The sequence below is a fragment of the Phocoena sinus genome, chromosome 20, assembly GCF_008692025.1.
Source record: "Phocoena sinus isolate mPhoSin1 chromosome 20, mPhoSin1.pri, whole genome shotgun sequence".
In the NCBI taxonomy this organism is placed as follows: domain Eukaryota; kingdom Metazoa; phylum Chordata; class Mammalia; order Artiodactyla; family Phocoenidae; genus Phocoena; species Phocoena sinus.
Genome location: NC_045782.1, coordinates 20,321,482 through 20,465,244, shown reverse-complemented (window position 1 = coordinate 20,465,244; position 143,763 = coordinate 20,321,482). Strand labels below are relative to the sequence as shown.

General features: G+C 44.4%; 4 protein-coding genes and 2 non-coding genes across 32 annotated transcripts; 3 read left to right on the top strand and 3 right to left on the bottom strand.

The window, feature by feature from the left end:
- Nucleotides 1–7,105: 7,105 nt before the first annotated feature.
- On the bottom strand, nt 7,106–30,983 carry CCT6B (chaperonin containing TCP1 subunit 6B). Its single transcript, XM_032617294.1, has 8 exons — nt 30,871–30,983; nt 29,203–29,266; nt 28,506–28,638; nt 24,870–25,045; nt 22,703–22,806; nt 11,488–11,618; nt 7,991–8,063; nt 7,106–7,467 (listed from the first exon to the last, which is right to left on the bottom strand). The coding sequence occupies exons 1-6, from the start codon at nt 30,876–30,878 to the stop codon at nt 11,588–11,590; spliced, it is 516 nt and encodes a 171-aa protein (XP_032473185.1). The 5' UTR covers nt 30,879–30,983; the 3' UTR covers nt 7,106–7,467; nt 7,991–8,063; nt 11,488–11,587.
- ZNF830 (zinc finger protein 830) lies at nt 27,984–32,771 on the top strand. The gene has a single exon (XM_032617292.1). The coding sequence runs from the start codon at nt 31,186–31,188 to the stop codon at nt 32,326–32,328; it is 1,143 nt and encodes a 380-aa protein (XP_032473183.1). The 5' UTR covers nt 27,984–31,185; the 3' UTR covers nt 32,329–32,771.
- Nucleotides 32,772–48,301: 15,530 nt separating this feature from the next.
- LOC116746557 lies at nt 48,302–48,405 on the bottom strand. Its single transcript, XR_004347806.1, has one exon. It is a non-coding gene; the product is annotated as a U6 spliceosomal RNA (small nuclear RNA).
- Nucleotides 48,406–49,564: 1,159 nt separating this feature from the next.
- LIG3 (DNA ligase 3) lies at nt 49,565–71,456 on the top strand. Of its 13 annotated transcripts, none has more exons than XM_032616666.1 (21): nt 49,565–49,724; nt 50,629–50,685; nt 52,052–52,602; nt 54,580–54,723; nt 57,246–57,443; nt 58,111–58,262; nt 58,950–59,116; nt 59,213–59,290; nt 59,761–59,929; nt 61,487–61,642; nt 63,388–63,519; nt 63,901–63,980; nt 64,942–65,029; nt 65,706–65,783; nt 66,072–66,195; nt 66,806–66,948; nt 67,287–67,361; nt 67,809–67,955; nt 68,484–68,691; nt 69,096–69,184; nt 70,290–71,456. In XM_032616666.1, the coding sequence occupies exons 3-21, from the start codon at nt 52,056–52,058 to the stop codon at nt 70,521–70,523; spliced, it is 3,009 nt and encodes a 1,002-aa protein (XP_032472557.1). In that variant the 5' UTR covers nt 49,565–49,724; nt 50,629–50,685; nt 52,052–52,055; the 3' UTR covers nt 70,524–71,456. The 13 variants fall into 13 exon arrangements, with proteins under 13 accessions (XP_032472557.1, XP_032472554.1, XP_032472558.1 ...); XM_032616663.1 differs by having other exon boundaries at nt 49,603–49,724; nt 69,096–69,178; nt 70,290–71,431; XM_032616667.1 differs by lacking the exon at nt 50,629–50,685 and adding an exon at nt 50,711–50,844 and having other exon boundaries at nt 49,616–49,724; nt 69,096–69,178.
- A 1,146-nt stretch (nt 71,457–72,602) lies between these two features.
- On the bottom strand, nt 72,603–142,936 carry RFFL (ring finger and FYVE like domain containing E3 ubiquitin protein ligase). Of its 15 annotated transcripts, XM_032616683.1 has the most exons (8): nt 142,749–142,934; nt 142,534–142,577; nt 92,243–92,430; nt 84,940–85,329; nt 81,155–81,238; nt 79,965–80,175; nt 78,718–78,741; nt 72,603–76,110 (listed from the first exon to the last, which is right to left on the bottom strand). In XM_032616683.1, the coding sequence occupies exons 3-8, from the start codon at nt 92,420–92,422 to the stop codon at nt 75,929–75,931; spliced, it is 1,071 nt and encodes a 356-aa protein (XP_032472574.1). In that variant the 5' UTR covers nt 92,423–92,430; nt 142,534–142,577; nt 142,749–142,934; the 3' UTR covers nt 72,603–75,928. The 15 variants fall into 15 exon arrangements, with proteins under 15 accessions (XP_032472574.1, XP_032472570.1, XP_032472573.1 ...); XM_032616679.1 differs by lacking the exon at nt 142,534–142,577 and having other exon boundaries at nt 84,940–85,332; nt 142,749–142,936; XM_032616682.1 differs by lacking the exon at nt 142,534–142,577 and having other exon boundaries at nt 142,749–142,935.
- On the top strand, nt 81,876–82,015 carry LOC116746537. Its single transcript, XR_004347788.1, has one exon. It is a non-coding gene; the product is annotated as a U4 spliceosomal RNA (small nuclear RNA).
- Nucleotides 142,937–143,763: the final 827 nt, after the last annotated feature.

Genomic DNA, 143,763 nt, shown 5'->3' with positions numbered 1-143,763 from the left:
TGCAACTAAGAGTTCACGTGGCACGACTAAGGAGCTGGCGAGTGGCAACTAAGACCCAGTGCAACCAAAGACCCGGTGCAACCAAATAAATAAATAAATAAAAATTACATTTTTTTAAAAAAATGAATGGAGGGACTTCCCTGGTGGTCCATTGGTTAAGACTCTGCACTCCCAATGCAGGGGCCCCAGGTGCGATCCCTGGTCAGGGAACTAGATCCGGCACGCCACAACTAAGAACCTGCATGCCACAACGAAGATCCTGCATGCTGCAACTAAGACCTGGCACAGCCAAATATATAACTAAATAAATAGTTTTTAAAACAAAGGATGAAAAACATAAACAGGAACTGTTTTACTGTTGTATAAAACAATAATAATAATTATTATTATGACTAATTTAGGGGATTTAAAAAAGACAAAATGGAATTAAAATATTGAATAAGAACACATATAAAACAAGAGGCAGACTTCCCTGGTGGCACAGTGGTTAAGAATCCGCCTGCCAATGCAGGAGACATGGGTTTGAGCCCCGGTCCGGGAAGATCCCACATGCCATGGAACAACTAAGCCCATGCGCCACAACTACTGAGCCTGCACTCTAGAGCCCGCGAGCCACAACTACTGAGCCCCTGTGCCACAACTACTGAAACCTGCATGCCTAGAGCCCGTGCTCCCAACAAGAGAAGCCACCACAATGAGAAGCCTGCACACCACAATGAAGAGTAGCCCCCGCTCGCTGCAACCAGAGAAAACCCCGTGTGCAGCAACGAAGACCCAACGCAGCCAAAAATTAAAAATAAGTAAAATAAAATAAATTAAAGAAAAAAACAAGAGGGGATGACTATATTTAAAATGTTTTAAGGACTCTGTATTGTTGTGGGGGAGCAGAGTTATTAACTATATTAAGTAAGCAAGTTAAAATTTTTAAAGTAATAAATAAGATGTATCATTTCCAAACTAGCAGAGGGAAAAGAGGGGTGATAAACTAAATTTAAAAATTGCGTCAATCCAATAGAAGGTAGTAAAGGAAAAAAAGCATAAAAAAGGATAAACAGGAAGTATCAAAATTATATGGTAGAAGTAAATCTAATGTATCAGTAATCATAAAATATTAACTTGCCAGTTAAAAGAAATGTCAGGCTGAATTTTTAAAAATAATAAAAATCTAGCTATAGGCTATTTTTAGAGACATACTTCTAAAAACAAAGAAAGTACTTCAATTAAAATAAATAATTTTTTTTAAAGTCAACTATACGTCAATTAATAAATATATTCTTAATAAATATATTTTTAAATAAATAAAAGCAAAGAAAATAAATGGATACTAGAAAAATATCCTCTCTCAACCCCCACCCACCCAGCCCCACCATACCGAAAAGAGACAGCATCTCTAGAATAATACACAACAAAATAAAGCTCTAAGGGTAAAAGCACCATTTTATACAAGGTTTCCATAAAAATATAAATTATGAAAACAATCTCAAAAGGAAATAGAAAACTCAAGACCTAAATCAATGAAGAAAACTTTATCAGTAATCGAAAATCCATCCCTCCCTTTTAAAAAACTACTAGGCCAAGACCAAGCTGTCAAGAAAGAGATAAGCCTCGGGCTTCCCTGGTGGCGCAGTGGTTGAGAGTCCGCCTGCCGATGCAGGGGATACGGGTTCGTGCCCTGGTCCGGGAAGATCCCACATGCTGCAGAGCGGCTGCGCCCGTAAGCCAAGGCCGCTGAGGCTGCGCGTCCAGAGCCTGTGCTCCGCAATGGGAGAGGCCACAACAGTGAGGCCCGTGTACGCAAAAAAAAAAAAAAAGAAAGAAAGAGATAACCCTCCATCTTACTGACTCAAATTGTTCCAAAGAAAAGAAAAAGAAGAATAATTCCCCAACTCATTTTATGAGCCTACTATGTCATTGATACCAAAATTGGATAGTGAACAAGTAAAATTATGGACCAATCCTGCTTATGAATACTTACAAAAACCTAAATAAATATTAGCCTCAAGTCCAGCAAAGAGTTAATACAATATTTCATCAAATCAAAAATGTCACTGATTGTAAGACACACCATTACTTTTATACTAAGAAACAAAAATCCTGTCATTTCAGCCATAGCATAATGCTTTCTTATCACTCACACATTTTATTTTATACCCACTGAAGGAGTTTTCAGACTTAGTTACACTTATTTTTATCATTTATCATTCTTAGACGTTCAAAATGAGAAAAATATAAGCAAAATAAATAACGTTAAGATCTTCATATTGGAGTCCAACTCTTCTAAATCACCTTACAATTCAGAGTCTTTGATATTTATTCTTGCCATCAAGAGGTGGTAGTATGTAACATTTCAAAAAATAGTTTCTACTATTCTCTCTGGCATTTTCTTCTAAGCCACTGACACATAATCAGAAAGTTTTGCTGCTGAAATGTTCTTACTTTACCAGAAGTTAACAACAGAAAGTTTTCAGCAACAATCAAGACTCCTATTTCTTCCTCAAAGGGTCCTTAAATGGCTGTTAACTAAAACGCTAAGGAATCACAGGTAACCAAGATCAAGCAAGAGCAATTAGAAGATGCCATTGACTGTAAAACATATTCTACTTACAGAAATGTGAAAATGTAAAAAATCTGCACCTCAGAATCAACAAACATGGTATTTCACAATCAAAGAAGATTTATTTCAGGAATACGAGAATAGTTTAACATTAGAAAACGTATTAAAGTAGGTAACCACATTAACACATTAAAGAAAAAAACTCAAAGCATGCAGAAAAGCATTTGATAAAATTCAACAATCATCAATTTTTTTAAAAACCTCTTAGCAAAACAGAAATACAAAGGAACAGACTTAACCGTATACAGCTGACTACCTGCCAAGATTCCACAGTAAAAACAAACAAAAAAATGGTAAAATGCTAAAAACATCCTCTTTAAAGGCAAGAACAGGAATAAACGTGACTGCTGTCATTGCTTCTATCCAATATTCTACAAAAGGTCTTAGGCAGGGGCTTCCCTGGTGGCGCAGTGGTCTGGGAAGATCCCACATGCCGCAGAGCAACTGGGCCCATGCAACACAACTACTGAGCCTGCGCTCTAGAGCCTGTGAGCCACAGTTACTGAAGCCCGCGTGCCTAGAGCCCATGCTCCACCAGCAAGAGAAGCCACCGCAATGAGAGGCTCGAGCACTGCAACGAAGAGTAGCCCCCGCTCGCCACAACTACAGAAAGCCCACGCGCAGCAACAGAGATCCAACACAGCCATAAATAAATTAATTAATTAATTAACTTAAAAGGTCTTAGGCAGCTCAATAAAACAGGAAAATACTAGAGATAGTACAAGGAGTGGAAAAGAAGAAAGAACTAACCTGTTATTATCAACCCAGATAATCCAAAATAAACTACAAACTATTGAACTAATAAGAGAGTTCAGCAAGGTTATGAAATATAAAAGCCAATATATTAAAGCCCATAGAGGGTCTATAGTACAGCAATGAACAATTAAAAATATAATTTTTATAAAAGATGGTATTTATAATAGCTTCTAAAAAAAATAGGAATAAATTTAATCAAACATGTAATGCATTTTTATAGAAAACACTTAAAACTTCATTGAAAACATTTAGTAAAAAAAAAACTGAAGCACTAAGATATCAATAAAGTGATATATAAAATATTTATGAGTGGAAGGAATATATATATCTATTTCTACCAGAAATAATCTATAAAGTCATTGAAATTCTAATCAAAACATATAACTCAACAAGCTGATCCTAAAAGAGGGAAGAGAGATCTCGGAATAGCCAAAACAATTTTGAAGAAAATAAAGAAGGGGTTGGGGAACTCAACCTACCATGCATCAAGACTTTATATAAAGTTCTAAGAATTAAAACAATGTGTATTGATATAGTAACAATTATCAGTGCAACAGAACAAAATATTTAAACCAGAAACAAATCCAAGTAAAGAAAAATTCAGGGACTTCCCTGGTGGCACAGTGATTAAGAATCCACCTGCCAGTGCAGGGGACACGGGTTCAATCCCTGGTCCGGGAAGATCCCAGGTGCCGCGGAGCCAACTGAGGCTGTGCACCACAACTACCGAGCCTGTGCTCTAGAGCCCGCGAGCCACAACTACTGAGCCCACATGCCACAACTACTGAAGCCCGCACACCTAGAGCCCATGCTCTCCAATAAGAGAAGCTGTTGCAATGGGAAGCCCACGCACCGCAATGAAGAGTAGCCCCCGCTCTCTGCAACTAGAGAAAGCCCACGCGCAGCAACAAAGACCCAACGCAGCCAAAAATAAATACATAAATACGTAAATAAATAAATTTATTTAAAAAAAAAATCAAAGAATATCTCTAGGTAGTCCTTTTTCTAAGGAGAAAGGGTGGGAAAAGCATCTGATAAGGAGGAGGTAAGGGACAGTGGCAATTTAACAACATCCATACTTTCTTATTTCTTTACAGAAAATCTGAAGCAAACATGACAAAACTTTACTATTTTTTAAAGCTAGGTGGAGGGTACAAAGGTGTTTATTATATTTTTTCTGTCCTTTCAGTATATTTTAAGTATTTCACAATTTAAACATTTTACATAGAAAAGGTCTGGGAATATGCATGATATACCCATTTTTAAAGCCCTATCCTATAAAATAAGGATAGAGTCTAAAAAAGATGTTTGTTTATAATGGGGAAAAACTGAAAACAGAATTAGCTAAACAAATTGCAGAACAGCCACACAATGAAATGTCACATAACCACGAAAAAATTATAGTTCAGAAGTGTAGTTATTAACTTGGAAAGATGGTGACAACACACTAAATGTGAAAAAAAAAAAAAAAAACTATAAAACTATAGGCTTTTGGGCTTCCCTGGTGGCGCAGTGGTTGAGAGTCCGCCTGCCAATGCGGGGGATGCGGGTTCGTGCCCAGTCCGGGAGGATCCCACATGCCCCGGAGCGGCTGGGCCCGTGGGCCATGGCTGCTGAGCCTGCGCGTCCGGAGCCTGTGCTCTGCAGCGGGAGAGGCCACAACAGTGAGAGGCCCGCATACCGTAAAAAAAACAAAAAAACTATAGGCTTTCAACTAAGGCATTAAATGGTTAAATGAACTTTGCCCCACATGCACCAGCAGGCCAAGGTTCTATTAATGCACTTGCCATGTTTTAATCTCATCAACTTGCTTCCATGGACAGAAGTTAACTACAAGGAGCTTAATAATAATAAAAAGTACAATAGATTAACTCTAGTGTTTTGAATAAGAAAGATATTGCTATAATACTGATATAGAATAGCAGCATTCAAAGCCAAAAAAAATTATTTCTCAGTGTTGGTGCCAACAATCCCAGCCTTTCCAGATGAGACCTGTTCTATCTAATCATCCAGTCAGAGAACTACCAGAGTTAGCACAGTAGTGTAAATTGCTAATCATGTATAAGAAAGAGCCAGGTAAAATAAAATAAACTATATTCAAAATAAACTGTCAGGTATCAGTGAAACAAAGCTATACTAACAAAGTGATACCATATTTATTAGAGAAAAGAGTGGCAGCAAGAAGTTACTAAAGGCATTTTGAGAGAATAAAACATTTTGCCCTGTTACATTTATACCCACTGATAAATTGGAAATTGACTTGGGTACTCTAAAACCTGTGCTCCGTATTTTGTTCATTAAAAGTTGCCCAAGGGACTTCCCGGGCGGCACAGTGGTTAAGACTCTGAGCCCAATGCAGGGGGCCTGGGTTCAATCCCTAGTCAGGGAACTAGATCCCACATGCAAGTTGCAACTAAGAGTTCGCATGCCACAACTAAGGAGACCGCAAGCCACAGCTAAGACCTGGGGCAACCAAATAAATAAGTAAATTTTTTTTTTAAAGTTGCCCCAAAACATCTAAGAATCACAACAGATTCTATTTTATGAAAACTGCAATAGCATACTAAAGGAAAATTGTTTCCTCTACTCACAATCTTTTGATATCAAATGTGTGGGGATTTTCCCACACCAACCAATTCTCCAACTCTCCAGACACAACTGGGTGTCCTACAATTCAATTCTGACACTAACTACTGGGAGTTAGCATAGACCCCACAGAACTGAGCCCCACAGGCTCAGTTCCACAAGACCGTCCTCCACTTCAGACACCAATGAGCAAGTGGTGGGTCCCCATGTTACCCACACTTCTGTCCAACTTCTGTTCCCATGACCCCCCTCCTCATGTTTGATAATTTGCTATACCAGCTCACAGAACTCAGGGAAACACTTACTTACATTTACCAGTTTATTATAAAGGATATAAAGAATATAAATAAACAGCCAGATGCAGAGGTATATAGGGCGATAAGAGTCCTGAGTATAGGAGTTTCGGTCTCCATGGAGTTGGAGTCCACCACCCTCCTGGCACATGGATATATGTTCACCAACCTGGAGGCTCTCCAAACCCCATAGTTTAGGGATTTTTTTATGGAGGCTTCATCATGTAGGTATAACTGATTAGTAACTCAGTCTCCATACCCTTTTCCTTCCCTCCCAGGGCGGGGAGGCTTAAAGTTCTAACCCTCTAATCACATGGTTGGTTCCTCTGGACACTAGCCCCCAACCTGAAGCTATCTAGTGGCCCATCAAGAGTTACCTCATTAGCTTACAAAAAGATACTCATTAATTCCAGAGATTTCAAGGGTCTTAAAAGATCTTATGTCAGGAACCAGGACCAAGACTAAATATTATAATAAAAAATGTTCCTGTCACCCCTATTGCTCAGGAAATTACAAAGGTCTTAGCAGATCTTGTGCCAGGAACTGGGGATAAAGACCAAATATAGGACTTCCCTAGTAGCACAGAGGTTAAGAGTCCACCTGCCAGTGCAGGGGACACAGATTCGATCCCTGGTCCAGGAATATCCCCCATGCCATGGAGCAACTGAGCCCATGTGCCACAACTACTGAGCCCACGCACCATAACTACTGAAGCCCGTGCGTCCTAGAGCCCATGCTCCGCAACAAGAGAAGCCACCGCAATGAGAAGCCTGTGCACCGCAATGAAGAGTAGTCCCCACTTGCCGCAACTAGAGAAAGTGCGCGAGCAGTAACAAAGACCCGACGCAGCCAAAAATAATAAAATAAAATAAAATAGGCCAAATATATATTTCTTATTATATCATAATATCACACATACAGTAAAGGGTAGGGAGTTAGAACTTCGAGGGAAAAATACGTTCATTAGTATTATTTGCTGTGAAAGTATTTGTGTTCTATACCTTGATGAAATACTTTTGAGACTTATAAGACCACCAAATACAAACTGCATTTATTGTGTAAAAATTAAGAATGGCTCAGGCTCTGTAATGGTAGTTGGATGTAAGATGTGCTAAGTCTCAGCTTCTAGAAGAGTTGATTTTGAACTCAATCACCCTTTGAGAGAAGACATACCAGCTCGCATAATTTCATCAACCAAGAGAATGTTGGTGGCAATCACTGTGCTGAGGGAAAAGATGACAGGGTGAGTAAAGCTTACCAATCCACTCTTATCTTTCCCCCCCAGAAATCTTCAGCTACTAATGACACTTTGTTCTGCAATGATGTTGGTGTGAGATAAGACATAGCTATTATAAATACAAACATCACCCCTTGCATTATAATTTCAACTCATTTGCTGATAAAGTAGAAGCCTAATTTTATATTCCAGCAAAACTGAGCTCATTTTTAGCACATCATTTGATCTTTTTCCCACTATGCATGTGGTACTATTTCAGTAAATGTCCTTCTTTCCCTTCTCCCTCAAATAAACAGTAAGATTAACATTTCCCATAACTTACACTGATAGAACTAAAATCTAAAAGGGACTGTAAAATGACAGAAGCTAGTCTTAATAACTGGATACCATGCCTTTTCATACACTTAGCCATTTTCCACTGTAGCAGGCAAAAATAATAGAAAAATCTTAATGTTATCAATTATGTCCTTAAAAGTCTTTCTCTTTTTATTAATACAAACTTACCAAGAGTGAAGAAGTTGGTTTTTCACAAAATAATTATCCCAAACTCCTGCATCTGCTGCTACCATTGGCTCACCTGCAAAGGAAAAACAAACTATTTCAATACTACAATCTTGATATATTCTGTTAATATTGGCTGTATATTCTAACAATATTTAATATACCACCAAAATTACTATTATCAAGGTCACCAATGACCTCCATGGTATCAAATCCAAAGGTCAATTCTCAGACCTCATCTATCAGCAGCACTTAACTAACACAGCTGATCACACCCTCCCAACCGCTCTTTCTTCACTTGTCTTCGAGGACATCACACTTGCCTGGTTTTTTTCTTTTGCACTAGTGGTTCCTTTTCTGTCTACTTTGCTGGTTCTTCCTCTTCCTCCTGAGCTCTTAATGTTAGAGTACCCAAAGGCTCAGTCCTGCATTCTTCTCTCTCTACGCTCACTCCCTAGATGATCTCATCCAATCTTCTAGATTTAAAGCATATACACTCTGACGACTCTCAAGTTTTTATCTCCAAGCCGGACCACTTTCCTGAGCTTCAGACTTGTACATCCAACTGTCTATTTTAAAGTCTCCAGATACTTCAAACTTAACTTTGCCAAAACTCAATGCTGACCTCCGGCCACCACAACATGCTCTACCCACAGTCTTCTCCAATGCAGTTAATGGCAATTCCAATGGCAATTCCTTCCAGTTGTTCAGTTGACTACTCTCCACAGAGTAGCAAGAGTGATCCTTTTAAACATATTTAGACCATGTCACACCTCTGTTCAAAATTGCTCCCTATTCCACCACAGAAAAAGTCAAACTCTATACACTGGCCCACATGCCCTCGTGTGATCTGACCTATTACCTCTCTCATCTCCCTCCTCCTCGAAAACACCAGACAGTGGCTTTTCCACTAGCTGTTCCCTCTGCCTAGGACATTCTTTCCCTAGTTCCCACGTGGAACTTCCTAACTTTCGTTGATTTTGTTCAACAGATATTCTCAATGAGGCCTATCCTGACCACCCTCTTCCCATTGAAACCCCCTCCCCACACTCCTGTGCTAGCATTCACAATCATCCTTACACTGTCCCTTTATTTTTTTCACAGAATTTATTACCTTTAAAAATGTTAAAGGAACTTATTTATTAAGGTTATTATTTACTGCCTATCTTTCCCTGCTACAACATAAGCTCACAAGGGAAGGGTCTTTGTTTTGTTCTGTGTGAATCCCGAGTCAAATAACAAGCACTCAATAACTATTTCTTAAGTGAATGAATACTTGCTTCTAAGAAGTTCAAAAGTAAAACAAAGGCACCCAAAATTTAAATATAAAAGTCATCCAGGGCTTCCCTGGTGGCGCAGTGGTTGAGAGTCCGCCTGCCGATGCAGGGGACGCGGGTTCGTGCCCCGGTCCGGGAAGATCCCGCGTGCCGTGGAGTGGCTGGGCCCGTGAGCCATGGCCGCTGAGCCTGCGCGTCTGGAGCCTGTGCTCCGCAACGGGAGAGGCCACAACAGTGAGAGGTCCGCGTACCGAAAAAAAAAAAAAAAAAAAAAAAAAAGCCATCCAAACTTCCACCCCCTTACTTAAGTTCTGGGTCACTGTAGTATAAACTCTTTTTTTATTAAGCAGCTGATTTTTCTTTACTTTCTTACCTGTATTCAAATCTATGCCAACAGGTTGTTTTGATTCTGAATGCTCAACCTGAACTTTCACTAGTGTTTCCTGCAGGTCATATCCAGAATTCTGAGCAAGAACCTTTAGGAATAAAAAAAAATAATAAATATATGTATGGAACTCCTTCATATATATTTAAATATCAGATATAAAAAATAAGGCACTGCTCTCCAGTCTTATGAAAACACATCCATAACATAGTAATCATCTCCTTTTGAAGAATTCCGTTCTTAATCTAAATCAAATTATTTCATGTACCTAGTAACTTTTATATTTAAACATTTTCCCTATGTACATCACACTAAATTCTGACGAAGACTAATTAGAGTTTCCCCACCCACCCTGCTACATTAATTTCCCTCTGTTAGGGAACCGTGGACTGAAACCACCGTTTGCATAAGTTGTCTCACAACAGGAGGTCCTGATAAGGAACACTGAACTGACAAGGTGCCTCCAAAACCAACCAGAAGAATTTGGGAGGGGCCAAAAAGAGGGAGGAGACACCAGCCCATAATATGTCCTGACAACCTCCCAGAAATCCTCATGCTGGAATCCATCTTGACTGAGAGATGTGCACGCCCACCAGGAAGGCTCTTGAGTCGGGCCAAATATGGCACAAGCAAGATGATTGGCCAGAGACAACCTGGAAACCAACTCCAGCACCATAAAACCTGAGACTGCAAGCCACGAGGCAGAGCAGCTCTCCTGGGTTCCCTTACCCTGCTGTTCTCTGCTCGAGCACCCAAGTCTTTTGCTTTATCAGTATGTGTGTCTCCTCGGACAATTCATTTCCGAGTGTTAGACAAGGGTCCCCAAAGGGGTCCCTCTCTGGTAACACCTCCTTGCAAAAGATTTTTTTTTAAACGGAAGGAAGTAGAATGGTATTCTTGTTTGCTTAGTCCCTCTAGCCACATGTTTTCTGGTTTTTCCTGGGCACTTGTTAAATCTGCCTATCTGCATTATATCTGTGCCCCTCATTCACATGAGGAGAGTTATGACCTGTGGCAACAGGGACGGAGATACCTGCACTCCAAGCGAGGTTTATTTCCAAGTGGTCCTAAACCAACAGCTGATGAGTGAAAAGGTACCACCAAATGTCTACCAGATTTACCAATATTTGTCAACTATAGGATCGTTAATGACTTTGCCTCTTCAGGGGAAGAAAAAAATGGATATCTAATGCACAAAGATTCAACAAATTATTAATAATTTTAAAGCAATTATCAGAGACTTTGCTAGCATTGTTAGTAATGTTTTAATTCATGGTAATAGTATATTTGAAAGAGTTCTCTGTGTTTCCAAGTAGTTCACAATCAGATTAAGGCAAAGGAAACAAATGGTAGTTCTCTGTCCTTCTGTTGATACATGGAGAAAAAACTGGTTTCTCTCCTTTTCTAGGAATTAATGACAATGACAAATGCAAGACTGAAGTTCTCACTTCCCATAATTTAAAGTGCTAATACTTTGGATACCACCAACATAATAAAGGTCTACTCAAAATCTAATTAAATTTTACGTTCTACACTTCTTCATTACGATTAATCATGAACCATTTTTGAAGGAAATTTTTGGAGTTACTTCAACTTTTGGAGCTCAGAGACGGAAGCAAAGTGATAATTTAGCCATTTCATGAAACTCCTACAAGAATTCAGAGCTGTTATCCTAAAAACTTCCCTGCTTTAGCTATATAATATCTTAAACAAAACTGTGTAGGGAAATACAAATACCTATCTTTCTACTCTACTGTTATACATAAAATGGGCAATTTAAAATTAATTAGACACCTTTTGTCTAAACAGTTGTTCTTTGGCCATTAGGATAGTTCTACCTTAGGGATAATGAGTAAAGCATCAGCAAAAGCTTGGACTCCAAGACGAGCTCCTTTTATACTGTGCTTGTATGTAACTAGAGCTTCAGCTATTGCCACTTCAACTGCACCCGCTCCTGGAACCACACAACCTATTGGAGGGAAAAAAATGATTGGCAAGACATACCACACAGAAGAAACAGAGAAAAAAGCAACTAGCTATTCATGTTCTATTATCTTGCCTGCCTCTAAAATGTATTTAAATATATACAGAAATAAAATAAGTTGCGTAACTCAGTGATCACTCAGATGTCTTATGAAGCATCCTGAAGTTATACACCATTAAACAATTAACATAGTACAGACAAGAGCTGGCTACAGTTTATTTCATTGTTTACAGAGTAGACATTTCTTCCACCATCATCCTTCTCCTTTATGACTATATTTAAAAGGTAGTTATTTATAATTTATGGTGGCAGGTTAACTAATTATAATATCTGATTTGAAAAAAATGTTAAGCCAACATAATTTGGCCATAGTTTTTGGTATGGAATTCTCAGGACTCAAGGAAGTATTTGCTTTCTGTACTGAAGCAGAAACCAAACTTTCTGAGAAAAAAAAAATTTTTGGTGTTCTTATTATTCTAAGGCAAAAGCTCTGGTTAAACACGTCAATTTTCACATCAGGATATGACTCTTATACCTGCTGGTATGGCTCTATAAAGTTTTTGAATTTGCAAACTTAGAATCAGTAAACTTGGTTTGGAATCACCCATCTTTAAAACAAAACAACACAAAAAGAGTCTCTCCTTTTATTCCACATCATTTTTAAATTACTACCCCCTTTCTCGGCTTCACTGTACAATATAACTGCTCAAGAGAGTTATGTCTACCCACAAGGTAATTACATCCTCACCTCCCATTCACACTTTTTAAAAATTCCTTGTTAAATACTGAATACATACAAAAGAATATTTACATGTATAAGATATAAAGAATGTACAAATAAATGTACCCATGTACCTACCACCCAGCTTAAGAAACAGAAAATTACCAGTAGCTTTGAAAACTTCCCTGATCCCATTCTCCTGTGAAAACAGAACATACCAAAATGTGTGGGATACTACTAAAGTAGTACCTGAAGAGAAATTTATATCACTAAACACCCATACTAGAAAAGCAAAAAGGTCTCAAACCAATGACCTCAGCCTCCACCTTAAGAAACTAGGAAATTTAACGTAAGCAGAATAAAGAAGACAGTTAAGATCGGAGTGGAAATCAATGAAATAAAAATGACCAATGTCAAACGAAAACGGTGTAGAATCTGTCACTACAGATTCTACAGCTATTAAAGGATAATAGGGGAATATTATGAACAATTTTATGCTAATAAATTTGAAAACTAAGATCAGGGATTGGCAAACTTTCTGCAAAAGGCCAGAAAATAAATATTTTAGGCTCTGTGGACCATACCATCTCTTTTGCAATTATGCTAGCATAGCACAAAGTCACAGACAATACATAACAAAGGGGAGTAACTGTGTTCCAATATAACTTTATTTACCAAAAATAGGCAGCAAACCAGATTTAGCTCGTGGGCAGTATGATCTTAACTTAGATGAAGCAGAAAAATTTCTTGAAAGACACAAAGTACTAAAGCTCACTCAAGAAAAATAAACAACCTGAATGATCCTGTATCTATGAAAGAGATTAAATTTGTAGTTTAAAATCTTCCCATGAAGAAAACTCCAGGTATAGAAAGCTTTACTGCTGAATTCCACCAAACATTTAAGGAAAAACTAACACCATTTCTATATAAGAATTCAACACTTTCAGAAAATTAAAGAGGAAAGAATACTTTCCGAGGCCAGCATTACTCTAAAAGCAAAAAAGATAAAGGCATTACAAAAATATATATATACACACCAACACCCCATATGAATGTAGATGCAACAATTCTTAACAGAATTATAGCAAATTAAATCCAACAATATAGTAAAAAAAAAAAAAAGACACAGCAAGCCACATTATTCAAATAGTCAAAAGGTGAAGAAACCCAAGTTTCCATCAACAGATGAACGGATAAATAAAATGTGGTACATACATACAATGGAATATTATTCAGCCTTAAAAAGGAAGAAAATTCTGTAACATGCTACAACATGGATGAACCCTGAAGACATTATGCTAAGTGAAATAAGCCAGTCATAAAAGGACAAATATTGTATGATTCATTCCTATAAAGTACATAGAATAGTCAGATTCGTAAAGACAGAATGTAGAATGGTGGTTTCCAGGGGCTGGGGGGAGAAGAGAATGGAGAGCTATTGTTTAATGGGTATAGAGTTTCAGTTTTTCAAGATGAAAAATGTTTGTGATGGATGGTGGTGAAGGTTGCACAGTGTGAATGTACTTATGGCCACTGAACTGTACACGTAATGGTTTAAATGACAAAAAAAAAATCCAAAATTAAAAAAAAACATTTAATTATTTCTAAAACTTTAATCCATTTTTAAAAAGATAATACATCATAACTAAGGTTTATCCAAGAATGATTTGAAAATCAATGTAATTTAGTACATTAAGAAACTAAAAGAAAAACCATATGATCACCTCAATAGATGCAGAAAAAGCATTTGACAAAATCCAGCACCTATTCTTTTTTTTTCTTAAACATCTTTATTGGAGTATAATTCCTTTACAATGGTGTGTTAGTTTCTGCTGTATAACAAAGTGAATCAGCTATACATAAACATATATCCCCATATCTCCTCCCTCTTGCATCTCCCTCCCATCTTCCCTAACCCACCCCTCTAGGTGGACACAAAGCACCGAGCTGATCTCCCTGTGCTATGCGGCTGCTTCCAACTAGCTATCTATTTTACATTTGGTAGTGTATATATGTCCATGCCACTCTCTTACTTCATTGCAGCTTACCCTTCCCCTTCCCCGTGTCCTGAAGGCCATTCTCTACTTCTGCATGTTTATTCCTGTCCTGCCCCTAGGTTCTTCAGAACCTTTTTTTTTTTTTTTAGATTCCATATATGTATGTTAGAATATGGTATTTGGTTTTCTCTTTCTGACTTACTTCACTCTGTATGATAGTCTCTAGGTCCATCCACCTCACTACAAATAACTTAATTTCCTTTCTTTTTATGGCTGAGTAATATTCCATTGTATATATGTGCCACATCTTCTTTATCCATTCATCTGTCGATGGACACTTAGGTTGCTTCCATGTCCTGGCTATTGTAAATAGAGCTGCCATGAACATTGGGGTACATGACTCTTTTTGAATTATGGTTTTCTCAGGGTATATGCCCAGTAGTGGGATTGCTGGGTCACATGGTAGTTCTAGTTTTAGTTTTTTAACGAACCTCCATACTGTTCTCCATAGTGGCTGTATCAATTTACATTCCCACCAACAGTGCAAGCGGGTGCCTTTTCTCCACACCCTCTCCAGCATTTATGTTTCTAGATTTTTTGATGATGGCCATTCTGACCAGTGTGAGGTGATACCTCATTGTAGTTTTTTGGGGTTTTTTTTTTGCGGTATGCGGGCCTCTCACTGTTGTGGCCTCTCCCGCCATGGAGCACAGGCTCCAGACGCGCAGGCCCAGCGGCCATGGCCCACGGGCCCAGCCGCTCCACAGTATGTGGGATTCTCCTGGACCGGGGCGCGAACCTGCGTCCCCTGCATCAGCAGGCGGACTGCCAACTACTGCGCCACCAGGGAAGCCCCCTCATTGTAGTTTTGATTCGCATTTCTCTAATGATTAGTGATGTTCAGCATCCTTTCATGTGTTTGTTGGCAATCTGTGTATCTTCTTTGAAAAAATGTCTATTTAGGTCTTCTGCCCATTTTTGGATTGGCCAACACCTATTCTTGATAAAGATTCTCAGCAATAAAAGAGAACTTCCTCAATTTGATAGCAGATGTCTATGAAAAACCTACAACTAGTTTCACACATAGTGGAAAAAGACTGAATGTTTTCTCCCTAAGATCAGGAAAAAGGAAAGGATGCCTACTCTCACCATTTCTATTCAACATTGTATTGAAGGTTTTAGCCCATGAAATAAGGGGTAAAAAGAAATAAAAGATATCCATATTGGAAAGAAAGAAGTAAAACTGTCTCCATTAACAAGACAACATTATCATTTATATAGAAAATTCAATGAAATCTATAAGAAAACTACTAAAATAAGTGAGTTTAGCAAGGTTGCAGAGTTCAAGATCAATATACAAAAATCAACCGTATTTTTATATATTAACAGCTAACAATCAGAAATTGAAATCTTAAAAATACTATGTACAGTAGGATCAAAATACATGAAACACATAAGGATAAATCTGAAAAAAAAGTTGTGAAATACTTAGTATACTCACATACTAAAAAGTATAAAATATTGCTGAGATAATTTAAGAAGGCCCAAATAAACAGAAAGATGTACCATGACTCAATATTGTTAAAATATCAATTATTCCCAAACTTATCCATAGATTCAGTGAAATTCCAGCCAAAATCCCAGCAGTTTTTTGGTAGGAATTGACAAGCTGATTCTAAAATTGATATGAAATGCAAAACATTTAAAATAATCAAAACAACTTGGAAAAGAACAAAATGGGAAGATTAACACTACAGATTTCAAGACTTATTATAAAGTTACTATAAACAAGGTAGAATGACATTAACACTGAGATAAACAGATCGATGAAATACAGAACCCAGAAACAGAACCACACAAATATGGACAACTAACTGATTTTCAACAAAAATGCAAAGGCAACTAAGTGAAAGGATAGTCTTTTCATCAAATAGAGCTGAAACAATTTGATACCTATACACAAAAAAACAAACTTAGATCCATACTTTGCAGCATATACAAAAATTAACTTAAAATGAATCACAGACCTAAATATAAAACCTAAGACTATAGCACTTCTAAAAGAAAACATAAAAGAAAAATTTTGTGACCCTGGGTTAGGTAAAGATTTTTTAGATACCACCCAAAAGCATAATCCATGAAAGAAAAAACTGATAAATTATACTTCATTGAAATTAAGAATTCCTCTTTGAAAGGCACTGTTATGAGAATAACAGAGCTACAGAGTAGCAGAAAATGTCTGCAAATCATACATCTCAAAAGGTATTTGTATCCAGAATATACAAAGAACTCTCAAACTCAACAATAAGAAAACAACCCAATTTTTAAAAGTGCATGGGCTTCCCTGGGGGCGCAGTGGTTGAGAGTCCGCCTGCCGATGCAGGGGACGCGGGTTCGTGCCCTGGTCTGGGAAGGTCCCACATGTCGCGGAGCGGCTGAGCCCATGAGCCATGGCCGCTGAGCCTGCGCGTCCGGAGCCTGTGCTCCGCAACAGGAGAGGCCACAACAGTGAGAGGCCCGAGTACAGCAAAAAAAAAAAAAAAGTGCAAAAGATTTGAACAGAAACTTCACCAAAGATATGTGGATAGCAAATAAGCACGTGAAAAGATGCTCAATATCAATGATCATTAAGAAAATCCAAATTAAAGTCACAGTTTGGTTTTTTAAATTTTAGAATGGCTAAAATTAACATGAATGACCATATCCAGTGTTAGCGAGGATGCAGAACAACTGGAATGTTCATAAATGGCTGGTAGGAATGTAAAATGGTACATGGCAAAACAGTTCAGCAGCTTCTAAAAAGTTAAACATGTACCTTCCATAGTACTGCATTCCTAAGCATCTACCCAAGAGAAATGAAAGCATAGATCCATACAAAGAACTGTACACGAATGTTCATAGCAACTTTATTTGCAATAGCCAAGAACTGTAAACAACCAAATGTGCATCAACAGGTGAATCTAATGAAATAAATTGCAGTATATTCATATAATGGAATACTATCTAGCAATAAAATGAATGAACTACTGATTAATAACATCAATTAACTTTAAAATAATTATGGTGAGTAAAAGAAGCCAAACAAAAAAAAGACTACATATTGTATTATTCCATTCATATAAGATTCTAGAAAATGCAAACTAATCTATAGCAACAGAAAGCTGACTGAAGGCTGCCTGAAGGTAGGGTGACACAGTGAGAGGAGGCAGGAAGGATTACCATGGGGGAATGAGGTAACTTTTTGGGGTGATAAATATGTTCATTATCTTTAATGAGGGGATAGTTTCATGGCTTTAAATGTGTGTAGTAGTTCATTATATGTCAATTTTACCTTGATAAATTATTTCTTAAAAAACTAAGAGGTTAAAGTGATTTAAAAAATAGTCCCTTTTTCTTTGTATCCTAAATTCTAGGAATCAGGTTGAACTACCAACGGCTTCATGCTTGAATCATATACGTTTACCTTCTTGAAAAAAATGTTACTAGCTTTTATCAAAAGTGACTACAAGAAGGAGGGTCTTATATCAAGCCCCATATTTTTTCAATTTAGAAACTGCTCTGTTTTCTCCTTTTCAATAATGAAACCTATATAGCTAACTGTATCTCTTTATGTTCTGGCAGTTTAAATATTATACTATTACATTTGCTACATTCATATTCTTTTTTCCTAGGTTCTAATTTTCCATTTCAGCTTCTATTTTACCATTATTTCACATCTACATTTTTGCTTATCAGACAAATCTGATGTATTGTTTATAGAGTTTATTACTCTATTTTTTGAGATACAATTCACATACCATAAAATTCAGCCTTTTAAAGTATACTTTTCAGGGCTTCCCTGATGGCGCAGTGGTTGAGAGTCCGCCTGCCGATGCAGGGGACACGGGTTCGTGCCCCGGTCCAGGAAGATCCCACGTGCCGCAGAGCGACTGGGCCCGTGAGCCATGGCTGCTGAGCCTGCGCGTCTGGAGCCTGTGCTCTGCAACGGGAGAGGCCACAACAGTGAGAGGCCTGCGTACACCAAAAAAAAAAAAAAAACAAGGATAAATTATGTGGCTCAAACATGTGACACAGCTGATCAAGTAATGAAAGGTAGGCACACAATGAGTTTCTTAGGAACATTTGTTCAAAATAATTACATGGAACAACTAAAAATTGTTAACCTAAATGTCCAACAATAGGGCACTGTTCAGCAGATAATGACTCAACTATCTGTTAGTCATGAAAACCATGTAATAACATGGAAAAATATTTACAGGGGTAGCTAAGAAGCAGAGAATGACAAATTACATATGAAGCATGATTATAACTATTCTGTTAAAAAATAAGCACCTTGGGGGACTTCCCTGGTGGCGCAGTGGTTAAGAATATGCCTGCCAATGCAGGGAACATGGGTTTGATCCCTGGCCCAGGAAGATCCCACATGCCGTGGAGCAACTAAGCCTGTGTGCCACAACTACTGAGCCTGTGCTCTAGAGCCCACGAGCCACAACTACTGAGCCTGCATGCCACAACTACTGAAGCCTGCACACCTAGAGCCTGTGCTCCGCAACAAGAGAAGCCACCTCAATGAGAAGCCCGCCCACTGCAACAAAGAGTACTCGCCACAACTAGAGAAATCCTGCGCACAGCAATGAAGACCCAATGCAGCCAAAAATTAATTAATTAATTAATTATTTTTAAAAAGCACCTTGGCATTGAAAAGGAAAAATGGAAGGAAACTAAGAGTAGGGTTATGCTTGGGTGGTAGGAATAGAGATAATTGGGGGAGGGGGCTTTTTTCCTATTTTCCAAGTGATCTTTCAAGAGAAAATATTTTTATAACTTTAAAAAATTCATTTACACCCAATTAGGAAATGCATTTCTACTTATGAATCTTTTATAACCAATATTTGTTACACATTCATGTAAAGAAACAATTTTTAAAATAGTTAAGCATAATTATAGGGAATTTTTCAAAATTTTCATCTAACTAGATTACTCCAACTCCTAACTGAATGTGAAGATACTTTATTTAGGAAGAAAAAAACAAACTATATGTTCAATATTCTTCACTCTTCCAGTCTTCTTCACTCTTCCCCTTCTTCTCACTCTCAGCAAATGATCTTGCTTCTTTGAGAAAATAAAAACACTACCAATCTACCTGCACTTGAACCTGAATCTCCTATGACTAGGAATGAATTGCCCATGCTCCTCGCTAAGGTTAACCCCTCTGCTTGTGTTCTGTATCCCATTTCCCCTCTGCTCTTGCAACTGTCCCCTCTTCCCTCACATCAACTGTTCCTGCCTACAGGAGCATCCTCATCAGGGAACAAACTTGTCATAGTAATGCCCATCTTTAAAACAAAAAATTCTCTTTCAACCCCATTCCCATATTCCCTTCTAGCTACTGCCCCACTTATCTGCTCCCCTCTAGAGCTAAACTCCTCTGAGTTGTCTACATTTGCATCCTCACTTCTTCCCTAACCATTCTCTCTTGAGCCCACCTTCAATCTGACTTTCACACTCACCCCTTTATTGAATCAACTTTCATTAAAGCCACCAAAAAACTAAACGTTCTCCAAATCTAATGGTCAATTCTCAGTTCACAACTTGCTCATCAAACTGTCAACTGCATATGACATAGCAGATTATTCTCTCTTTCTTGAAACACTTTCTTCTCTTACCTTCTGGGACACTATTCTCCTTTGGCTCTCCTCCTATCTCACTGACCACCCCTTTTCAGTCTTCTCTGCTCAGTCCTCCCTATCTTCCCAATTTCTAAACACTGGAGTTTTCAGGGCTCAGTCTTTAAACTTCCTCTTCTATCTATATCGCTTCCCAGATGATCTTATTAACTCTCATAGGGACTTCCCTGGAAATCCAGCGGTTAAGACTCTGTGCTCCCAGTGCAGGGGGCATGGGTTCAATCCCTGGTCAGGGAACTAAGATCCCACATGCAGCACGGCGCACCTAAAAAATTAAAAAATAAATTAAAAATTCTATAGCTTTAAGTCATCCACACACTGATGACTCCCAAATAAATATTTCCAGTCCAGACCTCGATCCTGAACTCCTGACACCTCTCCAAATTCTTACGCAACATGTCCACGTGGACATCTAATCGGCATCGAAAACATAACATTGCCCAAGCTAAACTCTTGATTTATTTCCTCAAACCTGCTCTTCCCAGTCTTCTCCATCCCAAGAAATGGCATCTCTGCTTTTCCAGCTGCTCATACAAAAACCCAAGAGACATCCTTGAATCATCTGTTTCTGTCACATTCTATGTGGAACATCAACAAATCCTACTGCTCCTTCTTTCTAAGTATACCCTGATCCAAATCTTTTTTCTTTTCTCACCTATATTACAACAGATTCCTAACCAGTCTCCTGCTTCTGCCCTTGCACCTCCCACCCTGCTCTGCAGTGTACTCCCCACACAACAACCACAGAGATCCTTCTGAAATATAAACCAAGTACTTGTTGCCCTCAGCAATGGTAAGGTAATTTGGACCAACCCTACTACCAAGAGCAACTAAAAATGCTGGATTAAAAACAAAACAGGGCTTCCCTGGTGGCGCAGTAGTTGAGAGTCCGCCTGCCAATGCAGGGGACACGGGTTCGTGCCCCGGTCCGGGAAGATCCCACGTGCCACGGAGCGGCTGGGCCCGTAAGCCATGGCCTCTGAGCCTGCGAATCCGGAGCCTGTGCTCCGCAACGGGAGAGGCCACAACAGTGAGAGGCCCACGTATCGCAAAAAAAGAAAAAAAAAAAAAACCCTTAAAAACTCTGCAGAGCCATAAAACAGTAAAGAGCTACAGAAGTTTTCTTTCCAAAACTGAAAACAAAACAGGAACTCCAAGAGGTAAGTAGATAACTGTAACCACTCACCCTAAAGTCATCTGACAATTCAGACAAATCTGAACTTTGACCTCATAATGAGAGGGGGACAGAATTTAAAAAGCTCAAGCCTCATCCAAAGTAGAGAGTATAACAGTAAGACCCTCTTCACATTAAACTAGAACCCCAAAGGCACACACACAGAAAGCCCGCACACAGCAACAAAGATCCAACACAGCCAAAAATAAATTAATTAATTTTTAAAATAAATAAAATAAACACCAGAAGTAGACAAGACAAAACTTTAAACATTGTAATTACCTAACTGAACTATATGTTTAAAGAAATGAAAGGTAAGTTTGAAAAGATCTGCAGGGAACAGGAAGCCATAAAAAGTGACAAGGCAGGGGCTTCCCTGGTGGCGCAGTGGTTGGGAGTCCGCCTGCCGATGCAGAGGACGTGGGTTCGTGCCCCGGTCTGGGAAGATCCCACATGCCACGGAGCGGCTGGGCCCGTGAGCCATGGCCGCTGGGCCTGCGCGTCGGGAGCCTGTGCTCCGCAATGGGAGAGGCCACGGCAGTGAGAGGCCCGCGTAACACAAAAAAAAAAAAAAAAAAAAAAAACAAACAAAAAAAAAAAGTGACAAGGCAGATTTAAGAATGAACCAAATAGAACTTCTAAAAATAAGTAAAGACACCTATACATACACACACACATATATTAAAAATAAAGTATTTACAGATGAAATATAACATCTGAATTGGCTTCAAAATAATCCAGATTTGGGCAGGGGGAAGGAAAGAGGAGTATATACGGGGGATATAAGACTGGCCATATACTGAAAATTGATAAAGATGAGTGGCAGATACGTGGGAGTTCATTCACTATTCTATTCTACTCTTATATATGGTTAGAGTTTTCCATAATAGAATGTTTAAAATGAGTTAAGTCCAAAGTCAACAAGGTGCTATTCACTCTGAGTACATACATACTCAGACAATGTTATAATTGTCTTACCTCTCTGACCTCACCTTCTACTACTTTTTCCTCTTCCTCTGCTCCAGGAACACTGAAACACCCCCAGCACACTTCTGCCTTGCGGCTTCTTCCACCCTTATTCCCTCTGCTTAGAACACTCTTCTTCCAGATATGCACATGGCTAGCACTAGAGACCCATTTAGCCCTCTAGTTTACTTTCTCATCACAATGATCTTCCCTTACTACCCGAAAATCATGCACATGCTCACATATACAGCTGCTCTAGCCTCTTCACAGCACTTATTAGCATTATTTGTCCACCATCTCTTTCAACTAGAAATGTAAGATTCTTAAAAAAAGAAATTCTGTTTTGTTTACTCTTCATTCCTAACACCTAGAACAGTGAATGGCTCCTGGTAAGTATCCAATTAATATATGCTGAATAAATAGACTGATGATGAATAGAAGTAACTAATGAAATCAGTGAAAGAATATCTGAAGATAACCAAGTATTCTAGAATCTATGTACTGTTAAAGTTTATATCATTTACTTTGTATCTGTTTCTGATTTATGCTTCATCTCCATGATTTCTACCATGAGAAGATCAATAGGATAACCCGGTCTTCTAATAGCCAAAACAGAATCCACCACAGCCTGGAAGAGAAATGAATGAGAACAGTAAATTATTTGGTCTACTAAAAGAAACCACTGGCCCTAGTAATCTATCACCAGACTAAGCAGATAAAGTGTTTCAGGCTCCAAAACACAAGGCAAGGTCAGAAAGTGTCACTCTGTCATGGATACGAATGATAACCAGTGCCAATGGATACTTCAGAGCCTACAGGGACTTCAGAGATTATCAGGTCCAATCCCCTTATTTTACAGAGAAGGAAACTAAGGTGAGACTTTAAGAAGTTATGGTCTTAAAACAAGATCTAACAGGTAGTAGCAGAGTCAGGACTAGAAATCAAGTCTCTTTAACTGCCAAGCCTACTATACAAACACTACTCAAACTTTTCCACCAAAGGACACCTTAATGGAAAAGAAGGAAATGAAATCTAAGGAAAGAGTTCAAATTTGCTGGTTCTAACAACATGAAATTTTTAAGTCTTATGTTTTACCATGAAACTTTTCTACGTCATGCCATAATATATGCATGTTTGTTTTTTGTTGTTTTTTAATTTTCATTGGGGTACAGTTGATTTACAGTGTTCTGTTAGTTATACATGTTTGTTTCAATGTGAAAATAATGCTTTTCCTCCATAGTAAAGTAAAATTGACACTCCAGAAAGACATGTCTCATTTATTCTGCCAAATATCCCCAGGGATATGCAATTTGAGAAGCACAGCACCACACAGCCTATTGCTTAGCTCAGAAAGTAATATGAAAATAACTGACTACAGAAATTAAGTGCTATAGTATAATCATCCTCAAATAAAATAAAAGCAAAAAAATCTATACCTTAGAAAAGTTTACTGAGGTAACATGATTTTTGGTTTTGATGACTAATGGGGAATAATGACAAACCATTGGAAAATGAGAGTATTAGTGTTTCTATAACTCCAAAAGGGAATGGAGGCCCTAATCAGATAGCTTGAAGATTCTGGGCCACGTGATATATGTACTTTAACAGCAGAAAACACAGCAGAGTCTTTATTTAGACTGCTCAGCAAGAAAATGTCTTAATTTCTTAATCTTAATCTGATTTTCCAAGTAGGTTTTCCTATTGCTAAGAATTGACCAGAAACAACTCAGGTGTTTCAGTATTTATATTTCTCAAGGTAAATTAGTAAGATAGAATTTTGATTTCTATGTCAATGTCTTGTGAATTTGGTTGTTATGAACTCATCATTCCTGATAAACTAATATACTCAAGTTTCAAAAAATGCAAAGCTGAGGAACAATGATGATATCATCAAACTACAGCTACCTGATAAAAGCCTTCCCAAAATACCCAACTTTGTCCTGATATTATATATATATATATTCTACCTTTAGAAGTAAACAAGTATACACTTCCCAGATGTGAATATCATCTATCAGATCAATCATGCTCATTAAAGTGGTAACCTCGGGCTTCCCTGGTGGCGCAGTGGTTGAGAGTCCGCCTGCCGACGCAGGGTATATGGGTTCGTGCCCCGGTCTGGGAGGATCCCACATGCCACGGAGCGGCTGGGCCCGTGAGCCATGGCCGCTGAGCCTGCGCGTCCAGAGCCTGTGCTCCGCAATGCGAGAGGCCACAACAGTGAGAGGCCTGCGTACCGCAAAAAAAAAAAAAAAAGGTAACCTTAACTACAAGACACACTGCCAAAACAACGTTCCCAATCTCACATAATAATAAATAAATATATTTATTATTATTATTTATATTTTATATTAAATATAAATAATAAAAAATAAATATGGACCTCTAGGTTTAGGAGACCAGTGTGCATCACCCCAACAGCTTCCACAGGGGGTGATCCATAGGCAGCCAAGTCCCTCCCAACTTTCAAGTTAACTTAAAAGAAGGCTTAATGACACTTTTGAAAAATTACACATACTGTTCTGACCAATCAAATCTACTCTGTAAATAAGCCTATATATGTTTGTCTTCTATATTTTGTTGTATGTTCAAAAGAACCACATGCCATAGCTAGCTGATTATCTTATAGGAAAAAGAAAAATACCACCATGTGTTAGGCTATACTCATTCTGCAAAAGTTTAACCACATACCTCTGTTAACACATAAGCCAGCTGAGGATGAACTTTAGTTTGTAGAAATGTTCTAGCCACATCTAAGAGGATTTCTCTTTTCATCTCTTTTTTAATTTTAACTTGTTCCAAAACTTCAAGTGCCTTTATTTTTGCAACTTCAAATCCTTCAGCTATTATTCTAGGGTGCAGGCCCTAATACATCAACATAAAACTATAAATTATAAAGTAAGTTATCCAAAGTAAAAGTAACTATCCTTTCCTACTAATAGGTATGTCCAAAAAAATTAATTACCTATATCAATGCCACTAAATATAAGTGTATGTATGTAATTTGTAATCTTTCAGCGCTTCATATTTCAAACAATCTCAAACTTACAGAAAAACTGTTTACAATTTACAACAGTAGAAAAAAACTACAAAAGTTCTTTTTATGTCTGAAAACTATAACACACTGTTGTGTAGTGCTCTTCTGAATGGGCACAGAAGAGAAGACTCCCTGTAATGTAGAGGAAAAGAACCAGCATTGTTTGGAGAAAAACGACAGATAGGCAGCACCTTCACCAAATGTTCAAAAGTTAACATCATAGAATGGGACAAACACATACCATGTGCCTCCAGATATGCTGCATTAAGACCAATACAGCATTTCCATGGCACTCCTGCCGAAGGTTCATAACCTGAGTCTGATAATGAGGAAACAGACAAATCCAAACTGAGGGACTTTCTTAAAAAAAAAAAACAGCCTATTCGCTAAAAGTAGCAATGTCAGCAATGTCATGAAACACAAAAGATGGCTCGGGAACTATTCCAGCTTAAAGAAGACTAAAGGGGTATGACAACTGAATGGGACAAGTGATGAAATTTGAATAAAACCTGCAAATTAGATAAAAGTACTTATCAATGTGTTAATATTAATTTCCTGTTTCGATCACTATACTGTGGTTATATATGAGAATTCCCTGGTTTAAGAAACATACACTGAAATATTTAGATCATCACGTCTGCAACTTATTCTTATAGAATTAGAAAAAAATATGTATATTACTATATATATACACATTCCATATATATATATATATTCATGAAAGAGAGAGAAATGTTATTCTTTGGAATATTCTTGCAACTTTTCTGTAGGTCTGACATTATAACAAAATTATTTTTTGAAAAAACGCTATTGTTTATTCTGAAAAATAATACATAAACTTATTGAAAGCTGGAACTAGTTCTAATTTATTCCCTTCCTCCATTCCTTTATGTCAGTCCTATAATAACTTTCAAAAGTTGACATTTATTGAGCATTTGTGCCAGGCACTATTCTAAGGGATTTACATGTATTATTTTCGTCCTCTCAACACTATGAAGTGGGTGTTTTTATCATTCCTGTTTCACAGATGAGGAAATTTAGGCTTAAGGGCTTAGATCACCAGGCTAATAAGAGCCAGAGCCAGGATTTAAACCCAAAAGGCCTGACGCCAGAGCCTGTGTTATTTTTTTTTTTTTTTTTGCAGTACGCGGGCCTCTCACCGTTGTGGCCTCTCCCGTTGCGGAGCACAGGCTCCGGACGTGCAGGCTCAGCGGCCATGGCTCACGGGCCCAGCCGCTCCACGGCATGTGGGATCTTCCCGGATCGGGGCACGAACCCGTGTCCCCTGCATCGGCAGGCAGACTCTCAACCACTGCGCCACCAGGGAAGCCCAAGCCTGTGTTATTAACCATCTTCAAAACATTTCCTCAGCCTAGGACCTCACAACTTCTCACCTAGACTACTAGGAAAACCTTCAGTCTTGACTCCCTTAAAACTGTCCCCCAAATATTTAAAATGCCAATCTGACCATACCACTCATTCATGTCAGTATGAACATTCTTCTTGGTTAGTATATTACATGCCTATTCACTACTGTCCGCATCACTTTAAACTCCACCAACACCAGACTGCTTGTAGCTCTGCACACACACCAGTTTGCTTCTTTTCTCTGTGCCTTTGCTCATGTTTTTCCTTCTGCCTGGAATGCCATTCTCCGCACCCCTCACTCTTTCATCAGGTTCACTCCTCACCCCTCACTCTTTCATCAGGCTCACTCCTTCTAATCCTAAAGATTCAGCCCAGGCCTATTTCCTCCAGAAAGTGCTTCCTGACTACCTCAGGCTAGTTTAGGATACCCCACCAACCTCAGTGTTTCTATCCCATCCTGTGCCTAGCTCTGTCACTGCACTGTCACACAGTTTCATAACTATGTCAATGTCTGTTGGCATCTCCCCTCCCCTAGTTTCTTCCTTCCTAGCCCAACCCTAATTTTGTTTAGGTATCTCTCTTCCTCAGTGCTTCAGAGGAAGCTGACCCTATCCCTAGCTCAAGGGGCGGATCCTAATTAGATTAAGTCAATTTCCCAAAAAACTGTCACTGGTTTGGGATGGAATAAGACCAATGTTGGCCCAATCATATAAAGGAAGGACTTTTATTCTATGGCTGGGTGAATGGTTTTCTCTTGCCCTCTCCTGCTGAGTGTTAGTAAGGAGAAGAGGCAGCCCTGATTTCTTCTGAGTCTTTCATCCAGGATGGGAATAAGCCTATGATGAAACAGCATTACAAGTGGAAGAGCTAAGAGACAGAAAGGATCTGGGTACTTGATGACTGAATGAATTTTTTAATCAACTAACCCTAGAAGCCTGTTTTATTGCTATATTTCCTGTTACGGGAGATAATTTTTTTATTGTTTAAGTGACTTTTAGTCAAGTTTCCACTGCTTACAGCTAAAAGCATCTTGAGATAAGTTGCAGGTACTGAATTAATAGACAGATCCCAATACTAAATGAAACACAAAGTGATCCTTTTAGCACTTTGAAAGGACAGGTTATGCTTTGCTAAAATGGTCCTTGAAAGAGCAAAAATTCAACTGCTTAATTAGAAAAGACAGATAAGTAACGCAAAGAAAACAATACAAATTGAACAAAGGCATGGAGGTAGAAATGTATGTAATGATTTCAGAGGCCAGTGAATGAAGGAGTCTGGCTAGAGGAGACTGTTTATAAAGGGAAATAAAACTAGAAAAGTAGGTAAATTCACAATGTGGAAAACCTTCATTAATTTTTCTCTAGTTATTTTTTTTTTTTTTTTTTTTTTTTTTGCTGTGCGCGGGCCTCTCACTGTTGTGGCCTCTCCCGTTGTGGAGCACAGGGTCCGGACGCACAAGCTCAGCGGCCATGGCTCACGGGCCCAGCCGCTCCGCGGCATGTGGGATCCTCCCAGACCGGGGCACGAACCCGTGTCCCCTGCATCGGCAGGCGGACTCTCAACCACTGCGCCACCAGGGAAGCCCTTCTCTAGTTATTTTTTAAAAGGTGCATAATTTGGTTTCAACTTTCTCAGTGATATTTTCTTTCTTAGGCCATTAGTCATGGGTACATGGCTAATTTTTTAACTGTTATATATATCTCAAATATTTCATTTTTTAAAAAGGTATATCATTTCAATAAAAGGCATTATTTTGACTAAAAATTTCATTATTATTTCCATTTATAATTGTCCAAAAACATCTTGATGAAAATTAACTTTTTCCCTCTAAAATTAAACCATTTTACTAGCAAAAAAATAAATAACTTTTTATTCAAAATAAAGTACCACATGAATGTGCATTCTATGAAATTCTAATATCTCAGAAATGTAAAGATCAGCTTGTTTTAGTAACTCTCCGATAATTAGGACCTTTGAAGTAGTACCATCTCCTGTAATGTCATCCTGGGCTGTTGCTACTTTTGCTATCAAGGAAGCTGTTGGGTGTTGAATTTGTTGAAAAAAGCAAGCAAAAGATTAAAAAAGAGAGAGAATGAGATAAAGAAATAGTCCACCAAAAACAAGATAACCTAAGGGTCAACAGTAAAATTAAGAAATGAAATAAGCTTCATTCTATAAGTTCACAAGTTTTATATTATCATACATAATAAATGTCAAAACGAAAAGTTAAAACCTGAGAACTAATGAGGTTTGAACATTTTATAAAAGAGTCTCTGCTTCGAATGCAATGACATTTCCAAAATAAGATTAAATCCTTCAATCTTGAAGATGAATGTATGTACTAAACTTGCAAAGGATTTTTTTCCCATGATTACAAAGAACATAATGCATTGACTTTAAAAAATGTAACTAATTTGGAAGTATCCCTAAGTTATTATTTGCACTACACAAAGATTTGAAAACAGCCAACAGACTTTTTTTTTCCCTGAGGTTTAAACCAACAAGCATATCTCATGACTGCAGTATTTAGCTGATGGCCTTGGTTTAAGGATATACAAATTGCACTATGTTCTCAGCTAAGGCTAATTAAGGTTTATTAAGTCAGCAACATCAGCTCACCATCTCATGGAGCAGTACGTTGCCATCTTTGGTGAGTTTCATGTCTCCTGCACCAGAAATAAGCCTGTTCAGACAACAGTGGTTATAAACTTCATATAGCAAGAGCCAAACAAGACACTCCCAGCGTTAGCCACTCCACTATCCTTAATATAAGTAACTGGGTGTGGAAAACTTCCATTATACCATGGCGGATACCACAGTAACTACCACAGAATCACTTCTCCCCAGATGGACTGCTATGGTGATTTCATTCCAAACAGCACATTTACAAGTTTAAGGACAAGAGCAGTCCATGAGTTATGAACAGTGGTTTGGTACCTGGAAGAGTACTTGGAAGTCTACAAAACACAAATTTGTGAACTTTCTGCAGGTTTCTTTTTTTGTGAAATGTTACCATTCATTCACTCAACTAATGTTTTCCCTCACTCCTCACGTTTATTAGATCAAGTTCTGTCAATTCTACAACCTAAATGTCTCTTGAATCTACCTACTCCTCTCCATCTCCACTGTCATCATCATCTCTAGTCTGGACTACTTAGCATCTTGATATGTCTGAATTTGAATTTACCCTCCACACTGCATTTATCTTTCTAAAAGGCAATGTGATTCAGTCAGTTCCCTCACCAAAAATCCTTCCATGATTTTCATGTTCTCCATCACCTTCAAGATAATATCCAAACTATATAGCAATGACATAAGTTACCTTTCCCAATCTGGGTAATGTCTATTTCTTCTACCTCTTCTATCAAATGAGATCTTGTGGGCAAACCTTGGGGTTCCCTTACTACATCATGTTTGCTTTCGTTTCTGTTGGATTTACACCATTGAGCTTCTCTTGTTCCTGAAGTTACCCTATCTAGAAGTCCTTTACTCCCTTCTCCAACTGGAGAACTCTGATTCGTTTTTCAAGACTGATGAAAAATCCTCTGTTATTGAGAAGCGTTCCCTTCTCCCTTCTGCCATCAGTTATTAGTCCCTTTCCTCAGTATAATGGTATATGTATAATTAGCACATTCATCTCTACCAGAACTCCTTAAGAATAGAAACTGTATCTTGGTCATCTCTGTGTTCCCAGCATCCCAGTCAGTACATACTCAGTGCCCTCTTCTACTGTTAATATTTATTACTTTGCTCATTCCTCTGAGACTGTACCTCTCTCCTCTTACACCTCTTTGCCCTCACTAGTCTCTCTCCCTCTCTTCTAAAGAAAATAATAGTTCTAAGTAAATAAATGCTGAAAGAGCGTTCAACTTGCCTAGGGACGCATAGCTAAAGCGGTCCTTGAATTTGAACCCAAGGCTGCCAGATTCCAAAGCCCGTGCCATCTCCACAACACACTGCCAAGCAAAACCCAAACTCTTAAACAGCAGGGGAGCTAGATGGCTTATGTTTCATATGTGACACTAAATGAACTTTCTACTTGCATGTGAACCTTAACGAGAAGTTGGGGGGCAGGAGGAGTCACAGTGAGCCCTTTTTTCGGGTAGCATTTCTCCTCCTCTCCCACCAGACTAGAAATGAGCTCAGGGCAGGAATGAGAACGAGCGAAAGCAGGCCCACAAGTGCGTCCACATCGCTCCCAACTCTTTGTGGAACGTCTGCCTCACAGCGCGCCCCGACACCCAACAAACCCCGACGCCCTAACCGCCGCTCCAACCGCCGTCTCACATTTTCATGGTTCCCTTAGGGCCCAAGTTGCTCCGCAGCACATGCTGCGGCCCTCTGGCGGCGCATATATTGACAGCCAAGACCGCCTGGGCCTGCGCCACCTCAGCCTTGGAGTTTAGGGTTTTTACCTCAGCCCTGGGCAGACGGTAGGAAGACTCCCCGCCCCGTAAGGCGGCCTCAGCTGCTATTCTGAGGGAAATCCTGGCGCTACGGCTCACGCTCCTGAGCCTCAGCCAATCCGCGCCCGGACAGGAAGTAACGTCATCAGGCGTCGGCGGGACGGAAGCCAGAATCGCCTCGGGTCGGGTCGCAAAGATGGCGTCTTCTGCCTCCGCTCGGCCTGAGGCGGGGAAACGAGTGGTTAATCAGGACGAACTGCGGCGGTTGATGAAGGAGAAGCAGCGTCTGAGCACCAACCGCAAACGGATAGAATCTCCATTCGCGAAGTACAACCGCTTGGGGCAGCTGAGTTGTGCCCTGTGTAACACCCCGGTTAAGAGCGAGCTCCTGTGGCAGACTCACGTCCTGGGAAAGCAGCACCGAGAGAAAGTGGCCGAGCTGAAAGGCGCGAAGGAAGCCGCCCAGGGACCGTCCGCCAGCACAGTGCCTCAGTCCGCCAGCACAGTGCCTCAGTCCGCCAAGAGGAAGGCGCCGGACGCAGAGAGCCAAGACGCCAAAAGAGCGAAGGCCTCCCTGGTGTCTCAAGTACAGCCCTCCACTTCCGGTTTGCCCACCAACTTTGACAAAACCGGAAAGGAGTCCACTAGGGCGACCCTCAGTAAGGCTTCGGGTCTCGGTTTACTCCCTGATTATGAAGATGAGGAAGAGGAGGAGGAGAAAGAGGAGGGAGGAGGAGGAGAAGGGAAAAGAGGGGATGTCTGTAAGCATCCGGCCAACGCACAGGGCAAGGAACACTCACTTTCCATCGCGCGGGAGGCAACCGGTAGTAGGCTGCCAAGCGATTTCTCGGACACAAATCCTCCCAAGGCCCCTTTAATTCCTCATTCAGGGTCAATTGAGAAAGCAGAAATACATGAAAAAGTGGTGGAAAGGAGAGAAAACACCGCGGAAGCATTACCGGAAGGGTTTTTTGATGACCCTGAGATAGATGCGAGGGTACGAAAGGTTGATGCCCCAAAGGATCAGATGGACAAAGAATGGGACGAATTTCAAAAAGCCATGAGACAGGTCAACACTATTTCCGAAGCCATAGTTGCCGAAGAGGATGAGGAGGGACGCTTGGACCGGCAGATTGGGGAGATCGATGAGCAGATAGAGTGTTACCGTCGGGTGGAAAAGCTGCGGAATCGCCAGGATGAGATAAAAAATAAGCTTAAAGAGGTTCTGACCATAAAAGAACTGCAGAAAAAGGAAGAGGAGAATGTTGACAGCGATGATGAGGTAGAACTACAGGATTTGTTGTCTCAGGATTGGAGGGTGAAAGGGACTTTGTTATAGGGTTTCAAAGACCCAAGAGTTCTACATCCTCTACGACTGTATAAAAAGTTCCACCTCTCAATACGATATCGTTTACTCCATGCCTAGAGATTTGGTAACTTGACTGGGTTGTCGAGATACAATGAGCCTGTGAAGATACCGCTTTGGAAAATTGGTGTAAAATATTTTTGAGGTAAAGTTGTTTTTGAAGTTTTCGAAGTATTACACTCAAATGCCCACTTTTTCACACACTTATAGATCCAAAGTTTGGGTTGTAAAAGCTGTAAGCTGTAAATACTGTACATATTAAATATATATTTACTTAAAAATTATGTTTTGAAAGTTATAAGTTAATAGAAGTCAGACCAACAGACAAGCTTTTAGATGAAACCAAGTGTGGCACTTAGAATGTATATGGCTTTTTCTTTTCTGACTCCTAAATCAAACTCAAGAGGGTTGTCGCCGGGAGGGGGGTTGTTTTGTTGTTGTTTTTTTGTTTTTTTTTTTTTTTTTTTGTGGTACGTGGGCCTCTCACTGTTGTGGCCTCTCCCGTTGCGGAGCACAGGCTCTGGACGCGCAGGCTCAGCGGCCATGGCCCACAGGCCCAGCCGCTCCGCGGCATGTGGGATCCTCCCGGACCGGGGCACGAACCCGTGTCCCCTGCATCGGCAGGCGGACTCTCAACCACTGCGCCACCAGGGAAGCCCTGTTGTTGTTTTTAAGAACACTACTCATATAAGTCATTCAGGGCTAATCAGATCTCTGTTTCAAAACCGTGTTCCAGGAGAGTATGGTGAAAAATATATGCCAAGTATGACCAACCTCCTTAATCCAAAGTTTCTCTTGATCAAACCAGTGATTCTCGGAGGTAGGTGCACAGGAAGATCTCATACAAAGATTTTTCAAAAGTGTATGTGGATCATCTAGGAAGCTTTTAAAAAAATTCATGTGCTTGTGCCCTACCATTGGAGAGATTCAGTAAATCTGGAGTGAGGCTCAGACACCTGTATTAGTTTTGATGGCTTCCCAGGTTATTCTTTGGGAATGCCCTGGTGGTCCAGTGGTTGGGACTCCGCGCTTCCACTGCAGGTGGCGCGGGTTCTACACCTGGTCGAACTAAGATTCCCGCAAGCCGCGAGGCACGGCCAAAAAAAGAAAGCTTCCCAGGTTATTCTAGCAAGGCCAAAGTTGGAGCACCACTGCCCTAAATCCAGAACCTATTTATAATTTTCCAGGCTTTGTTTTTTCTTTAAATGACACATTCCGTAAGTTTACTGTCTACTGCATAAAAGAAATGCTACCTTTTATTTATATCCCATCTAATCTTAAATTTTATTGTTACATATTATAAATTAGGGGTCAGAGTTAACAGGGTCTATCAGTTGTAGGAAGGAGGTATAAGTTGTTTCTCTAGCGGTAACAGTTAGCCTGTGCTGATCATCAATAGTTTAAATCAGTCCTTCTCCCTCTGGAGATAGAGGTATTCAAATAGGAAAAAGGAATTAGCAGTGTTCCGGGGATAGAAATGCATACAGCACATTCAAATAAAAGTGAGTAGTAATAATAATACCTAAGACTTTCTTATAAGCCAGGCAGAGTTCTAAGTGTTTTACATAAGCTCAACCTAGTTTCCCTAAAGCCCAGGTTTTAAGCCCGGGGATAAGGTATAAAAAAGCCTTGAGTGTTAAACAAAAGAATTCTTCCTGTAGGCAATGTGGGCAAAATGGAAGTTTTTGAGCAGAGAGTCATATCTGCAAGAAATATTATGGAAGATTATTTCAGTTGCAGTATATAGAACGGAATGAACATGGGTAGGGGGTAGGAAGCTGGGAGAATACTTGGAAACTAGATTTTAAAAGCAAGGCAACTAAGACTGTAATTAGGTATGTATTGAGAGAAAAGTAATAGTATTGAAAGAATTTCACAGGAAGGGCTAACATTGACTAGAAGTGAAGAAAAACAGGAGATATATAGATGGAATTCAGGGGTGTTGGGTTTTTCTAGTGTGGGTGCCTAAAAGAAGTTACCTAACACTTATGGAGCATATTAATTGTCCTGTGGCCTTTGGCAGAAAGGCTTTGCTTTTCTGAGCTGTCCAGTGGATCTGTGATAGCAAATTCAGTTTGATAATAATAAGTTTATCATCTTATTATTTCAGGATGTGAGAAAGTACAAGGGGGGTCTTGAATGGTGTGCCAACTTCTACATGGGCCTAAGAGGCTAGGCTAATGATCTAGAGGAGCACTGAATATTAAAAATATAATTCAAGCCACATGCGTATATTAAATTTTCTAGTAGCCACATGAAAAAGTAAAAAGAATGAAATTAGTTTTATTTTATTTAATCCAATATATCCAAAATATTCCATTAAATTTCAATATGTAATCAATATTTAAGTATTATTAATGAAATATTTTACATTTTGGGGGTTCCTGTAGAAATGTATTTTGAAATCTGGTTGTATCTAATACATCTCAATTTGGACTAGCCGTATTTCAAGTACTCACTAGCCATACGTGACTAACGGCTACCAAAAAGGACATCTCAGGTTTAAAGAGAGAGGTATTGGAACTTCCCTCGTGGTCCAGTGGTTAAGACTCAACGCTCCCAATGCAGGGGGCATGGGTTCGATCCCTGGTCGAGGAACTAAAATCCCACATGCTGCACGACACAGTCAAAAAAATAAAGAGAAAGGTATCCAAGTGGAAAAATACATGATCAGGAGGTAGTGAGCAGCCCAGTTTAACTGGAGCAGAGTGTTTACTCCTGACAACAGTGGGAGTTATCACTGAAAAGGTAGGTTACGAACCGTTGTGGAGGGCCTTGAATGCCATGCTCTAAGGAGTCAGAACTTTCACTAAGAGTTGAGTATCCTTGAGGTTGTTGAGTCCTTTACTGTAACACAGTTAAAGGATGAGCTTAAGGAATGCCAGGCATATAAACCCCCAGTGGGTTTTTAGGAGGACCCAAAAGCTCTCAAAATCTCCCAATGCTCTGTATCCCAGAGCATGAGTGATGGGTCCCTGATCAAAATCAAGTGAATCCTTGTTGTATCTGAGATTGAAGTAGATAACTACACAGGCTGTTGAATCCTTCTTGTTCCTCCATGCCTTAGAGAGCTCCTTTGTACCTCTTAGAGCTGTGGGAAATAGGTTTCAGCATTAGACTGCGAGTACCACCAGTGTTTCCAAATTGTAAGAATTGGTCCCAGGGATTTCTTCCTGTCACTTGTTCTGTTTTTAGAGAACCCCCCCCCCCACAATTCAGCCAACATTTACAGGCATACCTCAAAGATATTGCAGGTTCCATTCCAGACCACCACAATAAAGTGAATATTGCAATAAAGCAAGCCACACAAATTCTTTGGTTTCCCAGTGCATAGAAAACTTACGTTTACACTATATTTTAGTCTATTAAGTGTGTAATAGCATTATGTCTTGAAAAAAGTACATAATTTAAAAATTCTTGTATAGAAAATGCTTACCATCATCTGAGCCTTCAGTGATCATAGTAGTAACATCAAAGATCACTGATCATAGATGACCATAACAAATATGATAATAGGGGGAAAAGTTTGAAATATTGTGAGAATTATCAAAATGTGACAGAGACACGAAGTGAGCAAATGCTGTTGGAAAAATGGCACCAATAGAGTAGCTCAACGCAGAGTTGCCACAAACCTTCAGTTTGTAAAAACAAATGTAGCACTATGAAGTGCAATAAAATGAGGTATGCCTATGTGTTAGAATTATTGTAAATACTACAAAGGCATGAGGTATGCCTATGTGTTAGAATTATTGTAAATACTACAAAAAGTAATTATGTAAATACTACCTCTCACCCAAATACAGTTCCCCTAACTTGGAGGAAAAAAAAAAAAATGCTGATCTCATAACTAGCCTTCAGATGTTCATTTGTCCAGTGCCTTACAGTTTACAAAATGCTTTCACATAGATCTCATTTAATGATGGAAGTAATGACTACTTTTTACACACCAGGGAACAAAATAAGATGCTATGGAATTAAAATTGCAGGGAAAAGAGTATAACTTAGACCTAACACTTTTAATGTAACACTCACTAGATTAGTATGGAGTAATGGAAAGAACAAGGGAATTGGCACGAGAAAAGACAGGTTCAAGTTCCCACTCTACTTTTTTTTTTTAACGAAGTATAGTTGATTTACAATATTGTGTTAATTTCTGCTGTACAGCAAAGTGATTCAGTTATATACTTTTTCATATTATTTTCCATTATGGTTTATCACAGGATATTTAATATAGTTCCCCCTACTCTACTTTTTAATGTCTAGTGATCTTGGGCAAGCCGCCTCTCTGAAACTTAAGTTTACTCTACTATAAAATGATGATGATACCCCACAGGGTGTAGTGAGAGTCTAATAATACATGCATGTGAAAGGGGTTTATAAACTGAAGTTTATAAATAAAGCAATAAAAGTTTCTGCTAGTGGAATCTGGTCTAACTCTGCTCCATGCTACTACTAACTTGCTAGCGTGATCTTAGGCTAATAATTTAATGCCCCTTAATTCCATCTTTAGAATGAGGGAATTAGAGCAGATGATTTTTCTTTTTTTTTTTGAGATTTCTTTTAACTCCAAATAATTTTGCCATGAGACAAGTAGCGTCTCACTTTTTAAAGATTTTAAAAGTCATTCAGTTGACTATCTGGAGACAGAGATGGCCAAAGTATTGTTACTTTTACTTGCACGATTTGCCCAGGATAGTCCCAGTTGTCTTGGTTTAATTATGAATGGTGTCCCGTTTCACTCTCAACACTGTTCCTTTTTGGAGATACAGATATAGGTATATACTCACCTACCTAAAAGTTTGATATGAGGAAAAACCACTTCTAATGAATGGAAGGTCTTAATGGAAATAGTATGTTTTCTATTAATGATGCACCCATTGGCTAGCTACTTGGCTGGATGTTGTGTTAGGGGATTTGAGTCAATACATATGTGGGTAGGAATTATGGCTAGATAGATGACCTTAGGTTGGTTTGTTGTCTTTTTTTTTTTTTTTTTTTGCTGTGTTGGGTCTTCGTTGCTGCACACGGGCTTCTCACTGCTGTGGCTTCTCTTGTTGCGGAGCATGGGCTCTCGGTGAGCGGGTTTAGTAGTTGTGGCTCGCAGGCTCTAGAGCACAGGCTCAGTAGTTGTGGAGTATGGGCTTGGTTGCTCCGCAGCATGTGGGATCTTCCCAGACCAGGGCTCGAACCCGTGTCCCCTGCATTGGCAGGCAGATTCTTAACCTCTGCACCACCAGGGAAGTCCCCGCTTAGGTTGCTTTTTAATACTGAGAGTCTAGTAGCCTGTACGATACCAGGAATTTAGATGCTTTAAATTTGAACAGGAAAAAAAATTCCTGTAACCCTGTGTTCTATTTTCTATCTGCATTTCCTCCCTCAGCGACCTCATTCATTCCCATGGGTTTAAATATCACCCATACTGCAGCAAATGAATGGACCTAGAGATTATCATACTAAGTGAAGTAAGTCAGATAGAAAGACAAATATCATGATATCGCTTATATGTGGAATCTTAAAAAATAATACAAATGAACTTATTTACAAAACAAATAGAGCCACAGATGTAGAAAACAAACATGTTTATGGGGGGGAGCGGGGGGGGGGAAGGGATAAATTGGGAGATTGGGATTGACAAAGACACACTACTATCTATAAATTAGATAACTAATAAGTTATCTAACTGTATAGCACAGGGAACTCTACTCAATACTCTGCAATGACCTATATGGGAAAAGAATCTAAAAAAGAGTGGATAGTTGTATATGTATAACTGATTCACTTTGCTGTACAGCAGAAACTAACACAACATTGTGAATCAACTGTACTCCAATAAGGGACTTCCCTGGTGATCTAGCGGATAAGACTTCACACTCCCCATGCAGGGGGCCTGAGTTCGATCCCTGGTCAACGAACTAGATCCTGCATGCAGGCCGCAGCTAGGAGTCTGCATGCCTCAACGAAGATCCCATGTGCCGCAACTAAGACCCAGTGCAGCATAAATAATAATAAATAAATATTTTAAAAACTATACTCCAATAAAATTTTTTTAATAAAATTAATATCACCCATATACTGATAACTCCTGATTTATATCCCCAGCCTTAACCTTTCTCCCGGGAGGCATCCTTCATTCCCTTTTCTTATCCAAATCCAATGCATTAGTTAAGTCCTGGCAACTCTACCTCTAAAATATGCCCAGAATCTGTCTACTTCTTTCTGTCTCTACTGGTCCTAACCACCAACATCTCCTGCATTAATTGTTGCCTGTCCCCATCCCAGCCACGAAGTAATCACAGTAATCTTTTAAAAATGTATATCAGGTCACTCTGTCACTTAAAACCCTTCATTATATGCTTCCATCACACTTAGGGAAAAAAAGAATCCAGGCCCTATCAAGCCTACATGATGCTCTGTGGTTACTTATTCAAATATCTACTATTTATGAACTGCTGACCATGAGCCCCATTAAAGGAGGATGGGAGGGGACAGGTGAGCATAACTGCTGTATGTTGAAATCATATGTTATCATTCAGGAATAGTGACCTGGCCTGGCCAAGTTTTTTTAATTTTCAAGAGAAATTGCAAGTCAGGGTCATTTATGTTTTTAGTGAAATCTCAGAAACACCATGTGAGCTAAATGTGATCCAGGGGACCCCACTTTGTGAACTACTTTCTAACGTCATGTGCTACACTCTCCCCTTTTATTCTCTATGTCCCAGGTCTCACCGGCTAGCCTCCTATTCCTCAAGCATGCCATTTCAGGACCTGTGCCTTGCAGTTCCCTCTGCTTGGGACCTGACCTCAAATAGCATGCTAGTCGTCTCATCATTCAGTTCTCAGCCCTAATGTCCCTTTCTCAGATGACATAAACAGCCATCCCCCCACCTCCTGTCATTATATCACATTTTTCCTATGAATTCAGTAAACTTAACCACTATCTTAAGTTAGCTTGTTTATTGGTACATAAATTTTGTGTCTCCACATCAGAATGTAAACTCCACAAGGGCAGGGAGCTCGTCTGTCTTGTTCACAACCTAAAATAATGCCAGGGGGGACTTCCCTGGTGGTGCAGTGGATAAGACTCCACGCTCCCAATGCAGGGGGCCTGGGTTCAATCCTGGTCAGGGGAACTAGATCCCACGTGGATGCCACAATTAAGAGTTTGCATGCCACAACTAAGGAGCCTGTGAGCCGCAACTAAGACCTGGCGCAACCAAATAAATACTTAAAAAAAAAAAAAAAGCATAATCCTGGACTGGATCCTGATCAAAAAAAATAATGCCAGACACATATAGGGCTCGATAAATATCTACTGAATGAATAATACCCACAAGGCAGCAAGTTCCTTGGCAAAGTTATCAAAAGACAAACTGACTCATGGAAATTGGAACCAAAACAGAAGTCGGTTCAGCAGCTTAAAGGAAGGGATAAGAAATCTGCCTTGTGTCTCTCTTCTCTGGCACATGAAGCCCTTATCTCTACTGAGAGTAGCAGCGCAAGGAGGTATACACAATAGCCTCTATAGTGTAATGGGCCACTTCCGCATTTAGCAGCTAATACGAATTCTTCCTGGCACCAAGCAAGCAAGAGGGATGTCCATATGTCAGTGGGAGCTGATGGGGAGCCCTGATTGCCTAGAGGCCTCTCAAGTGGAGAAAAGGAGGAATAAAGTGATTCAATAGCAGAGTAAGATCAAAGAGTCAGCAAGTACACATTGCTTCCCAGCTGCTCTCAGCTCTCAGCCCCCTTTCTCTGCCATCACCGTCTCATTTGGCTCACTCCTGTCCCTTGGCAGTCAAAGCTATTTCTGAGTGAGTCTTTGCACTCAGCCATCATCCTTCGTTGAAAGCACTCCCAGTCTCAGAGGAGGAATGGAGTTCCACCTGGCTCCACCTCCATTTTGCTACAGCATTTGGGGGGCTTCAAACACACTGGGGAGCCAGCAGTCACCTTTAGGGGAGTTCAGAGGACCATGCTGGTTGGGTGGTTAGTGGTGGTGGTTATTGTTTTCATTGTGTGTAAGTATTGTTTGCTTGTTGTCCTGCCAAATGTGGTTATAAGAGAGTATCAAACCAGGTTGTCAGGTTATTAATAGTAGTTACCATTCACTGGATTCCTACCATGTGTCTGGCATTTTGCTAGGGCTTGACATACCCATCTCTAATCCTTCCAACAACCCTGTACGGTATATACTATCTTCATTTTACAGATGTGAAACTGATGCTCAGAAGTGAAGGAACTTTCCCACAAAGTCCCTACTATTACCCTGCATCATTATTATTTAACATTGCCTTATATTTGCATAGTGAGAGTATTATTTACTCACCAACCTTCAGATCAGTTTTCTTCAAGTCTCAACACCGTCCAACTATTGTCACCTCCATTTTAGATGTAAAATGATTTGTCCAAGGTCACTCAGCAAGTTAATTGCTGAAGTAAGAGTAGGTGTAACTTGATTCCCAGTCCAATGTTCTCTATTTAATAATGAAATATGGGAAATGGGAGAGGATCCCCGAAAATAGCAAGAATTGAGATTAGGGAAGTTTACCGTCGAGGTTAAGGGAACTTGGTGCTGTTCAAAGACTTTGGCTGGGCTGGGAAACCAAATATTTTGAAGTTTGTTATCACATTCTCTCCACACCGCCCTGCCTTAACCCCATTTCACCAGCAATAAATTTTACTCCTTAGTGGTCTCTGGTCAGAGCAAGAAGGATGACTTCAGTTCCCAGATATTCCAACTGGGAAACAACAGATACACCATTCCCAGTGGTCCACCACTTTTTAACCAAGTGACCTTGGATTAAGTTACTTCACCCTTACTTTCCCCAACTACAAAACAGGGGGAATAACAGTTTCTATTTTCTGGGACTACTGAAAGGATTAGTTGAATAAATGAATGAAGACATGGCCCTTACCTTCAAGAAAACTGCAATCTGGTTTTATTGTAAACAGTATAAGAAATCCGGCAGTTATTGTGGAATCTAAAATAAAATGTACATGGGACTTCCCTGGTGGCGCAGTGGTTAAGAATCTGCCTGCCAATGCAGGGGACACGGGTTCAAGCCCTGGTCCAGGAAGATCCCACATGCTGCAGACAACTAAGCCCGTGCACCACAACTACTGAGCCCACGTGCCACAACTACTGAAGCCCGCACGCCTAGAGCCCGTGCTCCGCAACAAGAGAAGCCACTGCAATGAGAAGCCCGCGCACTGCAACGAAGAGTAGCCCCCACTCGCCACAACTAGAGAAAGCCCGCACACAGCAGCGAAGACACAACGCAGCCAAAAATAAATGAATTAATAAATTTTAAAAATAAATAAATGGGGGGCTTCCCTGGTGGCACAATGGTTGAGAATCTGCCTGCTAATGCAGGGGACACGGGTTCGAGCCCGTGGGGTCCGGGAAGATCATGCCACGGAGCAACTAGGCCCATGAGCCACTACTAAGCCTGCGCGTTTGGAGCCTGTGCTCCGCAACAAGAAAGGCTGCAATAGTGAAAGGCCCGTGCACCGCGATGAAGAGTGGCCCCCACTTGCCACAACTAGAGAAAGCCCTCGCACAGAAACGAAGACCCAACACAGCCAAAAATAAATAAATAAATGTGGATTTTTAAAAAATAAATAAAAATAAATAAATGGTACAAATGACAGATGTAAAAAACAAACATGCATTTGTAATGATGTGAATGAACCTAGAGTCTGTCATACAGAGTGAAGTAAGTCCGAAAGAAAAATAAATATATATTAATGCATATATATGGCATCTAGAAAAATGGTACAGATGAACCTATTTGCAGGGCAGGAAAAGAGAGTAGACATAGAGAAACAGACCTGTGGACACGGGGGAAGGGGAGGGCGGGACAAATTGATGAGAGTAGCATTGACATATATACATTACCATGTGTAAAATAGGTAGCTAGTGGGAAGATGCTGTATATGGCACAGGGAGATCGGCTCAGTGCTCTGTGATGACCTAGAGTGGGTGGGATGGGAGAGGGGAGGGAGGATCAACAGGGAGGGGATATATGTATACATATAGCTGATTCTCTGTTCTACAGCAGAAACTAAACACAACATTTTAAAAAAATTATACTCCAATTAAAAAACATAATTTATGGTTACCAATGGGGGCGAGGGGAGGGATAAATTGGGAGATTGGGATTGACATATACACACTACTATATATATAACATAGATAACTAATAAGGACCTACTGTATAGCACACGGAACTCTACTCAATATTCTGTAATGGCCTATATGGGAAAAGAATCTAAAAAAGAGTGGATATATGTATAATATATGTATGACTCGTTCACTTTGCTATACAGCAGAAACTAACACAACATTTTAAATCAACTAAACTCCAATAAAAATTTAAAAAAAAAGAAGAATTGGGTAGGACCTTGATCAAAAGTCTAGGGTCAGATTTCTCCCACTCACTAGCTATGTGGTATCTACCTAGTCAGTTTACTCCTCCAGCCTTCTCTGGGTATTGTGTTGTCTGGGTATTCCCTAAGAACCCTCTCACCTCTATCACTGTGATATTGTGATTTATAATAAGAAATATATATTTTGGCCTTTGTCCCCGTTTCTGGCACAGAGCTCCTAAAACCCTTGGAATTTACTAAGTGATTAGAAAGAGAAGAGTGATAATGGCGTCATTTGTTATTCAAAACAAGCCCCTTTCAACCACACCTGAGTTCATGTTAATGAGGTAATTTTCGGAAAGCCGCTAAGAATGGGTGCTGTTTACACGGGGAACCAACCACTGATTAGAGGGTTAGAACTTTCAGTCTCACCCCCAGACCTCCAGGGAGGGGAGGGAACTGGAGACTGAGTTCAATCACCAATGGACCATGATTTAATCGATCATGCCTATGTGATGAAGCCTCTATCAAAACCAAAGAGGGGGGGCTTCCCTGGTGGTGCAGTGGTTGAGAGTCCGCCTGCCGATGCAGGGAACACGGGTTCGTGCCCCGGTCCGGGAAGATCCCGTGTGCCGCGGAGCGGCTGGGCCCGTGAGCCGTGGCCACTGGGCCTGCGCGTCGGGGGCCTGTGCTCCGCAACGGGAGAGGCCGCAGCGGTGAGAGGCCCGCGTACCAAAAAAAACCGAAAACAAACAAACAAAAAAGGATGGCATTAGAGAGCTTCCAGGCTGGGGAACACAGGGAGGTGCTTGGAGGGTGATGTGCCCAGAGAACATGGAAGCTCTGCACCCCTTCCCACATACCTTGCCCTATGCATCTCTTCTGTCTGTTCCTGAGTTATATTCTTTCATGGTAAACCAGGAATCCAGTAAGTAAATTGTTTTCCTGAGTTCTATCAGCTGCTCTAGCAAATTAATTGAAACCTGAGGATGGGGTGGTGGGAAATTCGATCTACAGTCAGTCAGAAGCACAGATAACAACCTGGATTTGTGACTGGCATCCAAAGTGGTGGGAGGGGGCAGTCTCATTGGACTGAGCACTTAACCGATGGGGTCTGACACTAGCTCCAGGTAGATAGCATCAGAATTGAATTAAATGGCAGGACACCCAGCTGGTGTCACAGAATTGCTTGGTGTTTGGAAAACCCATATGTCTGGTGTCAGAGTTACGTAACATTCAGAGAGTATTGTGTATAATGTAAATGGAAACAGTAGAGTTTTTTCCTTTACAATCACCAAGACCGAGACAGGAGCTGAAGGCAGGAGAGGGAAACTATAGTGGGCTGTTGGTCAGAAGGCTTCAGTAGGAAGGAGAATCTCCCAGAAAAGGAGAGAAGAGGGCTTGGGGCTCTCCTGGTATAAAGGAAATGGCATGAGGAACAACAGAGGAGCGTTCAACCCAGTCTTCAACCTCTGCTGCACACCAGAGCTGGAAAACCAGCGGTCATCAGTCCCGTGGAGGGCACAAAACTTAAGTTTAAGGACACAAAACTTAAGTTTGCTCCCCAAATAGGCTCTCTTGGTAAAATTAATTTTCCCTTTGAAAATTATTAACTTACCTCCTAAAAAACATGACCACCAGGACTTCACACTAGAAAACCCAACCAAAAGTTCAAGGAGGATGGTAGTAACTTAGAGTCACCCTCACTCTGTATCTGTGACCTCAACCCTGCCCCAGAAGCCCCATCTCTGTGCCATGGATTAACTACTCCCAAAGGCGTACCTGACTCCTCTCAGCTGTCCTACTTCAACCTGGCAGCTGCAGCACAAAGATGTTCAAAGGAGAGGCAAAAAAAAAACCCTCTGGTTAAGAACCAACCTCCAGGGACTTCCATAGTGGTTCACTGGTTAAGACTCCACCCTTCCACTGCAGGGGGCATGGGTCTGATCTCTGGTCGGGAAACTAAGATCCCCCATGCCGCACAGCGCAGCCAAAAAATAAAAAAACCAACCTCCATAACCTTTATTGAGAATGAAGAGCCATGGGCTGATATGAATTATTACATCTTCCTACAGCTGTTTCCTTTTAAATATTTATCCTGGCAGACAGCACCACCGTTTTTTACAACTTATTTTAATTGTGTGACTATTAAGCAAACCAAACCGTAAAATCAGCTCTCAGTGCTGAAATTTATGTGATTCATAGACCAGAGCTTATTAAAAAGAAATCCAACAAGTGCAAACTAGCCTCATGAGTGCCTCACACCATCTCTAGGCAGGTGTGAAGGCTTTTCACTATTACTGCCTGTGGCTTCCAAGCTTCCAGTGTGTAGCGTAAAAAAAGAACAGAATCTACCCATTTCCCTGTGATTTTTTTTTTTCTTCTTAACAATCCTGATGAGTGAAAACCGGATGTCAGGGATGCTACAGTCCTAAAGGGGGTGGCAGAAGCTCTGACTCTCAAACAGGATCGGTACCCTGGAAGATTTAGGATCAAGGTCTGAGGGAAGGACTTAATCATGGGACTTAGAAGAGCCAGGAGGTATCCTGCATATTTGCTGCCAAGGTCCTTCTTGATTTGGATCATAGAACTGCTTTGAGACTCCAGTAGAAGCCCTCCCTCCAAAAATGCACTTACACACAAATATTTATATAAAATTTCAGGGGGTTCAAGGACACCCCTGAGCCTATCCACAGATCTCCTGGGGTTCACGAGCCTTCAGTTATTACTACTTTCACTGTTACCACTCAAGCTGCCCTCATTTCTCTCCTTTTTACAGTAGCCAACTAACTCATCTCCCACTCTCTCTACACAGCAGGCAGAGTGACAGCAATCCTGTTAAAACCTAATCAGATCATGTTACTTCTCTGCTCAATATAACCCACTAGCTTCCCATTTCACCTGCAATAAAACCCAACATCTTTACAGTGGTTTACAAGACATGATCTATCTCCAGATCCCCTGCTGAGCTCATCTCCAGTTCTTCTCAGCCTTAACTCCTGATGCTCTAGACACACCCATCTCCTTGTGATCCCTCAACAGGACAGACACCTGCTGCTCTGTCCTGTGCGGCCTTTTCTTGCTGTCCCCTCTCCAACTGGCTCTCTCCTTCATTCCTTCAAGTGTACTCAACTGTCACTTTGTCAGCGAGGCCTTCCTAACCACTGTATTTAAAACTGCAACCCCCATTCTGCCCTCCCTGACACCTCCTGTCCTCCTCTTTCTTTTTCTCCATAACACCCATCATCATTTCACACAGTATGCATTTTCCTTACTGTTTATTATCTTTCTCCCATGCTAACCTGTTAGCTGCAGGAGGGCAGGGATTTCCGTCTGTTTTGCCTCACTGCTGTACTCCAGTTCCTGGAATAGTGTCTAACCCAGAGCAGGCACTCAATAAACACCTGACTGATTGATGACTAGCTTAAACTCTGCAGTGCCACGAATATGTCCAGGCTGGGAACAGGCGGGAATGTACATTTACTGAAATACCTCCAAGAGACAAGCGGTTTACAAGTTAATATATGTCATCTCATTTAACTGTCATACACAGTCCTAAGAGGTATGCAAGTTAATATGTGTCATCTCATTTAATTGTCACACACAATCCTAAGAGGTATTTTTATCCCCATTTCACCATGCAAACTGAGCCCCAGAGAAATTAAGAAAATAGAGGTTACACAGCCAGTGGAGGAACATAATTCAAACCTAAGTCTGTGTGACTCCAAAGCCCTGCTATTCCCACCACACATCACCTCCTTCCTCTTGGTGGCAGTTCCCACTTCCCTAAGGAACTGCAACTGCCAGCTTCACACCTCCTTCCACTTTACAGCTAGGGTCTGAGTCAAAGATCATTAGGGGTTCGTTGGAGCTCTAATCAAGCAAAACACAGCCTGAGTCTTTTTGCACATTTACATCCAACATTGTCAAAGATACAATGTAATGAACATCCTTCTGAGGGAAGTTTATTACTTTTAGAGAGTCATTCATTCATTCATTCCATTCACTCATAGGTTTCATTCATGTATTCATAAATACTTGCCTAGTGCCTACTATGCACCCACTACTGTTCTAGGCACTGAGGATAAAAAGATGCACGAGGCACAGATGTCACCCTTCACAAACAGGTTTGAAGTCTCAGGTGGTGCTGTCCAACAGAAGTATAACACGGGCCATTTGCAGTTGTATATTCTCCTGTCACCACATTTTCAAAAAAGTAAACAGTTAAAATTTATTAGAATATTTTTATTGAACCCAACATATCCAAAATATCACTTCAACATGCAATCAACATAAAAATATTATTAAAGAGATATCTTACAGTCTTTTTGTTTGATAACATCTTCAAAATCAGTTTGTACTTTACACTTACAGCACATCTTAATTTGGATTTTTTTTTTAATTGAAGTGTAGTTGATTTACAACGTTGTGTTAATTTTAGGTGTACAGCAAAGTGATTCAGTTATACATGAGCATATACCCTTTTTTTCATGTTCTTTTCCATTATAGGTTATTACGAGATATTGAATAGAGTTCCCTGTGCTATACAGTAGGTCCTTCTTGCTTATCTGTTTTATATATAGTAGTGTATATGTTAACCGCAAACTCCTAATTTATCCCTCCCCCCAGCACATCTCAATTTGGACTGGCCACATTTCAAGAGCTCAATAGCCACATGTGGCTAAATGACAGCACCTGACAGCACAGGGCTGGGGCAAAAGACAGATGCAGTCAAGGGGACTTTCAAAACACCATAGTAAATGCAGTGACAGAGATTTTGTTCAGGATCACTCAACCGAGGGAGTTCGGATTTGAGCCTCCAGTGACCTTCCAACCCCAGACCTGTTCATGCTGCCGCACATCAAAGACACTGCCCACTTCAAGCAGTGGCCTCATTGCTGGCCTCAACCAACCAAACTTAATATATCCAAAATAAAATTCATCCTCATACCTCAAATACCTCCTCCTGCTCTCTCATTTTCTATTTCAGCTGATGGCACCATTATCTATCTGTTCACTCAAGTCATCTTCATTACATCTTTAGACAAATGGTTACTTTCTTTAGAAGATAATTTAAAATCTAAATGCTGGGACTTCCCTGGTGGCGCAGTGGTTAAGAATCCACCTGCCAGTGCAGGGGACAAGGGTTTGAGCCCTGGTCCGGGAAGATCCCACATGCCACAGAGCAACTAAGCCCATGCACCACAACTACTGAATCAGGGCACCTAAAGCCCGTGCTCTGCAACGAGAAGCCACCCGCTCACCGCCAACTAGAGAAAGCCCGCGCGCAGCAACAAAGACCCAAAGCAGCCAAAAATAAATAAATAAATAAATTTAAAAAATAAAATAAGCTTATAAAAAAATCTAAATGCTTATCCAAAAATGCACCTTCCTCTCCACCCCAACTAACCGAGCTTGCTCAGGCCACTTTCATCTCTCACATGGGTTGTCACAAGAACCTTTTTCATACCCAGTTTTATTGAGATATAACTGACATTCAGCACTGTGTAAGTTTAAGGTGTACGGCATAATGGTTTGATACAGATAAAATAAGAAGCAAAAAAGAAAAAATTTCCTTAAAAACATGAATCTCTTCACGAATTTGCATGTCATTCTTGTGCAGGAGAGCCATGCAAATCTCTGTATGGGTCCATTTTAGTTAAAGTTCTGCCCAAGCCAGCACTGAAAACCTTTTAATTGGTTCCCTTACTATTTCATTAGGCCCTTCAAGGCTCTCCATCCCCTACATAACAAAGCCCATGATCTTTTTCACATAGCAAAGAATTCCCTCCAGGGTGTGAGCTTTGCTTCTCTAACAATGCCCAGCTGTTTACCTTTCCTAGACCCTGAACAAGTTCTCTCACCTCCTCGGAGCCTGCAATTCTTTTGTACTTTGGTTGGTTGGTTGGTTTTTTTGGCCGGGTCCCAAGGCTTGGGGGATCTTAATTCCCCCATCAGGGACTGAACCGGCCCCACCACTGAAAGCGCCCAGTCCTAACCACTGGATCGCCAGGTGTAAAAACAGCCATCCTAATCTCTCAAAAAGTTGACCTGAGGTTTAAAAGAAATATACTTTAAACAATACACAATCAAGAGTTCTCTGTACCCATTACTCCTTTATATATCTATCTAGTGCCCCTTTCCAATTAAATAACATTTATTGAATACTTAGTATGTGCTAGGCACTTTGCGGGACACAAAACAATGGAAATACAGAAAAATAGATTGAATAACGCGACCTTTGCCTTACCCAAGCTCATCACAACATAGTTTCTCAACCACTACCTTTAATAACTAGATAATCTCTAAAGTTAAGAGCAAATCACAGGGGCACTTCCCTGGTGGCGCAGTGGTTAAGAATCCGCCTGCCAATTCACGGGACACGGGTTCAAGCCCTCGTCCGGGAAGATCCCACATGCCGGCGAGCGACTAAGCCTGTGCACCACAACTACTGAACCTGTGCTCTAGAGCCTGTGAGCCACAACTGAGCCCGAGTGCCACAACTACTGAAGCCCATGCGCCTAGAACCCATGCTCCGCAACACGAGAAGCCACCACAATGAGAAGCCCGAGCACGGCAACTAAGAGTAGCCCCCACTCACCGCAACTAGAGAACGCCCACGTGCAGCAACAACCCAACACAGCCAAAAATAATAAATTTTAAAAATAAATTTGAAAAACAAAGAGCAAATCAGGGTGTCCCCAGCGTTCCTTCAGGCGCCGCCTCATCCCAGGATCTGGCCTTTCTCCTGATGGGTAAACACCTCCGCCACGCCCCAATACAGAGTCCTAGGCCTCTCCCGGGGAACCTGACTACCGCCCACGTGGCAGGCGCGGGGCGGGGACTTGAGGCGCCTCTGGAGCCAGGACCTCTGCGCCTGCGCGCTGCGGCCAGCGCAAGGACCCGGATTTAAAGAGACAGACGTTACAACCTTGGTGGCTGCGCGCGGCCTGTGGGTGCCTGGCCCTAGGCCTGAGGTGGAGCCGGAGCCCGGAAGGCAGGTGAAGGACGGCGCGGCCGGGCCGGGCAGGGGGGAGAAAAGAAGCCCGGGCTCCGAGGCTGGGGCGGCTGGGAGCCAGCCTCCTGACCTCCTCCTCCGCCCGCCCGCGGAGCCCCAGGGCACACCCTCCGTGACGTGGCGGCCCCCGGGGAGCTCCACCGGCTGCGCCGAGGCACGGTGCCCCCGGCTTCCGCAGGACTGCTCTGGCTGGATCTGCCCACCCGCCGCGCTGAAGTCGATGGGCTTCGGAGGGACCTCGGGAGCCTTTCTCTTCCCGCCGCGTCCCCTTCAGCCCATCCCCGGGCTGTGTCCTGGAGGCTCCTCCTGCCCGAATCGAGGGATTCGCTTCCCCGTCCCCTCCCGGTGTCCCCGTTGTCCGCCCCGGGCAGTAGTAGCCCGTGCCCACTCCCGAGAGCGTCGCGGCGAGGCCCTCCGGGAAAAGCGGTCGCGGGGCTTTCACTTCCCGGCCCGGTTGCGTTCAGGCCTCGGTGGTTTCCTTTTTGGCTCTCTTTGATGAGATGCTGAGCGGCGGCTCTGGGGACTGTGAGCCAGGCGGGGTTCCTCACAGCGGCTTTGTGCCTTGTGGCCCAGCGCCTCCTGGGCCCTGCGGAGGGTCGGGCGCTGCGAGGGAGGTCCTCTCTTGTCGGCTCCTGTGGTCCCGGCGGGGGGGGGGTGGGGGGAGGGGGCGGGAGGGGAGGGCTTCGTTACTCGCCCTCCAAGGAAGGTGGTGAACCTTGTTCTGAGGGCCTCTTACGGGCCTACCGTGCTTTCCCGTACCTCACCTTTGTGGTTCCTCAACTTCTGGGGGTTATAGAGACCTTTGTGAGTTTCCTGAAAATCATGACTGTCTGTCCCCCTACAAAATGTACAGTGCTGAATGTGCACCTTTTTGTATACATTTTCAGGGAGTTCAGAGCCTCCCCCCCATGGACTTCTTTTAATTTTCCCAGCCATCCCGTGAGGTAGGTATTATTTTCTCTGTCTTAGAAATAAGAAAACAGACTCAGAGGAATTAAAGGAAATTCTCAAAGATAACATAGTCCTTGAACTGTATGGTCACACTTGTGCTCCCGTCTCTGATCCCCAGTTACCTGCTGTCCTCTGCATCGTGTTGCATTACAGTAAGTAAAGCCTGCTTTCCATTACCACCCAACGGTAATTTCACTACAAAGGTGGGTGCGGGCTGAAAATAATGTCCAGTCTGTTTAAAGTTGGAACTGCGAGGATACTTCAGAAAATATGGATATAAGAAGGTGGGGGATGCCATGTGGATATGATACCTGTTTCCGTTCGGGTTGATTGATCAGTTCCTTTGATTCTTGCTGTTCCAGCTACTTCAGCATTTCCCAACTCAAGCTGCTGAATTATAACCAGGCTAGTTTCACATAGGGAGCTTCAGCTTAAAGGATAACTGCTTCATTGATTTTGAGGGCTTTATTCTTAGAGTGACAACTCTTTGAGTCAGGTACTATTATTATCCACATTTTACAGTTGAGGAAATTGAGGAACTGAGAGGTTAAGTAACCTACCAAGGTCATACAGCCAATGAGCTAGGATTTGAAACCAGGCAGTCTGGTTTTAGGCTCCATTTAATTGCCTCTCAAAATAGGGCTTCTGATTAAATCGCACATCTATATAGTGGCTTAATTATTTTCTGAGGACGGCATATATTTTATATTTCACATTAAATATTTTATGAGCATAATGTAGTGGGTTTTGTTTTGTTTTGTTTGCTGCACCACACAACTTGTGGGATCTCAGTTCCTCAACCAGGGTTTGAACCCTGGCCACTGCAGTAAAAGCGCAGAGTCCTAACCACTAGACCACCAGGGAACGCCCAATGTAATTTTTCTTGATGATTAAAAAGAAACTTTAGGGTCTTATTATTCTTAAGGCTCACCATCCATTTTAAGGATTAGGGGCTGCTGGTGGCCTGAGAGAAGGGTTTATGTTATTTGGAGTCTCTTGATTGTGATTTACTAGATACACATGTATACATTAGATAATTGAACATCCTTTTGCAAACAGAATTTTCCTGTATTGGAACTCTGAATCAAGTAGGCAATAAATCTTTCATACCTGGTCTTCCCTGGTGGTCCAGTGGTTAAGACTCTGAGCTTCCACTTCAGGGGGTGCAGGTCCGATCCTGGATGGGGGAACTAAGATCCCACGTGCTGTGCTGCACAGCCGGAAGAAAAAAAAATCTTTCATACTTTGCGAAATGTTTGATTGGTCAGCATGGATTGTGTTAGGATGTCTGCCTTTGAGGAAGTTAGAAGCCTACCTCCTCGTTTATAACTCACTTTTCTGCCTCACCCTTTCATGCAGCTGTATGACTTTGGCTTTTAAGATCCTCTTACCACCAACTCTCCGTGCGCTCAGCCAAAAAGAACTGTGCCTATTCCGAGAACAACATCACTGGCCTGACATAAGACAGTTCAGCCGGTGGTCGGAAACAGTTCTTCATGGACACCACCACCTCCAGAGAAGAAAGCCTGTTGTGTCATTCCAGGAAAGCAATCTAAGACCACGTGCCACCTGCCTTGTTTTCTTGCCAGGGTCGCATGTGGGACTCTGCAGTGGCCCCTGTGAGATGGCAGAGCAACGGTTCTGTGTGGACTATGCCAAGCGTGGCACAGCCGGCTGCAAAAAATGCAAGGAAAAGATTGTAAAGGGGGTGTGCCGAATCGGCAAAGTGGTGCCCAATCCCTTTTCAGAGTCAGGGGGCGATATGAAAGAGTGGTACCACATTAAGTGCATGTTTGAGAAACTGGAGCGGGCCCGGGCCACCACAAAAAAAATTGAGGACCTCACAGAGCTGGAAGGCTGGGAAGAGCTGGAAGATAATGAGAAAGAACAAATAAGCCAGCACATTGCAGGTGGGATGGAGAATACTGCTTTCTCATCTTATTGGTGCTGAGAAGAAAAGGGATGAGAGTAGAGCCCAATTTCTTTCTTCCTGTTTGTCTTTCTGTCTTTGTTTTAATTTTTGGTTCAGAAATAACTTCAAACTCACAGAAGAGTTGCAAGAATAAAAATAATACAAAGAATGCTCATATTCACCTTTTTTTTTTTTTCTTTTTTTTTGGCCACACCACGTGGCTTGTGGGATCTTTGTTCCCCAACCACAGATTGAACCCAGGTCCTCAGCAGTGAGAGCGCAGAATCCTAACCACTGGACCGCTGGGGAATTCCCTCAGATTTACCTATTGTTAACATTTTGCTCTCTTTGCTTTATCATTTGTGTTCACGTGTGTGCGCTTGCACGCTCTCTCTTACTCTCACCTTCCACACACACAGTTTCTTTTTCCTGAACCATTTGAGCATACGTTATGGCTCTTTGCCTTTAAATACTTCAATGTGTATATCTTAAGAATAAGGATATCTTGACCATAATACACCTATCAACCAGTAAATTTATCATGATATAATACTTTAATCCACCATCTGTATTCTAGTTTTGTCAGTTGATCAGATAATTTACAGCTTTTCTCTCCCTTCAGTATGGCATCCTAATCTAAGATCGGGTATTTCATTTAGTTGTCATTTCTGGCCTCCTTTAATCTGGAACATTGCCATGGTCTTTTTCTTTTATGACATTGACATTTTTGAAGAATAGAGTACCTACCACTACACCCTTTTATCCATCAGCTTATCTGTATGAAGTCATAGATTACTACTTTTTCCTGGTGGCTTATAATTGTACTGTATTAATTTGGTACTAAGTTGTCCCATATTTGGCCAGTTGAGAGCCCCTTTAAGCTAGTTTCTGTTCTCGATGCCCAAATCACATTTTTAAAAACGTTTTAAAGTACTTCCTTATTCTCTGGCATAACAGTATGCTTGCTCTTAGGCTTACCTTGTATGTATCCTATCTTATCCCTGGAATCAGCCATTTCTCTGGAGTCCTTATACCTGTTAGTGGGGAAATGGCATAAGAGACCAAAATCTAGATGTTCCATGTCCTGGGTGCTATGAGGTGTCCTTGCTTTTAAGCCCTTTCAGCAGACAGAACTAGAAAATATATGTTCGTATGTATGCAAAAACATATATACAGATATATATGTGCACATACGTGCATATTCACATGTATGCATATTTTAGAAATCTTATACTGATACTTACAAATCCAATTTGTACTTTCTGACCTTCAGTGTCTTCATTTATAAAGTAATATTCATATCTTCAATTTAGTTTAGTTCTGGTCACTGTAGGAGTACTCTAAAATGGGCATCTATCTTTGTTCTTTGAGAGGAAAAGAGATTTCTGGGAGAGAAAACTACTCATACGTTTTTTTCTCAAGCTCCCCTCCTGCCCTGCCTGGCCTTAGCCATTGGCCTCAGCCTTTGACCCATCTCATTCAGAGGAAGAAAAACATGAGGTAGAAGTAAACTGTCAGCTCAAATAACTCAGCAGCTGGAAGTTTTTTCCTACTTATACCAAATCAACATGCTCTGTTTATCCATCTTCATTTTGCTTTCTTGGTTATCTATAAATTGGGGCTAATTCCATAAACTGAGGTTGCCACATTTTATCTGTTGAGACATGATTTCTGATTTCCTCCAAATAATCTGGAGATTATTATATGTGGGATAAGGGGTGGACAGTGTCGATGAAAATTTAAGTTACTAATGAAAATAAAGAGTAACTGAGTCTTTTGTCCCCAGGACACCCTCTCCCTAATAACCTATTACTACCTCCACTTAAGAAGACCAGCCAGCCAGTAGTCAGCATTGGGTTAATACCATGGTAGTAACTTACTTAGCCAGGCTGTAAGAGCAGTTGATAGATTCTTTAGAAGCTTTCTCAGGGATCTTTCACTGAAGGATATTTTCCCTTCTTTTGGGGTCCTACAGATCTGTCTTCCAAGGCAGCAAACACACCAAAGAAGAAAACTGTTGTCCAGGCTAAGTTGACAGCCACTGGCCAGGTGACATCTCCAGTGAAAGGTGCCTCATTTGTCACCAATACCAATCCCCGGAAATTTTCTGGCTTTTCAGGTAAGATAGATCAGCGTTACCTGAGCTGTTACAGTCCTCCTTTTAATTTGGTATCCTATTTGGGACTCTGGTTAAGAGTGAACATTCTGGGGGCTTCCCTGGTGGCGCAGTGGTTGAGAGTCCGCCTGCCGATGCAGGGGACACGGGTTCGTGCCCTGGTCTGGGAAGATCCCACATGCCGCGGAGTGGCTGAGCCCGTGAGCCATGGCCGCTGGGCCTGTGTGTCGAGCCTGTGCTCCACAACGGGAGAGGCCACAACAGTGAGAGGCCCGCGGACTGCAAAAAAAAAAAAGAGTGAACATTCTGTGCTATCTAGCCTCCTTAATACGGTGACCCTTGAACAACATGGGCATTAGGGGCTCCAAACCCTCTCTACACAGTTGAAAATTTATAGTCTACCCTCCTTATCCCATGTTTCTCCATATCCATTGTTCTACCATACCCTCAGTTTGCATCCATGGATTCAATCAACTGCAGATTGTTTAGTACTTATTTGCTACTGAAAAAAATCTGTGTGTAAGTGGACCCATGCAGTTCAAATCTATGTTGTTGAAGGGTCAACTGTAATTTGCTTCCATCTGAGCAGAGAGGTAATGGCTAATTCTCATTGCCCCACTTGTATAGCATTTCTTTGTATATTTTAATCTCTGTTGCAGCAAAAAGATGTTTGTTTTGTCAAGACTTTTTCCCCTTGAAGTAGTTTACCTGGATCAGACATAACCTGCCCTTTACTTCCTTTTTTTTTGATAATGGAAGAATCTTGAGAAATTACATGCCTAAACTTGCCCAAACTGGAGATGAAAGTAGAGAAGAAGGGAGATGTCCTGCATGGCCTTGTGTAGCAGATAGCGTTGGGCTGGGGGCTTTTACATACACGGTTTCATTTGTTCTTCGTTAAACGTTGGGAAGTACTTGTATTAGGCCCATTTTATGAATGAGAAAGCCAATGCTCCGCATCGTTATGGAGTTAGTATTTACACTGAAGTCTGTTTAACTCCAGCACCTATGGTCTTTTACCCTACAACCTGTTACTTCTTTTATATGGAGACATTCTTGTGACTGCCTCAGCTAAAGAAAATAAAGTCAAAACACATGGGCTCAGAAGTTGTTTGAGGAGGTTGCTTCTATAATGAGTGAAAGAAGCTGGGACTTGAGGTCAGAAGACCTGGGTCCTGGTCTGAGCCTCTGTGGCGTCATCTGTGAAGTGGGAGTGGCAACACCTGCCTTGATCCCACAGTGTCTCACAAGGAATAAAGGAGATAAAATTGCAAAAACAGTGTCTGACTCTGGGATTTTTTATTATTTTAAAACTCCGAGGTTTGCTTGGTTTTTGTCTAGTGGTAGGCCAAAGATAGAAATATGGAAGAGTCTAGGTGACAGTAAGGGCAGTGTGTTTCTGGAAGGGCCCTGGTTCTAGGGGGCGAATTTGGGAGAAATGGGGTGTTCTAGTTCTTACAAGCTGCTGAACAGTGACATTTTGGAGATTTTGTCCCCTAAAATCCTCTTTAGACTCCAGGTTAGAGATGAGGATAGCTTTATAATTTACAGAGCCCAGGCAAGAAGACACTTATATCAGCAGACAGCTTGCTAATGGCTTTGCTGCAAGCTTGCAGAATGAAATTTACTTTGTAAATGGTCACAAGGAGGTAAAAGAGGATCAACTCAAAAGAGTTGTACAGTTATTTGGGGTGTCTGGAGGAAAGACCTACGTTTTGTTTTTATAATAAGAAAGAAAAGAAAGTGGTGTGGGGTTGGGTGGGAGTGGCAAGGAGCTGGGAATGTCTTCTCTCTGGCCTTGGTCTCCTCATCAATAAGAAGAGATTGAACTAGATAATTCTTAAGGCTTCTTCCAGTTCCGACAATCTGCAGCAGCAATGGTTTCAGATTGACTAACGAGTCCTCTGATTTCTTCCCCCTTTCTTTTTTTTTTTTTTTTTTTTTGCAGTACGCGGGCCTCTCACTGTTGTGGCCTCTCCCGTTGCGGAGCACAGGCTCCGGACGCGCAGGCCCAGCGGCCATGGCTCACGGGCCCAGCCGCTCCGCGGCATGTGGGATCCTCCCAGACCGGGGCACGAACCCGCGTCCCCTGCATCGGCAGGCGGACTCTCAACCACTGCGCCACCAGGGAAGCCCCTTCTTCCCCCTTTCTGATCCCAACTTTTCTGGGTTCAGCTTTGCAAGTGCTCTGAGATCGTCCTGACCACTCTTGGCATGAAAACGGCCCTTATTCTTCTGTGAAGCAATCATATAAAGGGATGCACATCAGCGGGTCTTCTGCTTCAGTGTGAGGCCGTCGTTTCTTTACTATTAACAGCTGTGAGATTTGGGGAGATCACTTGACCTCTCCTTTTTTACCCATAAAATGGGTATAATATCTACACCCAAAGGGCTCGTTTTGGGGGATTAAGTGAAGCTACATATGTATAGAGCACCAGCAGAGAGTCTATTAGTTTCCCTTTCTTCCTTCTCAGCAAGGCAAAATGAATCATCTATGCTGTCTTCTCTTTTCCTCTTCCCAACAGCGAAGCCCAACAACTCTGGGGAAGCCCACTCAATACCTACCCCTAAGACAAGTCTGTCCTCAAGCAAATGTGACCCTAAGCACAAGGATTGTCTGCTACGTGAGTTTCGGAAGTTGTGTGCCATGGTGGCTGAAAATCCTAGCTACAACATGAAGACCCAGATCATCCAGGACTTCCTTCAGAAAGGCTCAGCAGGAGGTGGGGCCTCGAGCATCCTGGATGGGCTTCTCCTCTAAAGAGCTCAGAGTCGTGGCCGCTTCATGGACATGTGAACTGTACAGTTGCATGGGGCCTCATGCTTGGTTTAATGCTCTGCTATTGCCATCTTGAAATTCTTAACATTTTGAACAAAGAGCCCACATTTTCATTTTGTACTGGGCCCCACGAAGTGTGTAGCCAGTGCTGCTCAAAACATGTTGGCATCTTTCTTCCACCCTTATTCTGCCCCCCAGGAGGCCAGAAGAACCTGTCCCATTTGACCAAGAGGAAAATTCACTATCCTGCATGTTTGATTAGGTTTTTATGAACCACTTGCACAGCTTGGGGATAGAATCTTCCAACTGTGATTCTTTCATTCATCTAACAAATGATCATTGAGCTTCTGTAATGTGCTCATCACTGGGGACACTACAGTGAAAGACATGGCTCTGCCATGCAGGAGTTCATCCAGGGGCTAGAAGGGAGGCACACCACCAGCCATCCAACGCCACGGCCTTTGCTGCCGTAGTGAAATGCGCACCCTACCCTGTGGTCCCGTCACGGCAAGGGCAGCAATGTAGATATCTCTTTTGGTTCCTTGAGGTTATGTATTTATTTGTTTAAGCTCCATTTCTCAAGAAGGGTTTCTTTCTTCTGTCTCCTCCAGATGGTTTCCACGGTGACGTGTACCTAACAGTGAAGCTGCTGCTGCCGGGTGTTATTAAGAGTGTTTACAACTTGAATGATAAGCAGATTGTGAAGCTTTTCAGCCGCATTTTTAACTGCAACTCAGATGATATGGCACGAGACCTAGAGCAGGTCAGAGGAAGGGGAGGGTAGGTGGATTCCAGGTGGGGTTCTGCCTAGCCAAGCACCTGTACCCTCTTTTTTCTGGCGGAGCACATACTGTTTTAGGAAACTGAAACTCACTTGAGCAAGCTTTCATTATGAGAGGAGCTGAATGGGAGGCTACAGCTGTTAGTTTTACAAGGTTCTGAGGACTGAACTTACACTGCTGCTGCACCCGAGAGGCCTAGACCTCGAGGGGCTGGATCTGAGACTTCCCATATCTCTCCAGGGGCTCTTATTCTAGACCCTGGCTTTTTCTGGCTTTTTTTCCCTTATAACTTGGGTTTACCATTCAGTTTTGGTTTGTTCATGACTCCAGCCGTGGCACAGTAGAAAGTTTCTATCCAAACATCCCCATTATCTGATGACCATATCTGTCTCTTAGTCCAGATTCTAACAGGCCTCAAATTGGCTTGGCCCTGGATTAGTTCTTGCATCACTTCTCAGCTAAGGCAGGTGGCCAGATCCTGTGGTGGATGGAGGTACCCTTTCCATGAGCTGTGGGTGGGACAGATTCTTAAGAAGTGAGGTCAATATGTGTGAGTTGGGGATAGGAGCGGTGATTGAAATCTCTGATTCACCCTTTAGTCCTGGGGACTCAGGGGTTACACTTGGCCACTCGGGTTGCTGCAGTGGCATTTTGGTTTTTGGAGACAGGGTGACGTGTCAGAGACAATCAGAGTCTTCTTTGAGCAGAGCAAGTCTTTCCCCCCAGCTGCCAAGAGCCTTCTTACCATCCAGGAGGTGGATGAATTCCTCCTGCGGCTCTCCAAGCTCACCAAGGAGGACGAGCAGCAACAGGCCCTGCAGGACATCGCCTCCAGGTGGGGATGGGCCTGGGGGATGGAATCACTAGGGAAGGAAGGTTTGGGAGTGCAGAGCTTTTCAAAGACCAAGTTGAATGTGCCTCATCCCTCTAGGTGTACAGCCAATGACCTTAAGTGCATCATCAGGTTGATCAAACATGATCTGAAGATGAACTCAGGTGCAAAGCATGTGTAAGTACCGGGTGCTCTGATAGTTGAAGCTGCCCACTTTCTTTGTTGTCAGCTGGTGTCAGGACTTTGGAGCCCTGATTTGGTTTTGAATCCTGATTCTCCCTTCTTCCTTCCTGTGGGACCCATCACTTGACCTAGCTCAGCCTCCATTTTCTCATACGTTAAATGGAGATAACAGTACCTTTTCACAGAGTTATTACAATCAAACATATGGAATATGTTCAATAATTATGGTATGAGTTGCTTGCCCTTTCCAGCCGCCTCTTTGCTGGCAGCATCCATGTAGCACAGTATCTCAAAAGAGCTGAGTTTTCCAAGAGCTTTTTCTCCTGTGAAAGTCTTTAGGCAATAGAACATAACTCCTTCCCCATATATTGGGAGCCCTCCTCTCTCTGAGGACAGACTGCTATACAAAGCATTAAGGTCAAAGGCAGTGGTTTTTGTTTCCTTGCTCCTGTTGGCCTTGGCAGGTTAGATGCCCTAGACCCTAATGCCTATGAAGCCTTCAAAGCCTCACGCAACCTGCACGATGTGGTGGAGCGGGTCCTCCGCAACGAGCAGGAGGTGAAGAAGGAGCCAGGCCGGAAACGAGCTCTGAGTGTCCAGGCCTCACTGATGACCCCGGTGCAGCCCATGCTGGTAAGGACGCTGCTCTGGCCCTGCTTTCTATTCCTATCCAAGGTTACTGTCCTTACCCGTGAGATCGGATAGGGTACGATGTTGACAGCCTGTGCAAGTTGGCTGGAGGAGTTTGGGGAAGGAAGAGTAGAGATGCAGAGGTTGTTTCTCATGGAGGAGTAAAGGCAGAGGAGGAGACGGAGTGACCTGGTGGAAAGGCCTGAGATCTAGGCCCGGCTCAGCCATCAGCAAGCTGTAGAATCTTAGGTGAGTTCCTTAGCCTCTCTTGGTCCTTAGTTTTCTTATGGGAATGAAGTCTGAAGCGTCTACCTAGAGCGGTTCACCTGTCATCTTTCCTGAAGTCAGGTGGATGTATGAAGTAACTCCTGTTTCTGTGACCTGCCTCAGAGTAGCTCTGAGAATTGGTGGCAGAGCCAGGCTTCCTATGCCAGGGTGACTTGGGTCTCCTTTTTTTCTGGAAAGAGAGGAAGCTTAAGGAATGAAGACCAGCTCTTCTTGGGCCTCTGCTCATTTCATGAGAAATGAGATTTCCTTTCTGGCATGGGTTTTCTTGTGCAACAGGACTGTCCACATCTGCTGCCATGCCTGCTGTGAGAGCCTTTGCATTGTTTCAGTGGGGTGCGCTGCTTTGTATGAAACGGTCTTGTGTGTTTTACTGAAGTCTTGGTCTAGGGTTCTGTGTTTGGGACAGGGAAGTATTCTGTGGGACAGCCAGCACCAAAATAGTGAAATCCCCACTTGAGGGACCGGTCCCCTCCATTATGGCCTTTCTGACTTTTATAAGAATTCTATCTGGCATCTCTTCTACAGCCTGTCATTTGAAAAGTGGCATGGGTTATACAGCTTACTGGTTAACCACCCAGGCTTTGGAGTTGGGCCTAGATTCACATCTCATTTCTGCCCTTTACTAGCTATGTAACCAAAAATGGGCATTTAACCTCTGTGAACTTCAGCTTTTTCATTCATAAAGCGAAAACAACAATATTTATGGCATAAGATACAACATTGAGGATGAAATGAAATTTTGTGTATGATCTGACACATAGAAATACCTCCAAGATGATAGTCATTGTTGTTTGAGTCAGGACAGCACAGGTATGTGAATAAGCACTCCTGTGTCATGTCCTGTCCTAGGGATTCCTGATCACTGCCATCCTGCCAGCCTCACTGTCACCTACATACTTTAATCTTACCTCTGCGTACCCCCGTGCTGAGATAACTGTGTGTTCAGTAATAAGCCAGAGGCCCTGCAAGACCCTAAATTATTATTGAGAAAAAAATCAAATGCTGTTTCAGTGGAATTGTATTTGCTCTACAATGAATTGCTTTCATATATTCCTCAAAATGCAAGCTCCTGTGTCAATTTCGGTGGTGCTTTTATTGTTGGAATACGACACTGCCCAGCCTTTTCCATTCCCATCACCTCTTCGGCAGCCTGCCCTGGGGGTATGCTCTGGCTGTTGGTCCCTGGGACCTGGGCTCTGGGCTGTCCTTGCTGAGCAGCCCCTCTTGGAAGAGCACCTGTAAGTCTCCAGGCTTTTCTTTTCCTACCTCAAGGCCGAGGCCTGCAAGTCCATCGAGTATGCGATGAAGAAGTGTCCGAATGGCATGTTCTCTGAGATCAAGTATGATGGGGAGCGAGTCCAGGTGCATAAGAAAGGGGACCACTTCAGCTACTTCAGCCGCAGTCTCAAGCCAGTCCTGCCGCACAAGGTACAGGTCCCTTCCTTTCCACTGGGACTCTTTCACTTCCTGCCTCTAAGAATCTCAAAGCCAATGTTCCGTAGCCATTCCAGCTCTGGTGTAAAATAGGGTCTATTTTGTATTTGTTGAATGAAAGAATGAATTCATGTATTCCGTTTTGGAGTCTTCCAATAATGAGGGGCTGCTCAGTAGGGACAGCCAAAGAGCGCAGACAGGGGTCAGTCAGCACAGAGCCTGTGGGCAAGGATGCCAGCTGTGATGCCAGGACAGCGAGCTCAGCTGGTGAGCCACGTGCAGTGCTTGTCTTCTGCGTTTCTGGGTCCCCCCTAGCTAAGTCATGGCTCAGGTACAAAGGGCCAGTGGGCTGTCATTCATTAATTTGTTCAACAAATATTTATCAAGTGTTTAGTATATTCTGGTTGCTGTTTAGGTAGTGGGCATCCAGCATTTTAAAAAAAAAAAAAAAAAAGGGTGGAAGTTCTGCCCCTCCAGAAGCTTACATTCAGATGTAAACATAATCCCACAAGGATTTCTGGGAGCCCAGAATCCTGCCCTCAATCAGAGGGCATTGAGAACCTCACCCCTCAGCCCTTCTTAGCTCCCGGGGCCTCTGGGAGCTTTTGGGGGTGTCCAGGGAAAAGCAGTGGAAACATCTGGCTCCAGTAGCTGGAGGGTAGGTAGACCTCTTGTTCTTGTTCCCCCTTCTATCTTAGCTCAGACTTCACTTCTCAGAGCCCCAGGAGAGGAGACGTGGTATGGGGCTCACATCCTTCCCTCAGCCTCCCCTGCCTGCTAGAGCACTGGGCAATCAGACCGTTTGGTTTGGGTGTTCTGGAAAGCTGAGCACAACCTCCCCGTGAGCATTAATGTGGGCTCACTTGCTCCGTAGGGAGGGCTCACAGTCAAACTGCTGAGGAACAGCTCCTGGTGAGCTTGTTCTGGGGACACCTCCTGCTCCTTAGGAAGGCATTTGAGCACAGCTTTCCAGACTGGGAGCCGTTTCCCTGCTCTCCCTTACCAGAGTTTCATCCCTCTCTCCCTTTTGCTTTGGTTCATGAAGGGCTGGGTCCCGGATGGAAGCAGAGTGGGATGGATGTGCAGGCCTTTTCTGTACCCCCTCCAAGCTCTGAGGCAGTGATGGCCTAAGTGCCCTGCCCAGGGGAGGATTGGACCACAGTAATGCTCCCTGGACTGCCTTCGTGGCCTTACTCGGCAAGGGCCACCATGGGTTACAGTGGGACCTCTTCCTGTAGGACTGTAAACACTAAGGCTCTGCCTTTCATAGGAAAAAAATCCAATTCCAAACATCCTTTTCTTCCTCATTCTGAAGATGGCTATGGGTTCAGAGCTCCCACTCAGAGAAGAAGCTCCTCACGTTTCATTGCTCCTCCTAAGGGGATTCATTTCTTCCCTTCCATCTTTTTTCCAACTGATCCGTTCTCCTGCACAAATCTCTGCCTGCCCACCTTCCCTCCCTCCATTCCGTGTTTGTCTGCCCCCCCCCTCATTTTCACTCTCAGTTTCTTCCTTTTTCCTGCAAATTCTCCTCTGCAGCCAATAGAAAATGACCTCAACATGGGCTGACCTCTTCCTGGGTCTGGGCAGAGGTCCCGAAACATAGCTGATTCTTCTTGTCTAGGTGGCTGCCGAGGCCCAGGTCTGTTCTGCACATTAGCTCGGCTTGCACATGTTGGTGTTCTGTGTTCCTTCTGGGGCCTGACTCCCTCCCTGACTCCCTCTCCTTCTGCCTCCAGGTGGCCCACTTTAAGGACTACATCCCCCAGGCTTTCCCCGGGGGCCACAGCATGATCTTGGACTCTGAGGTGCTCCTGATCGACAACAAGAAAGGCAAACCACTGCCCTTTGGGACTCTGGGAGTGCACAAGGTACTGGCTCAGGGCCAGATGTGCAAGAGTGAGTGTGTGCACGTGTGTGTGCTGTCAGTCTGAATGGAGAGGAATGTATCACTTACTTAGGGTCAAGCTTATCTTCATCTCTGAACTGGTTCTGAATTTAGCCCTGAGTTTAAATGTGTTTTTGTGTTTTGCATAAAAAAAGAGCTAGTAGTGGCAACTAACTTATAATTGGGTCAGTCTCTATTCAGGACCATCTGTCAAGTGCCCTTATGGCCCAGGGACTTCACAGCACAAATAGGCCTTTTGTATCAGATGCTTCAGAGGGTCTCTGGAAGTGGACTGGTACTCCCCATTTTTCATGCCCTCTTATTTTTGTCCCTTATGTACCTACTACCTCATTTTCCCTTACAGAAAGCTGCCTTCCAGGATGCTAATGTCTGCCTGTTTGTTTTTGATTGTATCTACTTCAATGATGTCAGCTTGATGGATAGGTGAGGAATCTATTTTTGATTCCTGGGTGGGGAGGTGAGGGCTTCAGATTGGACAGGAGGGAGGAGAAGTGGCTGGAGCTGGTGCCTCTTTGTGCCCAGGAGCTGCAGCGGGAGGGAGCTGAGAGCCAGCACAGTTGCTACACAGCTCCACATTCAATGTTACGAAGAGCTGATGTGTTGACTAGGTCTCGGCTCTGAATGCTTAAGTCACAGAGGAAACTCAACCACCCACAGCAAAATGGATTGTTGATGAGATACAGACTATGAGCACAGTAGGGTTTCAGTTTATCTTCAGCAGCACCTACGGGTACGTGAGGCAGATGGTTTTCAGCTCAGAGGTTTTGTTTTTGGAAGAGCCCGACAACAGGAAGCTTGTGATTGTCGGTGTTCTGTGGCTGGGGCCTTCTTAGGGATAACTAGCAGTCTTGCCTTAGCTGCATCCAGTTCTTGAGCCTGAGAAACCATTTTGGCCCCTTCCTCCCTTAGAGAGGCATCCCGGCCCCCACCCTCCACACCAGCCTTGAGTGTGGAAGGGGAAGGAGACAGAAGGGAGAAAGAACTGCGGGGGTAGGAGTTGGGGTTTGGGCTTCAGGTCCTGAGGCCTGTCAGCTTGCTCACCCAAGCACCAGCCCACCTGGGGCCTGGGGTGAAGCAGGGTGCAGAAAATGAGAGTCAGAGTTATTTTTCAAATGGGACCAGGATTTATACAGTCTGTTTGGGTTGATGAGGTAGAGACAGGAACTACAGCAATTAAGTGGCTCTGTGCCATGGCTTATAACTGTCTGTCTTTGGTCCCAGTGGAGCCCTTGTCACCCTGGGCAGGCAGAACTGTTAGACATGAGGGCCCTAAGCCATGGCAAACTCTGAAGCTGAAGTTCATTGTTGTGCCCCTTCCCTCCTCGGAACTCCTCAAGGGGGTGGGAGGATGCTGGCCTGACCTCAGTTCTCCTGTCCCCTTCAGGCCTCTGTTTGAGCGGCGGAAGTTTCTTCACGATAACATGGTTGAAATTCCCAACCGGATCATGTTCTCAGAAATGAAGCAAGTCGCAGTGAGTGAATCCCACCCTAGGCAGTGTCCTAGTGGTTTGAAAGCAGGGCAGAGAGCCCCTTGGGTCAGATGTGACTGGGAGAATGAGTCTTAATTATTTTCTTATGAGGGAAGCTGATGTGTATACAGGCATACCTTGGAGATATTGTGGGTTTGGTTCTAGACAATAAAGCAGTATCACAATAAAATAAGTCATATGAATTTTTTGGTTTCCCAGTGCATAGAAACATTATGTTAATACTATAGTCTATTAAGTGTGTAATAGCATTATGTCTAAAAAAACAATGTGCATACCTTAATTAAAAATACTAAAAAATGCTCACCATCATCTGACAACACAGGGTTGCCACAACCTTCAGTTTGTAAAAAACACAGTATCTGCGGAGTGCAACAAAGCAAAGCACAGGAAGACAAGGTCTGCCTGTATTTGTCTGCCAATCTCCACCTGGGAGGGCAGGGCATGAAGCATCCTTCCCAGGTGGGCTCCCGGTATCTCTGAGCTGAAGCAGCTCTCTGGTTAGTCGCTACTCTGCTAGCGCTTTTGTTCCTTCTATTCAAGTCAGGGTGTTTCCAGCAGACGCTTTGCTAGTGTGTGAAAAGAAACTCCCCTCTACCTCACTCCCAGAGCCCTTCTCTGTTCTCATACCAACCTCAGCGTCTCTCCTGTTATCCCTCAGAAAGCTTCTGACTTGGCTGACATGATCAACCGGGTGATCCAAGAGGGGTTGGAAGGGCTGGTGCTGAAGGACGTGAAGGTAAGACGGTCACATCCTTTGCTTTCTCCTGCAGAGCCCTCCCCTGAGCCTTTCCAGCCCTGGTCAGGAGGTGGCGGTGGTGGTCTGAGGTGTTTGGGGGTGAGTGCTGGGGGGCGTCTTTCCAGAGTTCTGGATCCTAGAGGATGGGTTTATGTATGTCTCCCTTAGTGCCTGGAGCAGAGCGGGCTGGGCACTGTGACAGATCCAGTATGTCGCGTAAAGAGGTAAAAAGCCCACCTTCATAGAATGTCCATTCTAGTTTGTGGTCGGTCTCTCGCTTCCCCTCAGGGTACATATGAGCCTGGAAAGCGTCACTGGCTGAAAGTGAAGAAGGACTATTTGAACGAGGGGGCCATGGCTGACACAGCTGACCTGGTGGTGCTTGGGGCCTTCTATGGGCAAGGGAGCAAAGGTCAGGGTGGCCTCTGGCCCCTGGGATGGTACTTCTTTGAAAGGTCCCACTCAAGGAATAGGCAGGCCTTTTTGCTGGCTTGGTCTGCTAGCGTGGCCAGTCATGACTTCCAAAGCTCTGGGATTAGGGGCCCCAACCTCACCCATGCTACGTCAGGCAGGGACATTGAGAGCTGCGGACCTGGTAAGGGAGAGATCAGGCAAGAGTACCCTGTGCTAGCCTGGCACAAAGAAGCTCACCACCAACTATTTCTTCAGGGACTGGCAGCTTTCTCCTCAGGGAAAATCTCCATTTCCTGACTGGAGACGAAGCTGGGGTCTGAAGAACTAGTACTGGTAGGCATCTTTCTGTGTGCCAGGCTCTACTCAATTCCTTTTACTCCACCAGAGCCCAACATCAGGTGTAATTATCCCTAATTCACTGAAGAGCAAATTGAGACTCAAAAAGGTTAAACTTACACAGCTAGTAAGGGGTAGATCCAGGAGGTGATCTCTGGCACTCTGATGCCAAGGCCTGGGCCCTTTCCTCCAGCAGGCTGCCCCTCACAGGGCACGAGGGGGTGGCAGACATGCCCCCCTCCCCGAGTTTATTTAGTCCCTCCTCCGCACAGGTGGCATGATGTCCATCTTCCTCATGGGCTGCTATGACCCGAGTAGCCAGAAGTGGTGCACAGTCACCAAGTGTGCAGGAGGCCACGATGATGCGACGCTCGCCCGCCTACAGAAGGAACTGGACATGGTGAAGATCAGCAAGGTGAGGAGGGGACCTGGGGGCCCTGGCCTCTGGACTGGCAATCATTCCTGAGACAGGCAGTGTTATGGGGGCTGCAGGTATCATTTATCTGTTTCCACAGAAAAGAGAGCTGCTGCTTGGCCATAGGAGCAGTATTAGGCCCTCAAGTTCTCTGAGTACCTACCTTGTGGAAACTGGCCTGCATGCCCTCCAGGCCACACCATCTCTGGGCAGGGAGGATCCCAAGGGGTGAGGGCCAGCCTTTTGTGATAAGTCACCTGTTCTCACAAGCCCGTGACCAAGAAGGGGTTTAAGTCTCATTTTGGCAACAGCCCAGGACTGCACCTTTTCTCCTCTAGGATCCCAGCAAGATACCCAACTGGCTGAAAGTCAATAAGATCTACTATCCTGACTTCATCGTTCCAGACCCTAAGGTATTAGCCCAGGGCCTGGGGTCCTCCAGCCCAAAAACTGAGCTTGTATATTCTCTAGTGCCCCAGAGACGTCACCTCGGCCTCACTGACAGTCCACCCAGGGTGGGGCTCTGGACTGTTTAGCCAAATGACAGGCACAGGGATGACCAGTCAACGCTGAGGAGTCATCCTCAATAGAGAAAGGGACTGCCCATCCTCTAGGCACAGAGGGTCTGCTCTAGAAGTGACCTGGGCCCACCCCTTCCTGCACTGACAGAGAAACTGAGGCCCAGAGAAGAAACGAGACTTCCCTAAGGTCACACAGCATCAGCAGCAACAGTGGGACTTGAATTCATCTCCTTCCTGTTAGCCACTGCTTTTTTGATTTTAACTTGTTCTGTATTGCTTTTAACTGGTTGGGAGGTGTTTTCTACTTAACCAGGGAGTGACCTGACTTACTCCTGACAGAAAGCTGCGGTGTGGGAGATCACAGGGGCTGAATTCTCGAAATCTGAGGCACACACAGCTGATGGGATATCCATCCGTTTCCCTCGCTGCACCCGAATCCGTGATGATAAGGACTGGAAGTCTGCCACTAACCTCCCCCAACTCAAGGTGCCACTTCCTGGGCTGTGTGTATGTCCTGTACCCCACTGTCCCAGTCTTGGAACCGAGGGCACCTGGCCTCCTGCGTCCTCTGTCTTCTCCTTTCCCCGCTGCACTGAGATGGGCAAGGAAGGCACTTATCAGAAAGGGAGACCCAGCCGTGGCAGGGCCAGGAGCAGCAGCACTGGGCCTCCACCCACATCTCCCGCTAGAGAGCCCTACCTTCACCGGGCCCCGTGGGCAGCCCTGGGTGACAGTGAGGGAGAGCTCCTGGCTCACGGCTTCCTGTGGAGGACCTGGCCCCAGGCTGCAGTCTCTACGTTGCGGAAAAGAACTGGGGAACAGAACAGTGATCTGTGCTGATTACTCCAGAAACAGGGCCAGAGCTAGAAAAGTACCAAGGAAGCCAGCCATTTTTCCCTGTTATGTGTCTGTTTCCCCTCATTGTTCCTCAGTCACCTAAAACGTACCACACAGACTGCCTGAGGCCAGTGGCTGGGAAGGGAGTGATACACCAACATTCTCCCCCCTCCTCAGGAACTGTACCAGCTCTCCAAGGAGCGGGCGGCTTTCACCATAGTGGCCGGAGATGAGGGGAACTCCACTACAGGGGGCAGCAGCGGAGAGAACGAGGGCATCTCAGGGCCAGCTGTGTCTCACGAGGCCCCGAGAACCTCCCCCAAGCAGCCCTCCACCAGTGCCAAGAAGGCAGGAGGGAAGCTGAGTAGCTCCAACAGCAAAGGCGGTAAGGAGAAGGGTAGGGGCTGGGGTGATGAAGAATGGACACGAGGGCAGAGACCAAGGACAAGGACCCAGTCTCACACTCCAGCCCTGAGGTCATGGATTCTCTGTCCACTGCAGCTGACGTTGGCTGCATTCCTGCTGTGTGTCCACCCATGGGCCAGAAATTGTTCTGCTGGGCATCCTCCTGCTCTGTCAATCTGAATGACAGGATCCTGGGAGAGCCCCTCAGAGCCGGGGATAAGCCACCTCTGAGCTAAAGGCTCAGCGTACAGCCCTTACCTCCTGTCTCACCCACGGTCACAGCAGAGGAAGGGCCCAGCCCTTCTCTGTACCCCCCTGACTTCAGGGACCGTTATCCGCTCCCCTGCCCTCTTCTTGGTTCTCATCCTGAGCTCTCTCCTGCAGGCAACAAGCTGACTGCAAAGCCTTCCCCTGTGAAAGTGGGAGAGAAGCGGAAGGCTCCTGATGAGACCCCATGCCAAGCAAAGGTGAGGGTAAGAAGAGCAGTGCCCTCCGGGGGGTGGGGAGCCTTGTGTGCCCAACCCTCTGCACTTGGACTCTGAGAGACAAGCGAAGGTGTTATCAGGACTAACTGCCAACCCCTGCCCTCCTGCAGCTGCTCCTGGCCGCGGGCTGAGCTGGCAGTGCTGCGGCTCCACCCTGTGCCCTCTTGTTGCCTTGCAGAGGCGGCCGGCCAGCGAGCAGAGAGGAAGGAGCGCTGTGCCAGCAGGCAGGCGATAGAGCAGCCAGCCCAGCCGAGAGGCTGCAGGGACCCAGCCGGCTGCCGGCCCCAAGTCACAATTGACATTAAAGGGGAGAAAGCCCAGTCTGGGTGTGGGAGTGCAGTAGTGTGAGTTTGTGAACAGGGCCAGCCAGCGAGGAGCGGGAGAGGGCACTGGCTTGGTGACCGTCTTCTTCCCTCTCGTACTCCCTTGTTAGTCTTTGGTTTGACAACAGCTGTTGAGCGCCTACTGAGGCCAGTGACTCGGTTCAGCCCTGGGGGAGCTGATGCCCCAAAGGGCAGATAAAGAACTCGACATCTGGTCACTACACGGTGATTGTGCCACCCCAGCCCAGGAGTCAGCACAGAGGTCTGGGAACTCAGGCCCTGAACCCAGTCCCCAGAGCACCTATACGACCTTTACGTCTTTTCCCTGCCTGAAGCCTGGAGTCCGCGTGCAGTCATGAGCCAGGCCCCTTGGTCAGCTAGTGCACACACAGTGGACTGCTTGATCGAGCAACATTGCTGCGTCTGAGCGCCACTGGCCCTGCCCACCAGCCCCTGGATGGTTCTTGGAGACACATACTTTCCAAGTCCCCAGTGTAGGGACCCGTCTCCTCTCCCTTCTCTTCCTCTAGGCAAGGACGGAAGGGCGTGTCAGTCCTATGTAATCTGGAGTGGCTGGAGGATCAGGGTTTTGATGCCTTTACCTTTCCTCCAGTAAACTTTCCCCTCGTGTCCTGACTGCTAGGCTCCCTGACTCTGGCTTTTGTTCTGACCTCCCTCCTCGCTGGTCTCCGCTCCCTGGGCGGAGAGCCATCTGCCCCAGCACAGTCCAGCCCTGCTCCGGGCCTGCCCTGACCACAGTGCATTTGCAGGTGCTGCTGGACATCTTCACCGGGGTGCGGCTCTACCTGCCGCCCTCCACGCCAGACTTCAGCCGTCTCCGACGCTACTTTGTGGCATTCGATGGGGACCTGGCGCAGGAATTTGACGTGGCCTCAGCCACACATGTGCTGGGTAGTAGGGACAAGAACCCTGAGGCCCAGCAGGTGTCCCCGGAGTGGATCTGGGCCTGTATCCGTAAACGGAGACTGGTAGCTCCCTGCTAGGACTGCTGCCTGCCCTCGCCCTCTGGCTGTGCTCTCCCCACTGCACTACTCCCGGACAGGGCAGGCAGGCACAGGACAGAACCTGGGGGAACGGGCTTTCTTCTCCAAGCTGTGCATCTTCCAGAACCCACCAACCACGCATGGTCTCTTCCAGACTGGTTAGTTGCTGTGGGTACCACCAGTGAAGTCAGTTTCTCCTGCCGGTTTACATAGGTCTTTCAGATCTGGGTGCTGGTTTTGACCTCTTTTTTTTTTTTTTTCTTTAAAAAGCAGCTTTTACAAAAAGCCAGGAACTATCTTGGAGTTATGTATGTCCTTCCCCCCACACCCCCGATAATTCTCCTAGTGATTAAGGAGTGAAGGGAAGGCCGGCTGTTGAAGCTCTGTCCACAGAGCCCGTCCTGGCGGCAGTCTTTTCTCCCTTACCTGCCCCTTCTACTTCCAGGCTCATTTTAAAGTTGTATTTAAAAGAAAGACTGTCCCCAGAAATGCTTATAATTGGCAAAACTTGTATTCAGCCTGGCCGCCAGGAATGAAGTCTCACTTGAAAGAAAACAAAATGGGTTTTATGTCTTTGTGCTCTCCTATTACAGTGTGTGGGCCCCAGTGTGAAGGGAGGGAACCATGATCAGGTAGGAAGGAAAGGGAGGTTGTTTGGGCTACTCCTCGGGGGGATAAAGGGCTCCAGGAGGATCTGCCTCCCCCAAATCTGGAAACAAGTGGAGCGGCTGGGCCTGCGCGTCCGGAGCCTGTGCTCCGCAACGGGAGAGGCCACGACAGTGAGAGCCCCGAGTACCGCAAAAAAAAAAAAAAAAAAGACTGCTCTTTAAAGACCCACCTGAGGACAAATCTACACAGCCTGCTTAGAAAGAATGGCTCCTGCACCGCCTGAGGCTGATTTATTTGAATAAAAGGAAAACAATTTAGCATGGACGAGTGCCGTTCAATAGAACTTTTTATGGCATTGGAAGCACCCTGTAAATCTCCATTGGCCAACATGAACCAGCCATATTCTGAGCATGTGAAATGTGCTAACAAAACTGAGGAAGTGAACTTTTCATTTTCGTTCAAGTAGTCAACATGAGGCTAGCCACCTTGGGCAGTGCAGGTGTAGACAGACATAGTTTGAATCAAGCCCTGAAACTTAACAGCCCTAGCCCTCCAGGAACGGGGACAGTAACTGCACCTAAATCACAGGGTTGCTGTGAAGAGTAAGTGACCTCAGGAGACCTTAGGTAAAGCACTTAGCACAGAGCCTGGCACGTAGTGATCTAGAGTTGGGAAGATCAGCACTGGTGTGCATGTCCAGACCCTGCCCAGGCGACTGGGGCCTGGCCTCTGACTTCAGAACCCTGTCAGACCACCTCCACAGCCTCGCACCTGTGCGGTACAGCCCACTCTGGTCTGAGTGCAGGCTCATCACGTCACCATCTGGTTTTAAACTGACTTCCAACTAGTTCTGCTGACTTCTGAGGGTCCATTCTGTTTTTTCTTATCAACAGATTGGCAGGCTTCTTTGTCCAGCCCCTGTGAGTGAGGTTAATGTGACTCAGTCTCTGGAGCATACCCGAGCATGAGTCTGAGTCTGGGCCACCGCCTTGCCCCGGCCCTCCTCCAGTGTGCTCAGCTGAGGTCACACTCTGCTGGGAGGCCAACTCCAACCTGATTGACTGGGATTTCCAGCTGCTGCTGAAAATGTGTCGGGAGGAAGGGCAGGAGGGGGTGGTGCCCTGACTCTAGGCCAGGACGTTTGGTGTTTCTGAATAGGCACCATTCAGTCTGGCTTCACTGTTGAGAAGATGACACTTTATTCTGTCCTCTGTGGAAACAAAAGCTGCTCCTCTGAGCACTGACCTACATAAATTTTCATCCCGTCTCCAGCCTCCTCAGGCCAAGCAACTGGACAGAGCAGCAGAACAGGGCTCTCCCCTCAGGATTTTGCCAACGGACACAGACACTGCCCTTTTGCCTGGCTGGTCTCTCACTCAGGGTGTGCTGCACAGCAGAGTGGGGAGTCTCAGTCATGAGCTCGCTCAGCCCCTCAGCCCCTCCCTGCCTCGCTGGGTGTGTTGTCTTCGGTTCACTGTACAAGGTGTTTATTTCCTTCCAGTCTTTCCGACACAATTTTTCTTTGCTGCTGAGGTTAGATGTGATTTTGTATCCATGTATTTCCACAGACCGTAAACAACATCATAGACCTCCCCAGCAGAGTGCTGGAGGCCTGCCCTCCTCTGAGCCTTTGTTTACTTGCTGCTGGTTGGCAACGGACAAGAGGTCATCCAGGGTGCTGAACAGGTCAGCTGCCCAGAACAATGAGGACAAAGTGCTACGGCTCAGCCTCGAGGCTTTATGCCCTTTTGGCAAGATTTCTTCTTTCCTCAGCCACAGGGCAGATCTGCACTAATCCAGCTCTCCCAAAGGCGGCCTACTTAGGGGTCCCCTTCCCTGGACACCTGGTCAGGCAGGCGTACAGACCTGCACAGACAGGGCACTCTGCCCTCGATGCTGGGCCAACCTCTGAGCCACACTCCAGCCACCACAGCTGTATCCACAAGCTACTGTCCATCTCCCAGGGTCACCTGAAGACTTAACTAGGCACCCTGGCTGTCCTTAGATTCCTTTCTACCCACATCTTTAAGGTTTGCCTCTACCAAATCGGTGTCCCATGCCTGAACTCACTTGCTTTTTCCTATTTGGACTTAGGATTGGTCCTTTTTCCTACCCAGGTCCCATCCTCTTCTAGGCTCTTCCATGACCAAGGCCACATGGCCCAAGCATCTCCAAAAATAATGCAGTCTCTCAAGAGCATGCCTGTGTGCCTGGGATTAGCCTGTGGTTTGTCAGCTCATGTCAGTCTTAACTGTCAGACCTCTGGTATCCTCACACCAGATCAGACAGGCATCTATATTGAAACTTTATTACAAAGTTATAAAGCAGAGCTCCGTAACAAAAAATACACATTTGGGTTTGCTCTTAACACCCAAGTAAGTCTGAGAAAATCTTAACATAAGCCACTTGAAATAACACATTCACATCCAAAAGATTTCAACAAATTTATACATTTTATATTGAGCACTAATTCCTGTACAGCTTATTCTTACTAGTTTGGATCCAGCTATTCCAATGTATTATGAACCAGTCAGCTGTCCATGTCTTTTAAAACAAGTCTCAACTGAAACCTCAGAACAGTCACAGCAAAAGCCATGGAATAATGGAAGAATTAGATGTTTCCATGATAATTAAGACCAAGGACCTATGAGGAGCAGGAGAGAATATTCAAGGATAAAAGTCAAGTTTTCTACCTAGGTTAGATAGTAACTGAACTGGGATCTTAGAATTCCCAACTTTTACTTGGTGTAGGAATAAAGAAGATACAAAAAAAGTGGGGGGAGGTGTTTGCCACCTTTTTTTCCTAAATGGAAACCACCAAAAGAGGTTAGAAGACTTGAAGGCAAGTTCTTTCTCCAAAATGAGTAAATGACATCAGTTCTAATTCTTACTGAGGTTACAGACCAACCATCAGGATATTATTAACTCATGTCTAAGAGGGAAGTTGGGAGGTAGGGAGAGGTAAGGCCTCAGCAGAGAAAGCAAGTTTTAAGTAGGGAGACAGCCAGCTTCTGCCCTGAAGTTATTGCTAGGTTGTAACTGAGCTGCATACATGTAGACCTGTTTCACAGTGGAATTGAGGAGTAGCTGAATCCTTTGTTAAACTGGTAGGCACTGTAAACTGTAGTATTTACTGTCCAGCAGAAAGGTGAAAGACGATGTCTTTATAGGGAAATTTCTTGACTCCCCCAGTTCCTACAAAGGCTGTAGCTCAGAATCAAATCACCCAGGACTTGGTATAACGTCAAGGTAAGTGGTCCAGTGTTCAGGTCACAACCACTTTAAAATTATTTCACTCCCCCAAAAGAGATTAGTGGTTGACAGAAAGCATTAAACATGTCTGTACCAATAAACAGGTCCTCTTAGAGGTTTCCCACTGCTTTCAAAGTCATGACTGGTTCTTCCAGTCTGAGAGATCTTGGCTGCATGGGGTGGGGGTGGGGGGACTGCCAAGGCCTTCGGGTGTTCAAGGGTTTGCATAGCTCGCCCAGTAGTGACGGCAGCACACAGCGCTCTTCTGATAGTACACGGTACATACGTTTGTGCTTGGTTAAGCTTCTCTGGCAAACTTAAGCTCTTCCAGTGGTGAAAAGACACTAAGAGGGCTCGAGAACATCACCTGTTCGTTGCACGGCCCTTCCTAAAGGGCCTAGAGAATGCTTCTTCCTGACCTGCCCCTAAATCAGCAGGCTGAGAAAGGAAATGGGAGTAGGGAGTCCCCACCAACCTGGGGAACTAAGACTTCCAGCTGTCTGCTCAAGGGCTGAATCCAGCCTCGTTCAGTACCTTCTGATACCTCTTAGGTGCTCTGTCTTACATGCTCAGTCTCTGGGAGCTTCATGAGAAGTCTGGCTAGAGAAGCGTGAGGCTCTCTCTCTGCCTTCAGTGAGACCATGTTTAAAACCTCCATGGGAAAGAGGGACCTCATGCTCAGGGGAAAGTGGTTTAAGGCTGGCTGTTGGACAAGGCAAAGCCAAGCCGAAAGCCACTGCTTCCACCCAATGCTTTCCCTTTTCTCATAAACTAAAATTAAGGATGGCACAAAGTCAGGCCCCAAGAGAGCAGCAGAGATGACCCACGCACCATCTCGCGCACAGAGACTGGAATTTCCCAGCAGTTTGAAAGCCAGATGCTTTGTTGACTGCCAAGGTCAGGTCAAGAGACTGATAGCTTCCAATCCCAGCACTTAAGGAAGCAACTCTTAATGACTTCAAATTTTTTCCATAGCATTTGTGTTTCATTTCTCGCCAGAAATGAGTTTACTGGGCCAAATTCTGTCCTAAGGAGGATCACTATTGGTCTGGGAAGCTAACGTCTTTTTGGTCTGAAGAAACACATGGATTTTAGGTAATGTAGCAAGAGACTTTAGCAAAGGTCGGTTAAAGCACAGAAAGCCAGAGGGACCAGAAATGAATCCAGATGTGCTGGGGAAGAAGAGAGCCATTTCTACCAGGACTTCCGATGGGTGGAACAGAGACACACAGCTCAGGGGGATGGGTGGGCTACAGGAGGAAGGGTGAAACTGTTCAGGTTCTCAGAGGAAGGGAGGAAGATACAGTCCAAATTCCAGAAAGTCCTCTCTTCATCAGTTACCATCATCACCCCAAGATCGCTGAAACAGGGACTTGCCTGTGCGATCTCTGCATGCCCAGAGGTGACAGAGCATCTTGCTTGCCCTGGTCTTGGGAACACTGCAGATTTTCTTGTTAGGCTGCCCCCCTGCAAGCTGGCCAACTGTGGGCCCAGACACCTCGAGCTATGTCCCTGTAAGGCACTGAAGAAGCTGGTACAAGCCCTCAGGATCGGAAGACGTGCACGGCTCGGATCACGTACTGCCGGCAGATGGGACACTCGTTCATGCGCTTGCCGCACTTGGTACAGGTGACCATGTGGCCGCACTCCAGCAGAACACAGTCGATGGGCGAGTCCATGCAGATCCGACACAGGTTCTCCTCCAGGCTGGATGGCACTGCTCCCCCTGGACACACACAGCAGAAAGGGGGTAGAGAGGAAAGTAAGAAGACTGTCTAAGTGTACGGGGTTGGGGGACAGGGGGAGAACAGGCACACTGGGAACAGCCCCCCCAAATCCACATACTTCACTCAAACTGAACTCCAAGAAAACACTTCCCCAGTAGTTAATTTCACTTCTTTGTTTAATCTGCACCTCTATAGGTCAGGCTATAGATTTGAAGAGTCAAGTACTTGTAGATCAAAGACGTCCCCAGAACATGAGAACTAAATAAGGCAAAGTCCTCAAAGCTTAAAAGAAATAATTTTCAGACAACTGAGGCTGTAATACAGCCAGTGAGTGGCACTTAGGGACTCAATATTCTCTGAGGTAGAACATGGTGAAAAGATAAAACTGGTTCAGAAAAGTTTAGATATCAATGGAGCTGTAATGAACGGCTCACTAAGGATCATGAGGCTTATATGTAAGCACATCCCCAGTTTAATAAAGCCAAGGATCACAGGAGCCCCTGGGCCATGCCACAGACGACCCCCAGGCTTCCTCTGAGGAGACGTCGTGGTGCAAGAACCCGGCAGAGATTATGGATCCCTCTTCTCTGCTCCCCACACACAGCTTTATCATTCTCTCATGACTGCTCATCACACTGCATGAGAATTTTTCAGTTTGCCTACTTGTCTCCCTACTACACTATGGGCCCCTAAATTCAACAAATGCAATCAATTTCTATAATAATGTACTAAGCATCTGCTATGTGCTCTGAGGTCTGATTTTCATCTTTGAATCCCTGCAACCAGTCACATGGTAGGTGCTCTCTAAATGTCTGACAAATGAACATCTCCCAAGGGAGTGATAACAGCCCACATTTATTGCAAGCTTACAGGTGCTAGCAGGGTCCTAAATGCTTTGCATGTTTTAACTCATTGGATCCTCACAAAAACTATGAAGCAGGTACTCTTGTTACTCATTTTATAGATGAGGCAACTGAGACCAAAGGGTTAAGTGGCTTGCCCAAGGGTTCAAATCCAGGCAGGCGGACTTCTGGGCAAGGGGCCTGAGGGCAGGGACTGCCAAGAGAGTATTAACTGCTCAGTGCACAGTTCTCGACAAGGCTAACTGGCTTGTGCAAGTGGTAAGATACAGTGGGCATGACCAGCATCCTAGGTTAGCTGCAGGAACAGAAAAACCTTCAGTTCCCCAAAGCCAACCATCCCCAGCATGTTTTAAATGGTAGCCTGAACCAGGTAGCTATAAACAGGCAACTGGCCCCATACCAGCCACCTCTACGGTTCCACAGGGAATTCTCTCACACTCCATTGCCTCTGCACTTTCTTTTCCTGTTCCCTGGACTATTCAAAAAGTCAAGAAACACTTGAGGAAGGCTGGCTGTAAGAGGTAGTGAAATCTATTTACCCCTTTGAGGAGCTGTTGGCCCTAACAGGGAAGGTTTGGAAACAACTGAACTATATAAATACCTAAGATGAGCTGGAGTAATTTATAGAATTTCATTACTGATTATTTCTATCAGGATTAACAAATTCATCAACTCAGTTGCCAGCATTCTTCCAGGGAATCAGAAAAAGAAAGACACCAAGTGGATTGGCCAGATCTTGCTATCAGATGAGGGAGTGGGTCTAGAACTCCAAATGATTTGGGGGAGTTCAACTCTTGAGAATTTATCAGCCAGAAGACTGTGCCCCATTCTGAGCTATATGATTGTGAGCTCTTCCCCAAGAAAGGATGTTCTCAGAGTAGTGTAGGGACCTGCAAAGCACTTTAAAACTTTTCCAGAAGACTCTCCAAATTTGTTATTTAGTAAAACAGCCATGTAGCCTTTAGGCTTTCAAAAAGGTCTAGCATGTTTTAGAATGATTTGGATCTGCAGTCAAGATTCCTGCAGTGTGTTCTGGAGGTGCCCAAAGGCCCAGTGGTGGTCTTTAACACACGGCTGAGTTTGTGGCAGCTGAGCGCCGATCTATCCCCAGAGCAGTTCTAACCACTACCCAGCCCTGTACAAACAAGGCTGTCAGGTCACCACCCTTTTTTTTGGCCACACCGCGAGGCATGTGGGATCTTCGTTCCCGACCCGGGATCGAACCCGCACCCCCTGCAGTGGAAGCTCAGAGTCCTAACCACTGGACCACCAGGGAAGTTCCTACCACCCTTTCTTTTTAGTTGGTACCAGAAGCTGATAAACATTCCAAGTGATTTCCCTGAAGGTGTACACAGAAACCCTTCCCACTCAGACCAAAATGGAGTGAAAACTATAGGGGAGGGAGTGCCTTAGCCCCAGGAGTGTGGGAAATGCACCGGATGTGCCACATGCCACCACTTGCTTTGCTGAATATTTTACAAGTGCTGGCTTCTGAGCTCCGACAACCCAGAGGCATGCAGATCAGGCTGCCCCTAGGTGTCCTGCCACTCTTGTCCCTTCACGGGGACAGGGATGAGAATTTCCAGAGATGCTGAAAAGCCTTGGTTCTCAGTGAATTCCCCCACACCCTCTCTGGACGCTGACATGAATTCTTAGACTGATAACAGGAATCACGGCTGAAGGAGGGGAAGGACAGAAGAGCTAAGAGCCTAAGTCTGTTCCCAAACAGGAACAACTACATACCGTTTTGGTCTTCAGCACCACACACTGGAAAGGAAAGAGAAAGAAGGCGTCTGAATATGGGACGGCACGAGGAAAGTCTCCAGCCACCCTGCCTTCACTTCCGAACTCTGACTGCTCGCCTGCTGGGAACCAGGCCGGCCAAGAGCCCAGACAGAACACCCACCCTCCTCACTCCCCCTACGTGCGGAGGACTCACACACAGCTCCTGCCGGGGTGTCTGGTCTAGTCTTAGAGAGATGCCACTGCTTTGCCATGAACAAAACTGCCAAGCAGGAAGGATACTGCGTAAGCACAATGTCCTTTTCTGATGCTTCTGAAGCCAGCACTAAGTCAAGAAAGGAGAAACAGTCTGCTCCCGTCAGCCAGGGAGTAGGGATGCAGCCCCCCGGCGGAGCCGTCTCCTAGTCCCAGGTCCTCCCCACTCTAGGGAGGTTCTGGGGACGATCCCAAAGGGGAGAGTCTGTGATCAGGTGACTAGTCAGATGTCCCCTAACTCTGACGAACCTGAGCTTCTGGGACAGGAGAGCCCCAAATCTGACTTCAACCACTGTTAGCAGGCAAGGAGTCAAAACGACCTGCAGGACCACATCAGCGGGGGAGGGGTTGTTGGGGGGCAGGGGGCAGGGGTAGGTTCTGGGTGAAGTCACTTCAGGAAATGCAGAGCTCCACACGGCTCAACTCCTCTCTCTTCTGCAGGACTTCTCTGCCTTTACTGTTCCATTATTCATCCACCATGAATCAGCAGCAGGGACATAAAGTTTCTTTTTTTTTTCCAAACTCATCTGAGCACAGACCTTGATATTTTACTGGGCATCGCCGAAAATGATACCATGCTTTGGGAAATGAACAGCCCAAGTGCAGGCAGGACACAGTGTTCTTGTACCGTGTGTGCAAAGAAGGAGTACTGGTAAAGGCAGTAGTCAGTATGGCAAGGGTGACGTGTGTGGGGAAAGGCCATGGACTTGGACCAGGAAATCCTCAGTTCAAATCTGGGCTCTACAATAAAAGGAAGACACTAATAACGCCTATTTCACAGGCTGCCCTGAGGAGTAAATACATGTACATGATGCCTAACCCAATCCCAGCCCTCAACTCCAAAGGACAGCTATTATTAGAGGCTGCAGATGTGTAAGGTGACTCCTTCCTGGGCTAAAAGCAGGGAAATTTAGTCAGGTCAATGTCGACTCTCAAGCGAGACAGCAAACACTCTGGAACTCCGTGCAGCTGTCACCCAGGCGGCCCCTCACCCAGGTGCTGTAGCCCCTTCTGATCCTTGTACAGCCGCGTCACCCTCTCCATCAGCTCCCACTTCTCACAGCAGCCCTTGTAGTTGACGAAGTTGCGAGCCAGGATCTCTTTGAGCTGCCGCACAGTTAGACCTTCAATGTCCTCCAGGTCGGTCAGGTCAGACAGAGAGGCCCTCCGGCCTGGGACGAAGCTGTCCTCTGAGTCAACAGACTGCAAAGGCAAAGATGAGATCGGTGGGCTCAGCTCCCCCGACCCAGGCTCTCCCTCCCAGGACCCCAGAGCACTCATCACCCCGTGCTTTTGGTGACTGGCCTCAAGAGGAGTAGGAACAGGAGTAGTAGCTGGCATGGCGCCCTGCATCGCAAGAGAGACCGCGGTCTCTTCCCAACCCGAGCCCTGTGCTCAGGCGCAGCCGGCCCGACCCGCCCAGCAGCATGACCCGGTAGGAGGAGCTGCAGTGTGAGGCAGGTGGCCCTGGCTTTGAATCCTGATTCCTCCGCTGATTAGTACTGAGTAGTATCAGGCAAGTGGCTCACCTCTCGGAGCCCAACTGCCCCTCCATGAAGAAGAGGCAGCAGACCTGCCCCACAGGGTTGCTGTGACGACTAAACGCAGCAGCAGAAGCTACCGAGAACGGTGTTGGTCCTTCTCCCCCGGAGACAGTTCTGCTTTCCCACGAAGGAGCCCACCTCCCGGTCAAGCATCCTCTCTACGCACCCGTGACAACAGCTCCACGGCCCCATGGCTGTGCCCCCCTGTGCACTGGGCCCGCCACGGCTGAGGCCTGAACTCCCTCCCATCTTTCCTCCTGATTATCTGACTTCCTTCCCCTAACGATGGCTACTGTGTGCTAGAAGCAGAAGAAAAGAACAAGATTTGCACAGCGGCACCGGGAGCCTGCCCTCTGGCAGCTCTTAGAAAGTCAAGAGACTGGAAACTAATGGGCCATGTGGCTCCCCAGTCTCCACTGTGACTCACAACTCCACACGAACATACTGATAGCCACAAAGGTTAATCTGGAATGCTAACACTAAACTCCACCCCTGAAAACTAAATTTCAGAAGGACTGTCATCACACACTGATTCTCCTCTCTCCACTTTGAGTCTGCCAAGAGGTTCCTAATAACATCCTAAGAACGCCAGTGAAAGGGCAAAGGCAAAGGCACAGACCCAAGCAGGGGTGCCCCACCTGCGTCTCATCCTCAGCAGGTGCTCTGGCTGTGCTCTCCAGGTAGGCGGGTTCCTCTTGGTCCTGAGACACATGGCCATTGGCCTGTGGGAAGAAAAAGGTGCCATCACATCCACAGAGATGTCCCAGGGATAGCATGGGCCTCTTGCCAGCTCACACCATATCCAAAACGCATTCCCATCTCCCCCGGAAATCTGGAGTCTCGCATAACAGCACTACAAAAGCCTGCTCTTTAACACTGACTTTGTCAGGCAGGGAAGCAATAGAAATAGATTTCAACTCTAGAACAAGATGCATTAATGCTGCCCACCACCAGGACGGCATTAACCGCCACTCACCGTCAATTTAGTCTCAGTTTGAACACTCCGAGTGAAAGGAAGATAACACGTCCATTCCTGTGAGGGACCACTGTCAAGTTTTTTCCTGATACTGACCCCAAACTACCCTCCCGACAACTCCTGCCCACCGTCCCTGGTTCTGCCCCCAGACCAATGCCAACTATTTTCTTCCCAGCTGTTCATATCACAGCTTCCCTTCCTCCACACAAAATCTCCCCCACTTCCTCATCTGGCCTGGATGAGACAAAGTTTCCAGACCCTCACCACCTTATCCCTCTCTTCTGGCTAGTTGCTGCTCTCACATTCTAGAAATATGCTCCAACCAGCAGGGCACACTATTACTGAGAGCTGTCTTGAAACCTGGTCAAAAATTATTATTATTAAGCTTTGCGCAGTGGCAGTATCGTAGCCAATGAGGTTTATCCAAGGCGAGATTATTGCTAATTGAAAAATTATTATTAGCCTGAGACTACTTAAGACAAACGCCTGTGCTTAAGAAGTTTCATTCTGCTTAGAATTCTAACTTCTCAAAAGGTTCCTCCTAGATACTCCTTCAGGTTTTGCCACAGAGCAGTCAGAACTGTGAGCCTCCTAATCCCATCACCACTGAAGCCACAAATCCCTGAACTAGATCCTCTTCACCCACTGCTCCCAACAGGCAAAGGGCCTAGTGTGAGGCCAGAGCAAAGAGGTGTGTGAGCTCACAGGCCTTTTCCACTGGTCTCAGTAAAGGAAACCAGTCACTCACTGCCTCTAGCCGCTCATCTCAGATTAGGATGCATAATACGGAGCTAATTAATAACAGGCAAGCGGGCTTCCCCGGTGGCGCAGTGGTTGAGAGTCCGCCTGCCGATGCAGGGGACACGGGTTCGTGCCCCGGTCCGAGAAGATCCCACATGCCACAGAGCGGCTGGGCCCGTGGACCATGGCCACTGGGCCTGCGCGTCCGGAGCCTGTGCTCCACAACGGGAAAGGCCACGACAGTGAGAGGCCCGCATACTGCAAAAAAAAAAGAACAGGCAAGCAACTACAGTGGCAATGAAGAGTAGAAATAACCATCACCACCAAAAATGCCAAGGGACGATACACCCCCACATATAGTACACATGTACGGAGATGCATCCAAAACAACGTCTAGTTTTCTCTTAGATTTACATCGGTGTAGTACACACTGGCCTCCTGGTGTCACCTTGGAGTTACAAAAAGTCTTTCAGAGCCTAACCTCATGCTAAGTAGACAGCTTCTTGTATGTCCTTTCTTTTCCAGGAAAGAGAAACTAGATCTCATGCTGCAAAGTATGCTCCTGTCTTTTCAGTTTGCCCACTGGCTAAACCAAAATCTACAATGAATATGTGTGCACAGTCGTGCTTATTCCACACACTTTCTTCACCAGCAACTACTGCCAGGACATTAATGGTACAGGAAAGGGCCCTGGTAGGGTGAATGGTATAAGCAGATTTGCATCCTGGGTGCAGTTCGCTGTAGAATCGTCTGGCAGCCACGCACAAGTTACTCTGCTTCCCCTGTTTTTTCTGGCTGACAAAATGCAGACCTCACCAGAACAGGGGCTGTGAGCTGACCTGAAGGCCCTCTGAAAACATCAGAGAAGTACCCAATGAGATCCGGTACACAGTGTCTCCTGTGGGTGCAGTCTGGAAACTTCTGATTAATGAAAGGAAGCTTAAAACCGACTCCTTTCATTGGAAAAGCCACCTGATGGTTCTTGAGGGAAAAAAAAATCCCTCAGGGCACTCCTCTGGCTCCCCATAAACACAGCAAAAGCACTTAGTCAAGCAAAGGGAGGAAGTCAAAGCAGGAGCCCAAACATGTCCAGCAGACAGAGCCAGAGCTGAGGGAAGAGTTAAACTCCAGAGCGTGCTGGGGAGAAAGCAGGCTCAAGCCAACAAGGGAGCTGCTGAGTTTCCTGAAGGTAAAGCATGCTATCACAGTGGCCTTTATGCCTCAGTGCTCGTCAGAGCTGAATCAGGGGGCCCCATCCTGGCAAAGGAGGTGATCATAAACAAGAGGTAGCAGCCATCCACATCCTGTGTGGGAACTGACAACACTGGCACGTGCCTGCTCTAGGCGGCTCAAAGCCCTTTAGACGTGAGATCACGCTAGTCTGTCCTCCCAACATCCTGGCAAGAGCAAAAGTGGTCTGGATTACTAACCCCATTTCATTGTTATAGGCTCAAACCTCACCCAAACTGACCCAAGAGTCCGTGACAAACTGGATGTGGAAAACGGATTTCTTAGGTCCTAATCCTCCCACTATTGCCCAAGCCATGTAAGTAAAAGGCTCACTAAGGCACCTACGTATGTCTACGGGATGCCACCATGCCTTACACAACAGTGAGGTGAGGTCCGCCCGCATCACTCTAATCCAATAGTTGGTTTCTGCATCTACCTTCCCCCTTAGAGGGGCTTTCTCAGCACAGAAGCAATGTGTTACTCATTTCTGTACTTTTCATGCCTGGTTCATGTTTCAGTCGATGTGCTGCTCTGAGCTTACCATTCCCAGGCCCCACTAGGATGCTGGTAAGGCTGCTTACTGTTCAACAGCCCACCAACCACTGCCCCACCCAGACAGAGGCTGGCAAGAGGAGCAGCGCCCTTGTCCTAGTCACAGTGTTTCCCCACTCTCCCTTCCCTCTACATGTTGCTTTTCTTCCTTTGTGCCTTGTGACGGTCACTGAGGAACGGAGTTCCCCATCCGGCCAAGGAAGACCACAACAAAGGTGAGTAAGTAGGAGGGCAACAGAACTAAACACAAAGACTACCAGTGAGTTTTCTCAAAATATTCCTGGAAAAATGAATTTTTAAAAACTCTCTAACTGGGATATGTACATATTAAAAACAAACAAAAGGCCTTCCCTGGTGGCACAGTGGTTGAGAGTCCACCTGCCAGTGCAGGGCACACAGGTTCGAGCACTGGTCCGGGAGGATCCCACATGCCACGGAGCAGCTGGGCCCGTGAGCCATGGCCACTGAGCCTGCACTCTCTAGAGCCCGCAAGCCACAGCTGCTGAGCCCACACGCCACAACTACTGAGGCCCACGTGCCTGGAGCCTGTGCTCCGTGACGGGAGAGGCCACTGCAGTGAGAGGCCTGCGCACTGCAGTGAAGAGTAAGTAGCCCCCGCTCGCCTCAACTAGAGAAAGCCCGCACGCAGCAACGAAGACCCAACGCAGCCAAAAAAAAAAATGAATAAAATAAAAAATTAAAACAAACAAACAAAAAACACAAACACCCAGTATCGTGCATCAATATCCCTGAAAAAAGCCAAAATGTGAGTTGGATGCCCAGAAAACATCATCCCTCATCAGTAAGCAGAAAGGCGTCACATAATCCGGACACTTAACCTTGCCCCACTCCCACGGTGCAGGTGGGAGAGGAAAACGAGCCCTCCAACTGGCAGAGATGGTGTGGCTACAAACGGGCCCGTACCTGCTGCCGGTCCCGAGCCTGGGCTGGGGGTGAAGAAGGGAGGCCGGGTGAGGTAGGAGGTACTGTGCTGGTGTGAGGCTGGGTCAGGAAGGCCTGCTGCTCGGGGGAGTCCGGGGACAGGCTGGGGGCATGAGTCCTGCCCTCCTGGGAGATTACAGGCTGCTGGCCAAGCACCAAGAACACCAGCTCCTCTTTCTCCCGGCACATGTCGGTAGAGATGTCATGGAGGCTGAGATAGTCCCTCAGGTCCTTCACCTTCATCTTCATGAGCTCCTCCCGCTGAAAGGCCGTGGCTCGGAAACGCTGGCAGAGAAGGCAGAGGCGGGGCCCGCTCCCCACTTGGCTCGAACAGGCCACGCAGAAATTCTTCTTACAGTCCAAGCAGGTCTGCTGCTTAGAGCAAGAGGCAGAGGAAACCACGTCAGACAGTGAGAACAAGACAGTGCGATGGGAGCTGGGCGAGACTCCCCCATCACTCTTACTTTTACTGAGCTCCTCCTCTCCCTGTGCGTGCAGGCCACCTTGCAGATTTCAGGGTAAGAGCCACTTGGAGGTGGCGCAGCCCCTGTAGGCATCATGTATCCACATACAGGACACTACGTGGAGTGTTCCGTCGGAGGCTTACTTTATTCATTTTACTGGTAGAGAAATGGAGGCTATTAATTAAGACTACCAGCTTCAGGATTAAAAAAACCCCGCATTTTCATTGTCTCTCTCCTCCATTTCTTGTGGCGTCACCTTGGGGGTCTAACTTAGCCACTCTGGGCCTCAGTTTCCTCATCTGTAAAGCAAGGCGATAACAGCAACTGCCTCATATGATTGTTGTAAAGTTAAGAGATAATGCATTTAGTATACCTGACACATGAGTCTTCAATAAGTGTTCAGTGTTTTAATTATTCTTGCTAGGAAATACAAGCCAATGGTAAGAGTCAAGATTCAAATCCTGAACTATGATTCTTTCTACTTTATTGCTGCGATAAGAAAGCAAGTGCATAAAGGTTATGGTGGTGACTGTTGTTACTATTAATGTTATTCATTAAATTATCGAGGGGCCACTATGTGCTAGAGCTAAATTTGGCTTGTCATTTAATTCTCAAAGCAACCCCGCAAAGTAGGTATCTGCGTACCTCCCTGTTTTACAGACCAAGCATCTGAGGCCTAGAAAGATTAAATCCCATCCTAAAGGGCAGGCAGTAAAGAGTAGAGCTGGGATTCTCACTCGAGGTCTGAGTTTGGTGCCCACAGTCATGCTCACATTGCCTAACTCAGCCCCAGGCGAGCCTACAGCTGGGCTGAGTCAAGGGCCTGGCTCTCCATCTCCCAACTGCCAACCCCGTGCCCCGTCTGCAGAGGCTGAGGCCCAGGCCCACCCCCACCCCAGGAAGGCCCACTCAGAGTGCTGGGAACTCAGTGGTGCCTGAGAGCCTACCCAGGACAAATATTTAGTCAGCTCCAGGAGGCCCTCTGGACGTGATTAGGGAGCTCTCATCTGTGAAAGTACAGGGTGTCTCAGACGGGTGACGAGAGCGCCTGGCAGGCACGCTGGTACCGCCTGGCAGCAGCTCCTCCCAGGATCGCAGACAACACAACTCATGAAGGCTTGCTCAGCTCACAGGAAGCAAATCCTCGGCCTCTCGCCCCGCAGGCTGACCGAGCACGGTGACATCTGACTGAGGCCTGTTCCAGCCACCAGCATGCCACATGCCACCAGGCGGGTAATCCCTGGGCCCACGGGGCTGGTCCCGGAGGGCGCCCTCACTCATCCTTTAGAGAAATTAAAAACTTTTCATCCTGTGGTGACTTAAGTATTAACCTAAAGATTTCCGCTCCCTCTTTTCTAAGTATAGAAAGATATTCAAGCTAACAAGAATGCCCAGGAGACTGAGATTCCCAGAGTCGAAATCACAGATACTCTTGTGTGGCACTGAAGTAAAAGTCTGCATAGCTGATGTCGTTATAGTTCGTTTTCTCTAAGTGTCATTCGTGCAGTAAAGGAAAACAAGCATAATGCTTACCATTGTTTTGACTAGTGATACTTAGAAGCTGGGAAAGGACACACATCAAGCTCCCTTACTCTCTACACAGTTATAACCAGACAATAAAATGTGCAGTGACTGACTGGAAAGGACACATGGCTGCACTCGCTTCATAAGGGTTCTGGGACCAGTAGCCACTCAGGTAGAAACTGAATGTTTTGGGGTATTGGGGGTTCAGTCATATCTAAAGCTTTTCTGTTGGGCAATGAGATGTGCTTAGGATGACAGAGTGAAATGACGAGGCTTCCGTGTAATAAAGCTGTAGGTCCTGACGTGGAACATTATTTAAGTCAATGCAGTTTGATAAGACCTAGCTTGACACAATTAAAAAGCCCCGAGTTGCTCAATCAGCCAGATCTAAACACCTCTCTTCTTCAAAGGTGTGCAGCGTATTGGATGCAAGATCAGAATGCAAAGGCAGCAACCAACCCAGCTTCTCCGTACCCCCCAGCTCGCCAGGGATTCTCAAGTCCCGGCATTGGCATCTGAAACACACCCTAGGGGAAAGAGTAAGACAGCGCTCTCTTGAGGCTAAAACCTCAGTTTGCAGAGGCAGAAGAGAACAAAGGAGAAGGGAAAAGCAGCTGTCAACAAATGTGGGCAGAACAAGCAAGGGAAACACATATGTATAAATTCTAGCAAATGGTGCAAACTGACTCACGAGGTCGCATGAAAGATGACCTAGGGGAGCCGACGAGCCTGCACAAATGCCAGGAACACAGACAAACACCAGCATTGGGAGGCTGGCAGGGGCACCCGCCTTTGCCAATCCACCCTTCCTTGTTCTACCCTCTCCCCAGCCTCGTTCCCTGGCACAGGGCGGGCCCATTTTCTCAGCCCACCAGCCCCTCCTCCTAGCCATCCTGCCCATAAGCATCCCCTCCTGCAGCCCACCGGGAGGAAAGGGGCAGCCTGAGGCGTGACACACTAGGATTAAGTCCTAGCTGGTCAAGTCCCAGCTAAGGGAACTTGTGCAAAACAGATAACCTCCCAGAGCGTCAGATTCTCACCTGTAAAGTCGGAAGCTCAGCCTACCTCGAAGGACCACTCAAGTACTACATGAGCTAAGGCACAGCAAACCTCAGTGTGCGGTGGGCGTGCAACGCACTTAAAGGTAACACTGTCACCTCCTTTTCCCTTTCCCCCGTGCCTCATCTCCGACGCGGGCCAGTACCTAGGAGCCACCCCCTTTCTACTCTGAGATTTGAGTATCTCTTGCACGTTCCCAAGTACAACCTCCCTGCCAGGCCACCTCCCCAGCCTCCTGCTCAACCTGGTCAGCTCAAGAGGCTGGGCGCCAAACTCCCTCCAAAATTGGCAGGGCTGCTGCTAGACCGTATGTAGGTGTTACCAATACAGATGGGATATGAGGCTTGTGGCAAATCCCAGCCTGCCATTTCTCTCTGAGACTGGAAACTCTGGGAAGGCAGGGCTCCATCTTTCTTACTACGTCCTCTCTACAAAGTCCTTAGTGCTCTCTGGACTTTGTACCCAATGAGCAGTCGGAAAATACTGACCTCGACGAAGAAAGGAAAATGAGACAGTAGGATCCATGTAATCACGTCAATTCAAACACTTCTAGAAAAGACATTTTAAAAGCTTGCAGCTGGTAAATGCAAAACCCTTAAGATAAGATGCTGATCCACTTAAGCATGAAATTACAAGTGCAAAGTTCTCATAGGAGAAAACATCCTTAATATTCACAAAATTAATCCATCCCTTTGTGGCAAGAAAACATTTTACCAATAACCATCTTTTACCTTCCAGACTGGAACTTTCTTTCCCCCCACAAAAGCTCTTCTTGCTACAGAAGTTTTCTTTTTGTCTCCTTGTGTGGCTGCGTATTTGCCCCCATCTTCCTGTCAGACTACAAGCTCCCTACTAAGGAGGGCTGACATTCTTCATCTCTGCCTGCCTAGCCCACGCAATGTCTGACACACAGTAGATACTGAATAATATATTTTCCACTGAACCACTGAATAAAAAAAACAAATCCTTATTTTAATCACTGTCAGGCTCCTAGGCACCCAGACCGATTCTCTGCCTTCTTTAGTTTGACCTCCTCCTCCGTTTCATCTGTCTTCAACAGCTGTGTGCCCTTGTATCTTAGTAGCTAAAGTACCTGTTGTATCTGAGTCTCAAATTTTTCATCTGTAAAATGGGTTAACAACCACTTCTTCACAAGGTCTGGCACCAAGAGCTGCTCACTAAATAGAAGCTACCTCGATCAATCTCGGCCTCCACCCTACACCAGGCTCTGGGAACTTCCCGCCAGGTGTGCAAGAGCTTCCTAAGTGCTACTCCTATGGCTCCATCGAATTACCCTCCTCACGAAGCCATGTCTGCTCCCTGAAATGGGATCAATCAGGTTGCTGCTTTGTTGAAACTCCTTCTGATGCTTCCTTGTTGTCTGGTGGCGATAGACTCCTTACCATGGCAGTCATGGCCCTTTACCACCTGATCCCAACCCTGCTGCCCTAACTTCCCTGGTACCCTGCACTCTGGCCAAACAGGCCACTCACAGTTCCCAAGTCCACCTTGAACTTGCTCCACGTGTGGTGCTTTTACCTCAGCCACTGCTTTGCAAATCAACAAACTTTCCTTCATCCGGCTAGAATTATCAATTTACCAACAATGCCTGATGCCCTAGTACTTAACTTATGCAACTGACTATTATTAGTTCTTTGTAAATGTGGGCCTCCTCGACCAGACAGTAAGCTCACTAAGGGAAAGACCTATGTCTTAGTATTCTCTCCACAAAACTGTAAGCTCCAGCTACTAGCATGCTGCTGGGACAGAGTCGGCCCTCAGTGAAAATCTTCAGCGTGGAAATGTCAGCCATAAAGTGATGAAAATAGAAACTCGCTGGTCTACTTCCTCTTTTTCAAACTGCTCTCAACTCAGCAGTCCATTCGTTCATTCATTCATTTATTTCTAAAATTTTATTGCCTACCTACTGGGGAAAAGTTGTGAACAAAATTGACAAAATCCCTTATCCTATGTACCATCTGAGAAGACAGGCAATCCACAAACACATGTATGTTGGGTGGTGATAACCACTATAAGGAAAATAAAGCATCTTCCCACCCTGACCCAACCATCATTCTACTTTCTCTGGGGGCGGTTTCTTTGTTCATTCACGTTCTCTCTTCAGGCTGAGCAATGTCAAGAACTCGCTAGATCCCCTGGTTCTCTCAAGTTTCCAATGTGCTCGACATGCTTATCCTGAGCCTGGATCACCACCATCGTCCTCTCTGCGCTTTCTCTCCATTTCCACTCCAGAGGATAACTGACTTTAAAAAAAAAAGGGGGTGGGGGTTTCAAACAAACCTATTGCAAATTCATGCTGCTTCCTTTATTTATTTCTTAATTAATTTTTTGGGGGGGCCGCTCCACAAGGCTTGCGGGATCTTAGTTCCCTGACCAGGGATCGAACCCACAGCCTCGGCAGTGAAAGTGACGCCTGGACCGCCAGGGAATTCCCCATGCTGCCTCATTTAAACGAGGGTTTTCCCTATTCCTTTCTTGCCAATTACTCTGCCACTTCAGCTGGTTGTTCCTAGCATTTCTCACAATGTAACAATGAAAACAGCACGAGCTTTGACGTCCAACAGACTCTTGATGTACTTGAGGAGTCCCTGAAACTACTACCTTAGATAAAGGGAACAATTTCTTCATCTGTAAAATGGGAACAAATGATAGTAGTACACACATCATAGGCTGCTGTAAGGTTTCAGTGAGACAACGCATCTGAAATGCCAGGCTCAGTGCCAGGCACATGACCAGGACCCGACAGCCCTCCTTCCATCTCATCTCAGACCCTAACTCCACCCCACCGTCTCCACCACCGACAGCACTGAGGCCACGTGGCCCCGAGTTCCTCCTACTCGCCACTTCAGTCTCCATCATGGACTGAACCTTTCAGCCTACGTATAAAAGGAGAGGCACCCCTGCCCACCGAGCCACAGCCTCCTGGCCTGCAGGAGCCTCTCTGGTTGAGTTCTCAGTGACTGGGGTAGCCAAGCAAACCACAACAAAGCTTGGCTACGTGCCCACCTTCCCCGCACTGCACTGAGGTATAGGCAAAATACAACCTACAAGGCAAAATGCCAATTCTCCATCGTCTTACAGTTACAAAGGGGTGGCTGGTCAACACTTTGAGCTGCAGAAATTCTGACATGCTGACTGTCTTCTGGGAGAAAGCTTGAGAGTCAAAGACCTATGTTTGAATCCTGGCTCTGCCATTTAACAACCAGGTGATCTTGGGGCGCTACTTAAGTAGAGGGGAAAGAATGAGTATTTTAATGTCTCCAATGCTGTCAGGAACTTGACAGTTTCCTTTTTACCTGTTAAACTTTAAGCCTTAGTTTCTCATATGTAAAGTGGGAGTGTAGGGACCCTAAAACCTACATCATAGAGTTACTGTGAGGATTAAATGAAACAAAAACTCTATAAATTGCTTAAAATAGTCTCTGGCATACAGAAGGTGGTTTAGAAAGTATTTTTTCCTCTCAAATTTCTCATTATCATCATTTAAACGTCACATTCTAGGCTGCAAACCTCTCATTCTGCAGAAGAAGACAGATGCAGCAGTTCTCCAGGTCAGGGCTCACCTTCGGCCCCAGGCGTGCTTACCACAGGCAGAGGGATGGCCCTCACCCGTACACCATGGCCCAGCCAGTGATTTTACCTCCTGCTCACTAATCTGGAAAACACGGCTACCATGCATTTCAAATGAACTGGCAACAGTAAATAAGCTCCAGTCTTCATCTTGTTAGGGTCCTGACGTACCTGAGATGTCCTTGACACTGTTTTCAATAAAAAGAACAAGTTCACCTGCAGCCAGGCTTTTTATGACGGCAGCTAATGAAGGAAATAACAGCAAGTGCCTGCTGCACCCCAAGCATCGCACCGGGCACCCTTCGCAGCTTAGCACATTTTATTCCCACAACATTGCGAGATGTTGACTTGGGTACAATTATTATATCCCTACTTCATAGACGGAGAAGATGAATCTCAAGACAGGTTAAGCCATACAGCTAGGAAGTTGCCTAGCTGCTATCAGAATTCAGATCTAGCTGGCTCCAAATCTACGCCAAGATGTGTTGCTTTTGCTTGGTTAGTTTTAATACCTTTGTGAAAGGACAGGTCTGGGTTGCCAGCTTTGCACAGGCAAAGGCCAGGGGCAGGCACCATGGAAGGGTCAGCAGACTTGCCTGAGGGCCTGAGGCTACAGCGGCCTAGCAGGCCGAGAGGTCGACACTCACCTTCCTGGCCATGCTTGCGAAGTGGGCCCCGCAGGCCTTGCAGTTTGGTTCCGAGCCCGTGGGGGAAGGGAAGGAGCTGTACCCAGGGTTGGAATAGGCCTGCGTCCTGGCTCCCTGGGGTGGTGGGGCCTCCTCAGGCTGTCCATCCAGGCAGAACCAGTTGCAGCAGGTTGCCCACATGATAAAATCTGGCACGAGGGAGAAGGGGGGAAAGGTCAGAGTTAAGACACAGCTTGACGGCGTCCCCATTCCTGAGGGCACAGGTGAGCAGCGACATCGGTCCACACCTCCCATCACAGTCAAGGTGAGGATGGGCTTTCGGGGGCCACCGGACTTCCTACTGCCTCCTGCACCACACCCGCTGCCGTTACAGGAAAGGTGCGCACAGACGCCTGATCTGCAGGACAGACCGGCACAGGCAGCAGAGCTGGCACGCTACCTTTGAAAGGTTGCTGATGCCTGTTTGGGTTTAATCTGAGAGCTTTACTTCAAATAAAATCTTTTGTCTTAGCAATTACAAGTGGCCTAACAGCCATTTTATCCAGGAACGTGAACTTGCCCCTAGAGCTCAGACAGATAGAGCTCTATCATACACACGTGTACAGTTCCACACTCACATTGACCATGGGGCAGAAGGATCATTACTTCCTTTATTTAGATGAGGCAACCCAGGCTCAAAGGAATCAAGGTCCACAACTAATATATACAGAACGGAGATTCCGAAAACCCAGCTCTTCTGACCCTAAACCTAATGTTCTCTTCCCTATACTACGTTGCCCCCTGGCTTCCCCTCCCACCAGCCAGCAGAACTTACATACAGCTCTTACATTTGTACGTCCAACCCTACATCAACGTCTACCACGGCACCTGTAATAGCTATGCTTTTTTTCTACCACTAAACCATACATTCCTTGAGGGCAGGGACCACTTCTTATTCATGTCTGTTCTGTACTCAGCAGTGTCGTGCACACAGCAGATGCTCCACAAATGTTTGCTTCCTTGCTGAATCAGTGCCTCTGCGGGCTTATTAAGAAGTTTTGGGTTATTACTTCCATTTTACATATCAAATACAGGAATTAGGGGCTGGGGGGTTGATGATTTTTTGAGATCACAGAACAAAGAGGATCCAATCTCTCAAATGTCAGAATAAACTAAACATTGCAAGGGGGTCCACTAAAATGCCAAGCGCTGCTTTAATAAAGTAAAATGTGCTTTTCTCAGTAGACCAAGGTAGTCAGGATGGAAACTGTAAGCCTGAACTCTGCTTACAGAGATAACAAATGAAACATGTCATGTTTTAACAATCAGTTCACACAAAAGAATCGTACTTTCTGCTCTGCCTTCTGACTCACTGAAAGTGCCTTTGTTAGATAAGAGTTCAAAGACGTAGTAAGCTGGAAGGAACTAAGACACCAACAGGTTCCACCTTGGTTATTTTTTAGAGGAAAAGAAAGAGGCCCAGCAAGAGGAAGGAACTTCCTGGTTCACCCAGCTATAACCTTCGGCCTCGTGATTACTCCAGGGCCTTTTCGGCTTCCCAACACCACCTCCAATAATACATGCATTCACTTTTGCAGGCATGTCCGATTAATACCTGTCTCACCCGGTGGCCTATGACCCCCATGAGAGCAGGGACCATGATAGTCATACAGTGCCCAGCAGATGGGTGGCTCAACAAGTACTACTGAATGAATGAATCACATACAATATTTAAAGATTAACTAACCACACATTCGTTCCATTTCCTTCACATCAAAAACATTTCTCTCTGACTCACTATGACTTGTCTGAAGATTCTCAATTCCCAGAAAACAGGGACTTAATCTGCCTTACGAATTCACAAGGAATAATGAAGCCCAGAGCAGTAAAATAACTGAGTTATTTGTTGGCAAGAGACTGCAGGCAACAGCAGAGTAGTAGTCCTCCGAAAGAGGAAGTTTGTAACTCTTTAAATCACCTGTTGATGGAAGCATCTGAAACAGTGTGTAATAATACAAAGATCAGAGGATCTGGAATCTGAAGATCTGGGCTGTTACCTACCTCTAACAAGTCATAGCCTTTCTGTACTTCATTTTTCTCATCTGAGATTCTCCAGGCTGTAGAGCACTAAATAAACCTTAGTTGTTGCTACTAGCATTATAACAATGCTTTCACTGCAATTTTTCTGAGACAGCACAGGTAAAAAGTAAACCTAGAGATTTCACAACTACCATTTGGCTTCCTGGGCTTGTCCCAAACGTGGACAGATAGATCTTTGACAGAATCAGCAGGATACATCAATTAACTGAATGAGGTCAGGGGAAGGGGAACAGCAGAGCAGCCTTGAGACAAAGCTGTGGGTGGTTCACTAACCTGTCAAATCCTCCACTCATTCATGCGTGCAGCCCTTAGAGGAGCCAATGCCTTGCTGTGTCTCCAGTGCTAGGTGAGTATAGTTGATTACCTAAGTTCATGGTCTAGTAGGGGAACTAGAAATGTAAAACCAAAAATTGAAATTTCAGGGTGATCAGTGCTTTAACGGAGGTTTGTGCAGTGTAAGGGGGGGTTACAAAGATGGGAACAATGATCAGCTCCTCAGGGATGGAGGAGTGACCAGGGAAGACATATCCTATTGAGACAGGCTGGGACCCTGAGACCCTTTGCTGCAATGCTTCACCCGGACAAACGTCTCCTGGAGCAACAAAATACAAATAAACTATAAGGTACTAAAAATAACTACGTGCATGCACTGGGGCAAATTATGGACAACAAGATACAAAAAGACCAAAAACCCAACTGCCACTTCTAAAGAGCCAGGAGCAAAGGCAGGGAGCAAAAGCAGGGCACTGTGCATGCCCCCTGCACACACCACCGCCAAAGGGGTGGGCAGAACACCCCAGCCAGCCCTCAAGTCTGACCCCTGGACCTGCTCCTATCCTCCTCCCATATAAGGAAACAGCTCGCACCCCTGCTCAGCAAGCGAGTGAGCAAGGGAACCTGCCGCTTGTTCTCGCTCCCCCTGCTGCAGCAGGGGCCCCAGGAAAGCCTTGCCTGAATTTCTCATCTGGCCTCTTATCCATTTCTATTCATAAAGGAGGCCGAGAACCCTGGTCAGTAACACTATTATGGACCAGAAAGTCAAGAGCAAAAAGACTTTTCAAGAAACAACCAAGAGCTGCACCAGGGCATTAAAGAAACTACAAAATGCTTGGTTGGGTCAAAGGTAAGGGTAGGGGTGGCTGAGAGCACAGCAAGTAAACAAGCAGCCATTTAAAAGAAAAACCTTGTATTCCATGGTAAGGAGTCTGGACTTTATCCTATAGGTAGTGGGACACAATGAACGGTTCAGGCAACCAGGTTTTGCGACCTTATTTGCATTTTAGCGTGGCCACTTACAGCAGTAAGCGGTGTGGAGGACAAATCCGAGAGGGGCAGGTTGGAAGAAAGATATGAGGACATGGGCAAAAGAGAAAGGGACAGCTAGATCTGTGACAAATTTAGCAGGATGTGGCAATGAACTGAAGAGGTGGGGGGAGGGGAGAGAAGACGCTGGCTCTCTGAGTTACACAACAGGAGAGAGAGTGGAATGGTTGACTGGGATAAAGCCTTCGGGAAGAGCATGTGTCTGTGTGTGAAATGGGGAGCGGGGGCAGGTTAAGATTGAGTTGAGTTTTGTACCTGACTTGTGGGATCTGCTGATGTATGCACAGCACCGTGTCAGCTGAAGATAAAGGTTTGTGGATCCTCGCCTACTGGAAAGTATGTACAGTCAGAGAGGGCCAGAAGGCTGGGTAGACAGTCCGGGTCAGAAGAGAAGCCAGCCTGGGAGAGCCCTCAGGAACGTATGATCCGAAGAGCAAGCAGAGGAGAACCAACCAGCACAGAGGAAGGAACAAAGCATGCTCAGAGGTGGGAGAACAGGAACAGTGTCTTGAATTTCAAAAAGAAATTTTCAACGTTGTTTAATGACCCAGAGAGGAGAACACGCGGAAGAATGAGACGGACCCAGTTTTAGGAAACTGTGAGTGTGCTCCATGCCCGAGCAGTTTAGGAAGAGACAAGCTGACCGGTAACCACAGGTTGGGAAGTGAATGAGAAGTGAGGACTTGCCAGACTTTAAGGATAAATCATTCCTTCTAGAAACTTTTGACAGCGAAGGGAAGAGAGAAGGCAGCAGAGGTCATGAAATAAGAGAAATGTAGACGTATTCATAGACCACAGAGGAAACCCCCCAAGACTAAGAGCTGAAAGAAGAAGGGAAGCTGGCAATGAATGATGGGAGCGACGACCAGGAGTGGGAAGAAAAGCGACCAAGTGATGAGACATGGGGATGGACTACGACCTCCTTCACCAGAGGGTGGAACAGAGGTGAAGACAGATGGAACCAAAGATAGGCTGACGGCATTAGCAGAGAGAGATGGAAGAATGAAATATTTAACCACAAAAAGAAAATAGACTTCTCTTCCACACAAGGGGAATCCACGTGTTGCAATTTTTTTCCCTAAGAGGTAAGGACTTTGTCACGGAATGGGTAGACCCACTCGGTAAGGCACCATCAGTCGGGAACTCTGGAAAGCCGGCCAGCTGTACCTTGTTTCATTTCATGTGCTTTTGCAAGCACTTGGGAAGCACCAGATGTGCTGGGCACTGGGGAGACCAAAAGTGAATTCCACAAGGTCCTTGCCCCCGGGGACTCTGGGCCCAGTCAGGCACGATATATACAGCTCAACTCAGCCCTCCTGGTACAGAAGCTAAGAAAACTTTTCCTTAGCTGGGAATCAAGATGACCTGTCTTCCTCAGCACTATTTCCATCCTCTAACTTTGGTTCTAAACTTAACTGCCTGCCTCCTCAGAACAGCTCTGAAAGAAACACCGTCAGCCTGTCGGAGTACCTGGCTACTCTTACAAGGACTTGGCTGTGTGGGAAGACTTGAAATTTGCCCCTTGGTTATTCCACCGGCCCCATGTATGGGTGGAGAATGCAGCCTCATCCTGGGGATGTGGGTGTGTGGGCAGGGGTCACTGGGGAAGAGTCTCCAGTGCTAAAAATACCTTAGACCTGCGCACCCTAACAGAACAGGGCCACTGAAGTCAGCAAACTAGGCTTCTACTCTTTGTGACATATATTTAACTACCAAAAGACACATTTCTTAATGTGGTCTTGCCAAACTGGAAAGCCCTAAGCCTAAATGAGAACTACATTCAGGGTTATTTCGGGAGTGAAAGCAAAGAGTTTGTCATTTTAACACTGCCGTACAAATAACACTCTTCTTTGGGGAGTATGTTGCATCCATCAGCCCTAAACAGAGACACACATGTGGCATCTATTACTTAAGGACTGAAAGTGGAACCAATTGTGGGATGTATAAAGAATTCTCCCTAGGTTGACAACCGTGAAAAACTTCCCTCTCTGATCTGCAAACCTCTTTCTGATCTGCAAAGAAAATTATCATCAAATCTTCGCCAAGGGCTTGAAAATTCCTTCGCCAATTCCCCTCACCCTCTTCAGAAAAGATGGGACTTGGCGATCTAATTTTCAAATACAGTCTGACTGCTCTCCTACTGCATTGGTTTGAAACCTGCCAGGCTCTCCTCTTCCAATTTGCCTAAAGGGTAAAGAAGATGGGAGATGTAGGGCTGGGGTGAACAAGAAAATGTACTATTCCCTGTGGAAGGACCTAGTGGTATGAGGCAAGGACGGCTAGCTCGCACATGGGGTTTTGTCAGCTTGATAAGTAAGCTGGTATTTCTTGGGAGACTGAACCCTGTTGAACAGGAAAATTACAGTGCTAAGAACAGGATAAGATAAGTGACCTATTCCAGGTAGGCTGAGTACAGCCATAGTTAGAGGCAAGAGGGCAGATACTGTGATTTCTCCCTATTAAGTCCTAGAATACTAAGTAATTTTAAAACAATCACTTCTCTACCTGTCCGCCTGCTCAAGACAAATGATTTTAAGTGGATCAGTGGTTGTCACGGACTTTCCCATGGAAGACAGAAGAAGGGTCAGAATGGACCCACGGAGTAAAAAGGTCGGAATGTCAGCATCTTAGTAAAATCTCTGAGTTTGCAATGCAACTCCAAAACCACCTTGCTAACCACCACCATCTAAGGCACTAAAGTTGAGGCCCCCAAGATTCTCATCCAATATGTTCTGATTTTAGTTAACTGTTCTGTGTGCCAAGCTACAGGCTTCACCCGGTTGCAGAGACAGCAACATCTTGGAATTAACATACTTATGGTGAACCTACCGTATAAGACATTACAAAAATCCTTTGGAAAAAACCTAATTAAAATGCCCCCAATCCTCAAAAAAGTACCTTTATGACATGACAAATCAGAAAATGGCTAGTTGCAAGCCTTACAGAATCATCTCCAGTTTATTGAGGGTGGTTTGCCTACTATCACTACTGTATTGCTGGAATTATCAAAAGCATCTATGCTGTTAAGAGTGGAAAGGAAAGTGTCCCACGTTCTGGAACATTAATACAGAATGGGCTTTGCTTCATCTTGTATATCATCCTTAAGAAGCAATTAAAGGATGACTTTGAAAGGAACTGCAATGCAATGGCTTTGAAAGGAAATGCTATGAAAAACCTATCAATATGGCTTAGCCATGCCTCTTTGAAATAATTGTACAATAATTACATATTCTGAGAAGTAAAGAAGAAAGTAGCCATACTCTGCTGGAAGAATGCTTCTTATCTGCCAGGCACTGAGCTAGGTACTACCTAGTGTTATCTCATGTGATTCTCACAACGATCTGGCAAGGCAGATTAGTTCTTCCCATTTTCAGGTAAGAAAACCAAGGTTCAGAGAAGTTAAGTAACTCACTAAAGGTCATGGCTAGAGGGCAGTAAAGCCAGAATTTGAATCTAAGTCGCTTAGACCCTGAAGCCTACACTCCGTAGGCCACAAGTAAAGTGTTCCCGATTCCACCAAAAAAAAAAAAAAATCAGTCTGTCTGCCCTGCAGCCTATTACCCTCTGAGCGTCTGCTTTCCACCTCTACTGGAGCTTTCCCATCAGCACAGAGACACTTTCCAGGACCTCCCAGACTTAAAAAACTCTTCCTTGTCATAATGCAAGTACAAATTACAATCACAATGTGTTTCCACCAAACACCCACTGGAATGGCTAAAATGGAAAAGACAGATACTAGCAAGTGTTGACAGGATTTTCTGCTGGCAAAAAATATGAACTGGCACAACCACTTTGTAAACACACACACACACACACACACACACCCCAGGGCTTTGCAATTCCACTTCCAGGTACATACCCAACAGAAATATGTTTCCCAAAAGAAGTATACAAGAATGTTTGCAGCAGTTCTATTGTAATAGCCCCAAGGTGGAAAAGAACCAAATGTCGATCCACAGTAGAATGGAGAAATAAAGGTATATTCATACAGCAATGAGAATAAACGAATACTGCTCCATGCAACGGTAAAGATGAATCTTATAATGCTGAGTGAAAGAAGATAGGCACAAAAGAATGCATACTAAATGATTCCATTTATATAAAATTCCAACACAAGAAGATTACTATATGGTGCTAGAAATCGCACAGGGGTTATCCTCCGACAGTAGACGGAAAGGGGCACAAGGGGGCTTCTGGTAATGTTCTGTTGCTTAATATGAGTGCTGGTTATTATAGATGTTTACTTTGTGAAAATTCATCAAACTGTACACTTAGAATTTGTACACTTCTCTAGTTTTATATATATATATATATTTTTTTTTTTTTTTTTGCTGCATTGGTCTTTGTTGCTGCACGCAGGCTTTCTCTAGTTGAGGCGAGCGGGGGCTACTCTTCGTTGAGGTGTGCGGGCTTCTCATTGCAGTGGCTTCTCTTGTTGCCGAGCACGGGCTCTAGGCGCGTGGGCTTCAGTAGTTGTGGCTCACAGGTTTAGTTGCTCCGCAAAATGTGGGATCTTCCCGGACCGGGTCTCGAACCTGTGTCCCCTGCATTGGCAGGCGGATTCCTAACCACTGCACCACCAGGGAAGTCTCTCTCTAGTTACATTTTAAAGTTTATAAAAAAAGTTTTTAAAGCACCTAATAAAATATTTGTAATTTGTAAAAAATAAAATAAAAAATAACAAAAACCCCCACAACATGTTGACTCCACACCCGCCACTCCTCAGTAAAGGTCCTTTTCTCTGCTCTCTACATCAAAATTTCTCCAAATATTCGACTGCACTTCCTCAACCTCTAATTCACTCTTCAACCTTTTCCAGTCTAGCCTGACTCAATCACTCTGCCTAATCTCTTCTTCGTAAGGTCACCAGGACTTCCAAGTGGCCAGGTCCGAGTGACACTCTCTAGCTTCATCTTCCTCAATCTCCCTCTCTCTCTCTCTCTCTCTCTCTCTCTCTCACTCTCAAGCTGAAGATTCGGCAGTGCCCATCTCCATCTCCCTTGCCCCCGACAGTGGTCTAGATCGCATCTCTCATCTATTACTCACGTTTCCCTCCTTAGGCCCTTTGAATTTGCTGTTTGTTCCTTCCGCCTGGACTCTTCTCCCCAGAATATCACATGCTTGGCTCCTTCTTGTCATTCACCTTCACTTTAAATTGTCACTTTCTAATCTCATGCCTAACACTTAGTACTAGCTGGTGTTACTTGCTTACTTGTTAACTGCCTTCCCTAACCTGAATTTAAAAATCCATAAGGGCAGGGACTCTGTGTACTATTGCATTTCCAGGGTCTCTCATAGCTTCTTGGACAAGAGAACTGCTTCCTAACTAGTTTCCCAGCTTCAGTTCTTGCCTCTCTCCAGTTCTTCCTCCACAATTCTTTCTTCCTTCCCTGACAAAAACACTTAAAGCTCTTTCATGGACTCCCATTACATTTGAGAATTAAAAATTCCCACTCCTTGGGGAGGGGGAAGGGTAAGCTGGGACGAAGTGAGAGAGTGGCATGGACATATATACACTACCAAACGTAAAATAGATAGCTAGTGGGAAGCAGCCGCATAGCACAGGGACATCAGCTCGGTGCTTTGTGACCACCTAGAGGGGTGGGATAGGGACGGTGGGAGGGAGACACAACAGGGAGGAGAGACAGGGATATATATATATATATATATATATATATATATATATATATATATATGTATAACTGATTCACTTTGTTATAAAGCAGAAACTAACACAACATGGTAAAGCAATTATACTCCAATAAAGATGTTAAAAAAAAAAATTCCCACTCCTTACACGGTTAAAAGACCCCACGTATGCTGCCAGCCCCGGCCCACTTCCCCAATTCACGTCCTGCTACTTTCCTGACCACTTACTAAGCTTCACGCCTTGTGAGCTTTCAGCTCTTCAAGGACACCAGGCTCCCTCCCGCCGCGGGGTCCCTGCACTTGCTCCCCTGCCGCTACTGCTCATTCTCATCCCCAGGCCTCTGCTCAAGCGTCACCTGTTTAGAGGAGTCCTCCCCAGTCACACACTCGCTCATTGCCCTTTCAGTTTCCTCTGGGAAAATGATCATAATCTGTAATTATATCTGTCTGTTTACAGTATAAACTCCAAGGGCAGGAACCTCATCTGTCTTCACTTTTCTATCCACATCATCTAGCACAGTGCCACTTCATAGCAGGCACCCAAATAATTTGTGGAATGAACAAGTCGAGGTCAGAGAAACAGTCCATATTTTATCAATACAGCCCATGAGGCAAGTACTAGTTATCTCTGCTTAGGGCCCAAAGCATTTTGCCAATATTTACAGTGACATAAAGTGACTACGAAAAAGTTCTTTATCTAAAACAAAGGTAGTGGGACTTCCCTGGTGGTCCAGTGGTTAAGAATCCGCCTGCCAATGCAGGGGACAGAAGTTCAAGCCCTGGTTCGGGAAGATCCCCCATGCCGTGGAGCAACTAAGCCCGTAAGCCACAACTACTGAGCCTGCGTGCCACAACTACTGAAGCCAGCACACCTAGAGCCCATGCTCCGCAACAAGAGAAGCCACCACAATGAGAAGCCCGCACACCGCAACAAAGAGTAGCCCCCCCCCCCCCGCGGCAACTAGAGAAAGCCCACGCGCAGCAACAAAGACCCAATGCAGCCATAAATAAATAAATAAATAAATAAAATTTTAAAAACAAAGGTAGCTAACCTTGGGCAGGCTACTTAAGCTTTCTGAGTCCGTTTCCTCACCTGTATAAGAAGGTAACACCTCCCCTGTTGGAAGGTTACTGTAGGGATGAGAAGTGCCTAACCTAACAAAGTGCCTAAACTACAGTAAATGCTCCATAAATAGCAAACCAAAATAAACTATCATTAAACTATACGTTAGAAGTCTAAAATGGCAACAGCTCAGCTGTTCAATAGCAACTATTGACTGGCAAGCCCAATGTCCCTCTCTCCCTCTGGTTGCGCAGAGCCCGAGTTTCCTACCATCCAAGGGACGGGGCTGGATAGGGACTATGACACAGCTGATCACATTACCCACACAATAAAGACACAGTCATTATCTGAAGAACTCACCTGAAGTTTAAAATCATCTCTCAACTTGGAAGGTTGCTTATTTTTTAAAAGAAGTTAGTCTGGAAAGAAACTCGAACTCCCTCAAAACTCTTTAATGTAAAACAGAATCTCAGAGTCGCAACTGGAATTTTCCAGGAAAGCTGCCTGAGGGGTCCACCTCAGAGGGGGAAGATTTAAAATGCTGGTGACAACACAATGAGCATAAAATAGGGTGATTATGGCATTTGTAAGTAAGGCAACTGCCAGAGTCAACCATACTACAGACGGGTCTCCCTTGCCAGGTGTGGGACAAGGAAGCATGTTCTCTGTGGTACTGAGATTATTTCTGAGATATTTATTTTAGAATGAAGAACTCAGAACACCTAAGTCACAGAGGAGACAAGTATATTGTGGAACTTTAGAAAACTTTAGAACCCCAAGGCCTGAATTAGAACAGCCCTGCTGGGGTAGTGTACAGGCTGGACATAAACAGGGGAGCTTTCTCAAGGCTGGAGCATTCCCAAAAGCTTTAAAGCCTAATGGATGTTTTCCATCCTCCAAGGCAGTCCTTTAGATGTGGGTAATGGATAATGTATCGTTCCTAGATAAGAATTTTCTTTTAGGGCTAAATTTTTAGAAAATGGAACAGTAAAAAAATATATATTAAAAACATAAAGTTTCCAAATATGTTTTACTTTGGTTTTTGATTTTGTCAGACTTGTCCTTAAATCCTGGCCCTAACAGTGAGTCACTGAAGGAGCTTAAGAAAGTTGCCTCTCTGAGCTTCACTGTAACAGGAAGACACTTAACCTGCATCCCCCAGGCTGCACACAGAGCTGGCGCTCAGTATGGAGAGAGCAGGCCTTACTGGGCTTTCCAGTTTTACATAAGGGGTGGAAGGCAGTACTAGACGTTCAGTAAACAGTAGGCACTAGACTAAGGCACGGGACCAATGAGGATCGAGTGTTTGCCTCTCTCCAGAGCCCCATTCACACTGAGACGTATGGGAAGACTTCAGAGACACCGGGGCCTGGCTCCTCTCTCATCCCATCCCTGCGTTACACTTCTGTACAAATGTTCAAAGCTTCGGGTGAGAGAGAGGATCTCCTGTGCTGGTATTTCAGGCACAGGCAAGGGGAAAACTGGGGGAGTTATTCAGACTCCGGGGTCCTGAAGCCCTTTCTCAGATGATCCTAGAAATTTTTATTTTTTAAGGAAAAAGCAAAAACACTACAAAACACCTAACATGTGCCAAGTGAGTTGTTACATGTCCATCTACTGTCTCGTTTAATACAGTAATGCTGCCCCCAAACTCAGAATTTAAATGGTTATTTTGTAAATGAAGAGGCTGGACCTCAAGAGGGTTGGGTAACCACAGCAGGGTCACACAACTAGAGGGTGATGGGATGTAAGTCCAGGTTCTTCAAGTCATTTGTGGTCCTCCAGAAAGAGGCGGCTGCTTTCAGCATCCACATGCCCCACCCTCAGCACCAGTGCTTCAAGGGCCTGTGCGCTGGGAGAGCGAAGTTAACAGACCGACTGGGAGAAGACCAGGGAAAGCGCCTGAAGCAGCCAGCGGTGGGGAGTGCTTCGCACTGGTTCCCGCTCCCTTCTAGGGACGCCCGAAGGGGTACCTACCCGCCAAGCCAACCTTCAACACTTGAGGACCTTGTGAAAGGCACCATAGACAGAAAAGCCATTCCTGGGAATCCAGAATTTTAGTTTACACATCCAGAAAGGCATCTGCATTTCCTACTTCCTACAACCTCAGGGCACCAGTGCTCCAGACAGATGCCCACTTCCTAAAGATAAAGCCCTTCCTCGATATTTGGGATCTGTTTCAGTTTCTATTCTTGCCCACCTGTGCTGGTCCAGTGGAGGAGAGAGGCGTTTCTGACTTAATTGTTTCAAGTACAACTAATGCTCTATTAGCCCCCTTTTAAGAAGTGTTTTCACTGGTAACCATTAAATAATAATGAAAATCCTAAATGTCCATCGACAGATGAATGGATAAAGAAGATGTGGCACATATACACAATGGAATGTTACTCAGCCATAAAAAGGAACGAAATTGAGTTATTTATAATGAGGTGGATGGCCCTAGAGTCTGTCATACAGAGTGAAGTAAGTCAGAAAAACAAATACTGTATGCTAACGCACATATATGGAATCTAAAAAAATGGTACTGATGAACCTAGTGGCAGGACAGGAATAAAGATGCAAATGTAGAGAAGGGACTTGAGGATACACGGGGGAAGGGGAAGCTGAGACGAAGTGAGAGTGGCATGGACATATATACACTACCAAATGTAAATAGATAGCTAGTGGGAAGCAGCCGCATACCACAGGGAGATTAGCTCAGTGCTTTGTGACCACCTAGAGGGGTGGGATAGGGAGGGTGGGAGGGAGGCTCAAGAGGGAGGGGATATGGGGATATACGTATACTTATTAGCTGATTCACTTTGCTGTGCACAGAAACGGACACACCACCGTAAAGCAATTATACTCCAATAAAGATATAAAAATAATAATAATGAAAGTCAATCATCAGAGCCCAGGGCCCCACCCTCCTTGCTCTCGGCTCCAGCTACCCTGCTATGCTTTCAGTCCCCAATTGCCAAGCTTACTGTGGCCTCAGGAACCTCCCTCCAGTTCCTCTCTCAGCCTTGACCCCTGCTCCCACCCCACCTCCCTCACGTGGCACCTACTTCCTCAGCAAAACCTTCTGGGCCCCGTCTGTGCTCTCATAGCATCTTGAACACCTCCGGACAACTGTCATTCATTCATCTGCTCAGCCCTCTTCCCGCCACTGGCGATTCCAAAAGGAACAAAACCAGGCAAGGTCCCCGCGCAACGTGGCATGGCGAGTGCATTCTAAGGGGATGAGTGTTCTGGCAGGACTGCATTTAAGCAACCATTTAACAATTCGTATGATTCTTTCTAAAGTATTCTTCTCCAGTGATTAGGGAGCAGAAGATGAAACAGAAAACAAGAGCAAGTCACTTTACAGCTTTATTTCCAACCTCAGTGCCAGGCAAACGTGATCACCAGGTATTTGTTGAAATCTTACTAATGATAACGGCATTAGAGCTTTAAAAACTGGGGGGACGGACAGAGATTCATTCTTGAAAATTCCACAACCGTGATTCCAGGGTGATGAGCAAATTACGGGTTTTAAACCCACAGAACCACAGCAATCCTTTTAAGGAAAGATGTCATAGTAACGCTGCCTACCTCACACATGCTGAAAATAATTTAAGCGTCTGCTAAGACTGCTTGAAAAAGAAGGAAGGAACAAGAACAGACTGACTTGCTAAAAGTAACAGAAAAATGTTACGATTGTCAGTTCTTACAGCATTAAAAAGCCAGAAAGGGAGAGCCTCAAAGATGTACAAGATCGTCAGTCACTTCCATCCCTCCCCTCATCAAAAGGCACAGAAGGCATCAGGGCCCTCCTGGAGGCTGTGGTTTGAAATGGTGCTGCGATGAAACTGCAAAGAATACAAATAAAGATGAAAACAGCAAACGGAGAAGCAAGAGAACAGAGAAAAGAAATGCTGGAAGTCAAATAGACAGACCTCAACCAGACAGCCAGGTCCAAGCAGAGCTTTGCCTGTGCTACTAGGCGCACAGCCCCAAGCCAGGTGGGAGAGAAACAGGACAAAGGCTGTGAGAACCAGAACAGCAGAGGTTCTCAGGGCATAGAGTGTTACAAAGACAACATGAAGAAGGGGAAAAGGAGAGAGATTTCTACTTTGCACCAGTAACAAATGAGCTCTTTTTTTCTGCAGTGGTAACTGTTGTAAACAACTGAAAAACATACTTAATAATCACAAATTATAAATGTTTCTGGAAACTCCCTGCTTCCAGCTAGTCCATGACAAATATCTGCAGAGGGACCTCAGCATCTGCTCTGAAGTTCAGGGGAAAGTAATTCTAACCAATGGGGGTGTGCCAAAGTATCACCCTCGGGGTCTGACCAATTAAATGGCTGCTTCTTTGTGTGGCATTTAGGAGAGATGACAGATTGAACAGTGCAGCAGAGAAACCTACACATTTAATTGCAGCCCAGGCATTCTGCCCCAAAGGGCAAGTCAATCAGGGAAGAAAGCAGTGCAGAGTGAAGTCTTCTAACAACATAAAGGGACCTGCAGTTTAATTACCCCGAGATCCTTCTTCCATCAAAACTGATGACAAAGCCCGTCAAGAATAAAAAGACTCTGATCCTCCTTGTACTCTTCTACAGGGAACAGGATTTACCAGATAAGCTTGTCTGGACCTTCTGATTGAAGAAGCTGCTTTCAGTAGACACTATGACAGTGACTGACTAATGGGTAACCATGATAAAAAAAAAAAAAACGTTCAAGGAGACAGGAACTAGGTAAGAGGGTTTGTGGTACTCCTTACCCTAGGAAAAGGCAGTGCTTCAGGACGGGGAGTCTGCCTAGGATCAAAATGATGTTTTTTACGTAGCCAAATGTACTGGGTGTGGAAGGAACAAAGACTCTAGATTTTGGTGCTATTTAATCCCTTTAGTTTCCTCAAAAACAATAGAACCTGCCTGCTTCACTGAAACTGTTAATTGAAAGAATTAAAATAAAAGCATTTCTAGAGCTTAGCACATAATAGGTGCTCAATAAAAGTTGGCTATAAATAATTTTAAGAAAATCTTTTTTTTTTTTTTTTTTTTTTTTTTATTTTTTTTTTTTGCGGTACACAGGCCCCTCACCGCCGCGGCCTCGCCCGTTGCGGAGCACAGGCTCCGGACGCGCAGGCCCAGCGGCCACGGCCCACGGGCCCAGCCGCTCCGCAGCACGCGGGATCCTCCCGGACCGGGGCACGAACCCGCGCCCCCCGCATCGGCAGACGGACTCCCAACCACTGCGCCACCAGGGAAGCCCAAGAAAATCTTTTTTAAGGTTCTTTAATGTGACAATTTATCTGCTCTATCCTCTACTTAAAAAAACAAAACAAAAAACAAAAAAAAAGGCTGATACCTTTAACCAGGCTCCATCTAGTTTTCCAAAGATCCTCCAAGAACTAAAAGACTCCAGGCCCCTCCCACTAGCTCTTAATTTTATAATGTCTGAAGAACTTTTCTGTGAGGTGGTCAGAAGTGGTTTCTCCACAATGCAGCCCTAGGCTGTTTCTTTCCAATTCTACTCCATTGCTAATAAATTTGTCACTTTTCCTGTAGCCCAGACAGCTTAGACTGTCCCTTAGCTCCTCAACCCCTCTTGTTCACCAAATTCAGAGAATGGAACATTCTAGGCCCTACCTGGTGCTCCGTAACTATTTGCACTGCACTGAAGTCAGATGGGATTTGGGGATAAATCCAGGATGAATCCAGACTAACCCCTTCCTCCCAAAGACCTTTGGGCTTGGTTTGATGTTTGACCTCAATCTGAAAATTATGCTGACTTTCTGAAAAGTTTTCTGCTCCTGCCAGGATATGATATGCCCAGTATCTATCCCAAGAAGCAGAAATGGAAATTTCTAGTTCACCCAGTACCACAAAGTAAACCTTTGTATTCACACGATATTATCTCCTCGTGAAGAACACCTGTGCTTACCAGGCCTTCAGGTTTTATTCTTTGTCTATATACCCCACAACACAGTGCAAACTGCCTCATATTCACCACTCCTTGACAGATCCAAGAAAAAAAGCCACCTGTGCTAATACCTGGAAGAACTGCTGTTTTCAGGGATGTTGTGATGTGCTGCTACTTCACCCATTTGCTCCTGGAATTATAAAGTGGCAGGATAGTCTTCTTTCCAATGGGGCAGGGACACGAGATGCACAAAAAAACATTACCCAAACCTTTACCTGCCCCGTACTCATTAGTTTATGGTTTGAGACCATCATTGTTCTGAAATAACTCAAGCAGTTATAATAATCCACAAAGACCCCAAGATTACTCCCTAATAGACATAATAAAGCAGATTTCACAGTGGCAAGCAAGAAAGAATGGCGGGGGGAGGGGTGGGGTCCAGAAAACAGGGGTTCCGAAGATTGTTTACCGGCTGGGTACCACCCCACCCCAAGCAAATTACTTAATCTCTTCTCCAGAAACTCGCCTAGGTACAAAACAGTTCAGCAGTTGCCATTAGATCCAGCCTCCACGACGGAGGAAACTTTCAAAGCTAAAAAGACCCTAGGGTCACTTGTGAACTATCTTGCTCAGGAAACACTCAAAAGTTGGGCTAGAAATCCTGGAATTCAATAAAAGGAAACTGTAATTTAAAAGCTAGTGAATTAGAGGCTAAAATTTCCTATCGTTATTAAAAAATAAATAAGCAAGCACAGCTTGAATCCCGCATCTACCAAAGGTAACAGACTAGCAGTCAATTCAGGGGTTTCATTTTATAAAATACATGGATGCAATATAGTGTAAACTAGGAAAAACCACCACGCACCAGGAAGAAAGAATGACCTGATCCCCAGAAGAAAGATCTGCACCTGTATAAAGGCAAGGGCAGTAAAGGTCTTGTTGCCTTATCTCCTTTTCAAACCAGAAGCAGACACTTCTTCATCCAAGCTCAAGTATTAGAAGTCTTGACTTATTAACCACACCAAGTTTCAAAACACAGGCATACAAGTTACAGTAAAGACAAGCACATCCTGTTTGCACTTGACTTCCTGTTCTGGGCTGTCTGATCTCTTTAGAGGGCTGCTCCCTAGCCACAAATAGGTAACCTTTCACATCTGTCAACCACTGGTTCACTGGACAGTATTTCAGTGACAACAAAATACATAGTTCCACGAGTCAGGTAAAAGATGCACCTAAAAAGGACCAAAAGGCAGTCATGAGCCTCTAAGACACTTTCTGGATTTCCCATGCTTCATACTGACATCTGACCTACAGTAAACAATAAAAACTTAATACAAATAGTGCTGAGATAAGAAAATTAAGCCTGGAACAAAATTTGGAATATGAGGGCTGGGAAAAAGAGCAAGAAAAATTGGAAGTGTTTTTATTATTAAATGTTGGCCTCCTTTCAAATGTAGAAGGAACAGATCTCTGTCAGCCAGTCCCCAGTGAGCAGATCCCCAGAAGGGAACCACGCAGAGCGATCACAGCAGTTAACAGGGCCCTTCTGGTGAACACTGTCCCCAATCCAACCTGCTACCAACCTCAGTCTACTTTTCAGCACTGCAAAAGCCTTCAGTTTAGAGACCTGAAGCCTCCACTTCAAGCCAAACTTCCACTGTTTTCAAAGAGGTAGTGGTTCTTCCAAGCCACATTCAGTGTTGGGAATAAACACTGGGTAACGAATATCCCAGTTTTTATGCACAAGTTATTTAGCCTCTTTGGGTCTGCTTTCTCATCTGGAAAATAGGAGGGTTGCACTACCCTAATCTCTAATGTTTCTTCCAGCTGTAGAAGAAATGCAGGAATCCAACAATATCAGTTAGCAGAAGATGCTATGGCTTCCTGCTTTCCTTCGCTCAAATAAGATGCCTCTAACATCCAACATCCCACATCCCGCAGTGTGAATCTACCTTGATCTGCTTCCCAAGCACCCAAGGATTTTTCTCCCTTTCCCTTGAAATGTGGATCAGAAAGTTTCCCACTTGAAAGCAAAATATTAACAAACCTTGAAGACTCTTCTTTACACGTGGTCTTTTTATTAAGATGGTAATGTAATCCACCACTTGGTTCCCATGCTGGTCATATGATTCCTGGAGTGAATAGACCCACAAAGGATGGAGAAAATTGACCAGCAACATGTGGTACTCCCTCCCACACAGTGACTGCTAATGGGGAAAGAATGAGGCAAATCTGGGTAAGAAAAGGGAGTGGCGAAGACAAGTTCGATGAGTCAGTGCAAAAAAAGAAATAAGAAAAGAAAAGGAAATGGAAAAGGAAGAAGGGAAGCAAACAAGAGGGAAAAATATCTAAATCAGTGAGTAGAAACTTAAATCTGAAATTCTGTTATCCATTCATCCAACAGCTATCCAATGTCTACTATGTGCTGGGAATGGAACTAGACTCTAGAGGAGATACAAAGGTCAACGAGATAGCTCTGCTCAATGAGTTTATGGTCTAGTAGGAGAGATAAAGGCATGTACACAAACAGTTGAAATATATGGCAGAAAGTGTGCTGTGCCATAAAGGAGACATAAAAGAATCCTCCACTGTGAGACTCAAAGGAGGAAATGATTACTCCCAGTGAGGGATCAGAGAAGGCTTCATAGGAAGAATGACATTTCAAGCCAAAAACACAACAGAAACAAGGGTACACAAGTAGGAAATCAAGGACATATCGTTTCAGTAAGTAACTTGATTTAATTTGAGACCTAAGTGGGCATGAAGGGAGAGATGGTAATAATAATAGCTAATGATCCAGAGAGCCATGGCTAAATTGGATAGCTGGATTGGAGCCAGGCTGAGTATTCCAAAATCAGACCCAGAATTTGAACTTAAATCCAGTGGGGAAGGAAGGGGAGCGGGGCGGTGGGGAGGGAGGTTGACAAGTTAGGAGCTGGAGGAATCTCATAACTTAACCCATAAAATTAAGGTAATAAAATCAACACAAAATCAATGTGTGAAGATACACAGAGTCCCTCCAAAGAGATACAATGTCTTCCAAACAAAAAGCAAGAAGAGAAGAGGACAAAAAGGCTTGGATGATGGCATTAATATATTTAAACAAAGAATGTGACCACATCAAAGTGTGGTCAACAAAGAAACTTAGAAAAATGTAGAAAAAATAGAGGGGGCCACATTGACTCCAGAATCACCCAAGGCAGAGAAACACTGCAGCGAGGCGACAAGCCATCTTCTCTGTGATGGGACAAGGTTCCTTCATGAAGCTTAAATGGGAACAGCATATAGTAGCAGCTAGGGGTATATGGGTTCTTGGAGTCAGAAGGACTTGGTTCCAATCTCAGTTCAGCCTCCTACTAGCTTGGACAGAGCCTTGGTTTCCTCATTTGAAAACTGAGGATAATTGTGCCTACTTTGCAGGAGGACCACTAGGAGAATTAAATGTCCTACTGTATGCAAAGCACTTAGTGCAATACCTGGCATACAGCGAGCAATCAATAATCTTAGCCTTGGGCTTCCGTGGTGGCGCAGTGGTTGAGAGTGTGCCTGCCGATGCAGGGGACACGGGTTCGTGCCCCGGTCCAGGAGGATCCCACATGCCGCGGAGCCATGGCCGCTGAGCCTGTGTGTCCGGAGCCTGTGCTCCGCAACGGGAGAGGCCACGGCGGTGAGAGGCCCGCGCACCGCAAAAATAAAAAATAATAATCTTAGCCTTTTTGTAACTGTGTTCTCTCCTACCAACTATCCTGTCACATTATTCCATGCTCATGAAAGCAAGCCTGATATTATTAAATTTCATTTTTCAGATCTCTTGATATTTAACAGCAATGTCCTAGCAAAATCCAGGATCCAGTCAACAGGAAAGGAATCCACTCTAAAATAAAAATTGGCGTTCCACTCTGAGCACAGTCATTCAAGTCTGAACAAAATCCTGTCTCCAAAAGACTGATCATTTCCAGGTACAAAGCAAAATCCATTAAGAAGAATCAGACCTGAAACATAGTGACCAAAATCCTCAGAGGTCTTCCTGAGAAGCTAGATGGCACCCAGCTGACCAGTCCTACCTGATGCCACCCTCAATCTACAATAAGTCAACCTGGATGATACTTTTCCATCCTTCTCCTTACCTTCCACCTCTCTCATACCTTCCAATCATGCACTGTGGTGAAACACATATTCTCCCTCTCTAACCTTCTAGAGGTCAAAGATCCCATCTTGTCCATCTTTGCATTTTTTTGCCAAAATACCCTGCATCAAACAGAACCACCATAAATATTTATCATAAGAATGAATTTCAAACACGACTTTTCTTAACAACACAATCCATTGCGATCTGCCATTGCTGCACCCTGAGGCCCTCTTCTGATTTACTGAATTCTTATTCTACACTTTTCTTCCCCTCCTTTCCTCAATCTCTCCATACCTGAGCTACCAAGTATTACAGAAAAGTCAGAAGACTTTATTTACTGGGTTCCCAACAAATTCATACAACTGGGACCAAGCCATCAATGGGCTCAGAAATCTTTTATTCATCTCTAGTCGATGTCTCATAGCAACTTTCCAAAGAGCAGTGTTGTGCAGGATTTAGGACATAGGGCCTGGAGTTAGACACAACTCAAATTCTTCCTGTGTGATCTCAGTCGAGGTACTTGAGGTACTTAACTTCCTTAAACTTCATCTTCCAAATCTGTACAATGAAGTACCTAACTGAGGTAATTAACAACAGAGTAATAGCTCAAAAAAATTGGAACTGTTACTCTTAAGTAATCTTCCAAACCCTATCCCCTCTTCCACTCCTTCTTTGTCAGATAACTAGAAACCTCCTCTCCCACTTTACCAAAACAATTCAACTGGGCCCTGTCCACTTGAGAGGCAATGGTGGTGCAGTGGGGAACACTGGGGTCAGGAGTCCAGCTGGTGCCACAGACCAGATATGTGACCATGCGCTGATTGTTTCATTTGTGCCTCAGAGTCCTCAATTGCAAAACAGGTATTCTAATCTGTTCCTTGTAGAATCACTGTGAGAATTAAATGGAAAAATATGCAAGAGCAGTAAGCAGAAGAAGAAGGGGAAGAATAAGCGAGGTGATAAGGCTTTCAAGTAAAATAGACCCAGTTTCAAATTCCAGTTCCATCACTTAACTGGTTGTGTGACCTCAGACAAGTTAATTTCTCCAGACCTCAGTTTCTTATCTGTAAAATGGGGGAAAATAACTTCACAGGGTTCTTAAGAGGTTTAAAACAATGTTCAGACTAACTGGCATGTTAATTTCCCACCCTTCTCTCTACCTCTTCCTTTCTTTCCATCTCAAAACCTCCCCTTTATTCACAGGGCCAGTAGAATCCACCATTTTTGACCATTAGTTAAAAAAAAAAATTAGTACATCTCCAATGTATCTATATTTAACAACAAATTAGACAAGTACTACTACACAAATATACTGTGTTCTATATAAAGCAGAACACTAAGAAATTTCAAAGGGTAAGATAAAAATATAGAAAAACTTAGCTCTAATAATTCCTTCCCATACCCCAAAGAAAGGTTCCATATGTCCCTAGAATTTGGAAATTCATTTTGGAGGTCACTACACTTTTATGGAAATTGGTTCAAGACAAAGATAAATAGAATAGAGTTGGTATAGCTCCTAGCACAGTGACTGGCACAGGGAAGATGCTCAGTGAACATTGGTCCATTACAGTTTTTAGAAAACCTGCCTCTACACACATACGTCCCTTACAAGTTTGCACAAAGTGAGCTCTCAGCTCAGTCTCCCTTTCTCTTCAATTCCCCCATAGAATAGCTGGTGCTCTGCTTCACTTCCATGTCACACACTTGTTCATGAACTGTGCTTCAATCTACTGAAAGCCCTTTCTCCAAGGTCACCAATGATCTTGTGATGGCTAAATGCACGGCTTTTTCCTACATCAAACCTTGACGACCTCCCATATGCCGATGACCTACCTATCTTCTTCCCTTTGATTCCCACTGAAAGTGCAATAGCTTGACTCTCCTTTAAAGACATATTTTCCGGGCTTCCCTGGTGGCGCAGTGGTTGAGAGTCCGCCTGCCGATGCAGGGGACATGGGTTCGTGCCCTGGTCCGGGAGGATCCCACATGCCGCGGAGTGGCTGCGCCCGTGAGCCATGGCCGCTGAGCCTGCGCGTCCGGAGCCTGTGCTCCGCAACGGGAGAGGCCACAGCAGTGAGAGGCCCGCGTACCGAAAAAAAAAAAAAAAAAGACATATTTTCCTCCCTGTCCTTCCCTGGCTCCTCCTTTTGCCCCTTAAATATCTTCTAGGGCCCTGGACTAACCATTCTTCCTTTCCTTCTCTAGTGAATTCTATTGGTTTGACTTTTAAAATATATCCTGCAAACATCCCTCCTATGTCCATGGCCACACCCTGACTTATATGCCATTATCTTTCTCAAAAACTAGAGCAAACACCTCCTCACTGGCCCCCTCTTTGCCACTCTCTTTTCTCCACATAGTAGTCAGGGTAAACTTCTCTTTTAAAAACTATACTCTGCCTGAGTTCCCCGGTGGTCCAGTGGTTAGGATTCCAGGCTTTCACTGCTGTGGCCTGGGTTCAATACTTGGTGGGGAAACTGAGATCACGCAAGCCACGTGGCGTGGCCAAAAAAAATACACGTACACACACACACACACACGCACACCTGTTACTCTCCTGCTTTAAAGCCTTCAGTGGTTTCCCACCATGCCCTTTTGTAAAGCCAAGACTCACTACATGGCCCACAAAGGCCCCATGTGATGTGGGCCCTGCCTACCTCTTCTACTTTACCTCATGCCACACACCCCCATCACCCTCCACCCCCCATTCACCTCACTCGAGGCCCTTGGTGGTCTCCTTTTATTTTGACTTCCTCAAAAAAAAAAAAAAATCATTTATTGCCCCCAAGGCCTGCACACTTGTGGTTCCTTTCCTGCCAGGAACATCCTCCACAGCTCTTCACAAAGCCAGCTCCTTATCCATCAAACTTCGGCTCACCTTCCCTACAGTGCAGTTGTCTGGCACACAGTGGAAGCTCAGTAAGTATCCATTGAATGAATAGATTCCTCAGTCTTTGGAATCAATCTCAGGCTTCAGTTTTAGTAGTCATTTCCAAATTCCTGCTAGATATCCAGACTTTAAATCTAGCATACCAAAGACACTCAAAACCAAACCCTTCATCTTTCCCCAAACTAGTTTCCTCCAATCTTCTGAAATTATATGAGCAATGTAACACACACTTTCTTCTTCAGAAGTATGAATTTCCCATTCGTTTGCTCCACCTGCCCAAAATGCTGATCATCCATTAAAACCGAATTCAGGACTTCCCTGGTGGCACAGTGGTTAAGAATCCACCTGCCAATGCAGGGGACACGGGTTCGAGCCCTGGTCCGGGAAGATCCCACATGCTGTGGAGCAACTAAGCCCATGCGCCACAACTACTGAGCCCGCGCACCACAACTACTGAAGCCCACACGCCTAGAGCCCGTGCTCCGCAACAAGAGAACTCACCGCAATAAAAAGCCTGCACACCGCAACAAAGAGTAGCCCCCCGCTCGCCACAACTAGAGAAGGCCCGTGCACAGCAACGAAGACTCAATGCAGCCAAAAATAAATAAATTAATTTTTAAAATATGTTAAAAAAAAAAACCCGAATTCAAATATCACTTCATTCATTCATGCTTTCAATCAACCACTTATTCATTCAACAGTTACTGAGTACCTTTTATGAGGCAGGCACTATGTTAAGATACTGGAAAGCAAAGCAGACATATTTCTGTCTATTATATATCAGTCAAATGATCACACAAATATTTAATTATAAACTAAAAGTTGCTATGAAGGAAAAAGTGCTAGAAACTTTGAGAAAACATAAGCGAGGAATCAAGAAACACTCCTTTGGTGATGTGCTGACTGGATGAGATGTAACTTACCCTAGGCAGCCTGGAAGGTGGAGCATGCCAGGCAGAGGCTTCGCCAAGTCCTGGAAGCGGGAGGAGACCAGCAGGCCTATCTTTTTTTTTGGCCAATGTGGCATGTGCGATCTTGATTCCCCCACCAGGGATCGAACCCGTGCCCTCTGCATTGGGAGCGCAGTCTTAACCAGTGGACCACCAGGGAAGACCCCCAGCAGGCCTATCTTAAGGCACCTACCATTCTGCCTCATGTATACCAGCTGGATCTGTCTTGTTCTGCCTCTCACCCCAGCCTCATTTTACTGATAGTTACCTGAAAGGACAAAGAATGTGTCAACATCCCCAGGAAATACTGATTCACAGGTCTAGTACCTAACGAGTCTACGCTTGTAAAAAGCCCCCAGATGACTCTGATATGCAGCCAAGTTTGTAAACTATATTCCCAAACTACCTACTCAATAAATATATATTATCTCATTTAAAATCTCTAAGGTCAGTGTGGTAAATTGTTTCCAAAATTGGCCACAATAATCCCAACCATGCTGCATGTCCTTTTGCAGTGTGACCTTGACACTCTACCCTGTAAGAGGTGGAGTCCATATCCCCTCCCCTTGGATGTGGGCTACACACATGACTTAATCAAAAGAATGGGGCAGGGCTTCCCTGGTGGCGCAGTGGTTGGGGGTCCGCCTGCCAATGCAGGGGACACGGGTTCGTGCCCCGGTCTGGGAAGATCCCACATGCCGCGGAGCGGCTGGGCCCGTGAGTCATGGCCGCTGAGCCTGAGCGTCCGGAACCTGTGCTCTGCAACGGAAGAGGCCGCAACAGTGAGAGGCCCGCGTACCGCAAAAAAAAACCCCAAAAAAAAAAAAAAAAAAAAAAAAAAAAAAAGAATGGGACAGAAGTGTACGTATGACTTCCAGGCCCAGGCTTTAAGAGGCCCTGCAGCTGCTTTGTGGCCCCCTTGGAAGCCAACCACCATGTAAAGAAGCCCAGTCTAGATTAATGAGCGATGAGAGGCCATCTCTCCATGAGAGAGCTGGACCTCACGGAGGAGAACCAAAATGTCCCAGCCAACAGTTAGCACCAAGACCCCAGATACGTGAGTGAAGCCATGTTGGATCCTCCAATCCAACTGACATCACGTGGAACAAAGCAATATGGCCCTCACCCCTGAATTACTAATCCACTGAATCACAGCAATAAAATGACTATCATTTGAAGCCACGAAAAGTTTTAGGGTGATCTGTTACACAGTAACAGATAACTGACACAGTCAGAAATTCAACACTCTTTTAGCAGTCATTCAAATGTTTCCCAACTTTGATGATCAAAAAACTCATCCTTGGGACCTCCCTGGTGGCTCAGTGGTTAAGGATCCATCTGCCAATGCAGGGGACACGGGTTCGTGCCCTGGTCTGGGAAGATCCCACATGCCACGGAGCAACTAAGCCCGTGAGCCACAACTACTGAGCCTGCGCTCTAGAGCCCGTGAGCCACATATACTGAACCCACGTGCTGCAACTACTGAAGCCTGCACGACTAGAGCCTGTGCTCCACAACAAGAGAAGCCACCACAATAAGAAGCCCGCGCACCGCAATGAAGAGTAGCCCCCGCTCACCACAACCAGAGAAAGCCCACCTGCAGCAACAAAGACCCAACACAGCCAAAATAATTTTTTTAATTAAAAAAAAGAAACTCTTCCTCATATTCATTAAAATCATTCCTCCCTCAATTTAAGCCCATTTCCTCTTAAATCTTTGAAATATAGGAAGACCAATTAATCAAAATCCCCAAGCAAAAACTATTCTTGTACTCAAAGATGGTAATCAAGCCATCCCTTAGCTTTTCCTTCTCTAGGCTAAATCTTTCTATTTTTTTTCAAACGTATAACGATAAGGAATTTTTTTTTAACTTTTTAATCATCTTTATTCCTCTCTTAATTATGGGCGGACCAATATTGGATTCCACATGGCAGTATCTAACAGATGTTATGTCCCAGCCCTCATGGTTCATCTTTCTTATTTTACTTTTGTTTAGTTATTTATTTATTTTTGCCACACAGCACAGCATGCGGGATCTTAGTTCCCCAACCAGGAATCGAACCCGTGCCCCCAGCAGTGGGAGCAGAGTCCTAACCACTGGTCCGCCAAGGGAATTCCCTGGTTCACCTTTCTATAATCAAATTCCACAGTCCCCAATATGGCATGTTAGCCCCCCAAAAGTTGTGAATTACCCTACAAACTTAATCACTTATTAGAATTAATGTGAAACCCCTTCTTCTTTTAACGCTCACCTTATTCCATTTTGTGATGACTCCCTTCACTCATCAACCTGGTTTGACGCTCCACTATTGAGGTAGATTTTAACAAATTCTAGGTATCTGAAGCACAACAGAAAAGCTTGAGAGGCTGGAGTGGGCATACCATTCATGTCAATCAAGGTCTCCAACCACGGTCAAGGCCTCTCCAAGGCCAAGTAGGCTCTGAGTACCTCCTCCTTCCACCTCGAAGATAAAGTGGCCTTGCAAAAGACAAGACCTTTAGCACTCACCTACTGAGCAAAGGCACCTTTTCTGTAGAACCCAACAAGGTATATTTATCTACAAAGAGACAAACCAGGTGCTTATAGCAGTGTAAAAACATGTTTTCCCTCTGAGTCTTACCAGAATGTATGCTTCAATGTCAGAAGCAGCTTTACAATCACGATAAAATAGGGATAACAAAACCTACCCAACACAGGGTACTGTAGGTATCAAATAAAATGATACAAGGGAATAATTTCGTAAGGTACTACACTACGTTAGGTGATGGTCTAGAACTAGGTTTCAGGAAGTCCTATAAATCTTCAAATTAACTTTGGATGGTTACCTGATGGTTTCAGGTGACATATACAGAATAGGCACCATGGGCTCAAGTTCATCAAACAAGAACAAAAACATGCCATCTAACTAGAAAGCTTATGGATTTTCTAATACTACCAAGACTAATAAAGATGTTTCGACTAGTGGTTTGACCCTGGAGACCCACTTTAGCCACTGTCTAATGGTGCTGAACTCTAGGTCAAGGACCAGGTCCAGTGAAGGAATTCAAGTCTAGTGTTAGAGACAGACACTGCTGTGGAAGTCCAAATAAGGAAGAATAACTACCAGAGGAAGTCAGGGAAGGATTCACATATGAACTAAGTCTCCTGGGGATGAGAGAGGAGGGGGAACCTCCTGGAGGGGGAACCACCAGGAAACGGCACAGTGTCCTAAAAGGATGTGGTATAACCAGGGACTGGAAAAATGAAGAGTTCAGGGAGGTTGGAGAGGAGAGAAATGGCTGGGAAAAGGAGAGGGAGATAAAATGAGTAACAGGTAGGATAGGGTCAAATTATGAAGGACTTTCCCAATCCAGCTAAGTAGGAAACAGAGAACAAATGGCACTCTGAAACGTTGCGAATGAAAAGATTAGATTTGGCCTTTAGGAACATAACTTTGGCAACAAGAATGAGAGGTTGGAGCACAGAAGAATCTATGGTGCAGTGACAAAAGCACAATCAAGATTTGATAAGGCTTTGAATCAGAAGTTACAAACTTAAATTCCTGGAGGCAAAGTAGGTCAAATGTGACATCTTCGTTGTGTAACATCTGGGAGAATGGTGATTATCTGTGATCTTGGAAGAATGCAGGCCCCGCCTAAAAGTCTTCACACATAAAATTTTAAGCCATTGGGCTGGTTAAACAAAATATCTAGTTTTTGACCTATGATAAATTAAAGCAATACAGTGGGAATGAAGAAAAGACACACATCAAAGAGTACGCCAATATAATCAAGAGGGTTTAGCAACCATAGATTTATCATATTTAGAGATGTGAGGCATAAAAAGAATGAAGAGGAAGATTTGGTAGATATAATTAACAGAGTTCAAACATACAGCAATACAAGCAGATAACAGGTACTGGGTAGGGGAGATAATGACTTGTTACGTACGTGTTGAACTTAAGACAAACCTGGTAGGTTTGTGAAGTTGGACAAAGCTTGTCAAGATTTGTCAAGTTGGAAATAAGGATCTGAAGTTTGGGAGAGACAGCTGGGCTGGTAAAACATACTGAGGATGGCTGAATTCATGGCCATATTTGAGATCCTTAGAGGAAAGGGCTGGGAAAAGAGTGAAAAGAAACCCAAGACAAAGCCCTGGAGCATCTTGACACTTATGGGATAATCAAAAGAAAATGAGAATAAATAATGGAAGGATACTCTGGAAACTCAGAAGAGACAAGGTGGCCACAAAGCCACAGGAAGAAGGCTGCTGGGGGAAAAAAAAAGAATGGTTCAATACTGCCAAATGCTAGGCAGAGATTAAGTAAGATGGAGGCTGAAATCAGGACCAGAATACTGGGCCTGGAAATCAGGAGTTTACTTGTAATCTTCAGGAAAACAGGAATAGGGTAATGGGGGTAGAAGCCAAGATAACAAAGAGCTGCTAAGAGGATCCGAGTTGAGGAAGTACAGTGGAGGCTCGTGCTCATTCCACTCTTACTAAGGACCTACTATGTGCCAGGTACCATGGATATAATTCTAACAAAACAGGTGCCACTTCTCAATCTAGTCCACGATCGAGGAGACACAGGATGCTCCTGAGTACTCATCCAGTCTTGGTGAGTAAGAAGAGATTTCATGGAAGAAGTGATTTTCAGACTCCAGCCAGTTAAGCCAGTTGGCCAGGTTAAGCTGGGGCAGGGTGTCTCAGAGAAGGCTTGCCTGCGCAAAGGCCTGAAGTAGAGTGAACATGGACCACCTGGGGGTAATTGTAAGGCACAGGAAAGAGCAAACTTTAAAGAGGGTTACTGCCTGGTGCTGAGGCTGAAGATTTCAGAAGTTTAGAGGTGAAGAGCAGGAAGGAGATAGGGCGGCAGTCTGAACAGAATGAGGGGAGGGTCTTCATAACACCTCAGAAACTCACTGGTAAGACAGTGCTTTCTACAATTCAGGAGTCACAATTATTAAGCAGAAAAGCAAATATGTTTGCCCCTCTCTCTTCCTTTAACAATGGTTTAGTATGACTAAACTATTTCTCACAAGACACAGAAAGAATAGAGACTACAACAGCAAAAGATGGATAAAGCTGTAAACCTGTTTGATTTCTCTAAGGTTTATATAATAAACGGCCTTATTAGGTCCAAAACCACATCCAGATCCCAAAGGAAATGAAACTTTTCCCCTAACATCCCCTCCAAAGAGTTGAAGGACTTTCAGATACCCAAATTGATAACACGTTGACTCACTTCTAAAGACTAAGGTCTTCCCAGTTTCTGCATCAGCTCAGTCTAGCTCAAGACACTTAAGAAAAAACAGTCTGGGGTTACCTGATTTTGCCTGTTTCAAAACATGGCCAGGGCAGAAAGCAAGCTGCCTCCGGTTCCTGCCGCTGCTGAGGTCCTTGGAGCCGGGTTCAGATGAGATCATCTCAGGAACCAACAGCAGCGGCTTTCAGGCAGTGAATGGTGCTGCCTGGGGACATATCTTTGGTAAGCAAGATTGCAACAGAGCAGGCGGTTTACCCAGGGCAGTGCTGACTCACGCCAGGCAAAACTCATTTCCCAAACAACTCAGCCTGAGCCAACCGCAATCAACTGCAACCTAGAAAACAAGAGGCACCCCACTGATTTTTCTTTCAAATGGAAAGCTGATTACTGGGGGCAGGTGAACCTCGTTCCCCGGCTGCTGGTCACCCAGAAAAGCTCCAGTGGTCAGTCACCTTCTGAAATATCACCTGAAAACAGCCTGGGGCTCAGGACAGCACGATTACTGAAGTAGCAAGTCCACGAGCTCTGCAGATTTCCCCAGGAGGCTGATAAAGAAGTCACTTTGCATTTACAAATTAGAACATCTGGGTGAGAGGATGCCCAGTCATGGGGGGACCTGCCCAGTCATGGCTAGCTGGTCAAATCATTAGGGTGAATTCTGTCAGCTCTGACCAGGCTCACCGTTCTTTTTCCCCACCAGGCTTTCTCTGACCTTTCTGTTTCCTTAGACAATTCATGTTCTCTAATTAACACAGATACATAGGAGGGTTTTCTTTGTTTAATCAGCTGCCACATTCTCTATGCTAAAGCTAAGTTATCCACCATCACACCTACTAGATGTTTAAGGAACATAGGAGTCTGTGAAAATCACATTAACACTTACTTTTGAAAAATCCTTAAATTTATGTCAATTCTCATTTATTGGCCAGCTTATTAAAAAATTGATTCTAGGGCTTCTCTGGTGGCGCAGTGGTTGAGAATCTGCCTGCTGATGCAGGGGACACGGGTTCGAGCCCTGGTCTGGGAAGATCCCACATGCCGCGGAGCAACTAGGCCCGTGGGCCACAACTCCTGAGCCTGCGCGTCTGGAGCCTGTGCTCCGCAACAAGAGAGGCCGCAATAGTGAGAGGCCCGCGCACCGCGATGAAGAGTGGCCCCCGCTTGCCGCAAATGGAGAAAGCCCTCGCACAGAAACGAAGACCCAACACAGCCAAAAAAAAAAAAATTAATTTTTTTAAAAAAGTAACAAATGTTCAAGTACAATTGGTGTCTTTAAAAAAAAAAATCGATTCTAGAATGACTGGCTCATCAACAGCTATTAATTATTATTGAATTTGCCCTGACAGGCTAGAACTGACAATGGTGCTAGACAAAGAAAACAAAAGATTAAGTCCTTGCTTCCTCCCTGTTTTCATTCTACAAGAATGAAACTAAAGTTCATATCAGATCCTTCTGTTCCCTGCTCAAAATTTCCCATGGTCATCAGCTATTCCTTAGCATGGGCATTCAAGGCCACCACACCTAGCCTTGTTCATCCTGTCAGGTAGGTCTCTCAAGGCATCAACTCTGGATGTAGCTGCCAATCCAGCCTGTCATTCAATAAATGTTAGGATTCGTTAAAATGTACATGCAGATTGTCAGAATGAGGGTTTAAAAACTATGCTATTTAATTCTATTCCTTTTCACGGGGCTAGTTTAAAAATAAAAAGTTATTTTATCCAATTCAATGCCCCTTAATTACATTATTCCAACAGGATAACCACACTGGCCTTTTAGAAGGTTTTATAAAATGTTCCCTCTTTTACTTCCTCCCCTTCAGTGTTTTCCTTTCCAGAAAATAGCTGTGTTTAAAGTTTTCCTACAGTATGTGTTAATTAGTCTTTTTCAAATGATAAAAGCATCTTTAGAGCAGTTGATAACCATTATCTCACAGACCACACTTTAAAAAATATTTCTGTAGTTGATGATAAGTCACAAACATCCTAATATAGAGCAACTCTCAAGGTACATACAGTAGAGACAAATACGGAAACAAAAATAAAATACTGTTAAAAGCTTCTGACTCATTCTATATTAGTAAACTTTAAATGAGGAAGAGAAAATCCAGATGGTACTGTGCCCAGGAAGTAAATGTAAATGATGCAAAGCCCCACAGAAGCATCAGAACTTCCTAATTCTGCTAAGATAAGCACCACTCAGCAGGTGAGGAGGGCAGGCTCAGATTATCGTCTCCCTCTGTGGGATTCTGTACAGTTCCGATCAGTTTCCCCTGAATATAACCATACTCCAACTGAGTTCCTTCTTTTAGCCGGGAAAGGCTGAGGATTACACGTGTAGAGCTCTAAAAAGATGCTAAACTTGAACTAATGGCTTCAGGCACTTGAGCTTTTATAAGGTTATATGAAAACTCCAAGAATATGAGACTGTATGAGAAATAAACAAAATAATTGTGGCTTTGTGCTTAAGTTCCTTCAATATATATATTTTTTAATATATTATTTTAAAACTCAGACAAAGTTAATTCACACCCAAAGCTATACAGACTTACTTTTTATGTGTGGTCACAAGAGATATTTAACATGTGTATGTGTGCATGTATGCTTTTGTGTACGAGTATGTATGTGTGTATGTATATATACACACACATCTTGCAAACACCATACCCACTGTTTTACCTGAACAGAAATATGTAATGCCGTTTATAGCCCATATTTGGTTTGTTTTCTGACATTTCTTAACATTTTAAACAACAAGCAGGTGTCAAAAGAAATTAAAATAGCCATTTCTTAGGATTCTGTAGTCTTCCAAATCCACAGAAAATTACCAAATCCACAGAAAAAGATATGGGAGGGAAGCACAATGGGAGCAGATCAAGGAGGTATTTTAGCTTTACCAGTATTTGAATACATTTTACAACAAGCATATATTCAAATATTACTTGGTAATTTAAAATTCAGTTAAAGTTTTAAATGTTCTACTGTTTATAAACTACTTTAACTTTTTCCCCATCTCACTCTTTCCTCTCAACAGCCTCCTTTTACCTGCTTCCCCATTCCTAGCAACCTAAATAATACTGCACATTTCCTCTTTTTAACAAAATTAATCTTATTTATGTCCATATCCTTTTTCTTTCCCCCCACGTCCTTTTTATGATTGAGAAGACAGTGAACTGATAAATCCAAATTTCCAAGAACCAGTGGCTTTCTCACTTTGTTGATAATTAGAGCCACTGCTAAATTCTAATCTTGGATGTTCAGGGATCTTATAATTTTTTTTTTTTAAACTAGAGTACCTACTCTTCAAAAAAGACAATGAATGTCAACCAAGTAGCTATCACCTAATAAATCACAGAAATTAGGCATGAAAAATGAAGTGAACTTTAGGATACTCGAGAATCAACTCTAGAGGTACTTAAGAATCAACAGTGGTGCTTATTGAAAAGGATCACTTCCCAACCCAGTCTCTCAGACACTCTGAATTAGCAGAAGTGGAAGGAGCCCCTAGAATCAGAAATTTTTTTTTTTGCGGTACGCGGGCCTCTCACTGCTGTGGCCTCTCCCGTTGCTGAGCGCAGGCTCAGCGGCCATGGCTCACTGGCCCAGCCGCTCCGCGGCATGTGGGATCTTCCCGGACCAGGGCAGTAACCCGTGTCCCCTGCATCGGCAGGCGGACTCTCAACCACTGCGCCACCAGGGAAGCCCCTAGAATCGGAATTTTTAATAAGCATCTCCCTCTCCCAAGTGATTCTGATACAGAGAGGCCTTGGATCATGTTTTGGGAGACAGGTCATAGCGCTGATCCCTAAGCACTGCAAAATGAAAAGTTTTTGTTTTTTGGCTGTGTTGGGTCTGCGTTGCTGCGCGCGGAGTTTCTCTAGTTGGGTCAAGTGGGGGCTACTCTTCGTTGTGGTGCGCGGGCTTCTCATTGCGGTGGCTTCTCTTGTTGCAGAGCACGGGCTCTAGGCACGCAGGCTTTAGTAGTTGTAGTGCATGGGCTCAGTACTTGTGGCTTGCGGGCTCTAGAGCGCAGGCTCAGTAGTTGTGGCGCGGGCTTAGTTGCTCCACGGCATGTGGGATCTTCCCAGAGCAGGGATCAAACCCGAGTCCCCTGAATTGGTAGGTGGATCCTTAACCACTGTGCCACCAGGGAAGTCCAAAATGAAAAGTTGGGGTTTTTTTCCCCGAAGACCACCAAACTGAACAGTAGTCTCACAGAGTAGGTATTAGACATTAGTCCCCTCATCCACAAGAACCATCAAGAATATAACAATTGAACTGTATTTATTCTGTTGACTGGACCATTATTTTCTTCAAGCCTTCAGAGGCAATTATCCTAACTACTTATCTTAAGGATTTTTTTTTTTTTTTTTTTTTTTTATCTTAAGGATTTTCGCTGCCACCCACAGTCCTGTTAGACTGAGACATTTTCACACCTGGGATGCAATACAAGGGGCTTAACGGAATTTTTATGACTGTGAAAATTAAAGTTCATTTGACTCAACAGAACAGTCAAATAGAAAAAAGGAGAAAACCTCCGCAGAGGCACAGCTTGAAAGTAGAGGCTTCTGACTTCCTGATGAGGCAGTTTTGCCCAGAAATTCAAACCATGGGATGCTATATAGCTCATATGTCGAGAGTGCCTAAATGGCAACTTATCACCACAGCATCATCCACTGCAGGCTTACTGTAACATTTGGAAGCACAACCCTGCTGGATAAGATGGCCTCTCCGGGGAGACAGCGGCTGTTGCCATGGCAGTGATCATTCCATCTTGGGGCCGGAAGAACCCGGCAGTCCCTTTAATCTTTAACGAGCCACTTTAGTGTTCAGATATAGGAACCGGCACTGAATGAGGCTCAACCTGCTTCACAGCACTTTGTAGCAAAACCACCCCCGAGCTGCAGGAGGGCACACCAGCCAAGCCAGTCCCCGGGGCTACAGTTACCAGAATCTGTTCTATAATATAATTTGGGCACTTTATTATCCACTGTGGCATAATACTTCATAGTGCACAAAGGTATCCAATAGCAGACTTCCCTGGTGGTGCAGATGGTTAAGAATCCACCTGCCAATGCAGGGGACTTGGGTTTGAGCCCTGGTCCGGGAAGATCCCACATGCCGCGGAGCAACTAAGCCCGTGCGCCACAACTACTGAGCCTGCGCTCTAGAGTCCACGTGCCACAGCTACTGAGCCTGCGATCTAGAGCCCGCGTGCTGCAACTACTGAAGCCCACGCGCCTAGAGCCCGTGCTCCGCAACAAGAGAAGCCACCGCAGTGAGAAGCCCACGTACTGCAACGAAGAGTAGCCCCCGCTCGCTGCAACTAGAGAAATCCCGCGTGCAGCAACGAAGACCCAAAGCAGCCAAAAAATAAAAAATAAAATTAATTAAAAAAACAAAACAAAAACAAACCAAAAAAAAAAAGAAGAAAGGTAGCCAACATCAAGGGTACTGCCTACCTCAGGCACAATGAAATACTAGATTAGTAAATGTCAGGAACTGAAAAAGTAACAAGCCCACTTTGAAGGAAAAGGAAGACTCCAAAGCTGACAGGACACAGCCTGATGACCTGATGACAAGATTGGGAGAAAGGAAGTCAGCGACGTGACTAAACTGCTATCTTGGGCAGTTCACTTTAGAAACCTGGCAACGGAAATCTTGGAACCATTCGACGGGTGTGATTTTCTATACAAAGCTATTTCTTCATTTTTCCCCCTGTGCTGCTAATACAGAAGAAGGGCAGGGAAAAGGCCCTTGTCATCAAACTCCATCACCTAAACAACTCCAAGAGCTTCATAATGAAGTAATTGGTAAGCTCATGTTCTATTCCCCAGTAGCCACCCTCTCAGAACAAAGATTCTGTAATTCAACTTTGAAGATTACCTTAATTCATAATTCTTATTTACTCTATAGCTCTGGATTTTTCTCTTCCCCAAATATACACACACATTCTCTCTCTCTCCCTCTCTCTCCCCCCTCCCCGCCCCCTTCTCTTTCTCTGTCTCTCCACCCTCATACTCATGCTCTGCCTCCAATAAGTCAAACTTCCTAAATTTTCACCCTGGTTTCCACTAAAAATGCCACAAGATTAAGTTACCTTCCTTCAGGTCCCCAAGTCTAGGGGGCCTTTGTTGACATGCGTTTCATCTTGATGGGTGATTTCTAGCCATGCAGATAAATTACCTGTTCACCTACAGTTAATCTTCAAACTGGCTTTTGTAGGCTATGGAAAATAAAAGGGTAAGACTGCACAGCTTGAATGTCCCATCAAGGTAATCAAAGTAATGGAAGAGGCAGAGAAGACAGAAGGAGAGATTTCAAAATAAAAACTGCGCTGTGCATTTCAGGAGCACTTAAGAAAACACTCCATCTGACTAAGCAGCCAGTGAGTAGACAAATACCCAAAGGACTGACTATACATTCTCTAAAGATTACTGTGCTCACAGTTCTTGCTTCCCTCAAGGCTTGCAAGAGATCACATCATAAAGTTAGACTTGCATTATTCATAATAAAGTGGATAGATCCCAACACCCAGAATTCTAAGGATTTACCTGCAAATAAAGGCATAACCTTATTTCAACCCAAACGCATGTAACTAGGAATAAAATACATATTGTTTGGGTCTTTCAATGGTATCTCTCTCGTCCCTTTTACAATAGAACAAAAAAGGGTTAGAGAAAGGAACCCAAAGTTTTGTTGCAGGCATTAAACACTTAAAAAAGAATCACAGGGAAAAATGCCCACAATATATTATCCATTAAAAAAAAAAAAAAAAAAAAGCAGTACAGAACAGCAGGTGGAGAATACAGAATAGCAGGTGGAGAACACACACATACACACACACACACACACATAGCACACACAGAACATATACATACATATGTATATATACAGAGAGAAAGATACAAAACATATAGTCAAAAAGTCTAGAACCACTTAACAGTGTTACTTTTGGTACGGGTGGAGGTTTACTTTCTGCTTTATATATACACTTTTGTGCTATTTTAGTATTTAAATGAGGAGTATAAGCTAATTAACATTACCAGAAATAAAGTACCTAAGATCACCTGACAAAGAAAATGAAACAGAACAATTTGAACAAGTTCTTAGGGCCATTCTGAGCCAAATTTTCAGCATATTTAAGGCTATATTCACTGAGGCAAACATAAGAATCAACCAGAATTCAGTGTTGGGACAGCATTGTTGGTTCGTTTTTCGTCATTCTGAGCCAGAAGCGGTACTGTGCTATGTCCTGCCAGGTTAGGGGGAGACTGAGTCTCGTGCTCATGTCCTCACTTCCCCCTGGTTAGTCCTGGTTAGTCTTCTCTCTCTCAGGGACACCAGGGCAGGGGATTAAAAAGCAGGTCAACAGACCACTGAACACTGTAAAGAGAAAGAGCCACATGAAGGGCTAATCACGACTCAAAAATCTTTGCTCTTTGTCAGTCAAGTCAGTTTTACAAGTAGTCTGATGAACTTAAAAAACAGATACGCTACTTATTAGAAAAGTTAAAAAAGGGGGACGATACCAAATGCTGATGAGGATGCAGAGAAACTGGATCTCATACACTGCTGGTGGGACAGACTGTAAAATGGTACAGAGCTTGGGAAAATAGTTTGGTGGTTTCTTTAAGAAACTAAAGATACACATACTGTAAGACTGAGCAATTGCACTCCTGGGCACTTAACCCAGAGAAATTAAAACTTGTATCTACACAAATACCTGTACATAAATGTTCATAATGGCTTTATCTGTAACAGCCCCAAACTGAAAACAACCAAAATGCCCTACAATAGGTAAATGGTTAAAAAACTGTGATACAGACACTTCCCTGGTGCCACAGTGGTGAAGACTCTGCACTACCAATGCAGGGGGCCTAGGTTCGATCCCTGGTCAGGGAACTAGATCCCACATGCATGCAACAACTAAAAGTTCACATGCCACAACTAAGGAGCCCGTGAGCTGCAACTAAGGAGCCTGCCTGTCTCAACGAAGACCCAGCACAACCTAATTAATTAATTAATTAAATTTAAAAACCTGTGGTACATCCAAGGCATAGAAAACAAACTTATAGTTAACAAAGGGGAAAGGGGATGGGGGAGAGATAAATTAGGAGTTTGGGATTAGCAGATACAAACTACAAAATATAAAATAGATAAACAACAGGTCCTACTGTATAGTACAAGAAACTATATTCAAGACTTCCTTGGTGGCGCAGTGGTTAAGAATCCGCCTGCCAATGCAGGGGACACAGGTTCAAGCCCTGGTCCGGGAAGATCCCACATGCCGTGGAGCAACTAAGCGCATGTGCCACAACTACTGAGCCTGTGCTCTAGAGCCCTCGAGCCACAACTACTAAGCCCGCGTGCCACAACTACTGAAGCCCACGCACCTAGAGCCCGTGCTCTGCAACAACAGAAGCCACTGCAATGAGAAGCCTGTGCACCGCAACGAAGAGTAGCCCCTGCTCGCTGCAACTAGAGAAAGCCTGCCCGCAGCAGTGAACACCCAATGCAGTCAAAAATTAATTAATTAATTAATTAATTTTTAAAAAAAGAAACTATATTCAATATCTTGCCATGAACAATAATGGAAAAGACTATGAAAAAGTATATATACGAATCACTTTACTGTACACTAGGAACTAATACAACATTGTAAATCAACTATACTTCAATTAAAAAAACAACTGTGATACATCCATCCATACTATTTATTCTATTTAGTAATAAAAAGCATTATTAAATACATTGCTAAATACATCTTGGATGCAGGGCATCATGCTAAGTGAAAAATGCCAACCTCAGAAGGCCACATGTTGTTATGATTCTATTTCCATAACATTTCAAAAAGGACAAAATTATACAGATAGAGAACAGATTACTGGGTGACAAGGATTGGTTGGGGGGAAAGGGATGTATGTGACAATAAATGTGCAATTACAATTACTCATTCAACTGTCCAACCACTATGGAGAATTAAGGAAGGTGAACTGTTTGTAAGGCAAAGCACATTTCATATTATTCTGCCATCCCTACTATGCCAGAAAAAAAAAAAAAAAGATTGTTTAAGCATGAGTCCGTTGCTGGCTCAACCACCTAAAATACATTTCAGGCAATACCTGTGCCCCATCTCTACCGGTGTTTTTATCTGAGCTCCCCCAGGGCTGCGAGCAATGAGCCAGGAGGCAGCAGAAGTAACCCATGCAGAGTGAACTCTCACTGCAATTTAAGCTCAGCATTCAGCCCAAAGTGTCCTGCTTGAAATCAAAAGCAGCTGAAAACTGCAGCGATCAGACACATAAATTGTGAAAGATGTGGTTACTGGCGTGGGGCACCTCACATGTGACAGGCTTCCTACTACAAACAGTTTTTCCTACAAAAGTCTCAGTAGCAGTCTCCAAATGTGAGGGAAAGGTTAGTGGAAAAAATTTAAATGATGCTTCCTTTGTGATTCTCCCAGCCAGGGCTCACATGTACTGAAAGCAGGTCACATGTCTCAGGCACAAAGTTTTAGTTTCTATACTTATCCGGGCTTCTTACTGAAAGTGGTCTACCACCATTTATTCCAGTATCACTTACAACACGAGGACCCTCGGGCCACCAACATCTACAGTATCCTACACAGGGGTCAATTTACTGGGAAGGCCTATTGAAAAACAGAAAGACACTCCAAAAAAAAATTTTTTTTTTTTAACAGAAAACCCACCAATAAATTCTCCTCTAACCCAATGCTTCAGCTGTTTAGCCAAATGTGCTTTTGAGGGTGACTGGTTGATATAGCAAATACAATTACAATTTTAAAACATGGAATAAACTATAAAACAATCCTTCACGACTTCCCTGGTGGCGCAGTGGTTAAGAATCCACCTGCCAAGGCAGGGGACACAGGTTCCATCCCTGGTCTGGGAAGATCCCATATGCTGTGAAGCAGCTAAGCCCGTGTGCTGCAACTACTGAGCCCATGCACCTACAGCCCATGCTCCGCAACAAGAAAAGCCACCACAATGAGAAGCCCGCGCGCCGTAAGGAAGAGTAGACCCCCGCTTGCCACAACTAGAGAAAGCCCACATGCAGCAACAAAGACCTAATGCAGCCAAAAATTTAAAAAAAAAAGACAAAAACAAAAAATCCTTCAGTGCTAATGGAATTAAAACTAGTAAAGGAATAACGAAGACTGCTAATAACATTCTAAAATCACCTTCCACACAAGGAGGCCCATGTATAAAAGGATACTTTTAAGCCCACATTCTATGAAATAGAACCTATTTCTAAAGACTTACTCTGATAAGTAATCATAATTAGATGAGCTGATGGAGTGAGAGGCAGCTGGGGCCTGGTGGTTGGGAGCGGGTCTTTCCAGCCAGACTACTTGGGTTCAAACACTGTGTGGCCTTAGGCACATTTTCAAGTTCTCTGTGCCGCACTTCCTGATCTGCGGAACACAGATACTGGTGCCTACATTTCACAGAATTGTTGGGAGGGGTTAAATGAGTTCATATAGCAAAATCCTTGGCACACAAAAAGCACACAATAACTACCGATAATTTTTATACAGGTAAAATAGGGTATAAAGAGAAGTACCATAAGGTTGTAATGACCAAAGTCTTCTGTAGGCTGGCACACATGCTATTCTACTGAACAGTAACTAAGAAAGCAAGGCCCAGTCTCATCACACAGCCTCCCCACCCCTCCCTACCCCAGTCAGACAGATGGAGTTTGGGGGCTTCCCTGGTGGCGCAGGACCAGAGCCCGAACCCGCGTCCCCTGCATTGGCAGGCAGATTCTGCAATGCAGGGGACGCGGGTTCGGGCCCTGGTCTGGGAGGATCCCGCATGCCCGCGGAGCAACTGGGCCTGTGGCACCACAACTACTGAGCCTGTGCTCTGGAGCCGCGAGCCACAACTACTGAAGCCCGTGCTCCGCAGCGAGAGAGGCCACCGCAATGGGAAGCCCGCGCACTGCAACAAAGAGTAGCCCCTGCTCGCCTCAACTAGAGAGGGCCCACATGCGGCAACGAACACCCAACGCAGCCATAAATAAATAAATAATTAAAAAAAGAAAGAAAGAAAGATGGAGTTTGTTCTAGAGATGCTTAAAGAAAAAAGGCTTGACTTTACCTAGACACCTCTCTCCCATTTCTAGGTTTCCCAACTATTCAGCAACAACCATAGACATTTTGGAATCAGAAACATAAATTGTGTCCAAAAGTGTTAAACAATGCTTGTCCAAAGGCCCCAATACAGCTAATAGTTTAGACAGCTGTGCTAGGAGCCATAGAAGCTGCATTTTCTAACTAGTATTGCTTCTGAACAATTGAAACTTTCTCCAGAGCAAAGTCCAGACACAGGAAGCAGTGTTCCCCGCAAACATCCAAACAGTTTCATTATTGTTTAACCACCAAAATAAAAATAACAGCTCCAATAATCTATCAAGTTTGACATTTCATCCAACCAAGCAATTAAACCAGGACACAATGCATGCATGGAGAGATTTTTTTCCCCTGCTCCAAATCAACATTCATTTTGACATTATAGCCACACAAACTAGTAATGCTTGTTCCTAGATTACTTACAAAAGGCTTCTAAAAACCAAACACGCTGAAGTGTCTCAAAGAAACGGCACGTCAAATTTTATTTTGTCTCCCACCTTTAAGCATCTTTATTAACTGTAAGTAAAGTTACAGGCCAAGAAGTTGGAAACTCCCTTCTAATATTTAGTCAAAGGAGGTAAATACCCTCCTGATACAGGCACAAAATGCAAGGTCTATCAATATATTCTTAAATATATTAAAGGTAAGTATCCTCACCTCATCCTCAAGTATTAAAATCGTGGTTCTGATCTAGCAAATCACCAACCGACAGAACTTCTCTCTCCAAGTAGGGAGTTCTCAGTTGGTTGCCTCAATTACAGGTAGCCTAAGGAAGAAAATCAAGGACCTCTGATATCAAGTTCCTAAGACGTCCTCAGAACCACCTATAATAGAACAATGCTATTCAAAGTGTGCAGTCGCACACCCTCCATGGACATCCATGTCAAGGTAAAAAAAAATTCATAGTAGGTATGAACTGTGCATCCAAGTGCATGACTTCCTGGTAATTCATTTTTCTTGTACTTTACAAAAATATTCGTTGGCAATAGACTGAAAAAGCACTTTACAAAGCTGGTCCTTCACCAGTTTCAGAAACACTAACTTTTCGTACAGTTGAATGCCAATTGTGTCACTTATTGTTCTGAAGGAATCAAAGCACCCTTGCCCTATCCTACAGCTTCTGATTTGAGGGCAATCAGAGAAACCAATAAGGAGGTACACCACGGTGTAACCTCATGGAAAGAGTACCCAATTAGACTCAAAAGACCTCACTGCTGGTCTGCAAGATCCAACTATCTTGGAGACGCTGGGTGAATTGGAGACTTTTTACTTCCCTGTGCCTTGAATTCCTCCTCTGCAGAATAAAAGCAGCCCCCTAACATCAGTATTTCTCAATATTATCATTTTTTTTTAATGTGTGGTTCCTTCTGACAGTATTACTTTCTCCAAGTGTGGTCTGCAGATAAGCTACATCAGAATCCCCAGCTTCATTCCCAAACACCCAGATTCTATAGGTCTGGGCTAGCAACCAGGAAACTGCAGTTTTTTACAAGCACCCGGGAGACTCTGATACACATGAAAATTTGAGATCTACTGCAATAATAATCTTAGTAATGCCTCTAGGGATTAAAAAAAAGGTCACAATTTGTGTGTAAACCCCAATAAAGAAATTATTTTAGGTAAAAAGTATTTTTAAATCAGTATATTAAAACTTAAAGAAAACATTTCAATATGCTTTTATAATATTAGTAATATGTAACAACAAATTTCAATTTTTCCCCATTTAAAAAAATGATTTTGGTTGGGAAGACCAAATGTGTATTAAAATACATGTAAACATTTACATGCTATGGCATCAAGAACTGTTTTTGGTTTTTTTTTTTAATTTATTTATTTTTGGCTGCATTGGGTTTTCGTTGCTGCGCGTGGGCTTTCTCTAGTTGCGGCCAGCGGGGGCTACTCTTCGTTGCAGTGCACGGGCTTCTCATTGCGGTGGCTTCTCTTGTTGCGGAGCACCGGCTCTAGGCTCATGGGCTTCAGTAGTTGTGGCACACAGGCTCAGTAGTTGTGGCTCGTGGGCTCTAGATCGCAGGCTCAGTAGTTGCAGCATGTGGGATCTTCCTGGACCAGGGCTTGAACCCATGTGCCCTGCATTGACAGGCGGATTCTTAACCACTGCGCCACCAGGGAAGTCCAAGAACTGCTTTCTTGACATGATATTCAGAACCCTTGAATTTTGTACCAGTCCCTCCCAAAGAAAACTAGTGGTTTATTTTTATGTTTGTACTGTTTCTGAAAAGAGTTGAGGAGAAAGATTTCAAGCGGCTATTTGTGAGCGTTTCCACAAATAACAGTGCAGGTGTGGATAGCCGGTATCTCAAACACCAAGTTAGATGTAACTGTCAACATATTTTCACTTTTAATATTAGTTTTGGTAGTACAGGAGACATGGTGATATGCTACATTAAAAAGTTTAATCAAATAAATAAAATTTAGGAATCTGACGAAGATCATCTGGAGGTGAAACTGCAAAACTATCATATTTATGTCCCCCATTAATTGGTTGGTTCACTGTCACTACTCCTCAAGCAGCCGGTCTGCAACTATGTCAACAGTCCAAACAGTTGGGAAACACTGAACTAGATCAATAGACGTGGGGGCGATGACTCAGAATCACCTGGAGTGCTGCGTCCAACCATATGGTGAGGGTGGTAGGGAAGGTGGAGTGCCCTCTGTCAAGCTCTCTGGGAACGTTTGACCCCTTTCCCCACCAGCTCTGCAGCAAACACTGGCTAAGGTAAACTTCAGCTCTGACACAGAATGACTATGCAGGTACTTCCATCAGCATATGACAAATGACCAAGAATGGCACCTGAATCTAGTCATGCCCAAAAAGTAAAAAGAGAGGTAGACAGAAGTGAGAGAACCGGAAGGCCTAAGAATTTTCCACTGCGGACTGGGCAAGTCCCAGGCCCTGCAGCTATTCCTTCCTACCCCACACCCTGGCACAAAACTTTAACACCAAACTGCTCCTCTTCACCTCCATAAAATCCAAATTGCCCAAACCATGGCTACTGGTCTGCAAAATCAATTCCAAGACAATTCCACCCTCTTCCTGAGAACCATCCTTTACTAAGGATTCCTCAAACCGGCTGAACTTCGGCTGACCCACTCCCTCTAAAGTCCTGGAAAACACTCCACCCTCTTTCCCCAAATCAGAACGCTCCTTTTGTCCAGGATTTTGGAATAAAGGCTCATGCTCTAGTGGATCTTCTTCCACGCCATGAAGATAATAATTGAGCATGATCAACAGGGGGTATAATTCATTGGCTATGGACCCACTGACTCAAGACCCAGGAAAAGGTTGTAAAGTCAACAGAAGAAGATGAGGCATGGTTATTTCTCAAGCAGATATCTTAATCATTATGAAAGTTGAAAGGGGTGGGGGGAATTCACAGTAATTGCTGGAGGGAAAACAAGCTTTCCTATAGCATAAAAGATATTGATTCCATCACATTCCATGCATGTGATCAGAAATAAGAGTGGAAAGATTTTTCCAAGTAAATGAAAAGGGTAAAACAAGAAGGGGCGGGGTGGGAGAGGAGGCTGCTCCATTTACTTAAGAAAAGTTTTTCCAAGTGTTTTAACATAACCCAGCAGTTTCAAATAAACAATGGTGCTGATTACTAACGAATTACATTACCACTCAGAGGCCAGCAGAGGCTCCAGTTGGCCTAACTTCCTGTAAATTTCAGGATGACTAGGCAGCATTTCTTCAAAGTGGATCAAGGCAGTTAAAATGTTTCAGCAAATCAGACTCTGGCTCCAAGCAGTCTGATTGGATCAGCTGTCCCTAGGAGACCTGACCACTCCACAACCCAGAGATAATGAAACATTAAAACTGCATATAATAATTATAATATAATTGCATATAATAATTATATGCAATTCTAGAAAAGGCATGTGAATGTTAAACTAGGAGATGCAGGCTAAACCTATAGCATTGGAGGGGGCAGCTTTCAAAAGTCAAGTGACACTAGCTCAACAAAAATTGTGTAAAGTTCAAATTCAGCACATGGGTGGTAGCTGCTGAAAAAGGCTGCTGAGAGAGCCAGAAGGTTTTGCTTATCTTTTTACAGGAGAGGACAATGGAGAAATTACCAGACCAAGGTCACTTTCCCTTAAAAAAAAAAAAAAAAAAAAAAAGGTTAGCAGGCTTAACCGAGATTAAAAAAAAAACCTTCATAGGTCATAACTCCATGAAATCAGCAGCCTGGTGAGAATCTCTCCAAGAATTCTGTAAGAAATTAAGTGTGGATTAGAGTAATTAAGTGTAAAGTCTCCTTGAGAGTGACTTCTGTTCCTGAAGACTAGAGCCATTTCTGTGAAACACATCATAGAAAAATTGTGAAGAGGATTTGCCAGGCATCACAGCCTTTCCACTTTCACATCAAGGTCTGCAAGCACTATGATCTAAAGAAGAACACAGCAGTGATTTGGGGAGGGAATTAAATAATACAGCTTATTTTAGAAAACCACTCCATTCTCTAGCCTTTGCAAAAGTTCTCATGCTCTCGTAATGGTAATATACTTAGGAGTTTCCAAAAATTACACACATTTCCTCAAAAGAGATATAGGAAAAAATATAATCACAGGGTAAAGGCCAAACATTGTCTCTTGTGAATGCTTCAACAGCCAATTATACATTGATTCTATAGAGAGAAAGAGACTATTAACAGGAAAGTTAAGTAAGACATGTTAAAAAATGTACCCTCGGGCCTAAGTCTGTTCAACTGACAGTAAAATCACCCCCTCAAAAAAGCAGTTTTATGCAAAATCTAGTGTTTTAATTTCCCAGCTTCCAAGAGAAATATATAAGGGGCAGAAATTAAACTAATTATGTCAGCAGCACAGTGAACAAAACTTTAATTGTATTTCACACTAGTTAGACATTTGCAGAACAATACAAAGGCCCTTAAGGGTAGAAACTTCTTTAGAATATAAATGATTCCCAATCAATATGACAAAAATTAGTCCATTTGGGCAATAAACAGATTCACGGTTTACATGGAAAAATTCAGCCAACATCCTAATTCAATATAAAAAATTAACGCAGAGTATAAGAAGCAAATCTCTAAAATGGCTTTAAATCATTCCATGATTTACATATGTTGGATCATTAATAGGTCCTTTAAGCCAGTATTGTACTAATCACCTTTTTTAGCATCCTGCCCACAAAAGAGCCTATTCATTTAGCTGGGAGACAGGTGTTAGCAACCAGCAACCTCTTTTAGCCTCAAGTTCCAGGGGCCTGGTCTGCGAATTACTACGGCCATGATTGGCAAGTCGAAAGGAAAGGCAGTTTAAAAGAGGGAAAGGGAGGAGAGAGGGAAAGAGAAACAAAAGAGCCCGAGAGGGGGGAAAGGAAGATGAGGAAAGAAAGGGCCGTCAGGTGCTACTTAGTGGGGCCACCCTCCAAGCCTGGTAGCCTGAGCTGAGCTCCCAGGCTACCGCGCAGATGCTTGAGGCAGAATTTGGATAAGGTCATTATTCCCGCAGACAGTAATTCTGGATATATGCCTACACTCCACTCATTCTAAAAAAATATTTTTTCAAGTGTCTATGACTCATTCCTCTTTCCCATATTCTGTAGTTCTTAACTTCAGTCCTCACTCTTTCATGCATTTTCTAAAAGAGCTGACCGAGTAGATATTCCTGGAAAGAGATAGAGAGAAGGCCAGATTTAGAAAGACATCTTAAGCCTACAGAATAAAAATCCTATGAGAAAGCGGGAGAAGAGAACGTTCACTGAGTTCTGTACAATGTACAAAGAAGAGATTTTATCTCTTTTCGTCCACAGAACAATGCTACCAGGTATGATTTTCATCTTGCAGATGAAGAAAATGAAGCCCACAGAGGTTAAGTAACATGTCTAAAGTAGCACAGCCAGGTGGTGGAGGAGCTGGGACTCAAAATCAGGTTTGTCTATTTCCTAAATTGTTACACTTTTCCCAAGTTTAATTCGTTAACTAACATATTTAATGCCCTGATTCTGCTTTAACTCAGAGGGTTCTGTACTTCAGCAATTTTTCTTCCATCCATGAACTCAGCAAAAGACCTGTGACTAAATTTTATTGCCTATTAAGCATCCATTATTTCCAATAAGCATTTCAGCTGCGTAGAAATGAAACATCTGGCAGGTTGGCTTTATTTTAAAATCCTACATACAGAGAATTCCCAGGCAGCTCTCCTATCCAACACTGATCAGAACTAGACTTGACTACCCATTCAGACCTCCAGTGGTTTCCACATTATCATTCATTTGTCCACTCAGGAAATAAAGGAAGCTACTTTCCCCAACCCTCCCTCATGACTCCAGGCAGATAATACAGCAGAGGGGGCCTCTCTGTAAAGTAATTTACATAAAAGTTATAAAAGCTCTTTGCTATCTGTCATGACTAGGAAATGGGCTATTCTAGCAAATCAAACATCCTGAATAACATAATGATACTTTTAAAGGGACTACCAATTTATAACTAATTTCAAAGCAATGCAACAGTGGCTCCTAAACCTGGCTGCAGATCAAAATCACTTGGGGAGCTTTTTGGAAGCAGATGCCCAGAGTGGTTTTTAAAATGTAGATTCTCGGCACTTCCCTGGTGGCCAAGTGGTTAAGAATCTGCCTGCCAATGCAGGGGACATGGGTTCCATCCCTGGTCCGGGAAGATCCCACAGGCCGTGCAGCAACTAAGCCCGTGAGCCGCAACTACTGAGCCTGTGCTCTAGGGCCCGCAAGCCACAACTACTGCGCCCGCATGCCTAGAGCCTGTGCTCGGCAACAAGAGAAGCCACCGAAATGAGAAGACCGCGCACCGCAACGAAGAGTAGCCCCCGCTTGCCGCAACTAGAGAAAGCCCGCACGCAGCAACTAAGACCCAATGCAGCCAAAAATAAATTAATTAACTAAAATAAAATAAAATGTGGATTCTCAGTCATCACTTACCCACTCAAAAAAAAATCTCCAGGAGGTGGAACTGGGAAATCTGTATTTTTAAAGAAACTCAGTGACTCAGTTGGAAACTACTAGGTACCAAATCTTTTAAGGAGTGTCTGGCTTTGGAGAACTCCTTGCAATAAAACTCACTGAAAAGACTAAAGCTGCACTGAATACAATGTGACCTTCTTTTTATGATTCAGGAGACTTCAGGATCTCCCAATGCCTCTGGTTCATCATTCACTACTAGTCACTAATCACTGTACTGGCAAAACCAGAAAGGAAGGAAAGGTTAAGAAGACTTCATATTGGTAAAAAGCTGGAAAAACCAGCTTTTGTTTTCCTATCAGATTTTTAAAGAGCTGGTTTCCCCCAGAAGAAACTCAGATTTTATGCTTGCCTCGAAAAAGGAAAATGTTTAAAAACAGGCAGATTCTCTTAACTGCTCCAATTCAGAACGTTAACAGGCCCAAATGTGTCAAAAATGTGGAATATTCAACCTGAACTACATAAAGCAGAGAAACTTCATGACAGACTTAACGAAGATAAATGAGGATAATGGGTTTAAGCTAAGAATGGCATCATAGGATTAGATAAAACCACTGTCCTGACCATGGCAACTGATAAATCCTGGAAACTGGGAGAGCTGAGGTCTTTCAACACATAAGGCCGATGATTCCTACCTATCTAGGATGGCTTTCATGTGAGATATAACAGGATATCCTATTAAGAGTCCAACTAGTTTTAGGATTTTAAAACTCCAAATAATGTAGTCACAAAACAAGAAAGTGACCACACCACCTCCCTATTGAAGCAGTGGGAAGTTGTGTGTTTGGATATGAAAAGACTGCCCTTCAAATAACCAGAATCTTTCTTACATAAACACCAGTCACTACTACCGATAAACAGTAACCAAACAAAAATAATAACCAGTATCATTACCAAACAATAATGATGAGGCAGCTCGCCCCGTGAGACCTCAGCAACAGCAATGTAAACTATGCATTCTCATTAAACTCTAAATTATAACTCAGCTCTGTATTGCAGGGGTTATGAGATTCAAGGTGCAGACGTTAAATCTTTCCTCCCCAAACATAAACACTATAGCCAGTACAAGTTTTATATAAAAGTCTCTAATCTACCTTTAAAACAATAGCAGTAATAAAGAATAAAAAACTATTTTAAGAATAAAAAATTAAGGTGGAATTAGTCCCGTTAACACTCCTTAGGTTTATGTAGGTGTTTTCAGAAAGTTCTAGGCACAACACTCTTACAGATGGGTGTGACTGTATTAAACATCACAATGGACATGTAATTAGGGAAGAAACTGTGCCCTTTTTTGTTATTGTTGCCGTTTGTTCTGTCTTTTAAAATGCTGGTTACTGAATATGCTTTTCCCACTGCTATTTTAAGAGGCCTTAAAGAGGCATTCTTATTAGAGGGTGCTAAGCAGAGTTATTATCAACTGGCTTGGCCATGAGAAAGTTTTGAAAACAAATTAATTTCTAACCTCTTTGAGAATAGCTCTCTTTTAATGCAGGTCATTTTAGCAATTGGTTAAATTAAGTCAATTTAGAAGATTTACAATCCCTGATCCCAATGTAAACAGTTGGGATAACAGCTGTCTTCCTGATCAATATGAAAGTTTTTAGTGGGCTGATCTTCCAAACTAAATAGACATTAAAATGTGTGTGTGTGTGTCCTAGGTTGCATGGAAATTTGCTTCATGCACAATCAAGTTATCTGTTAGCCCTGCCACATCAAGCTGCAACCGTCATAGACAATCTTCAAACTTAAGAAAATAACACTTCTAAATAAACTGTAATTTATGACTTGTACCCTGAAGTCCAGAATTATTAGGAAATATGCCATGATGTTTCAGAAATGCTTGCCATCATCTATTTCCTTGAACGTGAAAAAGAATGCAATCAGGAAAAAACGATAAAGACGTTGTCAAACCTGAAATCCCGTGAACTAGCTCCCAACCCTAGAATTCTGTACACAAACTCAGCCCAGCACCATGTCCCCTGCCTACTCCCATTCCTAGAAAAAGGTTCCAATAAGTGGCAGCCTTGGCCACACCTCAGTAACTTGAACTGTCACCAGGAAAACCACAACTGCTCCCCAAACAGTTGCACCAACAGGGGTGACAGGGAGTCTCTGTCCTCCAAACCACCTGTAACAGGGATGGGCAAGGAACTTACTTTCTGAGAAGGCCACATGCACCTGGGGATGTTTGTTCATTACGTTAACAGTGGCCTTTAGCCAGGGTGCAAAGTGGCAGTTGTGGGTAAAGCCCTATTTCCAAGCTAACAATAATTCTTCCCTGGGGTAGACAGGGAGGAGCATGGTACACTCTTCCTTGATTACACAAGCAGCTTTTTCTCCTAGAACAAATGACAGACCAACAAAAAAGGAGAAAATATGCTGCTGTTTCTATCTTCTGCCAGCCTGAAATCAAGCTCTGAGCAGACGTCTGCGACGCTCTGGTTCCCCAGGTCTAGCATACTTCCCCAAGCCTAGTCAAATGTTTCATGGGCAGCCAGCTGCACAGAGGCCCCATGTCCCTCTCCGTCTTAGCCACTGGCGACCTCACACACACCACCTCAAATGAACAGAGGACAACTCCCAAAAGAGAGAACAGTGGACCCCGGGCGGGGCGGAGGTGGGGGGGAGAGGAAAACCACATCCCCAAACTTCTCCATCAAGCCTCCAAACTCCAGCCTCCACCTTCCTCCAGCACGCCCGCAGGGCTCCTGCACTAGGAAGCTGGGTCAAGCTAGTTCCTTAAAATGCAGACGCAGGCCGCCGCGTACCTGACTCGGTTTCCTATGCTGTAAAGCGGCATCTTTCCCCCCACGAGCCAACTGAACGTGCCGATCTGTAGGGCGTTTGGAAATATTTGAGAACACACGTCTCCCGTTACTGCCCCCACAGGTGAAATGCTTCCTTTGAGGGGACTTTTAATGGGACAGGTGCGGGCTACCTTGAATGCGCAGACTTCCAGCGAGGCAGGGCGTCCCCCATCCCCTGTAGGCAAGGAGAGTCTCAGGCCGCGCCCCGCACAGAGGAGGCGCCCCCGGACAACAGCCTGGCGAGACCCGAGGCCGAGCAGCGCCCCCGACTCCGGCCTCCCCCGGGACCCCACCCCAGGCCCGGCGCTCGCGGAGCCAAGCGCCGCCGCCGCCGCCTCCTCCTCACCTGCCGCGGCCGCCTGCCCCGCCCGCACCTGAGAGGGGAGGGGTGGGGAGGGGCCGGATCCGGGCCGCGGACGCCTCAGGCAGGGGGGCTGCGGGCTGAGCCGCGCCGGCGTCTCCGGGGCTGAGGGGTACCCGGGGGCGGTCGCGACATCCTCACAGCCGGCCCCAGGAAGTAGGCCCCCCCCCACCCATCCCCGGCCTCCCGGCCCGGTCGCTCCCGCCCCTCGCGCGGCCCCGCCCCCCCTCGGGAGCGCGCCTCCGCTCCTGCCGCTCCCGAGCCACCATAGAGACGGGGGAGCCGCACGGCGGGCTAGAGCGCGGCCACCGCGCGCGCCCCCTGGCGGAGCCCAGCCGCGGGAGGCGGAGACCTCCGAGTCTGAGACCGGGCCAGGCGTCGGTACACTGGTGTGAGGGCGTCCGCGGCTCCTCGTTGCCTTGGTTACCGAACTCTGCACGAGGTGCTGAAGGGTCCAGATCCGTGGTGCAGATTGGTGACACTGAGCGAGTCCCATAACATCTCAGAACTCGTTTCAAAATAAAAGTTTCAAAGTTGCCTCACTTTCATATCCCATTGTTCCTCACAACAGTGGCTCTCAGCAGGTGATGGTCCCCAAAATTACCATGAAAGAAGCCCAGGCCCACCAGAGTTCACTAGCTTATTCAAAGTCCCATAGTTAGAAAGTATTAGAAGCCAGATCTGGAGGACATCAAAACCCACGTTTGTCCCATTCACTTAACGGCACCTCCCTCTCCAGCATTTCCCAGTCTAAGCCCCCAGAGTTAGCTAGTTTCACCTTAAGAAAGTGAGGAAACTGCTAAGAGGAAGGCCCTGGTAGAATGAAGATGATTGTGTGGAGGAGCCCACCCAGCCATTCATCAGCTAGCTGTGTACCTTTCAGCTAGCTGTGTATCTTATTTCTAAAAGGTCTTTGTGACCTGTGATTAAGGCACATCATTCCCCACCCAGTCTCTCCTTCTCTTGATGTTAATTATTATCATAGAAAGTTAATAGGTCC

Coding starts and splice junctions, on each gene's coding strand:
- CCT6B (XM_032617294.1), bottom strand. Junction 28,639..29,202: donor ACGTACTGCTCCATGAGATG/GTGAGCTGATGT, acceptor TGCTTTTTTCAA/CAAATTCAACACCCAACAGC. Junction 22,807..24,869: donor TGGCTTATGTGTTAACAGAG/GTATGTGGTTAA, acceptor TTTCTCTTCCAG/GCTGTGGTGGATTCTGTTTT.
- ZNF830 (XM_032617292.1), top strand. CDS start 31,186: ATGGCGTCTTCTGCCTCCGCTCGGCCTGAGGCGGGGAAACGAGTGGTT.
- LIG3 (XM_032616660.1), top strand. CDS start 50,564: ATGACTGTCTGTCCCCCTACAAAATGTACAGTGCTGAATGTGCACCTT. Junction 59,930..61,486: donor CCCCGGTGCAGCCCATGCTG/GTAAGGACGCTG, acceptor TCCTACCTCAAG/GCCGAGGCCTGCAAGTCCAT. Junction 61,643..63,387: donor AGCCAGTCCTGCCGCACAAG/GTACAGGTCCCT, acceptor TTCTGCCTCCAG/GTGGCCCACTTTAAGGACTA.
- RFFL (XM_032616673.1), bottom strand. CDS start 121,622: ATGATCTCATCTGAACCCGGCTCCAAGGACCTCAGCAGCGGCAGGAAC. Junction 92,431..121,522: donor TTTGAAACAGGCAAAATCAG/GTAACCCCAGAC, acceptor CCCTCGTGCCAG/ATTTTATCATGTGGGCAACC. Junction 80,176..81,154: donor CTGCTGAGGATGAGACGCAG/GTGGGGCACCCC, acceptor TTGCCTTTGCAG/TCTGTTGACTCAGAGGACAG.